This window comes from Oncorhynchus mykiss, chromosome 10 (genome assembly GCF_057628025.1).
Source record: "Oncorhynchus mykiss isolate SJ-2025 chromosome 10, ASM5762802v1, whole genome shotgun sequence".
NCBI lineage: Eukaryota > Metazoa > Chordata > Actinopteri > Salmoniformes > Salmonidae > Oncorhynchus > Oncorhynchus mykiss.
This window is the reverse complement of record NC_143031.1, coordinates 12,124,156-12,268,334: the sequence shown is the minus strand read 5'-3', so window position 1 is coordinate 12,268,334 and position 144,179 is coordinate 12,124,156. Positions and strand designations below refer to the sequence as shown.

Here is a 144,179-nt window from a genome sequence, read left to right as displayed (position 1 = left end):
AATGACAGTGTTTTTATAGGACTGGGTAGATGTTGGATAATGACAGTGTTTTTATAGGACTGGGCAGATGTTAGAAAATGACAGTGTTTTTATAGGAATGGAGAGATGTTGGATAATGACAGTGTTTTTATAGGAATGGGCAGATGTTGGATAATGACAGTGTTTTTATAGGAATGGGCAGATGTTGGATAATGACAGTGTTTTTATAGGAATGGGCAGATGTTGGATAATGACAGTGTTTTATAGGAATGGGCAGATGTTGGATAATGACAGTGTTTTTATAGGAATGGGCAGATGTTGGATAATGACAGTGTTTTATAGGAATGGGCAGATGTTGGATAATGACAGTGTTTTTATAGGACTGGGTAGATGTTGGATAATGACAGTGTTTTTATAGGAATGGGCAGATGTTGGATAATGACAGTGTTTTTATAGGACTGGGCAGATGTTGGATAATGACAGTGTTTTTATAGGAATGGGCAGATGTTGGATAATGACAGTGTTTTTATAGGAATGGGCAGATGTTGGATAATGACAGTGTTTTTTTAGGACTGGGTAGATGTTGGATAATGACAGTGTTTTTATAGGACTGGGCAGATGTTGGATAATGACAGTGTTTTATAGGAATGGGCAGATGTTGGATAATGACAGTGTTTTATAGGAATGGGCAGATGTTGGATAATGACAGTGTTATTATAGGAATGGGCAGATGTTGGATAATGACAGTGTTTTTATAGGAATGGGCAGATGTTGGATAATGACAGTGTTTTATAGGAATGGGCAGATGTTGGATAATGACAGTGTTTTTATAGGACTGGGCAGATGTTGGATAATGACAGTGTTTTTATAGGAATGGGCAGATGTTGGATAATGACAGTGTTTTTATAGGAATGGGCAGATGTTGGATAATGACAGTGTTTTATAGGAATGGGCAGATGTTGGATAATGACAGTGTTTTTATAGGAATGGGCAGATGTTGGATAATGACAGTGTTTTTATAGGAATGGACAGATGTTGGATAATGACAGTGTTTTTATAGGAATGGGCAGATGTTGGATAATGACAGTGTTTTTATAGGACTGGGCAGATGTTGGATAATGACAGTGTTTTTATAGGAATGGGCAGATGTTGGATAATGACAGTGTTTTTATAGGAATGGGCAGATGTTGGATAATGACAGTGTTTTTATAGGACTGGGCAGATGTTGGATAATGACAGTGTTTTTATAGGACTGGGCAGATGTTGGATAATGACAGTGTTTTATAGGAATGGGCAGATGTTGGATAATGACAGTGTTTTTAAACGAATGGGCAGATGTTGGATAATGACAGTGGTTTTATAGGACTGGGCAGATGTTGGATAATGACAGTGTTTTTATAGGAATGGGCAAATGTTAGATATTGACAGTGTTTTTATAGGACTGGGCAGATGTTGGATAATGACAGTGTTTGACCCCAGCTAAAAGAAGAACTTGGTTGGCATGTGCACTATGATGCAGCAGGGTTGTTCCATCGATTTGCTGCCTTTTGAGAAGTGTAACTTGGTAAAAAATGTATAGAAAAATGATTTCACCTAATTTTAACAGTCTGTCATAAAGAGCACATGTTCAACTTCATAAAAATATATAGTACCTGTCTGAGGCCCTGTGCTGTGTTTTATATCATACTGTATAGCAGCTGATGAAACTAACACTGTAAAAGTGAGAGAAAAAAATGTGATCAGTGTTATTTCCTCATAGCTGGTTGAAAATATAGTCTACACAGCATTTTCCGATCAGCAGGTTTGCGTGGGCGGGAGTTTCGGATTTCTATGGTGACATCACCATACGGTAAATTGGTTAATAGACCAATAACGAAGAGAGTACCAAACCTGCCAGTTTTTCCCTCCCCACTCAGACTACTCCCAGACACTAATAGCAAAATTCTTGCTTGAGAAATAGTTTTTTGCTTTAAAACTATTTATGCCCATTTTAATGGAAATCTATTACAGTAAGGTACTTAATTGTTACACAGAAACTCCATGATATTGATATAAAAACTGCTGCATTGGGTCTTTAAAGTAACATGGTTGATGATTTCTTCTTAAAATCACCCATAAATTCCCACGTGACAGGGGGAATGGAAGCTTGTTGTGTGCAACAGGGAGTGGCAATTGAATGCAAACTTCACAACATTTTTTAAATTGTTCAAACATTTTCAAGCCTGCCTGTCTACGGGTAACAGGGTGGACGTGCTACGCTCCACCTGCTCAGTTTTCCACCACAAAACACCTGAAAATGACAAACTCTATGATTTGACTATTAGATGTTTAAAGTTCCACCATATTAAAACAAGAGTTCAGTTCACGTAACAGGGTTGACCTTAAAATGAGGGACAGACGGAAATTAATCACTAGCCACACTAAATAAATAATGATCTTCAGAAATGACTGTCGAAGCAACAAAATGACTAAGGCTGAATTAAGGGGGTTTGTATCTTCCTGGAAGTGACACAGGGTGACGGAGGGCACTTTAACAAGCCTTTATTCATATTCCTAAAACATCTGATTTATTGCATTTTCCATGTGGCCTATATTAAAGGGCGCTTTATTTAATATAACAGCCTTTTAAAATTCAATATTGGTGCACAATTTCTAAAATTCATTTCTTTTATGGAGTTTAGCTGATATCAGTAGTGCAAAACTCCCATTTGCGATTTTACTTTGATTGGGAAGAATGTGTGCCCTCAATATGAATGCCAGCCAACTGGCATTAGTGAGATGTGTCACAATTAATCAATGATTTATACTGCATCCCAAATGGAACCCTATCCTTTTATAGCACACTAGCAGGACACATCTTTAAAGTGTGGCAGGTAGCCTAGCGGTTAAGAGTATTGGGCCAATAACAGAATGGTTGCTGGTTCGAATCCCCGAGCTGACTAGGTGAAAAATTGGGCGATGTACCCTTGAGCAAGGCATTTCACTCTAACTGCTCATGTAAGTCTCTCTAGATAAGAGCGGCTGCTAAAAGACTAAAATGTAAAAGTAAAGTCTCACACATCTTTCCTCGCTCACCCCCACCCTTACCTCACGACCTCCCCAGTGTGGCCAATCACCACCAGCAGAACCTGATGACTGTGGCTAACCTGGGGGTGGTGTTCGGCCCAACTCTGCTGAGGCCCCAGGAAGAGACTGTGGCAGCCATCATGGACATCAAGTTCCAGAACATCGTGGTGGAGATCCTCATCGAGAACCACGAGAGGGTGAGTCAGTCAGTGAGGGGTCTCTGAGAGAGAAGTTCTGTTCAACACCTTATCTTATCTCTCTTACCTGGATGTCAGGGTTCGTCTCCAAGTCCCACATTGGCCCCTGGCGGATAATGGGCACGTTGGAGGGAGAGACCAGAACTGTAATCTGGTTAGCCAGGGTGGAGGAGTATTTATCACTAAGTGTGTCTGTGAAAACTAATGATCCACTTTTACTTGAGCAGCGATTGATTCTGAGATTCATCTGCCCCAGATTTTTGATTTAATTATCTGAATGGAATGAGAGAAATGTTGTCAGAGGAATGGAGAACACAGTGTTGGGAAAATAAGCATCCTTGTCATAATGCTGATAACATTTCTGAATAACTGAAGCATTATGAGAGTGGCATGGTATTAAGTATGTGGACACTCTCTCCGTTACTGAAGAGCTCAGTGACTTTCAACGTGGCACCGTCATACACTACATCCCCAAAAGGATATGGACATCGACCCGTCGAACATATCATTCCAAAATCATGGACTTCCTATGATGGTGCCACGTTGAAAGTCACTGAGCTCTTCAGTAAGGCCATTCTACTGCCAATGTTTGTCTATGGAGACTGACTGTGTGCTCGATTGTATACACCTTTTAGCAACGGGTGTGGCTGAAATAGCCGAATCCACTAATTTGAAGGTGTGTCCACATACTTCTGTATATATAGTGTAGGATGCCACCTTTCCAAGTCAGTTAGTCAAATGTCTGCCCTGCTAGCAGCTTCCCCGGGACCACTGTAAGTGATGTTATTGTGAAGTGAAAACGTATTGGAGCAACAACGGCTCAGACGCGAAGTGGTAGGCCACACAAGCTCACAGAACGGGACCACCGAGTGCTGATGCGCGTTGCGCGCATAAATTGTCTGTCCTCGGATGCAACACTCAATACCGAGTTCCAAACGGCCTCTGGAAGAAACATCAGCACAAGAACTGTTTGCCGGGAGCTTCATGAAATGTGTTTCCATGGCCGAGCAGCTGCACACAAGCCTAAGATCACCATGCACAATGCCAAGCTTCGACTGGAGTGGTGTAAAGCTCGCCGCCATTGGACTCTGGAGCAGTGGAAACACATTCTCTGGAGTGATGAATCACGCTTCACCATCTGGCAGTTTGACGGACGAATCTGGGTTTGGATGAGCCAGGAGAATGGTACCTGCCCGAATGAATAGTGCTAACTGCAAAGTTTTTTGGAGGAGAAGGAGTAATGCTCTGGGGCTGTTTTTCATGGTTCGGGCTAGGCCCCTTACGTCCAGTGAAGGGAAGTCTTAGCACTACGGCATACAATGACATTCTAGATGAATCTGTGCTTCCAATTTTGTGGCAACAGTTTTGGGAAGGCCCTTTCTTGTTTCAGTATGACAATACCCCCTTGCACAAAGTGAGGTCCATACAGAAATTATTTGTTGAGATCGGTGTGAAAGAACTGTTGCGTCTTTGGCTATGCCGGATTAAGTGATATGACATGCTATCCTATAAAATAATTTATCCGTAATTAATATTACCTGATTGAGCTAATCATGTAAATGTAATTAACTAGAGAGTCGGGGCACCACGAAAAAATATTTATAGAGCTGTTATCTTCCGAATAAACTCTTAAAGACCTAGTAATATTTTACATCAATAGCAGTCGATATTAATCTTCACCTTAATTCAGTCTCATCTTTAAGTTGTAAATTCTTGGTTATCTGCATCAACCCTGGCTAACAAGTTGAATCAGCAATACAAAATTGGGTTAATTATTTATTTACTAAATACCTAACTAATCACACAGAATTACACATACACATAATTAATCATAACTTGATTACAGATTACGTCATAAAGGGAAACGTCCCTAGCGGGTGGAACAGATATGACAGCTTGTTACACAAAAGAAAAGGGGCTGGGTTTGAGTGCAAGAGCGGGAAGACTGAGTAACAAAGGAAGAAGCTGTGCTATCGTAAATACAGTATCTTATTCATTCTAAATTACCGCCCATTTAGAAAAGGAAAATGCAATAAATATTTACTCTGAGCTGCGCTTCAGTAGGTTGGTGGTAGATGGAAGGCCGTGTTGCCAAACCGAGTCTTTTGTCCTTTGAAGAATGTCTCTGGTGGTCAATTGGATATGTTGTAGTAATGTTGTTGTGTGATAGACAGGATACTCTGTCTGTTCCTTCCTAACCCTCGTTTGCAGCTGCTGTTGCTAACTCAACGGCTAGGAGGTATCACTTCTGTATTGAATAAGTGTTCAAAGTTCATACCAATCGCAACCAAAGCTCACGCTGATGTTGGCTTCGTTCTGTAGTTATTATCTGAACCATTCTGACATCGGACCGTCGTCCTCACATCCCCGGAACAGGAGGTTACATTTTCGTCAAGGCTTTATATAGTGGAGCGAGAAGGGTGTGTCTGAAAAGTTTTATAGCCCATGTCCCTTCACAGGGGCGGGACACTGATTGAGCAGAACCCTAACCTTATTTAAACCCAATTCTCACATTTTAGAAGCTGAAATCACATTTCATCCAATCACGAATAATTTCATATTCAAACATTTAAATTGAACAACGTCATGACAGAACTTTCCTGGCCTGCACAGAGCCCTGATCTCAACCCCATCGAACACCTTTGGGATGAGTTGGACCGCCGACTGGGAATCAGGCCTAATCACCCAACATCAGTGCCCAACCTCACTAATGCTCTTGTGGCTGAATGGAAGCAAGTCCCCACAGCAATGTTCCAACATCTAGTGGAAAGCCTTCCCAGAAGAGTGGAGGCTGTTACAGCAGCAATGTTCCAACATCTAGTGGAAAGCCTTCCCAGAAGAGTGGAGGCTGTTACAGCAGCAAAGTGGGGACCAACTCCATATAAATGCCCATGAATTTTGAATGAGATGTTCAACGAGCAGGTGTCCATATACTTTAGGCCATGTAGTGAATCTGTAAGTTGTAATACCATTTCCTCTTATCTCACACAGGCCCTACAATTTCATTGTCAAACTAAATGTTTAGTTGTGTGATTAAGTTTATTTAGCCATGGGTGGGTACCTGTAGTCAGTGTACAGTATGGGAAGGTTGATTATTCCAGTGCTGTGTGTGCAGATATTCAATGACATGCCAGTTCCGGGAGGCCCGGCCAACCTACAGCTCAACCTGCAGCCGCGGAGGAGGAGCACGGAGAGCAAGGCCCCGTCCTGCAGCGAGAGACCCCTCACCCTCTTCCACACACCCACACACTCCCAGAAAGGTCATCCCACACACCCTTCCTAATGTTCAGTGTCAGTCAGACATTCAAATTGCCTGAGATTTGTTCATCCTTCTTAATTTAAATGACTTTCTTCTCCTTTTTCAAATGTAAAAAAATGTATATATTGAGAGCATTTGAGTCAGCGGCTGACACATTGATCACCAATATTAAATATCCTCCTCACCAACTCAAGTGGTTAGTGTAACATATACATCTTCTTACTGCTGTTATGTAGTGGAGGAGAGGAACAGTGTGGTAGTGAACTCTACTCCAGAGCTCCAGCAGCCGCAGCCAGCCCAGGCCAAGGCCCCCCACAACAACCCTTCAGCCAACCCCTCCTCCTCCTCAGCAGCGGTCGACCATAACAGCAGTGGCAGCCACGGCCACAGCTGGACCCCACGCAACAGCCTGACCAGCACTGACAGGGACCAGGACAGGGGCCTGAACTTACAGAGCCGCCCAAACTCACTGTGAGTACACATACATATGCAAGCCTGCAAACGCGTTTGCACGCACGCACACTCTCTTTCTTCACCGTACTCTTTGTCTCTTTCTTCACCCTCCTCTCTATCTTCACCCTCCTTTCTGCCTATTTCTTCACCTTCCTCTCGCTTTTTCTTCACCCTCCTAGCTGTCTCTTTCTTCACCCTGCTCTCTATCTTCACCCTCCTTTCTGCCTATTTCTTCACCTTCCTCTCTCTTTTTCTTCACCCTCCTAGATGTCTCTTTCTTCACCCTCCTCTCTGTCTCTTTCTTCACCCTCCTCTCTGTCTCTTTCTTCACCCTCCTATCTCTCTTTCTTCACCCTCCTATCTCTCTTTCTTCACCCTCCTCTCTATTCCTTCACCCTCCTCTCTGTCTCTTTCTTCACCCTCCTCTCTGTCTCTTTCTTCACCCTCCTCTCTGTCTCTTTCTTCACCCTCCTCTCTGTCTCTTTCTTCACCCTCCTCTCTGTCTCTTTCCTCCCCCTCCTCTCTGTCTCTTTCTTCACCCTCCTCTCTGTCTCTTTCCTCCCCCTCCTCTCCGACTCTTTCTCTGCATTGACATAATACTCCCCCGAGTGTTGATAGAAGACATCTCTGATGGAATATGACCTTACCTTGTGAAATCTCTTGAAGGTTGACAAAAGTAATTTAACTCACTGGGAGTAGTGAGATGTCTCTCCAAAACCACAGAAGATTGGCTATACTCAATTATGTCTCTCTCATACTCCTTCTTTCGCGCTTGCTCTCCCACTGATTATGTCTCATCTTCAGAGCTCTGTTCTCATGTATTTTCTTTCCCTTAAGGTCATGTTTGGAGGTGTTGGCACTGAGGAGAATGGGTCCATTTGCAGTGTGATCCTCTCTCTCTCTCCCTCCTTCTCTCTCTTGCTCTTCCTCCCTCTCCTGTTCTCCCTGAACTTCTCTCTCTCTGTCTTTGTCTCTCTCTCTCTCTCCCCCTCTCTCTCTCTCACTTCCTCCCTCTCTTTTTCTCCCTCTCCCCCTCTCTCTCTCTGTCCCTCCCTCCGTCCCTCCCTTGCTCTCTCTCTATCCCTTTCTCTCTCTCTTTCTCCCACTCTCTTTCCCCCCTTAACCCCCCTCTCCCTCTCAGAACAGGAAGTGGACACAGCAGATTGAATAAGAAATTGATTTTGAGCCACAATCTGATGGCCTTTTGGAACACACTTAATTCCCTCCAATATAAAATGTAGGACAAGAGATGGAGAGAGAGACATCGTGTTGTCAGTATGTTTCTCCGCTGAGGCTAGCAGCAATCCTGAACAGAGTTCTGATAATGGGTCATAATGGATCATAGTTTTAACGACAACATGGTGCATTCACAACATGGTGCATTCACAACATGGTGCATTCACAACATGGCACATTCACAACATGGCGCATTCACAACATGGCGCATTCACAACATGGTGCATTCACAACATGGCGCATTCACAACATGGCGCATTCACAACATGGTGCATTCACAACATGGTGCATTCACAACATGGTGCATTCACAACATGGTGCATTCACAACATGGTGCATTCACAACATAGTGCATTCACAACATGGCGCATTCACAACATGGCGCATTCACAAAATAGTGCATCAGAGATATTAGAGAAAGGAGGAGATAGATAATCCCATTGGGCAATGAATGGAGAAACGTACAACACCCCCCCCCCCCCCCCTCACCAAGCAGACTGTTGGCCAATCACATTCACATTCATGCTGTGTCACGCAGTTGCTAAGCTAATCATCACGCAATCCCTTCTCAAAGTCAGGGTATGAGTCGAGAAACATGCCTATTTTCCTCAAGTGTATGTAATGTCACGATTCCAAAGCTATACAATATTACAGAAAACAAGTGAATAATCTCACATCTCAGAAAATATTTGTAATGTTGTACTCCTTGTTCAAGAAATTCATGCTGATGTTGGGTTTTTGAGCTAGCGCACAATTGACTCGCATTCACTCCTTGTCCCAGAATGAACTGTACGGCCCATTGACGACGTATGGGCAATATACACAATGGACGTTAATACAATTCCAATGGAGTTTCCCATCTCCTCAAAACAATCTGTGGGTGCATTCACAAAATGGTTTATTTGAGGATTCCATTGATCATGTGGTGAGTCTGGATCCAAAGTGTCACTTAGTTTTAGTCAATTTAAATGAAGGAAATTACATTGTGAGCAAAATGATTAATTATATCACTTTAGTAAATAATTTTAAAAGGGTTAATGACGTTAGATTTGAGCATCTGTTGCCTCGATTAAAAAAATCCTGCATAACCAAACATTTGTCATTGCTGTTACTACTCCTACTGGTGACATAATGTTATCATAATGGCATATTCATTGATTTAGAATGGGAAAATGGAACCAAATACATTTAAATAAATACAAATCTAGAAAAATAAGTACTCCAAAATGCCCCCGCAAACGGCCCGTTTAGGAGTTTTCTTTTAATCAAACCTTCACAAGCAATTTGATGGTTTGACAACAATCAGTTATTTAGCTTAAAAAAATAGGTTAAAAGCAGGATTTCCTCTCAGAAAGCAAATACAGTGGCTTGGTAAACCAAGAGTTCATCCACTCAGTACTGACATGCAGTGAAAGGCCATGAAACAGCTGACTAAATCATCAATGGGCTTATCAAGGAACAACTATATTAGTTGAAGGTCAGATTTTAACAGTGTTGCGGCTTTTTTACAGCAGAAAACTGACTCATATTACAAGTGTTTCTTTAACTCCCCGTGCTGATTATCTGAAAGGTTTTGTGGAGCGAGGGAGAGCAGAACTCTCAGGGGGAAGCAGGGGAGACCTTCTGGCTCTCACATAACAACTGGAACCTTGTTCAACTGGTTCAATGCTAGCCTGTACAGTGACTTGGTTTCATTCAATAATAGCCTGTACATAGACTTGGTTTCATTCAATGCCTGCCTGTACAGAGACTTGGTTTCATTCAATGCTAGCCTGTATAGAGACTTTGTTTCATTCAATGCTAGCCTGTACAGTGACTTGGTTTCATTCAATGCTAGCCTGTACAGTGACTTGGTTTCATTCAATGCTAGCCTGTATAGAGACTTTGTTTCATTCAATACTAGCCTGTACATAGACTTAGTTTCATTCAATGCTAGCCTGTATAGAGACTTGGTTTCATTCAATGCTAGCCTGTACAGAGACTTGGTTTCATTCAATGCTAGCCTGTACATAGACTTTGTTTCATTCAATACTAGCCTGTACATAGACTTAGTTTCATTCAATGCTAGCCTGTATAGAGACTTGGTTTCATGCAATGCCTGCCTGTACAGTGACTTGGTTTCATTCAATGCTAGCCTGTACAGAGACTTGGTTTCATTCAATGCCTGCCTGTACAGTGACTTGGTTTCATTCAATGCTAGCCTGTATAGAGACTTTGTTTCATTCAATGCTAGCCTGTACAGAGACTTGGTTTCATTCAATACTAGCCTGTACAGAGACTTGGTTTCATTCAATGCTAGCCTGTACAGAGACTTGGTTTCATTCAATACTAGCCTGTACAGAGACTTGGTTTCATTCAATGCTAGCCTGTACATAGACTTGGTTTCATGCAATGCTAGCCTGTACAGAGACTTGGTTTCATTCAAAGCTAGCTTCTACAGTGACTTGGTTTCATTCAATAATAGCCTGTACATAGACTTGGTTTCATTCAATACTAGCCTGTACAGTGACTTGGTTTCAGTCAATGCTAGCCTGTATAGAGACTTGGTTTCATTCAATGCTAGCCTGTACAGAGACTTGGTTGCATTCAATGCTAGCCTGTACAGAGACTTGGTTTCATTCAATACTAGCCTGTACAGTGACTTGGTTTCATTCAATGCCTGCCTGTACAGTGACTTGGTTTCATTCAATGCTAGCCTGTACAGAGACTTGGTTTCATTCAATGCTAGCCTGTACAGTGACTTGGTTTCGTTCAATGCTAGCCTGTACAGAGACTTGGTTTCGTTCAAAGCTAGCCTGTACAAAGACTTGGTTTCATTCAATGCTAGCCTGTACATAGACTTGGTTTCATTCAATGCTAGCCTGTATAGAGACTTGGTTTCATTCAATGCTAGCCTGTACAGAGACTTGGTTTCATTCAATGCCTGCCTGTACAGAGACTTGGTTTCATTCAATGCTAGCCTGTACAGGGACTTGGTTTCATTCAACACTAGCCTGTACAGAGACTTTGTTTCATTCAATGCTAGCCTGTACAGAGACTTGGTTTCATTCAACACTAGCCTGTACAGAGACTTTGTTTCATTCAATGCTAGCCTGTACAGAGACTTGGTTTCATTCAATGCTAGCCTGTACATAGACTTGGTTTCATGCAATGCTAGCCTGTACAGAGACTTGGTTTCATTACATTTTTTTATTAGGCAAGTCAGTTAAGAACATATTCTTATTTACAATGACAGATTTTTAACTTGTCAGCTTGGGGATTTAATCTAGCAACCTTTCAGTTAATGGCCCAACGCTCTAACCACTAGGCTACTTGCCATTCCAATGCTAGCCTACTGGTGCAGAGAGCAGAGGGTTCGGTAAATCGTAATATTCATTCTCCGGCACAAAACAGTCACGCCAAAATACAGGGCGCATAAAACAGACCAGCCCAAACACAGGACCAAACAGTCTGGAGAAAACAAACACGCAAACACATCCACAACCAACAGAGTCACAATCCCCCACAAACCTAGATGGACCTAACAGGCCTAAACAGACATAAATCAATAAACGAAACAGGGAACAGGTGCAACCAATAAGACAAAACGAAAAGGAAAAAGGGATCGGTGTCGGCTAGTAGACCGGCGACGACGACCGCCGATCGCCGCCCGAACAGGCAGGGGAGCCGCCTTCGGCGGGAGTCGTGACACACCTTTACACTGAGTGCACAAAACATTGGGAACACCTGCTCTTTCCATGGGATAGACTGACCAGGTGAATCCAGGTGAAAGCTATGATCCCTTCTTGATGTAATTAGTTAACAAATCCACTTCAATCAGTGTAGATGAAGGGGAGGACAGGTCAAAGAAGGATTATTAAGCCTTGAGACAATTGAGACATTGATTGTGTATGTGTGCCATTCCGAGGGTGAATGGGCAAGACAGGGTATGACTGTCGGTGCTTGGCGCAGCGGTTTGTGACAAGCAACGCTGCTTGGTTTTTCACACAGTTTCCTGTGTGTATCAAGAATAGTCCACCACCCAAAGGACATCCAACCAACTTGACACAACTGTCAGAAGCATTATTGTCAACATGGGCCAGCATCCATGTGGAATGCCTTTGACACCTTGTAGAGTCCATGCCCCAACTAATTGAGTCTGCTCTGAGGGCAAAAGGGGTGGGGTGCAACTCAATATTAGGAAGGTGTTCTTAATGTTTTGTACAATCAGTGTATGTCTGATAAGCTGTTTCACAGCTCATAATAGTAACTCTGGTACCACTTACAAGTTCTAGGAAGACCTTGACCCCTGACCTCAGTGGAAACATCATTAAAGAGACATAATTTCACGCCATCCAAAACCCCCTCTGAGAGTAATACGACTTTTACTAATGCACCACCTCTGGTACAGTTGGAGCTTCACCTGTCGTTGCTTTCAGTCTTGTCTGTCTTTGTAGTTTTATCAGATGGTGAAATTATGATTTAACACAAAACCCTTCAAAGTTCCAGCTGCTGGTTTTGGTTAAGTCGGAACTTACAGGTCCTTTGCTTGGCTTCAGCAATGACCCCATGGCAGGGTCAGTCTTTTCCTCTGGGGATCTCAGCTGTTATTGTTTCTTCCTATTCTGTTTTATTAGAAGGGGCGGTGCAGCACAGGGCTGAATTACAACTGAGAAAAACACACAAGACTAGAATCCCTGGTGACTCAGACCTCAAAAATGTTCTTGAAAACGTGTCATCAAAATATTTCCATTTCTCCTAGCCAGCCAGTTGTACAAAGAGGCATCACTCACCAGGGCCAGTCGAAGCAAGTTCTGCCGCGACTACAGTCTCTCGAGGAGCTAACGCTCTCTCCATCCCTCTCTTTCTCTCTCTCTCTCTGTCTCTCTCTCTCTCTCTCTCTCTCTCTCTCAGTAGAGCTGTCTCTTTCTCTCTCTGTCTCTCTGTCTCTCTGTCTCTCTCTCTCTCTCTCTCTCAGTAGAGCTGTCTTTTTCTCTCTCTCTGTCTCTCTCTCTCTCTCTCAGTAGAGCTGTCTCTCTCTCTCTCAGTAGAGCTGTCTCTCTCTCTCTCTCAGTAGAGCTGTCTCTCTCTCTCTCTCAGTAGAGCTGTCTCTCTCTCTCAGTAGAGCTGTCTCTCTCTCTCTCAGTAGAGCTGTCTCTCTCTCTCAGTAGAGCTATCTCTCTCTCCCCCTCTCTCTCTCAGTAGAGCTGTCTCTCTCTCTCAGTAGAGCTGTCTCTCTCTCTCTCTCTCTCTCTCTCTCAGTAGAGCTGTCTCTCTCTCTTTCTCTCTCTCTCTCTCTCTCTCAGTAGAGCTGTCTCTCTCTCTCTCTCAGTAGAGCTGTCTCTCTCTCTTTCTCTCTCTCTCTCTCTCAGTAGAGCTGTCTCTCTCTCTCTCTCAGTAGAGCTGTCTCTCTCTCTCCCCTCTCTCAGTAGAGCTGTCTCTCTCTCTCTCTCTCTCTCAGTAGAGCTGTCTCTCTCTCTCTCTCAGTAGAGCTGTCTCTCTCTCTCTCTCAGTAGAGCTGTCTCTCTCTCTCTCTCAGTAGAGCTGTCTCTCTCTCTCCTCTCTCTCAGTAGAGCTGTCTCTCTCAAGAATTGTAAATAGAAGAAAGTAGCCTTGGACCGGTTAATCCACGTCTGGGGACTGGCAGAACTGTACAATTTATTGTCTCAGGTCAGGATTCTAGAACCTTGATTAGTGAAGGGAGCAGGTCATAAAAACATGGCACGGACAGCAATATGATAGTTATGGATTAGTGACGGATCTGTAGCCAATTGTTCTAATGAGAGAGGTACTAAATTCAGCTGACCCTTTGCAGACAAGTACACAAACCAGATGGAATTAGAATTCTCAGGCACATTAAGTATTTCCAAAGGTTGAGAAACGCACCAACAATATGCTAAGAGCCATTCAGACATCATAAACAGGCAGATGACATAGTAATACAGTTATTACCGGCTTTGGGAGTACACATATGATTTACTCATAATGCTGTTAAGGTGACTTTCCTTCTTACAAAGTGGAATTCTTGGAGACGTAGTGGAAAACACTACAGATGTAGGATCTTAATTTGATTACGCTGTTGCAGGAGAACTGTGTTGACATTTCACTTGCCCTGCCTGTGTTCTCTCCATTAATGCAACAAGGCCCCCTGCCCTGACCAGTAATATCCTGCGTTACATTTGGCCTACAGGCTGTGTAGTAACCTAGGGGGGTAGCAGACTAGGCGTAATACGGTAATCTTTATTTAGTCTGGCAGTGTTGATACCCCATCTGATAAAGCTCTCTGGGCCTGGCGCACTGTAATTGAATGATGTTGTCAAGATTGATGGACGATGTGAAAAAAACGTGGGATCAGTTTCATTAAGCCAGCTCAGGCGAAGCGTGCAGCTCTGGGAGGAGGAGCAGAGATTTGCTGCTAGGCAGGGGAATGGCAGAGATATATGCCGCGGTGTTGAAAGAACAAGATGCATTTGCTTTGAATTAAAAATGGTAGACAAACAAAGGTAGAGGTGTATCTGATATAGATTATAAGATTGGTTTAAAACCTTAAATAAAGGACCAAATATTTATCTGAACACCTTGGGGTATTTCATGTGTGGCAGATTGGGTCAGTCGGTTTGTGGGAGGTTGTTACAACAGGCAGAGCTAGCTATGTGGAAAGTATTATTCATGGATTGCACTGTTGTCACTAATGGCTGTTTCTAAAAGTAACTGCACATAGCGGCACAGTGACCCTATGCATGATTAAATATACTGTAGGCATCAGCATGCCTCATTAATAACCTCTTCACTACAGTGTAATGTGAAGCAGCATGACTAACTCACTCCTCCATTGTGATTCCAGGCTGAACCCAAAGAGCCGCACCAGTATCCCAACGAGGTATGGACGTGTTCTTCACACCCTTTCGTCACTAACCAATGACACAAATCTATCACAAATAACAAGATAATTCAGTCAAGATGTGTCTGTGCCATCACAATAACAAATCACCTAGCGTTCTTACCAGTTCCAACTCAATACGTACTGAGCTATAATTAAAATGCACCCTGATCTTTGTTCACAATCAGACATATTATATCGCAGATGTCATCAAACTATGACAACTCTAGTCTAATGGGAATTACCATTGTTTAATTGCGTCTGAAACAAAGAACAACCAAGTTCCAGCTGATACTTAGTTCCAGCTGATGCTTAGTTCCAGCTGATGCTTAGTTCCAGCTGATGCTTAGTTCTAGCTGATGCTTAGTTCCAGCCGATGCTTAGTTCCAGCTGATGCTTAGTTCTAGCTGATGCTTAGTTCCAGCTGATACTTAGTTCCAGCTGATGCTTAGTTCCAGCTGATGCTTAGTTTTAGCTGATGCCTGTATGCAGCCTGTACGGGTTGTCTCACTAGATACTGAACATAGTATAGCCACTCCATGTAGTCGCTGACAGTCTAGTCACCATGGATGTTGTGTATGTGTGTCTCTCAGCCCAGCCTCACCCAGCCCCACCTCACCACGTTCCCCCTCCTGGCCGATGTTCTCCGCACCCTCCAGCCCCCAGCCAGCCTCCTCCACCTCCAGTGACTCCTCCCCCATCAGGTCTGTCACCACGTCCTCCCAACATGCAATCTTCGGTTGCACCTTCTACTCACAATGCCAATTCTGGAGCTTTGCTCCGCCTCACTGCTGCACCCCCTCTGCCCCACCCCCACCACCGTGTATGATCACTGACAGATAGTTCCTGATCACCATGAGAGGCTTACCCTTATCACACTATCATGCCAATTTGAATTGCACTATACTAGCTCAGATTAATTTATTCCTTCCCAGAAACAACGGCAGATGTGTAACCAGGCCAGCGCAGTACAGCTCAGCTCAGCTTGGCTCAGTCGTGTGAAAAGTTATAAGTAAGGTGGATCACAGGCTCATCTTTGGTTGATTCAGGATACAGCCAGTCTATCACTCTTCCAAAAATGGTTATGCATGTAGGCAGGTAATTCAGATAAACTCCATAATATAAATATCTTGAGTCAGGTCTAGACAGATATACTCCAGATTATAAATACCTTGAGTCAGGTCTAGACAGATATACTCCAGATTATAAATACCTTGAGTCAGATCTAGACAGATATACTCCAGATTATAAATACCTTGAGTCAGGTCTAGACAGATATACTCCAGATTATAAATACCTTGAGTCAGGTCTAGACAGATATACTCCAGATTATAAATACCTTGAGTCAGGTCTAGACAGATATACTCCAGATTATAAATACCTTGAGTCAGGTCTAGACAGATATACTCCAGATTATAAATACCTTGAGTCAGGTCTAGACAGATATACTCCAGATTATAAATACCTTGAGTCAGATCTAGACAGATATACTCCAGATTATAAATACCTTGAGTCAGGTCTAGACAGATATACTCCAGATTATAAATACCTTGAGTCAGGTCTAGACAGATATACTCCAGATTATAAATACCTTGAGTCAGGTCTAGACAGATATACTCCAGATTATAAATACCTTGAGTCAGGTCTAGACAGATATACTCCAGATTATAAATACCTTGAGTCAGGTCTAGACAGATATACTCCAGATTATAAATACCTTGAGTCAGGTCTAGACAGATATACTCCAGATTATAAATACCTTGAGTCAGGTCTAGACAGATATACTCCAGATTATAAATACCTTGAGTCAGGTCTAGACAGATATACTCCAGATTATAAATACCTTGAGTCAGGTCTAGACAGATATACTCCAGATTATAAATACCTTGAGTCAGGTCTAGACAGATATACTCAAAATTTGAAATATCTTGAGTCAGGTCAAGACAGATATACTCAAAATTGTAAATATCTTGAGTCAGGTTTAGACAGGTTCAGAATAACCATGGGCCTTTTTTGGGGAGCTGTGTAAATATCTGTCGGATGTATAGCATATTCGTTGCTGCTTTTTGCTTTACAAGGACACACTTCTTGTAAAGCAAGAAGGGTGGCAGGTAGCCTAGTGGTTAGAGTGTTGGGCCAGTGACTGAAAGGTTGCTAGATCAAATCCCAGAGCTGACAAGGTAAAAATCTGTTGTTCTGCCCCTGAACAAGGCAGTTAACCCACTGTTCCTAGGCTGTCATTGTAAATAAGAATTTGTTGTTAACTGACTTGCCTAGTTAAATAAAGAATAAAAACTTCCTTGTCAAACTATATAAATGTATTTATACAGTTGATGACTATTAGGGAAAAGTGAATTATAGGCACCCAGAGACTTTCCATTTGGGAGCGACGATGTTATAAGACACTCTGGTACAGTTGGAGCTTCACCTGTCGTTGCTCCCGACAGTTAGGAGTGGTGGGACACTCAAAGTGCCCAATGTGTTATCCGAGTGAGTTGGATTATAACATGTTATTTTCCCTCCCCCTCTGTAGCGTCCCAGGCAGGCAGGCTAGGGCCCTCTACGCCTGCAAAGCCGAGCACCACTCTGAGCTTTCATTCATCGCAGGGACCACCTTTGAAAATGGTGAGTATGGACCACTGTGACTCTTAAATAACCGTGTCCCAATCCCAAATGGACCCCTAAACCCTACGCCCTGTGCATTTGTGAATATCTGAACGGATTTGGTTGGTATAAACAATATGGTGAAACGTCCAGCTAGCCCATCAAAGAGCAAGGTGGAGCTACTACCAGATTGGTTGCACCTGTCAAATCCTCTCAGAGACCGTGCAGAGGGAAAATGTGGGATGGTAGACCTATTATTATTATAAAACAATACAGTACATTCAGAAAGTATTCAGACCTCTTGACATTTTCCACATTTTGTTACGTTACAGCCTTATTCTTAAAATAATTAAATGGTTTTTTCCCCTCATCAATCTACACACAATATCCCATAATGACAAAGCAAAACTGTTTTATTTGTATTTTTTGCTAATTCATTCAAAATAAAACACTGAAATATCACATTTACATACTGTAAGTATTCAGACCCTTTATCAGTACTTTGTTGAAACATATTTGGCAGCGATTACAGCCTTGAGTCTTCTTGGGTATGACACTACAAGCTTGGCACACCTGTATTTGGGAAGTTTCTCCCGTTCTTCTCTGCAGATCCTCTCAAGCTCTGTCAGGTTGAATGGGGAGCGTCGCAGCACAGGTATTCTCAGGTCTTTACAGGGATGTTAGACCGAGTACAAGTCCAGGCTCTGGCCGGACTACTAAAGGACATTCAGAGACTTGTCCCGAAGCCACCCCTACGTTGTCTTGGCTGTGTGCTTAGGGTCGTTGTCCTGTTGGAAGGTGAACCTTCACCCCAGGCTGAGGTCATGAGCGCTCTGGTGCAGGTTTTCATCAAGGATCTCTCTGTACTTTGCTCCTTTCATCTTTCCCTCAATCCTATTTATAGTATTTCTCTTTTACTTTGTCATTATGGGGTATTGTGTGTAGATTGATGAGGAACATTTTTTAATTAATTAATTTTAGAATAAGGCTGTAACGTAAGAAAATGTGGAAAGAGTCAAGGAATCTGAATATTTTCTGAATACATGATATACTGGTCACATGAGAAATGGGGTTTTCTATTACCTCCCTCTCTCCCCTCATCGTCCTCCCTGGTACCAGTGTGTGGTTGAGGAGGAGGAGGAGAGAGCAGAAGGAGCAGGGAGGAGGGCCAGGCTGGGGCTTGTCATTACCTTGCCTCACCTCTTCTCTCCTCCAGGGAGGAACCTGATCCTAGCCAAGCCTCCAGGGGCCAGGACCCTACTGTTACTTTATCTTAATCATCCCGAAACCTCACCACTCTTAATACTAAGGGCTCTATTCAGCGTTACAGATTACGCGATAGAATACAAATGGAAGAGGTCATCTCTGATTGTGCCGATTTATGCAGCGTTTACCGTGAAAGCAGTCTCCGTTAAAGCAAGAAACATCACCTTTAAATTTCAATCACGCTGTTAAGCTGAACTTCCCGCAATGCTGATTGAATAAAGCCCCAAATCCTATCTCTGTTTTAGTTAAAGCCGTTTTTCTCTGTCCTAATGAAAACCACTTTCATATTGTTTGAAATGATAACTAAGGGCTCTATTCAATCCGCATCGAGGAAGTTCAGTTTTACAGTGTGTTTGAAATGTAAAGCCAGTTTTCTACCTTTATCAGAGACTGCATTCACAGTAAACGCTGCATATGTCCGCTCAATCGGAAACTCCCGGAATCTGTAACGCTGTAATGCTTCACGAATCAGGGTGATATTTAATGTAGACAGAGCAGCCATTTGAGCGAGTTGGGTTATAGATTAAAACTCTTATTGAGTTTTTATGAAATACACTGTGAATGTCCAAACCCAGTGTAGCCTGTCTTAGAAGCAGAAGGATTATAGTGCATGTCTGGTTGGGTCAAGGGTCTGATGATCTGGGAAAAGCAGAGATTAGCAGCGTGGGAATCAGCCACACAGCCACCCAGGTTGCTCAGGTACAGGAAGAAAGAAGAACAATTATTGTATGAGGTCCTGGTGAAAAGTAGTGCACTATATAGGGAATAGGGCCCTTGTCAAAAGTAGTGCACTATATAGGGAATAGGGCCCTGGTCAAAATTAGTGAGCTATATAAGGAATAGGGCCCTCGTCAAAAGTAGTGCACTCTGTATGGGATAGGATGTCATTTGAGGAACACCCTAGGGTCCATAGTGCTCTAGGACATGTTTCCCTAAGCTTTCCCAGCTACAGTTCCCAGCTACAGTTCCCAGCTACAGTCCCTAGCTACCAAAACAAGACTAGGAGCTTTATTCAGTCTGGAAAACTGATTGCGTGATAGAAATGTAAAGGTCATTTCCGATTGGACGGACATATGCAGTGTTTACTGTGAAATTTGATTGCCTTAAAATGTCAATTGCGCTGTAACGCAAATTGTCACACTCAATTATGTGCAGAAGTTCTCTTCTCAACTCTCTGAGTAACCTGTCAACTCTCTGAGTAACCTGTCAACTCTCTGAGTAACCTGTCAACTCTCTGAGTAACCTGTCAACTCTCTGAGTAACCTGTCAACACTCTGAGTAACCTGTCAACTCTCTGAGTAACCTGTCAACTCTCTGAGTAACCTGTCAACTCTCTGAGTAACCTGTCAACTCTCTGAATAACCTGTCAACTCTCTGAATAACCTGTCAACTCTTTGAATAACCTGTCAACTCTCTGAGCAACCTGTCAACTCTCTGAATAACCTGTCAACTCTCTGAGTAACCTGTCAACTCTCTGAGTAACCTGTCAACTCTCTGAGCAACCTGTCAACTCTCTGAGTAACCTGTCAACTCTCTGAATAACCTGTCAACTCTCTGAATAACCTGTCAACTCTCTGAATAACCTGTCAACTCTCTGAGCAACCTGTCAACTCTCTGAGCAACCTGTCAACTCGCTGAGCAACCTGTCAACTCTCTGAGCAACCTGTCAACTCTCTGAGCAACCTGTCAACTCTTTGAGTAACCTGTCAACTCTCTGAGCAACCTGTCAACTCTCTGAATAACCTGTCAACTCTCTGAATAACCTGTCAACTCTCTGAGCAACCTGTCAACTCTCTGAGCAACCTGTCAACTCTCTGAATAACCTGTCAACTCTCTGAGTAACCTGTCAACTCTCTGAGTAACCTGTCAACTCTCTGAGCAACCTGTCAACTCTCTGAGTAACCTGTCAACTCTCTGAATAACCTGTCAACTCTCTGAATAACCTGTCAACTCTCTGAATAACCTGTCAACTCTCTGAATAACCTGTCAACTCTCTGAGCAACCTGTCAACTCTCTGAGCAACCTGTCAACTCGCTGAGCAACCTGTCAACTCTCTGAGCAACCTGTCAACTCTCTGAGCAACCTGTCAACTCTTTGAGTAACCTGTCAACTCTCTGAGCAACCTGTCAACTCTCTGAATAACCTGTCAACTCTCTGAATAACCTGTCAACTCTCTGAGCAACCTGTCAACTCTCTGAGCAACCTGTCAACTCTCTGAATAACCTGTCAACTCTCTGAGCAACCTGTCAACTCTCTGAGCAACCTGTCAACTCTCTGAATAACCTGTCAACTCTCTGAGCAACCTGTCATTTCTCAGTGCCTATATTTTGTTTATAGGTTTTTTTTGTTTTAAAAATATAGAAGACACAGACCTATGGACTGATACATTTACAATAATGTATGTAATTGCAATGACCCCTTATGTAAATTGCATCTACAGCCAGCCTGTAATGGCGCTTCATGTTTTCATTGTGGCTTGGGGAATCAATGCTGCTAGGGGTCATCAATGCTGCTAGGGGTCACAGTTGCACACTGGGGTCTTGTTCATCTTATACCGCCTTCTCAAGAAGTATGCAGCGGTGTGTGTCACCCCCCTCTGATTCTTCCCATAACCACCAGAGTGCCACTGTCCCAGCTGTCAGTAGCTACTCACCATATTGGTCTCTGCTTTCAAATGAGGAATATCTAATGTTCTGTTGGATAACATGAGAGGCGGTCAACGGTTGAGAACAGCTCAGCTATGTGCATCTGTCTCTCATCCCTCAGTTCATTCCTCCAGGGAGCCAGGCTGGCTGGAAGGCACCCTGGACGGCAGGACGGGCCTGATACCGGAGAACTATGTGGAGTTTGTGTAGTCCTGGATCAGGACAGAACTGGAGAGACCACGCAGCTGCACTGTTTCCCTGCAGGTTATTGGAAGTCTGGAGCACAGAGTGCTCCCTGCTGTGCATGGTCATGAATCTGGAATTCAGCAGCAACCTCTGTGTGTGTGTGTGTGTGTGTGTGTGTGTGTGTGTGTGTGTGTGTGTGTGTGTGTGTGTGTGTGTGTGTGTGTGTGTGTGTGTGTGTGTGTGTGTGTGTGTGTGTGTGTGTGTGTGTGTGTGTGTGTGTGTGTGTGTGTGTGTGTGTGTGTTGCGTGTGTGTGTGTGTGTTGCATTGTTGCTACAAAAGCTCATTCCCCTGTTCAGACAGTCCTTAGTTCATTGAATTGCACTGCCACTGCTTTTAGTATCTTCTATCATCAGTTGGAACTTTGGAAGATGTTTCCATTTTGGGGCGGGAAAAAAGTAATTCGTCTGAGGTTTGGACTGCTGTCCAACTTCTCTTCCTGTGTACTGCCAGTAGGAACAGGGCAGCTGGTAGCCTAGCGGTTAAGAGCGTTGGCCCAGTAACCCAATGGTCGTTGGTTTAAATCCACAATCTGACTAGATGAAAAGTCTGTTGTGCCCTTGAGCAAGGCACTTAACCCTAATTGCTCTTGTAAATCGCTCTGGAGCGTCTGCTAAAATGTCAAATGTCACAATGAATGGAGTTGATTGTGTGGGGTGCCTTCATCTCTAAATGATAGGGGGGTATTTTTCAGCGAGTATCGCTATAAATGTGAGCGCCTGGCCATGGCAACCCGGTATTCCCCTAGACAAAATAGACCACAGCTGCTGTTGTACCAAACAGTACAGCGGTGGGAGCATATCTTAACTCCCGGTTACACACATTTCATAGCTTTTTTTATTTAAAAAAATGGAACTACTGGGTGAAATGGTCTCAAAAAACCTAGAAAGTTAACTGAACTGTTTTCATTAACTGAATTTAATTTTTTTTAAATATTCTTAACAGGTAGAGTGTAAAAAATGTTTTAATGTGAAACTAGACCACTTGTGTTATTTATATACATTTTCAAAGCTGAGATCTGAACTGTATTATTTTAGAGTGTATTAACATTGTAAATACAATTTGATAAGGTATCATTTTCAAAGTATCACATTTTGTATTGTAGCATATTAACTGATTTGTTCTTTAGCATCTTAGTTGCTACATTTTTTGTGTCATTGATTTCCTGTCCATTGGGAGCCTGAATATTCTTTCTGATCAAATGAATCATGAACAAGGTTGTATAGAAGATAATCTATTAAAGACCAACATTGAACTCGCAGATCTGTCCTAGTTTCTTCATGCGGCATGGTAGCCTAGGTGATTAGAGCGTTGGACTAGTAACTGGAAGGTTGCAAGTTCAAATCCCCGAGCTGACAAGGTACAAATCTGTCGTTCTGCCCCTGAACAGGCAGTTAACCCACTGTTCCTAGGCCGTCATTGAAAATAAGAAATTATTCTTAATGTGACTTGCCTAGTTAAATAAAGGTAAAAATAAATGTCTCAATGCCTTGGATTTTATAGACCTATTCTGAGCACTGGCATGTCGTAATGGATGCCAAGAGAACCCCAAATTTCTTTCCAAGATTATAATTTATCTTTCATCTCTGTTTCATAATTTTCCTTCAGTTTACAAGAGGCTGAATGTATCTCACAGGAGAAAGCATCCAAGCGAGTGAAAAAGCGCCCCTCTGTCTCTCAACGTGTAGGCCATCTATCTGATGCTGTCAGGCCCAAACGAGTATGACATTGTTTCCGCCCATAGCTTTGAGCTAAACTGAACGAGCTCAACTGTGTATGGTCCTGGTGCACCAAAAAAAGTGTCAAGAGAAACTAGCTTTAATTTGGCTTCTATCAAATCCCATCGAGAGCATACGTCAGTGACAGAAAACATTGAATTGTTGCATCTCGTTGAGTTGTCCTTCGATGGACAGCTAGCCAAATTGTCCCTTTCCTAAATTAGCCATGGATGGAAATAGGGATTTAGACTTGTGGTTTTCCTTAATTCTCCGTACTGGCGAATGATTATAACGACTATTCTGATCCAACCATTAATTCATACATTGTGCCTCTGGCCTGAGAGGATGGAAGTTGAATATGTAGCTAGATGTAGAATGCTAATGTTAACGAGCTAACGTCCATGAAAGGAAGTTAGGCAAACAAGAATTTTAGCCAGGTACCCTAGGACAAGAAATTAAAACGTGTACTGTATGACAGAGTGACAGACCGTTTCGTCAACTTGGAAGAGAGGATGGCATTGGCGTTTCTCTACAAGTAGGGTGAGTCAACATGTTTTTCTACTTGCACAAACACAGAGGAATCAGAACCATGGACAGCCACATCATGTTTCGTTTACATTGAACCAAATTGTTTTTGGTATTATTTAGTTCACTATATTAGACTAAGCAAAGGTGATTTAATGACATTGATATTGAAATAGTTTTTTTTATAGTGGAGGCAGCTGCTGTTTTCTTTGCGACTTGTGGTAACTCCATGGTTCTAAATCAATAGTTGTTTAGTGGTCCGAAAATGTCAGAAACATTAACTTGCTTGACCATGCTGTAAGTCATGTAACTGTATGTTACTGGACAGAGGTTGCTCTCCTTTTTTGTGATGAAACAAAGGTGTGGTATATCACATCCGCAGTGATTTTACCCACGCACCGCTACTGGTTCTGAGTAGACAACCCTAATATAACAAAGTATTTTCGATATGAAAAAACGTATTCAAAATAAAGGGAATTCCATCTCATTCCACGGAGGGCCGAGTGTCTGCGTGTTTTTGCTCCCCCTTTGTACTTGATTGATTAAGGCCACTAATTAGTAAGGAACTCCCCATCACCTGGTTGTGTAGGTCTTAATTGAAAGGAAAACCCCACCTTCTGTGGATACATTTGACACCTGTAGTGTAGAGTATTGGAGCCAAGACATACCTGGGTTGTATTTGTTAGGCACTCATTTTTGTTTTCCGTTGCAAAAGTTTTTGATAAATTGTGCCCAAATAATTTTGACCCTGGCCGAGGATTATGATAACTAAGTTGGCTGATATTAAAGTGACAGTTCACCCCAATTAAAAATGTACCTAATCACGGAGGTGGTAGATTCAATCAATAAGGCCCGAGGGGGTGTTGTATAGGGTCAATAATATACCACAGCTAAGGGCTGTTAAGCACAACGCAACTTGGAGTGCCTTCATACACGCCTTAGCTGTGGTACAGTATGTTGGCCATATACTGTACCACAAACCCCTGAGGTGCCTTATTGGTATTAGAAACTGGTTGCCAAGGTAATTAGTAGAACAGTAAACAAAACATTTTGCATCATACTGTGGTATATTGTCTGATTTCACCACTGTTTAGCCAATCAGCATCCAGATCTCAAACAACCCGGTTTATAATCTGTTATCATGCTCCAGATAACTCCTATCCATGACCTCACAGTGACTTCAAACCAGCTATGTTAGCAACGTAAGCCCTTTAGAAGTTGAACACCGAATAGGCTTACGGTCATTTCTCAAATATTTCCTCAGGTGGTGAACAGGTTCCCAGCTCCAGAAAGTTTGATGGAGTCAAAACATTTTATACTACACAGTGATATGGAAATTGTAATTTCCTTTGAAGTTCCTGTTAACTTTTATGTCTGATGTCATCCAACAAACAGAGTTAAGAAAAATGTGTCATTCATCAAGACAAATTTGGAGGCCTAAGAAATGACTTGAGAAATGATTGAGCAACCTTTTATTTTATGAACAGGTTTATCTGGAGAAACATTTGATAATCATCTAGGAGGTCGTGAAGTGAAACTAGAGCAACCAGAAATACAGACATTTTAGTCCAACATTTAATCAAATTGGTGAAAATATTGATATTGACAGCGGTAATACAAACTATTTTGTAAACAAATAGACAATGTATATATTCTTTACATTTGGATTACATGTACAGAACTGAAATACAAACAGAACAGACTTTAATGAAAGCCATATACCAGTGAAATATGATCTGCCCTCAATCTTTAAAGATATTATTTGCATGTATTTTATACAGAAAATACTCTCTCAACCACTATGAGGTTGAGATGAGGTAGTGAATTAACATATATTTATAGATTCTTGTAGGCCGTTTTGTGGTTCGTAGACCAAAACAAATCAATTTGAAATGAGGCAGGTCAATATTTAGTGTTTGCAGTGAAAAACGACAATTTATTTTCTTTCACTGCAAAGACTTGAGTACAGACCTACCTTCTTTCGTATTTATTATGAAACGTGGTAGTGCAAATTCTCTGGTAGATTACTTTCACACAAATACCTTTTTTTAAATCTATTTTTTAAATGACTGGTTAATCCTCACAGCAATATACAAGAGACCAAAGCCTAGACCATTACAAAATATATTTAAAAATGGGTACTATAATTGGATAATAAGTGCTACTGTAAATGTAACTGGCTGCTTGAATACTTCTGATCTCTCTGCTTTGGCAACTCTGTTGCACTATACAAAATATACTCCAGTCCTTCATCCCCTCCCAAAACCCACATTTTCTAAAACAAAGTGGTCTTTCATATAATCTTTCCCATTGATTTATAGAATTTATATTTAGTCAGACAACATATTAACACTTTCTAAGTACATATGCAATACATTTATCTTTGTCAAACACAAACCAACAGAAAAATAAAACAATTACTGTCTTACTCATCAAATGCACAAAAAGACAGTAAAATTATTCATATCAAAGAGGATCAAACTGATATTCAAAATGACTGAAAATAGTTTTAAAAGAAATCCATTTTCAAAAGCATTGACAGTTAAGTTTTCCTGAATTTAAACCCACATTTTTATATGGCTCTCTGTCTCCCTTTCGCAAGGCCTTAAGTGAAACTTGTTTGAAAAAAAAAACACACACATTTGTATAGGAATATACAGGTATTCTGTCAAAAGTTGTCATGAAACATGTATTAATCAAAACTTCAGGGGATGTTACCCTATATGTACGTACATCTACGGCAATACAGTGATCATTAGGATATGATCAAGCTGGTTTGACCAATCGAAGACCAGAACAGAGACAGTCCTCTAACACTACGTGAAAGTAAAGCAAAATATGTCAATCTCCCCCCAAAACACGTGCAGAGAGCAATCACCAGGGGATCCATCTCACGTGGTCATTCCAGCAGTCTGACTGAAAGGATGACTACATGAGGTAGTTAGACCACATGGCTGCCATTGTTGACTATCCTGGCATAATGATTACGAAGAAGGAGCTTAGAAGTTAGAATAAGGCCAAGTAGAAAGCCTTATAGCAATGATTCTGCACTTGCACTCCAAAAGCCATTTTACTTTGGGCTTTTACATGGCATAAGCTGGTGTGTGGCGATTACCTCAAGAGAGAGAGAATGACTTCTAGCAGGGACGGCGAACTTCCTTTTCACGGGGAAATGTGCAGGTCACCATACTTTGATAGCATTACAAAACACCATTGCAAGTTCAAGAGTCTCACGAGTACAAGTATACAAAATGGCTTGAAAACATTTACATGATTTAGTGAACAACAATCAATACTTGTATTCCTCGTTTAGCTGGTGTACTTATTTTTACCCAATAATATTTTTTATAAAATGAGCACCCTGAAGCATAGAATAATAATGCTTGGACAGCAAAACAATGACACAGTTCTGGTTTGGCACTAGTATAATACATACAGGTGGTGGTAAAAGGGGCCAAACTGAAGAGCTTGTGACATTTTACAGAATTTAAAACTCCCAGAGAATAGTGACTGTGCGTATGCTCTCAAACTCAGCTTCACGCATCATAAGAAATAGGGTAGGGTTTGACAACTTTGAAATAAATACATCCGTTTTCATATCATATGAACAACCTTGTTCAGGTCATTACTTTCTGTCCTTTTTGCTCACTCTCTCACTCACAGACAATCATTAGCCACTGCTGCAAACTCCCATCCCATCTCCCTGTAGTAACCAAAAAAAGTGTTACACAAATCAAAATATATTTTATATTTGAGATTCTTCAAAGTAGCCACACTTTGCCTGGATGACAGCTTTGCACATTCTCTCAACCTGATTTTCACTGGTCTATTATTTTTTTTTGTAGAAAATAGTAAAAATAAAGAAAAACCCTGGACTGACTAAGTAGGTCAAAACTTTTGACTGGTACTGTAAAGGTTGAACTGATGTTTCACCTATAACAAATGTGAATCTTTTTTTCCCCACTGTTGAATGATGACATTCTGTATGTGACATAAGCCCAGACATGGGCAGGAACCAAATTCTCCTTATGAATAATTAATACCACAAAGCATTATTGATGCTTTTGAGTATAACAACTACCGAAAGGTTGCGGAGAATGAAACTGGACACAAATGTTGGATTTCATTACCTTACATAAGGAGCTCACTCTCGCTAGTTCACTTCTGGGGATCATTAAGAGGCCCACTTGAGAAAAGAAAACATGGCTGTTAAGAGAACAGAAACTACCATTGTGATTAACAGATAGAAAATACATACAAAAGTGTTTATATTAGATTCCTATGCAAAATACTTGCTTTTGACAGTTTGAGAAGAATAGCTATAGACAGTCTGCAAAGCTAAACCAAAAAAAGGCACGTTTTCCCTTTTCTGATAATCTTGTGTAAAAACAGAAAGAAAAGAGCCGGTGTGTGCATGCATAAAAGCAATTCAAAATATGAATCTCTTTTCGTTGGTAAAATTTGATTCCTCCAATCTCACAATAATTTACTGTTATGAAGTGATTCACGGTCTAAACACGATTCCAGAACAGTTTTTTGTTTTGATTCAGAAGGGTCAGTCTAGTTTGTGACCTGTCGCTCGGGTCACTGTGTCATTCTCCTTTGTAAGTTCTATTTCTCCACCGGAGTCCCCTGGAAACCGATTCAGGAGCATGCTCTCTCTACATTAATCCGTACTGGTGGGGTTCCTGGGCCATCTGCAGGGAAAATAGGCGGGTCTGGCTGGCTGGCGGGCGGGCGAGAGGACGGAAGGCAGGGGACGCTGGGGTTTTAAGGCATTGTGTCATGGTTTAAGGCATGAAACAGAAGTGGCTTGACGCTCCCATCTTTGAATTTCGGTAATTGGTTGCTGATGATCTCAGCCAGCATCTCCGGGAACTCCACGCTAAGGGATTTATTCACAAATGTGTAGAAACAGATCTGCAGGAGGCCTCCCACCATCTGTGGAAACAGGGTATTTTTTAGCGGTCTTTCACTAGGCGCAGATTGGCAACAACAGAGCAACATGCAAGGGTGCTTAGCTACTGTTTGGTACAGTGCACAGTGTCAAGCCATCTTTCACATTGATAGCATAGCTGGAAAAGGAAGCTTGTGACATTATAATGAGCTCCTCTAACTCAAGAGGTTGATGTAATATGTGTGTGTGTGTTGTGGATGGGGATACTCTTTAATTTCATTGTATTTATTTAGGCAGGATAGGCCAAGCAGTAACACTTGCCATTGTTTACCAGGAAGTCCTGGGTTCCATAAGTCCCTGGAAAACAGTGGCATGTGTTGCTGAATGGTGTTCTGTTGCTGTGTGAGCAGGCTGGATTCAGCCTCAGTCTCACCTCTTGCATGGAGTCCAATAGTTTAGTAAGTTGATAGAACCTCTGCCAGTTCTGGCTGGAGTTCTCTTCCCGCTTGACGATGGCCTTCCCCAGCTCCTTGATGTAGGTCATGCGGATCTCATCAAACACAGCCTGGCTCTTCAATCCATCCTTTGGTACTGTAAGCACAAACGAAGGAGGGCGGGAGGGAGGGAGTAAAACATACAAACAATCTTTTACACATCATGCATTTAAGGCAGTGTATGTCATTACAAAAAAGCCATAATGAAAAGCTTGGGATGTAACCTCAATCCGTCTACCAACATTCACGCTAGACAATCTGACCTACAGCTAGGCTCGGTAAGAAAGCTCTCTTTTGACCCAGAGTCTCCTAGTCTGAACACTGCCCATTATCCTGTCACTACGGTCTCATACATACCACCCACCCCTTCCATATCAACCACAATTAGGTCAATGGAAAATATTCAGAACCACAGGTAACGTCAATGAGTTTTATGCTGTCCCATTCTTCCCTGATGAGAGCCAGATGAAGGATCTACCGTGGACTGCAGGCTTCTGGGATCTTGGAATGAGGCCCAGGTAAAACCGCACTCAATGGATATTATGCAAAACAACATAGGTGGGAAATTGTCAAATACTCTCCAATTGTCTTATCAGATGAGAAATACAGTGGGGAGAACAAGTATTTGATAACCTGCAAAATCGGCAGTGTTTCCTACTTACAAGGCATGTTTATTTATCCGTCATTTTACCAGGTAAGTTGACTGAGAACACGTTCTCATTTGCAGCAACGACCTGGGGAATAGTTACAGGGGAGAGGAGGGGGATGAATGAGCCAATTGTAAACTGGGGATTATTAGGTGACCGTGATGGTTTGAGGGCCAGATTGGGAATTTAGCCAGGACACCGGGGTTAACACCCCTACTCTTACGATAAGTGCCATGGGATCTTTAATGACCTCAGAGAGTCAGGACACCCATTTAACGTCCCATCCGAAAGACGGCACCCTACACAGGGCAGTGTCCCCAATCACTGCCCTGGGGCATTGGGATATTGTTATAGACCAGAGGAAAGAGTGCCTCCTACTGGCCCTCCAACACCACTTCCGGCAGCATCTGGTCTCCCATCCAGGAACTGACCAGGACCAACCCAGCTTAGCTTCAGAAGCAAGCCAGCAGTGGTATGCAGGTGGTATGCTGCTGGCATGTAAACGTCTCATTTTTATCATAGGAACACTTCAACTGTGAGAGACGGAATCTAAAACAAAAAAACAGAAAATCACAATTCCGGCTCTCACAGACCTGTTCGATTTTCTTTAAGAAGCTCTCCTGTTCTACACTCATTACCTGTATTAACTGCACCTGTTTGAACTCGTTACCTGTATAAAAGACACATGTCCACACACTCAAACAGACTCCAACCTCTCCACAATGGCCAAGACCAGAGAGCTGTGTAAGGACATCAGGGATAAAATTGTAGACCTGCACAAGGCTGGGATGGGCTACAGGACAATAGGCAAGCAGCTTGGTGAGAAGGCAACAACTGTTGGCGCAATTATTAGAAAATGGAAGAAGTTCAAGATGACGGTCAATCACCCTCGGTCTGGGGCTCCATGCAAGATCTCAACTCGTGGGGCATCAATGATCATGAGGAAGGTGAGGGCTCAGCCCAGAACTACATGGCAGGACCTGGTCAATGACCTGAAGAGAGCTGGGACCACAGTCTCAAAGAAAACCATTAGTAACACACTACGCTGCCATGGATTAAAATCCTGCAGCGCACGCAAGATCCTCCTGCTCAAGCCAGTGCATGTCCAGGCCCATCTGAAGTTTGCCAATGACCATCTGGATGATCCAGAGGAGGAATGGGTGAAGGTAATGTGGTCTGATGAGACAAAAATAGAGCTTTTTGGTTTAAACTCCACTCGCCGTGTTTAGAGGAAGAAGAAGGATGAGTACAACCCCAAGAACACCATCCCAACTGTGAAGCATGGAGGTGGAAACATATTTTTTTGGGGGATGCTTTTCTGCAAAGGGGACAGGACGACTGCACCGTATTGAGGGGAGGATGGATGGGGCCATGTATCACGAGATCTTGGCCAACAACCTCCTTCCCTCAGTAAGAGCATTGAAGATGGGTCGTGGCTGGGTCTTCCAGCATGACAACAACCCGAAACATACAGCCAAGGAAACTAAGAAGCATCTCAAGGTCCTGGAGTGGCCTAGCCAGTCTCCAGACCTGAACCCAATAGAACATCTTTGGAGGGAGCTGAAAGTCCGTATTGTCCAGCGACAGCCCCGAAACCTGAAGGATCTGAAGAAGGTCTGTATGGAGGAGTGGGCCAAAATCCCTGCTGCAGTGTGTGCAAACCTGGTCAAGAACTAAAGGAAACCGATGATCTCTGTAATTCAAACAAAGGTTTCTGTACCAAATGTTAAGTTCTGCTTTTCTGATGTATCAAATACTTACGTCATGCAATCAAATGCAAATTAATGACTTAAAAATCATACAATGTAATTTTCTGGAATTTTGTTTTAGATTCCATCTCTCACAGTTGAAGTGTACCTATGATAAAAATTACAGACCTCTACCTGTTTTGTAAGTAGGAAAACTTGCAAAATCGGCAGTGTATCAAATACTTGTTCTCCCCACTGTACAAATTGGCTTGCCCCTGGTATACTCTTTTTGGTTTGGATATAGCGTGGTTATTTTCCAAACATAGAAGAGAATAATGCCGTAATGACGCCACGTAAAATGTTGCGCTACACGTGCAACACAGCATTCTGCAACACAGCAATGTCTGCTGTGTGGATCAAGCAGTCAACAAGTCGAGCAGTTATTTGAAAGGGTAAGAAAATTTCAGCGAGACAACTCAAAAGGCGAAATCCATTAACGCCAAGATAATGGAATTAATTTTTCTTGACAATCAAGCGTTCTCTCATGGGTGATGTTGGCTTTCGCTGCCTGGTCGAGCACCGGTACACACTACCAAGTGCGCTATTTTTCAGATGTTGCCCTACCGGAGTTACACAGTAATAGCGTCACTGCTATTAGCTTCAAGACATACATACAATGGAACGCTGTTTGGGTCTTTGCGTGTCAAAAAAGATACAGTAGCACTGTCAAAGCATTTAAAAAAGTCTGCAAACAAGCAAACACCGGCCACGAATTATGTGTTTACAATACCGCATTGGTAATAAAGCATAATTTGTTCGACCGCAACTTCTGGGGTAGCTTATTCTTAGCAATGATTTAGGAATCCTTGTGAGTAAGTATTAGCTAGGTTGCTACTTGTTGTTCACCTATTGAAATTGAACTTCAGTTCATGAAAATAAATAGCAAGCCAGATAGCCAAAGCTAACGTTATAAACAGCCAGATAGCTTCATCTGGCTAGTGAGGCTTGACTGGACTTGGTTGTGAAGCTATCCACAATAAGGATTAGGCACAAGAGTGAAATGTACGGTTTGCCTTCAAAATAAAAGTATGTCATTGACAGTGATGCAAATGAATACAAATAGTATAATTATGCCATAGTTTTATTTTGAAGGCTAACCGCAGTCTACTATTGTGGCTAATTCTTATTGTGGCTAGCTTCACATAGATGGGTCATTAATCCACGAGACAACTTTACCAGCATCATAGCATAGGTATCAATGTTTAGATGAAAGTGTTATCAATCTGTAATAACTATCAAAAAAACTTAATGAACGTGTTACATGTGACGTGCAGTCATATTTCAGGTCCTCTTTGGTCAACAAGCTTATTTGACAAGTCAAATAGTGTTATCTACTGGTCATTGTTTTATTTTTGACACGCAAAGACCCAAAAGGCGTTCTATAGAAATCCTGGTTGAGAATGAAAATACTGAACGAACAAACAACGAAACAGCACAGCAAGTAAGTGAAAGAAATAGGTTTTGATTATGTTTACCTGGTAATGGGGACATACGTAAATGCCAACAAAATACATTTTTTGTCAGTGTGGTGTGTGTGTAACCTTTTTAATTGGCAAGTCAGTTAAGAACAAATTCTTATTTACAATGACGGCCTACCCCGGACGACGCTGTGCCAATTGTGCGCTGCCCTATGGGACTCCCAATCACAGCCGGATGTGATGCAGCCTGGATTCGAACTAGGGACTGTAATGGCGCCTCTTGCACTGAGATGCCGTGCCTTAGACCGCTGCATCCATGTGTGTGTGTTAACTATTTAACTGTACTAGAATGCTTAAAAGGCTGCTAAGATGTTTTATTGGTTATCGGTATCGGGTTTTTTGGCAAGGAAAATATTGGATATCGGTATCGGCCAAAAATGTCATCAAATCAAAATAACATTTTATTTGTCACATACACATGGTTAGCAGATGTTAATGCGAGTGTAGTGAAATGCTTGTGCCTCTAGTTCCGACCATGCAGTAATATCTAACAAGTAATCTAACCTAACAATTTCACAAGTGTAAAGGAATGAATACGAATATGTACATACACATATATGAATGAGTGATGGCCGAACAGCATAGGCAAGATGCAGTAGATGGTATAGAGTACAGTGCATACATATGAGATGAGTAATGTAGGGTATGAAAACATTATATAAAGTGGCATTGTTTAAAGTGGCTAGTGATACATTTAATTACATCAAGATGGCAAGATGCAGTAGATGGTATAGCGTACAGTATATACATATGAGATGAGTAAAGTAGGGTATGTAAACATCATATAAACTGGTATTGTTTAAAGTGGCTAGTGATAACTTTATTACAAAAATAATTCCATTATTAAAGTGGCTAGAGTTGAGTCAGTATGTTGGCAGCAGCCACAATGTTAGTGATGGCTGTTTAACAGTCTGATGGCCTTGAGATAGAAGCTGTTTTTCAGTCTCTCGGTCCCCGCTTTGATGCACCTGTACTGACCTCGCCTTCTGGATGATCGCGGGGTGAACAGGCAGTGGCTCGGGTGGTTGTTGTCCTTGATGATCTTTTTGGCCTTCCTGTGACATCGGGTGGTGTAGGTGTCCTGGAGGGCAGGCAGTTTGCCCCCGGTGATGCGTTGTGCAGACCTCACTACCCTCTAGAGAGCCTTACGGTTATGGGCAGAGCAGCTGCCGTACCAGGCGGTGATACAACCCGACAGGATGCTCTCGATTGTGCATCTGTAAAAGTTTGAGAGTGTTTTTGGTGACCTCCTGAGGTTGAAGAGGCGCTGCTGCGCCTTGTTCACCACGCTGTCTGTGTCGGTGGACCATTTCAGATTGTCCGTGATGTGTACACCAAGGAACTTAAAACTTTCCACCCTCTCCACTGTCCCGTCAATGTGGATAGGGGGGTGCTCCCTCTGCTGTTTCCTGAAGTCCACGATCATCTCCTTTGTTTTGTTGACATTGAGTGTGAGGTTATTTTCCTGAAACCATACTCCGAGGGCCCTCACCTCCTCCCTGTAGGCCGTCTCATCGCTGTTGGTAATCAAGCCTACCACTGTAGTGTCGTCTGCAAACTTGATGATTGAGTTGGAGGCGTGCATGGCTACGCAGTCGTGGGTGAACAGGGAGTACAGGAGAGGACTGAGAATGCACCCTTGTGGGGGACCCAGTGTTGAGGATCAGTGGGGTGGAGATGTTGTTACCTACCATCACCACCTGGGGGCGGCCATCAGGAAGTCCAGGACCCAGTTGCACAGGGCGGAGTCGAGACCCAGGGTCTCAAGCTTAATGACGAGTTTGGAGGGTACTATTTATTTATTTTATTTCACCTTTATTTAACCAGGTAGGCTAGTTGAGAACAAGTTCTCATTTACAACTGCGACCTAGCCAAGATAAAGCATAGCAGTGTGAACAGACATCAACACAGAGTTACACATGGAGTAAACAATAAACAAGTCAATAACACAGTAGAAAAAAAGGAAAGAAAATAGTCTATATACATTGTGTGCAAAAGGCATGAGGAGGTAGGCAAATAATTACAATTTAGCAGATTAACACTGGAGTGATAAATGATCAGATGGTAATGTGCATGTAGAGATACAGGTGTGCAAAAGAGCAGAAAAGTAAATAAATAAAAACAGTATGGGGACGAGGTAAGCAAATTGGGTGGGATATTTACCGATGGGCTATGTACAGCTGCAGCGATCAGTTAGCTGCTCAGATAGCAGATGTTTAAAGTTGGTGAGGGAGATAAGTCTCCAACTTCAGCGATTTTTGCAATTCGTTCCAGTCACAGGCAGCAGAGAACTGGAAGGAAAGGCGGCCAAATGAGGTGTTGGCTTTAGGGATGATCAGTGAGATACACCTTCTGGAGCGCGTGCTACGGGTGGATGTTTCCATCGTGACCAGTGAACTGAGATAAGGCGGAGCTTTACCTAGCATGGACTTGTAGATGACCTGGAGCCAGTGGGTCTGGCGACGAATATGTAGCGAGGGCCAGCCGACTAGAGCATACAGGTCGCAGTGGTGGGTGGTATAAGGTGCTTTAGTAACAAAACGGATGGCACAGTGATAAACTGCATCCAGTTTGCTGAGTAGAGTATTGGAAGCTATTTTGTAGATGACATCGCCGAAGTCGAGGATCGGTAGGATAGTCAGTTTTACTGGCGGCGTGAGTGAAGGAGGCTTTGTTGTGAAATAGAAAGCCGACTCTAGATTTGATTTTAGATTGGAGATGTTTGATATGAGTCTGGAAGGAGAGTTTACAGTCTAGCCAGACTCCTAGGTACTTATAGATGTCCACATATTCTAGGTCGGAACCATCCAGGGTGGTGATGCTAGCCGGCCGTGCGGGTGAAGTCAGTGAACGGTTGAAAAGCATGCATTTCTTTTACTAGCGTTTAAGAGCAGTTGGCGGCCACGGAAGGAGTGTTGTACGGCATTGAAGCTCGTTTGGAGGTTAGATAGCACAGTGTCCAAGGAAGGGCCAGAAGTATACAGAATGGTGTTGTCTGTGTAGAGGTGGATCAGGGAATCGCCCGCAGCAAGAGCAACATCATTGATATATACAGAGAAAAGATTTGGCCCGAGAATTGAACCCTGTGGCACCCCCATAGAGACTGCCAGAGGACCAGACAACATGCCCTCTGATTTGACACACTGAACACTGTCTGCAAAGTAGTTGGTGAACCAGGCAAGGCAGTCATTAGAAAAACCGAGGCTACCGAGTCTGCCGATAACAATATGGTGATTGACAGAGTCGAAAGCCTTGGCCAGGTCGATGAAAATGGCTGCACAGTACTGTCTTTTATCGATGGCGGTTATGATATCGTTTAGTACCTTGAGTGTGGCTGAGGTGCACCCGCGACCGGCTCGGAAACCAGATTGCACAGCGGAGAAGGTACGGTGGGATTCGAGATGGTCAGTGATCTGTTTGTTGACTTGGCTTTCGAAGACCTTAGATAGGCAGGGCAGGATGGATATAGGTCTGTAACAGTTTGGGTCCAGGGTGTCTCCCCCTTTGAAGAGGGGGATGACTGCGGCAGCTTTCCTATCCTTGGGGATCTCAGACGATATGAAAGAGAGATTGAACAGGCTGGTAATAGGTGTTGCGACAATGGCGGCGGATAGTTTCAGAAATTGAGGGTCCAGATTGTCAAGCCCAGCTGATTTGTATGGGTCCAGGTTTTGCAACTCTTTCAGAACATCTGCTATCTAGATTTTGGTAAAGGAGAAGCTGGGGAGGCTTGGGCGAGTAGCTGCGGGTGGGGGGCAGACCTGTTTTTCGAGGTTGGAGTAGCCAGGAGGAAGGCATGGCCAGCCGTTGAGAAATGCTTGTTGAAGTTTTCGATTATCATGGATTTATCGGTGGTGACCGTGTTACCTAGCCTCAGTGCAGTGGGCAGCTGGGAGGAGGTGCTCTTGTTCTCCATGGACTTTACAGTGTCCCAGAACTTTTTGGAGTTAGAGCTACAGGATGCAAATTTCTTCTTGAAAAAGCTGGCCTTTACTTTCCTGACTGACTGCGTGTATTCGTTCCTGACTTCCCTGAACAGTTGCATATCGCGGGGACTATTCGATGCTATTGCAGTCCGCCACAGGATGTTTTTGTGCTGGTCGAGGGCAGTCAGGTCTGGAGTGAACCAAGGGCTATATCTGTTCTTAGTTCTGCATTTTTTGAACGGAGCATGCTTATCTAAGATGGTGAGGAAGTTACTTTTAAAGAATGACCAGGCATCCTCAACTGACGGGATGAGGTCAAAATCCTTCCAGGATACCCGGGCCAGGTCGATTAGAAAGGCCTGCTCGCAGAAGTGTTTTAGGGAGCGTTTGACAGTGATGAGGGGTGGTCGTTTGACTGCGGACCCGTAGCGGATACAGGCAATGAGGCAGTGATCGCTGAGATCCTGATTGAAGACAGCGGAGGTGTATTTGGAGGGCCAGTTGGTCAGGATAACGTCTATGAGGGTGCCCTTGTTTACAGATTTATGGTTGTACCTGATGGGTTCCTTGATGATTTGTGTGAGATTGAGGGCATCTAGCTTAGATTGTAGGACTGCCGGGGTGTTAAGCATATCCCAGTTTAGGTCACCTAACAGAACAAACTCTGAAGCTAGATGGGGGCGATCCATTCACAAATGGTGTCCAGGGCACAGCTGGGAGCTGAGGGGGGTCGGTAGCAGGCGGCAACAGTGAGAGACTTATTTCTGGAGAGATTAATTTTTAAAATTAGAAGTTCGAATTGTTTGGGTATGGACCTGGAAAGTATGACATTACTTTGCAGGCTATCTCTGCAGTAGACTGCAACTCCTCCCCCTTTGGCAGTTCTATCTTGACGGAAAATGTTATAGTTGGGTATGGAAATCTCAGAATTTTTGGTGGCCTTCCTAAGCCAGGATTCAGACACGGCAAGGATATCAGGGTTGGCAGAGTGTGCTAATGCAGTGAGAAAAACAAACTTAGGGAGGAGGCTTCTGATGTTGACATGCATGAAACCAAGGCTTTTTCAATCACAGAAGTCAACAAATGAGGGTGCCTGGGGACATGCAGGGCCTGGGTTTACCTCCACATCACCCGCGGAACAGAGGAGGAGTAGGATGAGGGTGCGGCTAAAGGCTATCAAAACTGGTCGCCTAGAGAGTTGGGGACAAAGAATAAAAAGAGCAGATTTCTGGGCGTGGTAGAATATATTCAGGGCATAATGCGCAGACAGGGGTATGGTGGGGTGCGGGTACAGCAGAGGTAAGCCCAGGCACTGGGTGATGATAAGAGAGGTTGTGTCTCTGGACATGCTGGTTGTAATGGGTGAGGTATGTGTGGGAGGTGGGACAAAGGAGGTATCAGAGGTATGAAGAGTGGAACTAGGGGCTCATTGTTTTAGTTTACAATGTTAACTAAACTGAACAACAGTATAGAAGGCATATTGACATTTGAGAGAGACATACAGCGAGGCATAGAGTAATCGCAGGTGTTGATTGGGAGAGCTAGCTAAAACAACAGGTGAGACAACAACAGCTAATCAGTTAACACAACAACAGCAGGTAAAAAGGTGATGACTAGGCAGAGAGGGTCGGATTAACTACACACAGAGCCTGAATTCGCGGCTGGGGCCGACAGATAAAAATAAATAAACAGAATGGAGTACCGTGATTAATGGACAGTCCAGCAAGCATCAGCTATGTAGCCAAGTGATCATAGTGTCCAGGGGGCAGCAGTAGATGGAACAGGGAAGCCGCCACTACGTTAGCACGTGGGCGACACAGCGTTTAAAGTTAGTAGCCCGGGGATAGTAGGAGCGTCTGCTCCGACGGAGGCCGGTTGAAGGCACAGCGGATGGAGTATTCGTCGGCGGGGTGCCGTGTTGACAGAGAATCCAAGCCAGATGGCGAAAGAGGTATTGTAGAATTTAGTTTGCTAGCCGGGAGATGCGCCTGGCTCACGGCTAACACGACTAACTGGTGCTAGCTTCTTGGCAGTGGCATTAGCCACTATAGCCAATCTGTAACAGCGGTGATCCGGTGCCAAGGTCCAGAGTTTACAGCAAGGATCCGGTGGAGTATTGGGCTCTAGCCGTGTATGAGTGGGGTTCAGGGAGAGCTAGCTAGCTGCAAGCTAGCTGTGAAGATCAGAAGTAGTGGTCCAGGGATTACGGCAGGAATCCGGTGTTGTTCTGGAGATACTGGTAGACTAGCGAGTATTATCCAGGCTAAAAACAGGGCTGGTATCTGTGCAGAAGGTAAAAGCCGCTAGCAGTGGCTAACAATGACTAATGACTAGCTTGTAGCTAATTAGCTGGTTAGCTTCTGGAGGTTCTTGAATGTGTTCTAAAATTGAAAATAATAGCGATTCCGTATCACATTGGGTGAGGCAGGTTACCGGAATGTATAATCAAATTAAAAATCAAAAAGAGATTGAAAAAAAAATACAAAAGTACACGAGAGGACAAACAAACACGTCTTCACTGCTACGCCATCTTGGGATCACTATGGTGTTAAATGCTGAGCTGTAATCGATGAACATCATTCTTACATAGGTATTCATCTTGTCCAGATGGGTTAAGGCAGTGTGCAGTGTGATTGCGTCGTATGTGGACCTATTGGGGCGGTAAGCAAATTGGAGTGGGTCTTGGGTGTCAGGTAGGGTGGAGGTGATATGGTCCTTGACTAGTCTCACAAAGCACTTCATGATGACTGAAGTGAGTGCTACAGGGCGGTAGTCATTTAGCTCCGTTACCTTAGCTTTCTTGGGAACAGGAACAATGGTGGCCCTCATATCGGTGAATCACAACTAACAGGAGATACAGTGCCTTGCGAAAGTATTCGGCCCCCTTGAACTTTGCGACCTTTTGCCACATTTCAGGCTTCAAACATAAAGATATAAAACTGTATTTTTTTGTGAAGAATCAACAACAAGTGGGACACAATCATGAAGTGGAACGACATTTATTGGATATTTCAAACTCTTTTAACAAATCAAAAACTGAAAAATTGGGCGTGCAAAATTATTCAGCCCCTTTACTTTCAGTGCAGCAAACTCTCTCCAGAAGTTCAGTGAGGATCTCTGAATGATCCAATGTTGACCTAAATGACTAATGATGATAAATACAATCCACCTGTGTGTAATCAAGTCTCCGTATAAATGCATCTGCACTGTGATAGTCTCAGAAGTCCGTTAAAAGCGCAGAGAGCATCATGAAGAACAAGGAACACACCAGGCAGGTCCGAGATACTGTTGTGAAGAAGTTTAAAGCCGGATTTGGATACAAAAAGATTTCCCAAGCTTTAAACATCCCAAGGAGCACTGTGCAAGCAATAATATTGAAATGGAAGGAGTATCAGACCACTGCAAATCTACCAAGACCTGGCCGTCCCTCTAAACTTTCAGCTCATACAAGGAGAAGACTGATCAGAGATGCAGCCAAGAGGCCCATGATCACTCTGGATGAACTGCAGAGATCTACAGCTGAGGTGGGAGACTATGTCCATAGGACAACAATCAGTCGTTTATTGCACAAATCTGGCATTTATGGAAGAGTGGCAAGAAGAAAGCAATTTCTTAAAGATATCCATAAAAAGTGTTGTTTAAAGTTTGCCACAAGCCACCTGGGAGACACACCAAACATGTGGAAGAAGGTGCTCTGGTCAGATGAAACCAAAATCTAACTTTTTGGCAACAATGCAAAACGTTATGTTTGGCGTAAAAGCAACACAGCTGAACACACCATCCCCACTGTCAAACATGGTGGTGGCAGCATCATGGTTTGGGCCTGCTTTTCTTCAGCAGGGACAGGGAAGATGGTTAAAATTGATGGGAAGATGGATGGAGCCAAATACAGGACCATTCTGGAAGAAAACCTGATGGAGTCTGCAAAAGACCTGAGACTGGGACGGAGATTTGTCTTCCAACAAGACAATGATCCAAAACATAAAGCAAAATCTACAGTGGAATGGTTCAAAAATAAACATATCCAGGTGTTAGAATGGCGAAGTCAAAGTCCAGACCTGAATCCAATCGAGAATCTGTGGAAAGAACTGAAAACTGCTGTTCACTGTATCACAACCGGCCGTGATTGGGAGTCCCATAGGGCGGCGCACAATTGGCCCAACGTCGTCCGGGTTAGGGTTTGGCCGGGGTAGGCCGTCATTGTAAATGAGAATTTGTTCTTAACTGACTTGCCTAGTTAAATAAAGGTTCGCTAGCTCTGGGCATGCCTGGCCCAGCATGCATTTGTGTGCTGCTATAGCCCCCCTTGCTTTAGCTACTGTCATGGAGTAGCTAAATATTTTCATAAAGAAATAGATTAAACATACAGGTGCAAAATCAAGGTGACTTACAAAGATGAGGAGCAAGAGAGAGAGAGTGCAGTGATCTAATGTTCACAACTAAAGAGTCATTGAGGAATCTGAAAAGACACATATTCCGAAAGCACGATGGTGCACTTGTTACATACACATGCTAAAATAAAGGAACGAGTTGGGTAGCTAAGTAAGTGTGTCATTATAGCAAAGTATTTATAAACTAAAAAAACAGACCTCTTAAAAGTTTCCTTAATTTTTGTTCTATAATCTACAGTTGAAGTCGGAAGTTTACATACACTTAGGTTGGAGTCATTCCACAAATTTCTTGTTAACAAACTATAGTTTTGCCAAGTCGGTTAGGACATCTACTTTGTGCATGACACAAGTAATTTTTCCAACAATTGTTTACAGACAGATTATTTCACTTATAATTCACTGCATTACAATTCCAGTGTGTCAGAAGTTTACATACACTTAAGTTGACTGTGCCTTTAAACAGTTTGGAAAATTCCACAAAATTGGCTTTAGAAACTTCTGATGGGCTAATTGACATAATTTGAGTCAATTGGAGGTGTACCTGTGGATGTATTTCAAGGCCTACCTTCAAACTCAGTGCCTCTTTGCTTGACATCATGGGAAAATCAAAAGAAAATTAGCCAAGACCTCAGATAAAAATTGTAGACCTCCACAAGTCTTCCATCCTTGGGAGCAATTTCCAAACATCTGAAAGTACCACGCTCATCTGTACAAACAATAGTACGTAAATATAAACACCATGGGACCACGCAGCGGTCATACCACTCAGGAAGAAGACGCGTTCTGTCTCCTAGAGATGAACATTCTTTGGTGCGAAAAGTGCAAATCAATCCTGGAACAACAGCAAAGGACCTTGTGAAGATGCTGGAGGAAACAGGTACAAAAGTATCTATATCCACAGTAAATGGGGACAAAGATCGTACTTTTTGCAGAATTGTCCTCTGGTCTGATGAAACAAAAATAGAACTGTTTGGCCATCATTATGTTTGCAGGAAAAAGGGGGAGGCTTGCAAACCGAAGAACACCATCCCAACTGTGAAGCACGGGGGTGGCAGTATCATGTTGTGGGGGTGCTTTGCTGCAGGAGGGACTGGTGCACTTCCCAAAATAGATGGCATCATGAGGTAGGAAAATTACGTGGCTATATTGAAGCAGCATCTCAAGACATCAGTCAGGAAGTTAAAGCTTGGTTGCAAATGGGTCTTCCAAATGGACAATGACCCCAAGCATACTTCCAAGACTGAGCCTAATAAGGCATTTTTCGTTTAATTAGCATTTAATTCTAAATTCATTACAACCTATATGAGCAATGTATAGACCACAATGATTTAATACAACAAAATGTTGTTTAAATGTTGAGCGCTTAATGTCCCTAACTCCCTAACCAGCCTAGTGTGTCACACTCACAAATGATTCACAATGCATTTCTTTGTAGGCTATAGTCTTGAAAATAATTTAAATAATATAGCCTAAATATTTAATTGTAGTTCCTTCTTAGGCTCCCTGTCTGGCTCCTGACCTATTTAGTATTTATATGCTGTTTAATATGACATTGTAGCCTATTTCTTACATTCACCTTTTTGTTTAATATAATCGTTTTTAATCAAATCATATGGTTTGGTTTCAATATTTCACAACCAAATGGTAGGTCCAGGTAGTCACAAAAAGGAATGGCTTTTGGTTAAATTGTGATTTTAATGAACGGAACAGCCGTTTTTTTTCCTGTGAGTCAGGAGCGGATTTTAGCGGCGCGGTTGAAAGGGACGTGGAGCGTTGGATCACCACTCCATAAGCGGGATTTCTGACCGCTCAACTCTGCTCACATACTCAGCCTCCAACTGGTAATTACTAGTTAAATCTGCCATGAATCCTTGTTACAGGGGGTATAGAAGCTTGTTGTGTGCAACAGGAAGTGGCAATTTGAATACAAGCTTCACAAAACTGTTTTATTGTTAAAATATTTCTAGCCGGTCTCACTATGGGGTTGAAGTGTTTTTCTCAACCCACTCAGTTTTCCGCACAAAACACCAGACAAAAATGGCCAAAAGGAGTAGAACTAGCTCACCCGCTTTTACAATATGATGTGGCTATTAGATGTTCAATGTTTCTTTAGGTTATTAAAACTTTATTTTTTTTATGACAAGTTTCACCATATTAAAGTTAAGTTCACCTCTCAGGGTTAATTGACCTAAACATTTGGGACAGATAACTAATACAATGACTGTCAAAGCAACAAACTAAGGCTTTACAATAGCTAAGTTTCCATCCAATAGAGTCAGTTAGAGAGAGTCAGTAGCTAGGTTTCCATCCAATAGGGTCAGTTAGAGAGTCAGTAGCTAGGTTTCCATCCAATAGGGTCAGTTAGAGAGTCAGTAGCTAGGTTTCCATCCAATAGGGTCAGTTACAGAGTCAGTAGCTAGGTTTCCATCCAATAGGGTCAGTTAGAGAGTCAGTAGCTAGGTTTCCATCCAATAGGGTCAGTTAGAGAGTCAGTAGCTAGGTTTCCATCCAATAGGGTCAGTTAGAGAGTCAGTAGCTAGGTTTCCATCCAATAGAGTCAGTTAGAGAGAGTCAGTAGCTAGGTTTCCATCCAATAGAGTCAGTTAGAGAGAGTCAGTAGCTAGGTTTCCATCCAATAGAGTCAGTTAGAGAGTCAGTAGCTAGGTTTCCATCCAATAGGGTCAGTTAGAGAGTCAGTAGCTAGGTTTCCATCCAATAGGGTCAGTTAGAGAGTCAGTAGCTAGGTTTCCATCCAATAGGGTCAGTTAGAGAGTCAGTAGCTAGGTTTCCATCCAATAGGGTCAGTTAGAGATTCAGTAGCTAGGTTTCCATCCAATAGGGTCAGTTAGAGAGTCAGTAGCTAGGTTTCCATCCAATAGAGTCAGTTAGAGAGAGTCAGTAGCTAGGTTTCCATCCAATAGAGTCAGTTAGAGAGAGTCAGTAGCTAGGTTTCCATCCAATAGAGTCAGTTAGAGAGTCAGTAGCTAGGTTTCCATCCAATAGGGTCAGTTAGAGAGTCAGTAGCTAGGTTTCCATCCAATAGGGTCAGTTAGAGAGTCAGTAGCTAGGTTTCCATCCAATAGGGTCAGTTAGAGAGTCAGTAGCTAGGTTTCCATCCAATAGAGTCAGTTAGAGAGTCAGTAGCTAGGTTTCCATCCAATAGGGTCAGTTAGAGAGTCAGTAGCTAGGTTTCCATCCAAATGGTGACAGAATTTCATGCAAATATTCTACACTACACAAAAGCGCATTTTCCCGCAACTGACTTGTTGCAGATACAAATCCGTGTGTGATGACGTAGGGCACACAATATTTACTTTTTCACTTAAGTTTTCATGTACCAAATAAAAGTGTAATGTTCAATGTGTTTTCATCACATTTTCAACTCTATCAACAGATGTCACAAAAACTGTTACGTTAAATAGCAAATGGGCCTACTCTGGTCTTGGCACGTGTTCTAGCCAACAGCTCGCAGATACAGTGCGGGTAGTCTAGTCTACATGATGAGATTGCCGTTTTGACAAATAAAAACAATCAAGCATTGAACATCATGTCACCAGAAAAAGACACTCGACACTTATTGTAAAGGAGCATCAAGCACATACATACCATGCACTTTCTTCACCCTGTGAATTTCATCATAATTTGTTTTATCTAAAGGCGTTTCCACAACAATTTCTCGCATAATACATTTTACCGACACAAAAGTTTCCCACCATTTCAAATGAAGAAATGTTCTTAACAGCTGTCATGATAATTTTCTTTTATATATACGATATGACCTTACTTGCATAAAAACTGGATGGAAACGTGGTTACTGATGGTGAAAACTTAGGAAACATTTTGGGGTTAAGTGTGTTAAAATCTTCCTAGAAGACACAAATGGAGCATGGAGGGACATGTCAAAATGCACACTTTTTACATTGATTGTTTTACTCAATATTGGTTCAGAATTTCTATTTAAAATAGCAATAGGACGCAAAAAAGGGACAACATTTTTGTGGAATGGCCCAGGTCTCTAATAGCAGGCAATATGTCTACATCAATCAAAAATGGTCCTCTTGACATTTCCAGATCCAATTATGTGGATATCATTATTGATGAGACAAAAATAAAACGTGAAAATGTCTGTCGGTCCTGTGTGAGAGGAAATCAATGATGATTGCTCACTGGTTTAAAAAAAAAAAAAAAAGCACAGCTCTGTCTGTAAATGTAATTTTAATTTCCCTAAGAAGCAATCAAAAGACAAGTGTGTGCTCCTTTCAACACTACTCACTGAGTAATTTGAAAGCTTTTAAAAGCTTTGTTCCCCAGTCAATAAGCAGTGTCTTCTGCTTAAATATGTTTTGGTAATGGTTTGTCATGCTGGGACTTTTTCATGCTGGGTCTCATTTGTACAAAGCTAATTGAAAAACGGAAGCTTCAGTTGTCTGTCTGGATGAACTCCTCTTCTGTACTTTGAGACGTCCAAACATCTGCTTTTCCCCAGCCTGTTCCTTTCAAATGGTGTTGCTATAATGAATAACTGTTTAAATCTCCAGGGGGGCAGCTCCCGCTCAGCCCAGTCCAGCTCTTCTCTGTCCTGGCACCCCAATGGTGGAACAAGCTTCTCCCTAACGTCAGGACAGCGGAGTCCCTACCCATCTTCTGAAAACGTCTCAAACCCTACCTCTTCAGAGTATCTATCTTAAATCCCACGGCATGTGGTTGTCTCAACTAGCCATTTTAAGATTAATGCATTCATTTTAAGTCGCTCTGGATAAGAGCACCTGCTAAATTACTAAAATTATTCAGGTAATATTTTTATGTTATACTTTTACAAATATGACAATGAAAAACATAGTATACAAATCATACTGTATAACTAAGAATCACTGTAAATGTTGTACTGTACCTGTGCTGAGCAGCAGTAGGACTTTCATACACAGGTACTCGTCATAGGACACCTGCAGCCTCACAAACTCAGTGGAAATCTTCAGCATCTGCTCACACTGGTCGGTCATGTAGGGCAACTTCATCCTCTCACTGACACACACACACACACACAAACACACACACGATAATCAACACCTGTTTCCATCTGCAATCGACATAGTGTAATGAATGTTCCGCCTATGATACAGCTGGAGAAACAGAGCGTTGACACTCTGGGCTGTGAAATCAGCCCTTATTGAATGGACAGTATGTCCTTTCTCTTCACTTTGTCCAGGATATATATACAATACCAGTCAAAGGTTTGGACACACCTACTCATTCAAGGGTTTTTATTTATTTTTTACTATTTTCTACATTGTAGAATAATAGTGAAGACAATAGTGAACTATGAAATAACCCATTTGGAATCATGTAGTAACCAAAAAAACGTATTATTTGTGATTCTTCAAAGAAGCCACCATTTGCCAAAAGTGTGCAATGCTGTCATCAAGGCATTCTTTCAACCAGCTTCACCTGGAATGCTTTAACAGTCTTGAAGAAGTTCCCACATATGCTGAGCACTTGTTGGCTGCTTTCCCTTCACTCTGCGGTCCAATTCATCCCAAACCATCTCATTTGGGTTGTGATTGTAGAGGCCAGGTCATCTGATGCAGCACTCCATCACTCTCCTTATTGGCCAAATAGCCCTTACACAGCCTGGAGGGAGGTGTGTTGGGTCATTGTCCTGTTGAAAAACAAATTATAGTCCCACTAAGCGCAAACCAGATGGGATGGCGTATCGCTGTAGAATTCTGTGGTAGCCATGCTGGTTAAGTTTGGCTTGAATTCTAAATAAATCAGTGACAGTTTCACCAGCAGAGCACCCCCACACCATCACACCTCCTCCATGCTTCACGGAGGGAACCACACATGAGGAAATCATCCGTTCACCTACTCTGCGTCTCACACGGCAATTGGAACCAAGACACAGCAATTGGAACCAAAAATCTCAATTTGGACTCATCAGACAAAAGGACAGATTTCCACTGGTCTAATGTCCATTCCTCTTGTTTCTTGGCCCAAGTAAGTATCTTCTTCTTATTGGTGTCCTTTAGTATAGGTTTCTTTGCAGCAATTCGACAATAAAGGCCTGATTCACACAGTCTCCCCTGAACAGTTGATGTTGAGATGTGTCTGTTACTTGAACCCTGTGAAGCATTTATTTGGGCTGCAGCAGAGGTAACTCTGGGTCTTCCTTTCCTGTGGCGGTCCATTCTTGAAATTTTCCGGATTGACTGACCTTCATGTCTTAAAGTAATGGACTGTCGTTTCTCTTTTCTTATTTGAGCTGTTCTTGCTATAATATTTTTTATTGTATTTTTATTTCACCTTTATTTAACCAGGTAGGCAAGTTGAGAACAAGTTCTCATTTACAACTGCGACCTGGCCAAGATAAAGCAAAGCAGTGTGACACATATAACCACAGAGTTACACATAGAGTAAACAAATATACAGTGAATAAAACAGTAGAAAAATAAGTCTATATACAATGTGAGGAAATGTGGTAAGATAAGGGAGGTAAAGGTAATAAATAGGTCATGGTGCAAAGTAAATAGCAATTAAAACATTGGAATGGTAGATTTGACAGTAGATGAGTGTGCAAAGTAGAAATACTAGGGTGCAAAGGAGCAAAAATAAATAATAAATACAGTAGGGGAAGAGGTAGTTTGGGCTATTTATAGATGGCCTACGTACAGGTGCAGTGATCTGTGAGCTGCTCTGACAGCTGGTGCTTAAAGCTAGTGAGGGAGATAAGTGTTTCCAGTTTCAGAGATTTTTGTAGTTCGTTCCAGTCAATGGCAGCAGAGAACTGGAAGGAGAGGCGGCCAAATGAGGAATTGGCTTTGGGGGTGACCAGTGAGATATACCTGCTGGAACGCGTGCTACGGGTGGGTGCTGCTATGGTGACCAGCGAGCAGAGATAAGGCGGGACTTTACCTAGCAGGGTCTTGTAGATGACCTGGAGCCAGTGGGTTTGGCGAAGAGTATGAAGCGAGGGCCAGCCAACGAGAGTGTACAGGTAGCAGTGGTGGGTAGTATATGGGGCTTTGGTGACAAAAACGGATGGCACTGTAATAGACTGCATCCAATTAGTTGAGTAGGGTGTTGGAGGCTATTTTGTAAATGACATCGCCGAAGTCGAGGATCGGTAAGATGGTCAGTTTTACGAGGGTATGTTTGGCAGCATGGATGACGTATGCTTTGTTGCGAAATAGGAAGCCAAATCTAGATTTAACTTTGGATTGGAGATGTTTTATGTGAGTCTGTAAGGAGAGTTTACAGTCTAACCAGACACCTAGGTATTTGTGTAGTTGTCCACATATTCTAAGTCAGGACCGTCCAAAGTAGTGATGCTGGACGGGCGGGCAGGTGCAGGCAGCGATCGTTTGAAGAGCATGCATTTAGTTTTACTTGTATTTAAGAGCAGTTGGAGGCCACGGAAGGAGAGCTGTATGGCATTGAAACTCGTCTGGAGGGTTGTTAACAGTATCCAAAGAAGGGCCAGAAGTATACAGAATGGTGTCGTCTGCGTAGAGGTGGATCAGAGACTCACCAGCAGCAAGAGCAACATCATTGATGTATACAGAGAAGAGAGTTGGCCCAAGAATTGAATCCTGTGGCACCCCCATAGAGACTGCCAGAGGCCCGGACAACAGGCCCTCAGATTTGACACACTGAAATCTATCAGAGAAGTAGCTGGTGAACCAGGCGAGGCAATCATTTGAGAAACCAAGGCTGTTGAGTCTGCCAATGAGTATGTGGTGATTGACAGAGTCGAAAGCCTTGGCCAGGTCAATGAATAGGGCTGCACAGTATTGGCGGTTAAGATATCGTTTAGGACCTTGAGCGTGGCTGAGGTGCACCCATGACCAGCTCTGAAACCAGATTGCAGAGCGGAGAAGGTACGGTGGGATTCGAAATGGTCGGTGATCTGTTTGTTAACTTGGCTTTTGAAGACCTTAGAAAGGCAGGGTAGGATAGATATAGGTCTGTAGCAGTTTGGGTCAAGAGTGTCCCCGCTTTGAAGAGGGGGATGACCGCAGCTGCTTTCCAATCTTTGGGAATCTCAGACGACATGAAAGAGGTTGAACAGGCTAGTAATAGGGGTTGCAACAATTTCGGCAGATAGTTTTAGAAAGAAAGGGTCCAGATTGTCTAGCCCAGCTGATTTGTAGGGGTCCAGATTTTGCAGCTCTTTCAGAACATCAGCTGACTGGATGCAGTTATAGTAGATTTATCGGTGGTGACAGAGTTTCCTATCCTCAGTGCAGTAGGCAGCTGGGAGGAGGTGCTCTTATTCTCCATGGACTTTACAAGGTCACAGAACTTTTTTGAGTTTGTGTTGCAGGAAGCAAATTTCTGCTTGAAAAAGCTAGCCTTGGCTTTTTCTAATATGAACTTGGTATTTTACCAAATATCCCTATCTTCTGTATACCACCCCCACCTTGTCACAACAGAACTGATTGGCTCAAACGCATAAAAAGGATAGAAATTACACAAACAAGGCACATTTGTTAATTGAAATGCATTCCAGGTGACTACCTCATGAAGCTGATTGAATGTCAAGAGTGTGCAAAGCTGTCATCCAGGCAAAGGGTGGCTACTTTGAAGAATCCCAAATTTAAAATATATATTTTTCCTTGTTTAACACTTTTGGGTTACTACATGATTCCATGTGTGTTATTTCATAGTTTTGATGTCTTCACTATTATTCTACAATGTAGAATATAGTAAAAATAAAGAAAAAAACCTGGAATGAGTAGGTCCAAACTTTTGACTGGTACTGTATGTATACACTGTATATATATGCATCGGTTTCATTCAGGCAATCCATATCATAAAGAGGGTTTAACTAGTGATTCATAGAAACCCACCTACCACCCAGGCTGACCTTTCATCTCCAGAGCCCCTAGTCAGCTACAGCCCTCCTAGGTGTATTCCTGACCCCTCTCCATCTCTGACTCTCTGAACTTACTCATTAATAACCAGGTCAGGGGCGAAGCACAACATCCCCCCGTTACACTGCTGGTAGGAGCGCCAGCCCAAGCCGAACGACATGAGGAACAGCCAGGAGCACTGCAGCAGGGTCATCTGGTCATCCAGATGAAGGTTCCGGAACCCTGTACAAAACAGACAACCCACAGAGCATTAGTCAGGATTGCAGTGTTGTTAGTGCTATTATTTTGAGTGAGCTATAATGCTGATAAAATTATACACTCGGTTTATTAGGTACACCCATGAGGTACCGGATCAAACTGCCTCCAGAACAGCCTGAATTAGTTGGGCATGGAAACGTGGCTCAATTGGTATAAAGGGACCTAACGTATGCCAGGAAAACAGGCAGGATGGGGCCATGGACTTATGCTGCTTACACAAACTCCTGACTGCCAACAGCATGACAACAGGATCCAGGATTCGTCAGACCAGACAGTGTTTTTCTACTCCTCAATTGTCTATTGGAGGTGCTTCTTCTTGTTTGTAGCTGATAGAAATGGAACCCAGGGTGATCGTCTGCTGAAATAGCCCAGCCGTGACAACGACCAACGAGTTATGTGTTCTGAGATGGCGTTCTGCACACCTCAGTTGTACGGAGCCATTATTTGCCTGTTTGTGGACTGCCTGTTAGCTTACACAATTCTTACCATTCTCCTTCGACCTCTCATCAACAAGTTGTTTCCGCCCACAGGTCTTCCGCTAACTGGATGTTTTTTCTTTGTCACATTATTCTTGGTAAAACCATAGACACTAGGCCACCCGGGTGGCGCAGTGGTTAAGGGCGCTGTACTGCAGTGCCAGCTGTGCCATCGGAGTCCCTTGGTTCGCGCCCAGGCTCTGTCGTAACCGGCCGCGACCGGGAGGTCCGTGGCGTAATAGTAAAGACATCAAAACTATGAAATAACACATATGGAATCATGTAGTAACCTAAAAAAGTTAAATATATTTGAGATTCTTCAAAGTAGCCACCTATTGCCTTGAGGACAGCTTTGCATGAGGTAGTCACCTGGAATGCATTTCAATTAACAGGTTAAAAGTTTCCTTCTTAATGCGTTTGAGCCAATCAGTAGTGTTGTGACAAGGTAGGGGTGGTATACAGAAGATAGGGCTATTTGGTAAAAGACCAAGTCCATATTACGGCAAGAATAGCTCAAATAAGCATCATCACTTTAAGACATGAAGGTCAGTCAATACAGAACATTTCAAGAACTAAGTGCAGTCACAAAAAGCAGACACAGACACTGTTCAGAGGAGACTGCGTGAATTAGGCCTTCATGGGACTATCATTTGTTTTTCAACAGGACAATGGCCCAACACACCACCAGGCTGTGTAAGGGCTATCTGACCAATAAGGAGAGTGATGGACTGCTGCATCAGATGACCTGGCCTCCACAATCACCCGACCTCAACCCAATTGAGATGGTTTGGGATGAGTTGGACCGCAGAGTGAAGGAAAAGCAGCCAACAAGTGCTCAGCATATCTGGGAACTCTGTTGGAAAAGCATTCCAGGTGAAGCTGGTTGAGAGAATGCCAAGAGTGTGCAAAGCTGTCAAGGCAAAGGGTGGCTACTTTGAAGAATCTCAAATCTAAAATATATTTAGATTTGTTTAACACTTTTTTTTTGGTTACTACATGATTCCATATGTGTTTTTTCCTAGTATTGATGTCTTCACTATTATTCTACAATGTAGAAAATATCAATAAAAACCCTTGAATGAGTAGGTGTCCAAACTTTTGATGGTACTGTATGTTTTTTGCATTGGGGGAGTCTCAATCCACCAGCATCTGCCGATGTCACAGTGACAGGGCTAGAGCGGTGTTTGTCAGACCATGAGACATCCCAAAAATCTGTACCGTCAGAACGGTTTGGCCCACAAACTATTAAGACCAATCTATGGAAAGATGACTCTCACAAACACGATGGTGTTCTCCGTCTTGGGACTCGTCTGAAGTCGGTACAGCCGATCTGCCAACTTCTGTCTATAACGTCCGAACAGTTTGGTCTACACACTAATCTCTGTGGAAAGGTGAGACCCACGAACACGTACATGTTGGTTGTTTTGCTCAAGGACGCCCACAGGCCTCACAAGACTCGTCTGAAAGTCCCCCGGTACCAGTTTATTTATTTTTTATAGAAGTACTGAACAAAAATAAACACAACATGCAACAATTTCAACGATTGTACTGAGTTACAGTCCATATAAGGAAATCAGATTAGGCCCTAATTTAATGGGGAGCCAAGCCCAGCCAATCAGAATGAGTTGTCACCCACAAAATGTCTTTATTACAGACAGATACTCCTCAGTTTTATCAGCTGTCTGGGTAGCTGATCTCAGAAGGATCGCACAGGTGAAGATCCCACACGTGGAGGTCCTATGCCGGCGTGGTTAGACGTGGTCTGCGTCCGGTTGGACGTTCTGTGAGGCCGGTAGGACATACTGTTAAATTCTTTAAAATGCGTTGGAGGCGGCTAATGGTAGAGAAATGAACATTAAATGATCTGACAACAGCTCTAGTGGACATGCCAATTGCACACTCCCTCAAAACTTGACATCGTTGGCATTGTGTTGTGTGACAAAACTTATTGTCCCCAGCACATTGCAATGATCATGCTGTTTAATCAGCTTCTTGATATGCCACACCTGTTAGGTGGATGGATTATCTTGGCAAAGGAGAAATGCTCACTAACAGGGATGCACAAATGTGTGTACAGAATTTGAGAGAAATAAGCTTTTTGTGTGTATTGAACATTTCTGGGACCTTTTATTGCAGCTAATGAAACATTGGACCAACACTTTACATGTTGCGTTGATATTTTTGTGCAGTACATATTATATATATATATATATGGAGACTGTTTAGTATAAAAAAATAAGGGGTTAAATACATATAAAAAAATAAATAAAATAGTTTCCTGATCTTTCTTATATCTCTCAGATATAGAACAGGCACTTTAGAACGAAGTTCCTTTAGATTGTTTTGGGCACTATCCGTTGTTCCATGTAGTGAATCTGTATTTCAAGTGGTCTTAAAATTAAAAATCAAATTGAAAAATGATCCTTGGTATGACCTTTTTTAAAACAATTCCATATAGCTTAGTAGAACCCCTCCCAGCTTAGTCAGGGCTTAGACTGTTATGGGTTAAGTCAATGTTAAAAGTGACCTTTAATTGCAGTTCAATCATCTCTCATTGTTGAGACTTCAAAAGTGTTGAAGGTCCTTTCAGATCATATTTGATTAACAATGCAGTGGTTATGTAAGATTTCTCCACAAGTTATTTCATTCCAGGCCAGTTGGCCGCTGGAAGAGACCAAGGCACAAAGTAAATATTTGGGGCGATTATCAAACCATGCTCCTTCGTTCTCATGATTAGAGGCTGGGGGTCAACTCAATTCCATTCCACAATCAATAAAATGGAAATTCATGAGATGAATACAAAAATATCCTCATTAATTTGCAAGCCACTGGATTTACATTTAGGCCTAGCTCATTTCCTGAATTAACTCGAGTTGAAATGGAATGGACCAAGCCTAGCCCATAATAACTGCTAGTCATATTTGTGCTAAAATGTCCCCGTGTTAATGGAGGTGTACCGGGTGTTCTCACCTGGTAGGGACTTGGCCCATTTGACGGCTGAGACAACCTGCTGTCCGCCCAGCCTGTTGAGGGTGGTCATGAGGCGGGTGGAGGTGTCGGGAATGGTGCTGTCGTAGCCAGAGTAAATGGCCTCCGGCTCAATGGCTTTGAGCAGGGATAGCATGGTGGGTACCAGCTGGGGCATGGACTTGGGGATCAAGGCGCAGGCCCTCTCGTCAGGTGGGGGAGGGTTCGGCTCCATCGTCGTCTGCTGACCTTTTAATCGGATCAGCTTCTTGTTTTTCCTCGCTGCAAAGAGGGAGACAGAGAATAAAAGAGAGCTGATCAGTAATTCTCCTCCCTGTTAGCTATCGTATCTCACTCAGCCCAGGTGGTGATAGTGCATAGACCACACAGACACCTTGCCTTGTCTTTTCATAACAAAAACATGCAGCCTATAGGATGCCTTATCCGGTTACCTTGGCTACAGTTTACTCCTAACATAAAGGTCGGTCATCCACATTGTGTTACGCCTGAAAAGGTTTTAATAATCGAAAGAGTTAAAAAGAGCAACGTAACACGAGAAAAATACAAAATGTGAAAACCTGTTCTATCAATTTTGTTATAATATGTGGCGCTTGGCAACGGATGAGAGGGTCACCATCAAAAAACCATCTCAGTCTTTTCTATCCTTTTTTTTTTCCCTCCATACACGTTTCTATGGCAACTAAGAGCCGTTCTGGTACAACCCAAGGTTTTGGTTGTCTGCTTATGCACCCGTATCCATCAAGGTTTTTTCCCCCTCTCTGACTCACAAATAAATCAACAATTTAATACCCTGCAGCACTGTGAGAATGAACATGTATATAAATAGCATGAAGTGGATTATCGTCATGTCCATTTCCGCAGAGTGCTGCCTCTTTCTTAATGGCATATTTTCGTTCTCACTCGACCATTTAGGCCATATTTCCCTTAACACAAATGTCCACAATTAAACACAGCTGATGTGAACCTTGTATCCATCTTTCTATGGCTCAGGGACATGGGAACAACTGGCTCTGACTGAATGACTGTTGTTGATCACTGGCTCTGACCCTTGTTAAACACTGGGCCAAGAGAGGAACCACTGGGTTAGCTTATGTCAACAATAACTGCTGGAATTAAGGCCCACTACTGGCTTAAGTGAATCCAAGAGTTAATCCTACTCTTAATCACAATCGCTATAGGGGACAAAAACATAAAGCCCTACCTTTCAGAGACAACATGCTGTCTACCTTTGCCAGATGACTATGTCTGCCAAAAGACTGAAATAGTGTATACTACCAGTCCACTGATATGAGAACAATATGAATTTGTGTTGGTGCCACTCTTACCTTCCAGATTCATCCCTGCTTGGAGACACTTGCGGAAGCGGCACGCCGGGCAGTTCTTCCTGCGGATCTTGTCTATGATGCAGTCGTTCCTCCCAGCACACAGATAGTTGTGTTGTCCTGGGGATGAAGGTACATGGTAATTAAAACGACACATTTCACTGCACCTATCCGGTGTGTGACAATAAAACATTTTTGTTTTTCTCATTTTTACTAGCAAGAGAGTCTAAGCCAAGCACTGCGGGTTGCCGTTCATGACCTAACCTAAAGGTGAATTAAGGTGACAGCTCATTCACTTTTGAGGTTTACACCCCTCCACGGACGGGTAAAATAGTAGCCTAAGCTTTTTAAAAACAGAGATAAAGAGATTGTCCCTATGCTGTGGGTGTAATGCTGTTGATAGTGTGGCCTAGTTTTGAAGATGAGTGGGAAAAAAATATTGTTTGTATGACAGAGCCTGGAGAATGCCAACTGAACAAAAAAATTTCACCCAGATCAACGCATCGTCTATGGTAGACAGAGGCCATGCTCATGACTAACTAGTTTAATATAAGCAACAAGTAGGCCTACCCAACTGTACTCACATCATCGTTCCCATACAAAAACAACATAGTACATCTACAGATAACATGTTTTACACCAACTATAAATAATGAGATCAAATGCCACACTTTCTACTGATGTGATAGCTTTTTTTGTTTGATCTACAGTCAGGGCATTTAAGTACAAGTTAGTTAAATAGGTTAATATATTACTGTTTTACAGTACCACAACAAATGATTAACCACAGAGAAACACAGCCAAAGCACTGCAGAACAATATCCACCTGGAACCTGCATCATCAAATCCCAGCTAACTGTAATGCAGTGGGGTAGTCATGGCAGCAGCAGCTACTGCAAAGAGCAGAGCAAACAACCATCCATAAACTAAACTAAACAGTGCCAGCTGAATCCCCAGAAGCATCTGCTCTCTAATCCCATTGTCATACAGTAGGCTTTTGAGGAGGACTTGGCTGGTGGTAGGTGCTAGGCTAGCCCTGGTTGGCAGGCTTCCTCCAGCCCTGCTGAGAAAACATGGTCAGGCTATAGGGATACAGTGGGAGATGGGAGTGGGGGAAGGGAACGGGGACTCTTTGGTTGGAGGGTGACATCACCAGCCATCCAAACATGACTAGGGTGTCATGTGACATGTTGACAGGTAATGGTGATTTGTGTGTCATAACCGACCGCTGCGCGGCTTGCTCCTCCAGCTCTGCCTCTAACATTCGTCTCAAATAGCACCTTACTGTATAGCACACTATAAAGAGAGGAATAGGTTGCCATTTGAGTCAGACAAAGACACAGTAGGCTAGAAAGGTACACAAGACGCCCTACATCTTACCGCGCGTGGTGGTATCGGCAGATAAGTACACTTCAAACATCTGCTATCTGAGCAGCTAACTGATCGCTGCAGCTGCAGCTGTACATAGTCTATCGGTAAATAGCCCACCCATTTTTACCTACCTCATCCCCATACTGTTTGTATTTATTTACTTTTCTGCTCTTTTGCACACCAATATCTCTACCTGTACATGACCATCTGATCATTTATCACTCCAGTGTTAATCTGCAAAATTGTAATTATTCGCCTACCTCCTCATGCCTTTTGCACACAATGTATATAGACTCTCCTTTTTTTCTACTGTGTTATTGACTTGTTAATTGTTTACTCCATGTGTAACTCTGTGCTGTCTGTTCACACTGCTATGCTTTATCTTGGCCAGGTCGCAGTTGCAAATGAGAACTTGTTCTCAACTAGCCTACCTGGTTAAATAAAGGTGAAATAAAAATAAAATAAAAAACATGCTACTTGTATCATCCCTTCACAGGCCTTTACCTTGAGCCTATTATGCTGCGAATCCCAGTGGCATCTTTATACACAATAACATGCTATGCTGAACCTTTCTTATATTTGTTGGTATGATTGATATACCAACAAACATTGTGTTGTCACAAATATACAAAATGAGTGCATTTCCATTCTAGTGTTCTATCATCACAGGTCAATAAAGAGGTTCACTAGTGTTAATTTAAACTGCACGGTTAGTTATTCTGAAAAATGGGCATCTGTTATAATATTTTGGATTATAACAAGTTAAAAATAACCTAGGGGAAACAAATCATTAGAATCAGTGCTGTTACAGTATGACATTATTGGATTTTGTGCATAAATACATCTCTTAAAGGCCCAATGTAGTCGTTTTTTTTAAAATCTCAAAATCAAATAATTTCTTGGTAACAATTAAGTACCTCAGTATGATTTTTGACCATTTTGATTGAAAACAAAGAAACAAAAATTGCTTCTTAGCAAGAGCAATTTCTCAAGCAAGAATTTAGCTAGGACTGTTTGGGAGTGGTCTGAGCGGGGAAAACTGAAGACGAGTTATTGTCAGAGAGGTTTGGAACTCTTTCTTATTTACCGCCTGGTGATGTCATCAGGCAGGCCAAAACTCCATCCCAACAAAACAGGTTGAAATTTCAGGCAGTCTTTTCAAACAGCTCTTACACTAACAGGACATTATCATTTTCACAACTTCAAAGAATTTATTCCAAAATCACGTTGACTGCTCTGGGCCTTTAACTCTATTAGCGAAGTGATGATAGAGCCACATTCCAAGCAGGAATTAAAAACAGAATTTAAGACCCAAATACATTATGAATCATTAAATCACAAACACATGCATTGAGAAGGGTACACGAGAGACTGTATGGTCAATCTTGCATATCAGGTCAGATTTCCAGTACAGTGATTGAGGGACATGGATAAAGCAGAAGTGTTATTAAAAAGGTGGGTTTATTTACCATCTGTGTTTTGTCGTGCTCTCCATCCTTCACCATAGCGACAACAACCGTAGAATGTAGGAAGAAAGAGCAAAATAACAGATATGACGTCTTCTTGCTGAAAGTACAGCTCAATTCAAGTCTCAAAAAAGTTAAATATTATTTTACTTGGTCATTTACACCAGTAAAGTTGAAATAACATTTACAATATGTAACAATTATCCTTTAAACTGAACTCAAAATATTGTATTTCACTCAGAGTAATATCTGTTATTTTTGTAGTTAAACGCAGGGTTTGAATTTGTCAAACAGATCCAGTAGCTATATCTCCATTCTTTCAATACAAACACTCATGTATGCACTTTCATGAGAACGAAATAGTTGTTACAAACTACGTAAATACACCTCAACATAACGTTCATGGCTGCTCGATTGTATTCATAGGAGTAACAGTAGCATGGCAGCCCACTTGTCAAGCATTCAGAGAAACCAAATGGACTACAAAGGCAGTCCCAGTGAATGGTACATTGACTGTGGTAGTGAGCTTGGAATAAAACAAATCTAGGCTACGTTAAGAGAAAATGGTTCAAATAACAACCCGAAAAAGACTACAAATCCCAAACACACACATACAGTGCATTCGGAAAGTATTCAGACCCCTTTCCTTTTTCCACATTGTTATGTTACAGCCTTATTCTAAAATGGATAAAACATATATTTTTTTCTCATCAATCTACACACAATACACCATAATGACAAAGCGAAAACAGGTTTAGACACTTTTCCACATTTATTAAAACACACTGTCATCAGCAAGCTCTTTGTGCCAGCCTCCACCCTTCACTAATAGCATATCAGCCACCCTTCACTAATAGCCCATCAGCCACCCTTTACTAATAGCATATCAGCCCCCCTTCACTAATAGCATATCAGCCACCCTTCACTAATAGCCCATCAGCCACCCTTCACTAATAGCCCATCAGCCACCCTTCACTAATAGCCCATCAGCCACCCTTCACTAATAGCATATCAGCCACCCTTCACTAATAGCATATCAGCCACCCTTCACTAATAGCATATCAGCCACCCTTCACTAATAGCATATCAGCCACCCTTCACTAATAGCATATCAGCCACCCTTCACTAATAGCATATCAGCCACCCTTCACTAATAGCATATCAGCCACCCTTCACTAATAGCATATCAGCCACCCTTCACTAATAGCATATCAGCCACCCTTCACTAATAGCATATCAGCCACCCTTCACTAATAGCATATCAGCCACCCTTCACTAATAGCATATCAGCCACCCTTCACTAATAGCATATCAGCCACCCTTCACTAATAGCATATCAGCCACCCTTCACTAATAGCATATCAGCCACCCTTCACTAATAGCATATCAGCCACCCTTCACTAATAGCCCTTCGCCTCAAATGAGTAAACGAACGTAATGATTACTATTTTATCTAAAACTAGTTCCAAGATAAGCTCTTTAAAAATACAAATGAACCCTTTGAAGCACAATATAGGCCTACACAATGGAACAGCATCTTTTAGCAGCATCTCTCCCTTATGAAACAGGAGAGGAGAACTCATGTAGTTCTAATGACCAACAGTCGTTTGGACAGGCTGTTCAGAGGTATAGGATGCAAACAATGGTTTGGACATAAAAATAGCAGCACAGCCTGATAGAAAACCATGAGTCACTAGCCTACTCTGGCCTGGGGTAATAGAAGCCTAAAGAAACCTTTTCTGATACTATTTTTGTGAACCTAAAATGTTCCTAATCTTAGCTAGAAATTGTAAGAAAATCAGTTAAATAATATAGTCTGCTCAAATTAAACATTAAAATGAGCCTGCTTTTTAACACAGAGCCAATCGGTACCCTTTTGTTAGAATATCTAGGCTAGCCTATAGGTAAAGACACCACTTAGTGAGTCCACATGTCATGTATGTCCTTTTTGACACAAGTGTACTACTGCAATGTCGATGTACATTTTACCACAAAAGATTGACCGGTACATATGTTCAACTATAGTCTACTACTGAGAGGTAGAACTGGGCATGAATGGAGTTGTGAGTGTGGATGTTTACTCCGTCACCAACCTTCAACGGCCCTCTTGAAGAAGACCTTGCAGCTTCCGCAGGTGAGGACTCCATAGTGGCAACCAGACGCCTCATCTGAACACACCAGGCAGATCTTATGGGTTGGACCGCTGGGCTTGGCAGGGGCTGACGACGCAGAGCCGCTGGCCTCGGGTCTTGCCTTTGGACTGCACAAACAAAACACAAAAGGTTCATATCAGATCCATTCAAATTAAAAGTATTTTTAAAGAATCAGTTGTTTTAGTTTCACACAGGTGAATATCACTCAGATCCAGACAGCTATAGACGGGTGGGTTGTTAAGCAACAAAAAACCGATGCGTGTGCAACTTTGGGAAAAACAGAAGGGGTTGGCTGACATTCAAAGGACTATTGACAACATGTAAAGTTAAATATTTGGTGACAAAACAGTTTATTGAAATCAAATGCATTTGCACAATATGCACCAGTTGTCTCTCAAATACAGTGCCTTCAGAATGTATGCACACACTGACTTTATCCACATTTTATTGTTACAGCCTTCATTTAAAATGGTTTTAAATTACACAATACCCCATTATGTCAAAGTGATATTTTTACAAATCAATAAAAATTCAAAGCTAAAATGTTTTGGGTCAATAAGTATTCAACCCCTATGTTATGGCAAGCCTAAATCAATTCAGGAGTAAGAATCTGTTTAACAAGTCACATAATAAGTTGCATGGACTGAATATAATTCAACTTTGGATGGTGTATCAATACACCCAGTCACCATGAGGCCAATTTAAAACAGTTAAGTGTTTAATGGCTGTGATAGGAGAAAACTGAGAATGGATCAACATTGTAGTTACTCCACAATACTAACATAAATGAGAGAGAAATGGAAGCCTGTACATCATACAAATATTCCAAAACATGCATCCTGTTTGCTATAAGGCACTAAAGTTAAACTACATCAAATGTGTCCAAAAAAATGACTATGTCCTGAATACACTTTTAAGTCCAAACACGTTACGTTTGGGGCAAATCCAACACAACACATCACTGAGTACCAATCTTCATATTTTCAAGCATGGTGGTGGCCGCATCATGTTATGGGTATGCTTGTCATCGGTAAATAGGGATTTTTGGGGCGATAAAAATAAACGGAACAGAGCTAAACACGGGCAAAATCCTACAGTAAAACCTGTTTCAGTCTGCTTTCCAACAGACACTGGGAGACAAATTCACCTTTCAGAAGGACAATAACCTAAAACACAAGGTCAAATACACACTGGAGTTGCTTACCAAGACAACATTGAATGTTCCTGAGTGGCCCAGTTACATTTGACTTAATTGGCTTGAAAATCTATGGCAAGACTTGAAAATGGCTGTCTAGCAATGATTAACAAACTTAACAGAGCTTGAATAATTTTATAAAGGAAAATTTGCAAATATTGTACAATCCAGGTGAACAAAGCTCTTAGAGCCTTACCCAGAAAGATTCACAGCTGTAATCGCTGCCAAAGGTGATTCTACTATGTATTGACTCCGGGTATGGAATACTTATGTTATCAAGAGGTACGCGTTTTATTTTTCATGATTGTTTTTACAAATGTTATAATTTTTCTTCTACTTATACATTTATTTTGTGTAGATCGTTGACCAAAAAATGACAATGAAATCAATTTTAATCCCACTTTGTAACAAAATGTGGAAAAAGTTAAGGTGTGAATAATTTGACTGCACTGTACATAGTTACAGTCGTTGGTTAGCAAGCTAGCTAATTTGAGCTATATTAGCATAGATGTGACATAAGTCAAAACACCTCAAAATAAGACATGGTATAAAGAACAAGAAAGAACAAGCTGAAACTAGCCACCTACGGTTGCCCACATGGCAGCTTCTCGTCACTGTTGCTAGCTATCTGACTGTTCAGAATCATAAAAGACTGCCTTTTATCCCTGACATACACGTGCATCATTTTCATGACGTTGTCAGGCAACCCGATTATTGGTGTTCAGCAAGAACATTTGACAATAGCAATCAAAACAGCTTAATATTTTCTGTGTTTTGTCTGACTTTTGTCCAAAGAGTCATCTGAGTTACTGCAAAGCAAACTATTCTTAATGCAAGGTTGTTAATCATAACACAGGTAGTTTCCTAGAAAATATATGGCATTTATGGTTACGCCAGGAGAGTAACGACTGAGGTTTTAATCTCACACTCAAGCATCAACTGAAGGATACTGTAATATACTGCCATGTCTGAGCAAGGATAGTTACCCGCCTTGGTTGCAATTCCACGATTGTAATTATCTCCGACTCCCTTTCACATTAAATTAACGACGGTATGAAACTGCAGAAACTTAACACTACTTTGTCAAAGCAATGCTGACAGAAGTTCACTAGGAGTAACCTTTTAACGTCTCGTCAGACAAAAAGCATTTACTAATTTCTAATACAATCCATAGGAAGATTTTAACAGCATTAGGTAAAGCTTTCCACCCTAGTTTGCTTTGCCAACACAACTGACAGGGCTTATATTATAGACTACAAAAGGGAAGCACAGCCGCAAGCTGCCCAATGACACAAGCCTATCAGACAAGCTAAATTACTTCTATGCTCGCCATGAGAGCATCAGCTGTTCGGGATGACTGTGTAATCACGCTCTCCGTAACCGATGTGAGTAAGACCTTTAAACAGGTCAACATTCACAAGGCCGCAGGGCCAGACGGACTACCAGGACGTGTACTCCGAGCATGCGCTGACATTTTCAACTGTAATACCAACATGTTTCAAGCAGACCACCATAGTCCCAGAGCCCAAGAACACCAAGGTAACATGCATAAATGACTACCAACAGGTAGCATTTACGTCTGTAGCCATGAAGTGCTTTGAAAGGCTGGTCATGGCTCCCAGAAGCTCTAGATCCACTCCAATTCGTATACCACAACTGCATGGCAGGCCAAGCATGACTCCAACACCATCATTAAGTTTGCTGACGACAACAGTGAGACACTGACAGCGATGAGACAGCGTATAGGGAGGAGGTCAGAGACCAGCACAACATTCTTTCCCTCAATGTGAGCAAGACAAAGGAGCTGATCGTGGACTATAGGAAAAGGAGGGCAGAACAGGCCTCCATTAACATTGACGGGGCTGAAGTGGAGCAGGTCGAGAGTTAAGTTCCTTGGTGTCCACATTACCAACAAACTATCATGGTCCAAACACACCAAGACCGTTGTGAAGAGGGCACGACAACACCTTTGTCCCTCGGGAGACTGAAAAGATTTGGCATGGGTCCCCAGATCCTTAACATTAAACAGCTGCATCCTGACCGGTTGCATCACCGACTGGATTTATATACTAGGCCGTGTCACCCAAGTCATAGACTGTTCTCTCTGCTACCACAAGGCAAGAGGAAAGGGAGCGCCAAGTCTAGGACCAAAATGGTTCTTAATAGCTTCTACCAAAAAGCCTGCAGAACAATTAATCAAATGGCCACCCGGACTATTTACATTGACCACCCTGTTTTTACACTGCTGCTACTTGCTGTTTATTATCTACGCATAATCACATGACAAATTACATCAACTAACCTGTACCCCCCTATTGACTCAATTTACATTATCAAGCATTGTCACCTCACCTCCCCACACAACCCCTGTATATAGCCCCGTTAACGTTTTGTAATTTTCTTGTCACAAAAAAAAAAAAAACGTTTTGTACTTTAGTTTATTTGGTAAATATTTTCTTAACTCTATTTCTTGAACTGCATTGTTGGTTAAGGGCTTGTAAGTAAGCATTTCACGGTAAGGTCTACACCTGCTGTATTCGGTGCATGTGACAAATACATTTGATTATGTAACTTATGTAAGAGATCTTGAGAAGTTGGCCCAACGTCTTTCAAGGTTTATGGATGGTGTTGTATAGACTAGGGCATGGCATTTACATTCAATACAAGTCACGCAGCTGAGGGAGGCCCAAAGAGTATGACCTAAATTCAAAGGCCAGTCTAATGGTCATTGGAAAGACGACACTTGTTTATATAAGTGGTGGTGGTGGTGGGGGAGGGGGGGGGGGACTTTGGCAGGCAGCCAAGCCATTCACTGGATTTAGGCCGACTACAAAGCTGCTTGACAGCTCATTCCATGAAAATATTCCCTGTTTACACTACTATCCCCAGACACCAATTGCCTGCGACTAGCAAACTAATAAATACCTATGGTATAAGTAAACTAAAACTTCAATTAATAGCCCAGGAGCTTATTTGCTTAAATCACTTAAAACATGTGCTTATTAAAGACAGGCTTCTATTTGAGCCAGGTATCTATTTCCTTAATGCACACAGCTTTGCTCATTCGCATAGTAAATTGTTGAATTCCAGCATTAACACATTTCTTAATTTCCTGCACTAATGTGTTATCATATACACATTGTCACATTTTCTGTCTTACTATGCCTCTATATAAAAAAACAAAAATGAATATATAATATATATATTTTCTTTTACAGAATAATTATTCTTCTCTGACTGCATTTGGCAGTTCTTACCTTTGCCACTAGAGTGCGATCTACCGACTGATGGGGGTCTGTGCTCCCGAAGTTGTTGACTGTATTTGTGCTTGCCATTTTAACCAGTAGTTCTCAGCTGTTAGCAACCAATGGCTAGCAGTTTCTTACTGTCGGTAAAAACAGGTTGCCATAATCTTTGAGTCATGACTGAATTCTTTAATGTAATCAGACATTAAACCTCGTAAACTTGCATGTTAACCCCGTAAGCAATTCATCAAGTGGCTATTTGAGACCGTTTAATTGAAGTTTTATAGTATGTGTAAACTAAAAAAAAGCCTAAAGTAGTGTTTTCGGGAAAGAATTCAGACCCTTGACTTTTTCCACAGTTACGTTAAAGCCTTGTTCTAACATTTGTTCTAGCCTTGTTCTAACATTTAAACTTTTCCCTCAATCTACACACAATACCCCATAATGACAAAGCAAAAACTGTTTTTGAGAATTTTGCAAATTCATAAAAATAAACTGAAATATCACATTTACATAAGTATTCAGACCCTTTACTCAGTTATTTGTTGAAGCACATTTGGCAGCGATTACAGCCTCGAGTCTTATGGAAAACTACAAAACTACAGATTCCGCGTGAAGTATTTGAATTTGAAGGGCGCCATAATACTGTATGGGGTTGAATGGCACCCCAAATGTTTTTTTTGCTAAGGATAATGGTGAAAGTGGCCATAACTAGCAAAGGATCATGGTCGATGTAGTCGTTTTCATCCTGCCTGAGCAAGTCAACCTTAATGTCTATCGCATGTGAGCGCAAGCCTCCTCGAAGCCTGCTGGCCAGTGACTGGTTTGTGTCCGCATGTGGTCAACTATAGTAGTATCTCGATTTGTTGCAAATTTTTAAATAATTTACCGTGGGGATCGAACTTGATCATAATAAACACATTTTAGAGCTCAAAACATCTATTTTGTTTGGCAGTTATTGTGATCGCAATTTACATAGGCTTTCTAGGGCAGATCGGGGATTTTGGCACCGCTAGGTTGCTACGCAGTAGCCGACCAGCAGAGCTCGTGACTTCACGCTCCAGACCAGACACTGGGGGCCTGACATTGCCAGCAGTAAGAATTGAGTTTGATTTCCAAAAAGACAAGGACAGTAGCATTCAAATTATGTACCCAAACAACCACAGGGTTGACGATTTCTTCATAAAATCAGCCATAAAACCCCTTGAGACAGGGGGAATGGAAGCTTGTTGTGAGCAACAGAGAGTGGCAATAATGCAAGCTTAAACAAAAATATATATATTCTAGCCTGTCTGTAACAGTGTTATGCTAGACCCTCTATTTTCCACCACAAAACATCAAATGGCCAAAAGGAGTAGAACCAGCTCACCTGCTTTTACACTATGATTTGAATACTGAATGTTGAATGATTATTTGAAGGAAGTTTCCCCATATTTAAAACAAGATTTCAGTTCACGTAACAGGGTTGACCTTAAAATGAGGGACAGACTTAAATTAATCACTAATCACATTAAATAAATTACAATCTTCAGAAAAGACTGTCAAAGTAATAAAATAACTAAGGCTTTACAATTAGGGTGAAGATTTGAATAAAGTGTTGGGTATTGAGTGGGTTAAAATCTTATTAGAAGTCAGAGAGGGTGCACGGAGGGACATGTCAAAATGCAGAATTTTGGCACATTAGCAAGTCTTTTACTCATAATAAAAATATGATTGAATTATCCATGTGGTCTATATTAAAAAGTACACTTCATTTAATATAGCAGGCTTTTAAAATTCTATATTGGTGCACAATTTCTACTTAAAATAACAAATTGATGCAAAAGGCACTCATTTCGTGGAATGACCCTAATACAGCAGCAAAAGATGCTTACACCTTAGCATTTTGAAAGGGGAAAAAAAACATGGACTTTTAAAAGTGACCACTGGGTGGTCTGACAGACTCCCGCCCATTTCATCATCCAGCCCTGGCCCTTCCCCCCGCTACTCCCGGCCTACTCACTCGCTCTACTCCCTCTGCATCAGGGCTTTGTGGCACACAGCCATGCAGTATCAAGCCTCAGTAGGAATGCCCCCACACTGAACCAGAGAGCAATGAACACAAATCCCCTCACACACACAGACACACACACACACACACACACACTTAAAACTGCAATTCTGCTAAATGCATGAACAGCCTAAACCACGATAAGGTGAAAAAAAGCAATGAAGTAGGTTTCAGTTCAATGACCTTGGTTAATCTATTTCCGCCTACACAACTCTCATTCTGTAGGCAGCACAAGAACTGGAGAGAGAGTGATACAGTATCACTCAAATCAAAGAGACAACATGAACAAGACAGACAGTGTGGGATGATGATGTTACAAACCATTCAACCTTATTTAATTGCACAATTTTTATAAACAATGGGGCAAAAAAGTATTTAGTCAGCCACCAATTGTGCAAGTTCTCCCACTTAAAAAGATGAGAGAGGCCTGTAATTTTCATCATAGGTACACTTCAACTATGACAGACAAAATGAGAAAAAAATCCAGAAAATCACATTGTAGAATTTTTTTATGAATTTATTTGCAAATTATTGTGGAAAATAAGTATTTGGTCAATAACAAAAATGTATCTCAATACTTTGTTATATACCCTTTGTTGGCAATGACAGAGGTCAAACGTTTTCTGTAAGTCTTCACAAGGTTTTCACACACTGTTGCTGGTATTTTGGCCCATTCCACCATGCAGATCTCCTCTAGAGCAGTGATGTTTTGGGGCTGTTGCTGGGCAACACGGACTTTCAACTCCCTCCAAAGATTTTCTATGGGGTTGAGATCTGGAGTCTGGCTAGGCCACTCCAGGACCTTGAAATGCTTCTTACGAAGCCACTCCTTCGTTGCCCGGGCGGTGTGTTTGGTATCATTGTCATACTGAAAGACCCAGCCACGTTTCATCTTCAATGCCCTTGCTGATGGAAGGAGGTTTTCACTCAAAATCTCACGAAACATGTCCCCATTCATTCTTTCCTTTATACGGATCAGTCGTCCTTGTCCCTTTGCAGAAAAACAGCCCCAAAGCATGATGTTTCCACCCCCATGCTTCACAGTAGGTATGGTGTTCTTTGGATGCAACTCAGCATTCTTTGTCCTCCAAACACGACGAGTTGAGTTTTTACCAAAAAGTTATATTTTGGTTTCATCTGACCATATGGCATTCTCCCAATCTTCTTCTGGGTCATCCAAATGCTCTCTAGCAAACTTCAGACGGGCCTGGACATGTACTGGCTTAAGCAGGGGGACATGTCTGGCACTGCAGGATTTGAGTCCCTGGCGGCGTAGTGTGTTACTGATGGTAGGCTTTGTTACTTTGGTCCCAGCTCTCTGCAGGTCATTCACTAGGTCCCCCCGTGTGGTTCTGGGATTTTTGCTCACCGTTCTTGTGATCATTTTGACCCCACGGGGTGAGATCTTGAGTGGAGCCCCAGATCGAGGGAGATTATCAGTGGTCTTCTATGTCTTCCATTTCCTAATAATTGCTCCCACAGTTGATTTCTTCAAACCAAGCTGCTTACCTATTGCAGATTCAGTCTTCCCAGCCTGGTGCAGGTCTACAATTTTGTTTCTGGTGTCCTTTGACAGCTCTTTGGTCTTGGCCATAGTGGAGTTTGGAGTGTGTGGAGTGTGACTGTTTGAGGTTGTGGACAGGTGTCTTTTATACTGATAACAAGTTCAAACAGGTGCCATTAATACAGGTAACGAGTGGAGGACAGAGGAGCCTCTTAAAGAAGAAGTTACAGGTCTGTGAGAGACAGAAATCTTGCTTGTTTGTAGGTGACCAAATACTTATTTTCCACCATAATTTGAAAATAAATTCATTAAAAATCCTACAATGTGATTTCTGGATTTTTTTTCTCATTTTGTCTGTCATAGTTGAAGTGTACCTATGATGAAAATTACAGGCCTCTCTCATCTTTTTAAGTGGGAGAACTTGCACAATTGGTGGCTGACTAAATACTTTTTTGCCCCACTGTACATATACACACAGACACACACACACAATTTACAACTAAAACCAGATATAGAAGTATGAAAAGATAATGGACCTATATATTTTTTTTAAATCAACAAAATAAAAGCTGGCCAGTCAGAATCTAAAATTATAAAATTATGCATTCAGGAGTATTTTTGTCATGGCATGTGGTCCCTATTGAAATGTGTACAATTGCAGGAAATTAACGTTTAAGCTGCAAAATGTTATCTCCACCAAATGGCTAAATATGTAGAACTGCAGGAAATCAGCTTTAAAACCGCTCAATTTTGCCACTCAGTGCACATCCCTAATATTGGGTTGCCTTTTATAGCTTGGTGGTATGCAGTAGAGTTTCAGGCTGTTTCCCTCTACCGGACTGAAGACACTGTACAGGCTTCAGCAGGGCTGAGAGGCCTCTCAACAATCGGCTACAGGAGGAAGTCAGGACCCATGGCTCTCCAAAAATGTATAGTTTTCCAGAATCCCAAGCCCTGTAGCAGCAGTGTTACGTCAGGTCAGTGAGGCCATACACAAACAGAGCCACGGAGGGAGGTAGGCTCAGGGTAGATGAAACATAGCTGGGCTACAGCCAGACTTCTCCGGCATCCTCCATTTTCTCACACCTTTTTTATTTGGATACTGCAAGCTGAAGTCATTGTAGCAGAGGCACAATCTTACAGGAAATTGTTTGATATACCCCCCCCCCCCCCCCCAAACTTTTCATTTGGCTTTATATAACAACATTTTGGATTTAAGATCAAATGTCTTACACAACAAAAGGTTTAATATGACTCAACACAATGTCACACTTTATTTGAGGATATTTTCATACATGTCTGTTTTATCGATTTCAGAGACAATCCGGTTGTGTAAACTGGTGAAATGATCACATCAAGGAGCGCTACCTCCAGATGTCAAACAGAATACTTACTTGACAGTTGCCCCATCCAAGCAGGGCAGTGTGAACAGAAATTTCTTGGAGGTAAACACTCATACAGTATACATTCGGAAAGTATTCAGACCACTTCCCTTTATCCAAATTACAGCCTTATTCTAAAATGAATTAAATAAACTACACACAATGACAAAGCGAAAACATGTTTTCAGAAATGTCTGCAAATGTACATGCAGTTGAAGTCGGAAGTTTACATACACTTAGGTTGGAGTCATTAAAACTTGTTCATTTCTTGTTAACAAACTATAGTTTTGGCAAGTCATTTAGGACATTTAGGACAACAAGTAATTGTTAAAACATCAACTGTTTACAGACAGATTATTTCACACATTCACTGTTTCACAATTCCAGTGGGTCAGAAGTTTACTGTCACTTTAAACAGCATGGAAAATTCCAGAAAATGATGTCATGGCTTCAGAAGCTTCTGATAGGCTAATTGACATCATTTGAGTCAATTGGAGGTGTACCTTTAGAAGTATTTCAAGGCCTACCTTCAAACCCAGTGCCTCTTTCCTTGACATCATGGGAAAATCAAAAGAAACCAGCCAAGACCTAAAAAAAAATTGTAGACTTCCACAGGTCTGGTTCATCCTTGGGAGCAATTTCCAAATGCCTGAAGGTACCACAATAATCTGTACAAACAATAGTACAGAAGTATAAACACCATGGGACCACACAGCCGTCATACCGCTCAGGAAGGAGTTCGGTCCCCTAGAGATGAACGTACTTTGCGAAAAGTGCAAATCAATCCCAGAACAACAGCAAAGGACCTTGTGAAGATGCTGAAGGGAACAGGTATAAAGGTATATATACCCACAGTAAAACGAGTCCTATAACAACATAACCTGAAAGGCCGCTTAGGAAGGAAAAAAAACACTGCTCCAAAACCGCCACAAAAAAAGCCAGACTACAGTGTGCAACTGCACATGGGGACAAAGACTCTGGTCTGATAAAACAAAAATATAACTGTTGTTTGGCCATAATGACCATCGTTATGTTTGGAGGAAAAAAGGGGAGGCTTGCAAGCCGAAGAACACCATCTAAACCAGGAAGCACGGGGTGGCAGCATCATGTTGTGGGGGTGCTTTGCTGCAGGAGGGACTGGTGCACTTCACAAAATAGATGGCATCATGGAGGAAAGAAAATGATGTGGATATATTGAAGCAACATCAAGACATCAGTCAGGAAGTTAAAGCTTGGTCGCAAATGGGTCTTCCAAATGGACAATGACCCCAAGCATACTTCCAAAGCTGTGGCAAAATGGCTTAAGGACAACAAAGTCAAGGTATTGGATTGGCCATCACAAAGCCCTGAACTCAATCCCATAGAAAACTTGTGGTCAGAACTGAAAAGGCGTGTGCAAGCAAGGAGACCTACAAACCTGACTCCGTTACACCAGCTCTGTCAGGAGGAATGGGCCAAAATTCACCCAACTTATTGTGGGAAGCTTGTGGAAGGCTACCCGGAACGTTTGACACAAGTTAAACAATGCTACCAAATACTACATGAGTATATAAACTTCTGACCCACTGGGAATGTGATGAAAGAAATAAAAGCTCAAATAAATCACTCTCAACTATTATTCTGACATTTCACATTCTTAAAATAAAGTGGTGATCCTAACTGACCTAAGACAGGGAATTTTTACTAGGATTAAAAGTCAGGAATTGTGAAAAATTAAGTTTAAATGTATTTGGCTAAGGTGTTTGTAAACTTCCGACTTCAATTGTAAGTATTCAGACCCTTCGCTATGAGACTCGAAATTGAGATCAGGTGCATCCTGTTTCCATTGATCCTTGAGATGTTTCTACAACTTGGAGTCCAACGGTGGTACATTCAATTGATTGGACATGATTTGGAAAGGCACACACTGTCTATGTAAGGTCCCACAGTTGACAGTGCATGTCAGAGCAAAAACCAATCCATGAGGTCGAACAAATTGTCCGTAGAGTTCCGAGACAGGATTGTGTCGAGGCACAAATCTGGGGAAGGGTACAGGAACATTTCTGCAGCACTGAAGGTCCAAGAACACAGTGGCCTCCATTCTTAAATGGAAGAAGTTTGGAACTTCAAGACTCTCCCTTGATTTGGCCGGCCGGCCAAACTGAGCAAACGGGGGAGGGGCGCCATGGTCAGGGAGGTGACCAAGAACCCGATGGTCCCTCTGACAGTGCTCTAGAGTTCCTCTGTAGAGATGGGAGAACCTTCCAGAAGAACCATTTTATTTATTTAACTAGGCAAGTCAGTTAAGAACAAATTCTTCTTTACAATGACTATCTACCAACGCCAAATCCAGATGACGCAGGGCCAATTGGGAGTCCCATGGGGCAGCGCACAATCACGGCCGGCTGTGATACAGCCTGGAATCGAACCAGGGTCTGTAGTGACGCCTCAATCACTGAGATGCAGTACCTTAGACCCTGCACCACTCAGGAGCCCAAAACCATCTCTGCAGCACTCCACCAATCAGGCCTTCATAGTAATGTGGCCAGGCGGAAGCCATTCCTCAGTAAAAGCACATGACAGCCCGCTTGGAGTTTGCCAAAAGGCACCTAAAGGACTCGCAGACAATGAGAAACAAGACTCTCTGGTCTGATGAAACCAAGATTGAACTCTTTGACTGAATGCAAAGCGTCATGTCCGGAGGAAACATGGCACCATCCCTACTGTGAAGCATGGTGGTGGTAGCATCATACTGTGGGGATGTTTTTTCAGCAGCAGAGAATGGGAGACTAGTCAGGATCTAGTGAAAGATGAACGGAGCAAAGTACAGAGAGATCCTTGATGAAAACCTGCTCAGGAGCTGACTGGGACCCAGACTGTTTCCTGGAGGTCTAGAGTTTTTCATCAGCTATCTGAGTAGCTAACCGATCGCTGCAGCTGTACATAGTCCATCTGTAAATAGCCCACCCAATCTACCTACCTCATCCCCAATTTGTTTTTAATTTACTTTTCTGCTCTTTTGCACACCAGTATCTCTACTTGCAAATCATCATCTGCTCATTTATTACTCCAGTGTTAATTTGCTAAAATTGGAATTACTTCGCTACTATGGCCTATTTATTGCTCACGCCATTTACTCCTCACGCCATTTGCACACACTGTATATAGACTATTTTTTTATATTGTGTTATTGACTGTACGCTTGTTTATTCCATGTGTAACTGATGGTTGTTTTTGTCGCACTGCTTTGCTTTATCTTGGCCAGGTCGCAGTTGTAAATGACAACTTTTTCTCAACTAGCTTACCTGGTTAAATAAATGTGAAACATTTTTTAAAATATTATTATTATTTATTTATTTAGTTTTTCTTGATCTGGTAGGCTAACTAAGTAAAACTTTGGGTATGACATAATAAAATCAGCTGTAAAAAATAAAATAAAAAAGTTTTATACGGGCTATGATGGGACCAGACTTTCTAATCAGGTAATTTAGTAAAAAATAAAATTAAAGATTAACTCCTGGGGGGAAAAAACTCCTGGGCTCAGATTCACAAAACCTTCTTAAAAGACGAAATGTCTTAACTGCCATTTGCCCTTAAATATAGACTTAAGAAGTTAAGGGAAAAAAGCTGTTCCCTCTTGGGTTGTGCCATGGCGGAGATCTTTGTGGGCAATACTTGGCCTCGTCTCAGGATGGTAAGTTGGTGGTTGAAGATATTCCTCTAGTGGTGTGGGGGCTGTGCTTTGGCAAAGCGGGTGGGGTTATATCCTTCCTGTTTGGCCCTGTCCGGGGGTGTCCTCGGACGGGGCCACAGTGTCTCCTGACCCCTCCTGTCTCAGCCTCCAGTATTTATGCTGCAGTAGTTTATGTGTCGGGGGGCTAGGGTCATTTTGTTATATCTGGAGTACTTCTCCTGTCCTATTCGGTGTCCTGTGTGAATTTAAGTGTGCTCTCTCTAATTCTCTCTCTCTCTTTCTTTCTCTCTCGGAGGACCTGAGCCCTAGGACCATGCCTCAGGACTACCTGACATGATGACTCCTTGCTGTCCTCAGTCCACCTGGCCGTGCTGCTGCTCCAGTTTGAACTGTTCTGCCTGTGATTATTATTAGTTGACCATGCTGGTCATTTATGAACATCTGAACATCTTGGCCATGTTCTGTTATAATCTCCACCCAGCACAGCCAGAAGAGGACTGGCCACCCCACATAGCCTGGTTCCTCTCTAGGTTTCTTCCTAGGTTTTGGCCTTTCTAGGGAGTTTTTCCTAGCCACTGTGCTTCTACACCTGCATTGCTTGCTGTTTGGGGTTTTAGGCTGGGTTTCTGTACAGCACTTTGAGATATCAGCTGATGTACGAAGGGCTATATAAATAAATTTGATTTGATTTTGATTTATTCCTCAAAAAGCTCATGAAAGTAATTGAACATGTTCAATTCACAAACTTCATTTGAAAGTTTACTATTGCTTATTTGAAACCCAAGAATGATTTAAAACAGTAATCTGAGAAACAAATATGCTAACATGATTGCCATTACTAGCTAGATAGCTAAAACGGTTTTCTATCAACAAAGCTATTTGAGAAGTTCGTAAGAAAATCATTCAATCTTTAAAATATTGTTGAAGAATTGCACTTTTGTAAGCTTCTAAAGTTTTTGCGTTAGAAGTGTTGTGAATATGGGCCCTGGTCCTGGGGAGGATAAAAACAAAAATCCTGTCAAACAAATCAAGAGGTGGATCAGGCTAAACAACAGTACTTTGTCCCTCTTTTCAACGTTTGTGTGAATTATTTTATTAAACAAAATCAAAAGTGCTGGGGCAAATGCTGGCTCGCCCACGTTTGCCGGCGGCCTTGCTGTGGCTCATCTCTTCATCAAGGATTGAAGGAAATCGCCACACAATGCTACAAATGAAAAAACAGCCTATAAATGTATGATCTATATGTATTTTATTTTTGCGTGTTGGGAATGGCCAGCTCAACATCTCAATTCTCTGGTGAATTATACCCATGTTTTTAGTCGCAATTTGCTTTTACCACATGTACCCTAATGATTTGCATGACATTGATAAAAATTAAACATGGCTTGTTGTAATGTTGTAAGGTAGGCCTACTGTACTTTTATAATAGTATTAGAGGGATTTTTTAAATTTTATTTATCCATTATTTTACCAGGTAAGTTGACTGAGAACACATTCTCATTTGCAGCAACGACCTGGGGAATAGTTACAGGGGAGAGGAGAGGGAGATTAATGAGCCAATTGTAAACTGGGGATTATTAGGTGACTGTGATGGTTTGAGGGCCAGATTGGGAATTTAGCCAGGACACCGATAGGTGCCATGGGATCTTTAATGACCTCAGAGAGTCAGGACACCCATTTACCGTCCCATCCGAAAGACGGCACCCTACACAGGGCAGTGTCCCCAATCACTGCCCTGGGGCATTGGGACATTTTCTTTAGACCAGAGGAAAGAGTGCCTCCTACTGGCCCTCCAACACCACTTCCAGCAGCATCTGGTCTCCCATCCAGGAACTGACCAGAACCAACCCTGCTTAGCTTCAGAAGCAAGCCAGCAGTGGTATGCAGGGTGGTATGCTGCAGGATAATCATTAATTTCTGATAAATCAAATCCATCTATATTTAGACAGCATATTTCATACATGGAATGAAACAATGTGCCTCACAGGGAAAAAAACAAATCAAAACAAATGAAAATAGAAACAATATTTTATATTTACCACACAACAGAGGATAAAAAACAAAAGAATACAATTGAAACAACAAAAAAGCACCCTGAGGAAAAGCAAAGATAAAAAGATGTTTTAAGATCTCTTTTAAAAATGTCCAGTTTCATCCCCCCTCATATTCTCTGGCAGGCTATTCCAGAGCCTGGAGGCATGGTAACTAAAGGCTGCCTCTCCATGCGTCTTGGTCCTAGGCTTTGGGATAGTTAAAAGGCCAGTGAGAGGACCTGAGGGACCTACTGAGTACATAACTTAAAAGCACATCTGATGTATTGGGGAGCACATGCACAATCGTGGATTGATTTAGAAACCAAAATAAAAACCTTAATTAATTCTAAAACTCACAGGCATCCAGTACAGAGACCTTAAAACTGGTGTAATGTGTGCTCTCCAGCTGGTCTTGGTCAGTACCCGTGCTGCAGCATTCTGTATGTTTTACAGTGCAGAGACCTTAAAACTGGTGTAATGTGTGCTCTCCATCTGGTCTTGGTCAGTACCCGTGCTGCAGCATTCTGTATGTTTTACAGTGCAGAGACCTTAAAACTGGTGTAATGTGTGCTCTCCATCTGGTCTTGGTCAGTACCCGTGCTGCAGCATTCTGTATGTTTTACAGTGCAGAGACCTTAAAACTGGTGTAATGTGTGCTCTCCATCTGGTCTTGGTCAGTACCCGTGCTGCAGCATTCTGTATGTTTTGCAGCTGACCAATGGCTTTCTTGGGTAGAACAGACAGGAGAGCAACACAGTAGTCAAGCCTGCTTGTAATAAAAGCATGGATGAGTCTCCCAGCCTGAGAGAAACAGGCCCACCTTGGCAATGTTCCTCAGTTGTTTTAAGCTATTTTGGTCACATTCCTAATGTGCGATTCTAAATAGAGCTCAGAATATAAAATAACACCTTGATTGTTTACCTGGTGTTTAACTGTGCTTTTGTCTTGAAGATAAAATGTAATGATTTTACACAAAATAAAAAACCTTAAATTGTCTGTAAATTGTTGTGAATTGTTGCGTTATTCAACAGTGTAATATGGTTTTGTTGCAATAATTAAAAGAGTGCAGGTCTAATATAGTCTGCAATGCTTAGACTCCTGGCTAGTGGCTACTGTGACACTTACTGCATTTTTACGCTGCGACGCAGGAACGTCAACCAAACTGTCTCTTGGCTCATGACATTCCCGATGCTAATGTGAAATATAAAGTGTATGTACATATTATGTAAATTGAAACTCTCAGTCAGAACAAGGAATAAATAATACTTATTTCTCAAGAGAGTAGTGTGATAAGAGAAATATACTGCAGTTTAGAAACATTGGCATGTTGTAAAGATCAACCAAACTTAAATCAAATATGCCATCTTATCAAATATTACTGCAGAGAAAATGGCAAAATAAGGCAATGTCCAATTCAACAAACTCAATTATTTTCTGTATTAAAGTAGTCTAAAAGGCTATCCAGAGTATAAGGGAGTACGTATCCAAAAACAATGGAAGGGGGAAGTGGCGTCATATTGTATATGGTTTGAGCATGTCAAATGAGACCGTGCCAGTCCCGATGACGTTGAGCAAGCACTGACGGAGGCCGTCAAAGTGCACCTGGTCGGAACTTTCATCTTTCCCAGTGTTTCCCCCTAGGATGAATATAGGGGAACCGCTGCATCCTCCAATGTCAAATCAATCAACACAAATCACAACTGAGGAGAAAACTCCAAAAGAGCTTCTGTTCTTTCACACCTAGATTGTCTATTTCACTGACCCAGGGGTCTGGAAAAAATATCCTGAAAGGCAAACAAAAAAAGACCAGGAAAAAGAGGAGCAATGTGTGTGTTTATGTATTTTTATTGAACCTTTATTTAACTAGGCAACGTAACAGGGTGAACACAATACGTAACTGACAGCGGAGGCGGCTGTAACTGACAGCGGAGGCGGCTGTAACTGACAGCGGAGGCGGCTGTAACTGACAGCGGAGCCGGCTGTAACTGACAGCGGAGGCGGCTGTAACTGACAGCGGAGGCGGCTGTAACTGACAGCGGAGGCGGCTGTAACTGACAGGTGATAGTGGAGGAGGGTGACTTAAGGGGCTAGTGGAGAAATTTAGCTCAATGCTAATTTGAAATGCCTTCTTAAAAGACATTCTCATTGAGAGTGAGAGCATTAGGTACATAACTCCTTCTAGCTACTCTGCCCATCGCCCATCTTTTTCCTCCCTCTATGGGGCGGTTATATAATATTTTTATTACCGGTTCATCTGGGCTTGCCAACATAGCTCTTCCCAGCCAATTCCATCCCACTACAAGCAGTGAGAGTATAAAGGTAATGCAAATCATGGGATTATCAAATTCATCAACCCAGAGACATCCAGACACACATGGCATCTCTCTGTGTTGCACAGCCCTGTGAATTAGTGTGGGCCTTTGGCCACTGGAGAGGAACCTTATGACCATTATAAAGCATCCCTTGTTTCCTAACTCATGTGGTGCATTCATGAAGCCACGCTGGGCTGAGTGAGTGGGGATTTTGACACATAATACTGATTGCCATTGGATTACTGTTGTAAAGATAGCGACAAAAAAAACTAATCTAGTCTACCGAATCACCACGTCGACCCATTTCACTTTTTTTTTCGGCCAATATGTGGTTGTGGAGTTGGTAAACAACGGTAGTGACACAAGAGGATTGACACCCACCATCTCAGATTGTTCTGGAATTGTTTCTGTAGTTGGATAAGCATTTCTGTAACAATTTGTTGAAATATACTTTGATTTCTGAGAAAATAAAAGTAATTGATTGGGTGCAAACTCTCCATTTCAAATGTATAGGATTCACATAATATTCAATAAATATAGTACCCAACATCCGATTAGCATAAAAACCTCTTCTTAGCAATGATTAAGTGTGAGTAATCCCCCACCAACAGAATCCCCAAACCCAACTCCACCCCAACAAACAGTTCTCTATGTTTGACAAGTTCTATGAAGATGCGGCTTGGCGTAATGTTTATTCATACATTTTAATGTATTTTTAGTGAATTTGGTGATATTTTCCCCCGTTCAGAGAAATTAACCATTGAAGTCACTTGCGTTTTCCCCATAAATTAAGTTGAAACTGATTTGCTTTGATGGAGGACTGGCTTGAATTGTGAGGATGACCAAACCATTTATTTTCATCATGAGCAAAAGCTATTGGTTTTCAACCCAAAGTTGAAAAAAAAAAAAAAATGGTGATACATTTGATAAACACAAGACTAGCAAAATTGATAAGAGGGTAGGTAGTAGCAGGAACAACTACATTGGCTAACTTCTCTTAACAGAGGGGGAAAAAATGTCACCAGACTCACTGAGAATACATTACATCAGGATTGCCTAATTGGCGGCCTGTAGTTTTATTTGGCCTCCCAAGTTATGAGAATTTTGGGGGGGGTATTTAAATTTTTGGGAACTTTCATTTTTGGACATAAGACTAAAAACACCAGGAAATCAGCTCCAAGTGATTTTAGTTTCAGAAATCTGTTACTAAGTATTCCAGAGCATAAGAGAGACATGAATTTATACAAATGTAAGCCAGGTTTGAAATTATGTTTTAGTGTAATATTATTTCTGTTGGGGGCTTCTTGCAGTCAATTTGCAGTCTACAATTATTTTGCAGCCCACTGACCATCTACTCAAGAAAAAAGAATATGCCCGCGCCTGAACCTAGTTGAGGATCCCTGCATTACATAGTATGAATAAACAATACTCCAAGTCGCAGTTTCATACAACTTGTCAAAACAGAGAACTGATAATGTATACTGGGGTGGGCTTGATTTAGGGGGTCTGTGGCTGGCGTTTGACAATTTATTTGGATTCCTCACATCTTAATTAAATCAAATTGTATTTGTCACATGCACCGAATAAGTGTAGACCTTACAGTGAAATGCTTACTTACAAACCCTTAACACTTTTTTTTAACTGCACTGTTGAAAAAAAAACAAGTTAAACAATAGCAAGGCTATTTACAGGGGGTACTGTTACAGAGTCAATGTGCGGGGGCACAGGTTAGTCGAGGTAATATGTACATGTAGGTAGAATTAAAGTGACTATGCATAGTATAGTATAGGTTTTGTCGTGCCCTCTGACGACTGTCTTGGTGTTTGGACCAGTGTTTGTGCAAATCGGATGTTGGGTACTATATTTATTGAATATTGTATGAATCCTATAAATTGAAAATGGCCAATTTGGGTGCAATCAATTCGCTTAAATTTCTCAGAGTTCAAATAGTCTTTCAACAAAATAATGTTGCAGGAATGCTTGTGTGTTTTCTGTTTCTAAGTACAGACACGATTTCAGAACAATCTGAGGGGGTAGGTGTCACGGCCTGCTGAAATTACATGGAACAACCCAACATTCACTGTTGAGAAGCAGAATCAAAACCTGGTAAAGAAGTGACTAACACTGACTAAGACTTAAAATCATCAACTTCTTCCAAGGTTGGATGTTTGTGTGTGTGTAAGACTTTGCTCTTTCTGATTAATAAAAGGGTGAGTATGAAAACATCCATTCCATGTTTCTCATTACTAACAATTTCCATTGAAGCTGCCAATGAAAGACAGCACTTTCATTCAGAAACTAAAATAGCCCCGTTTCAGCTCTATTCTCTTAGAATAATTGGCCTTTTCACAGGGGGGTAAAATGCTGTATTTCAATGTCCTAAAATAGATTTGTACCAGAATGCTAAGCGGGGACTCAATTCTAAAACTGAAGGTCAGTTACACTGATACCAAGCACTACAGTTCATCCCCCAAACTGTTTTACAGTAGTAAAGTGAGGAAGGGCAACGTGCAAGACTAGGACACACACAACCACAGACAGACGGACTGGGGAAACACTAAGACATGAGGGCAGGCCAAGATTCAGAACCAGGAGAATCTGCACTACTTTATCTTAGTCTATGCTGCTCTGACATTGCTCGTCCATATATTTATATATTCTTAATTCTATTCCTGACTTAGATTTGTGTGTATATGTTGTGAAATTGTTAGATATTACTTAGAAAGAAATTGCTGCACTGCCGGAACTAGAAGCATAAGCATTTTGCTACACCCGCAATAACATCTGCTAAACACGCTTATGTGACCAATAAAATTAGATTTGATACAAAATGGCTCCTGCTCCCATTTTGGAGAATCAACATGAGGACAAGTTTCTCCAGGAAGGCATGCAGCCTGTGGAGATATGCCAAAGGGCACTGTCCGAAGCAGACCGGCCCCTGTCACAATCTGTCACTCCTGCCCCCTGCAGTACAGATCAACAGTAGTCTCCTTTTCCAAGCACACTCCCATCCTCTGCAGAACATATTAACGTGAGGGGTGTCTGGGCTTCCTCAGTCAGAGATTGTTAGGTAACCATAGTTCTAGGGTGTATCCCAAAATGGCACCCTATTCCCTTCCCTATGTAGTGCACTACTTTTGACCAGATTCCTATGGGCAATGGTCAAAAGTAGTGCACTACATAGGGAACTGGGTTCCATTTGGGATGCAGCCTAGCCTAGGTGAGGGTATCCTATAATGGAGCCGTTTATTGCCCGGGTCCAGTGATAAAAGATGTCTCATGTCTCCAGTGCTGGGGACCTTGATTTGCACCCCAAGATTCAATTTGCTCCTGACACCTCTTTGGTGCTAAAGCAGATGGATGACACTGCTTCCAGAGCACAAAGCACCATTTCCCTGTTGCCCTTATGAGATTACCTTTCATTTAGCACATTAATGCTTCAACCATGGCCAATGGAAACATCAGCTTTATTGTATGCGACTGGACACAGAAAACACCAGAGGCCAGAATTTGTGCCTATTACTGATTTAAAAACATATAGCAGAGAAGAAAATAGTGCAATGTAAATATTTACATAAAAAGTAAACATACATATCTCATGATATAAACATCCCTCTGTTTAAGACAAAAACAAATTGCATAAGCACAATAGCTTGCAATGCGAAACTTACCCAAAACCAACAATAATACCGCAATACTGTATGACTATATTTTTCCAATAACAAATCAGCTTTGAGAGTGGCCCAAATCTAAAAGCACATGGTTGCAAAACGTGTTTCTTCATGCTCCCAGTGTTTTGCCAAGTACATAGAGTAGCCAGCCAAATAGAAAAAGTAGATGGACAGTCCCCCTGGGTTCAATTTTTTTTTGACGAACTAAAAATGCATGAGATTTCGGTTAGAAGCATCCGATTTTGCAAACGGTCACCTTACCTTGATACTTACAACCTAAATCGATACGGTCAGTGGTTCTTCAATAATTATGCATAATACTTGTTGGATGCGCATTTGGTGTTGAGCTGCTTAATTACATTGTGATATTTTTCACATCATCATCAGATCCAGGAAGGAATTTTCTGAATGACAGTCAAGTGACAACAGCTGTTGTGATAGCACATGCAATTTCACTGGGGAAGAAAAGTGTTCACGAGGAATGTCCAGAATATTTAAGTGTTTCATTCGTTATGCCGGTGAAGACAGTTGTGTCTGGATCCACGTTGGATCTAATATCCCTAGAGAATTTATGTTGATCTGTTGTCTGCTTGATTTACAGCAGGGTCTCGTTAGATTAAACAGAAAGCTCCACAGTAATGGGTTAATGTTTTCAGATTTTTTGTGCCTTGGATTGGACACTTCGTACACTGTGCTCAATTATGTAGGATAACCTATTGCGCAACACCCAGCGCTATTCATATTAAAGGGATACTTTGGGATTTTTATCACCTGCAATTTTAAACAATACAATGGCCTGGAAAGTAGCCTTCTTGAACTTGGAGCTCTGGAAGCACTAAAATAGGCCTACCTTAAATCAGACATTTCCTCAATTTGGTGCTAGGAAAGTGTTTAATTATTGTTGCTAATTTATAAATTATCTTGTTCCCTTATAATTATCCATGATTTCATCTTTGATCCATTTATGTGAGAGTTGTGGCCACTTCCATTTGTTTCCCCTTGCTTCAATTGAAGGGTGTTGCGCTACCATGTTGAGGTAAACAACATGCAGTTATTATGAGGACGACAACATCTAATGCTGGCTTCAACCCGACTTTCCATACAAATCCTTCCATTACAAAAGGAACCTGGATTTTGGTCGCCGACAGAGATAGTTGCCTCGCCTCAGGTCCTTAGAAAACAGTCATTTTTTTATTTTTTATGTATTATTTCTTACATTGTTAGCCCAGAAAATCTTACGTGTTTTACATACATACACCGCTTCCGAGCATATTACTCGCCGATGTCCAATCTCTAGACTACAAGGTGGATGAAATTAGGGCACGAGTTGCCTTCCAGAGAGACATCAGAGAATGTAACATTCAGTGTTTCACGGAAACATGGCTCACTCGGTATATGTTGTCAGAGTCGGTACTGCCACCCGGTTACTTCACGCAAACAGAAACAAACATCTCTCTGGTAAGAAGGAGGGCGGGGGTGTATGCCTTATGATTAACGACTCATGGTGTAATCATAACAAAATACATGAACTCAAGTCCTTTTGTTCACCTGACTTAGAATCCCTTACAATCAAATGCCAACCGCATTATCTACCAAGAGAATTCTCTTCGATTATAGTCACAGCCGTGTATATCCCCCTCCCAAACAGATACCTTGACAGCCCTGAAAGAACTTCACCGGACTCTATGTAAACTGGAAACCATATATCCTAAGGCTGCATTTATTGTAGCCCCGGATTTTAACAAAGCTATCAGCATATCGAATGCGCAACACGAGCAGGTAGCATTCTGGACCATTGCTACTCTAACTTCCGCGATGCATACAAAGCCCTCCCTTTAGCAAATCTGACCATGACAACATTTTGTTTCTCCCATCCTATTAGGCAAAAACTAAAACAGGAAACCCCCATGCTCAGGTCTATCCAACGCTGTTCTGACCAATTAGATTCCACACTTCAAGATTGCTTCGATCCCGTGGACTGGGATGTGTTCCGGGTAGCCTCAGAAAATAACATTGACGTATACGCTGACTCGGTGAGCAAGTTTATTAGCAAGTGCATTGGAGAGGTTGTACCCACTGACCATTAAAACCTTCCCTAACCAGAAACCGTGGATTGATGGCAGCATTCGCGCAAAACTGAAAATGCGAACCACCGCTTTTAATCATGGCAAGGCGACTAGAAACATGACCGAATACAAAGTGTAGTTATTCCCTCAGCAAGGCAATCAAACAAGCAAAGCATCAGTAGAGAGAAAGTAGTCACAATTCAACGGCTCAAACACGAGACTTATGTGGCAGGCGCTACAGCCAATCACAGACTACAAAAATAAAAACCAGCCCGTCGGACATTAACGTCTTGCTCCCAGACAAATTAAACAATTTCTTTGCTCGCTTTGAGGACAATCCAGTGCAACTGACACGGCCCGCTACCAAAGCCTGTGGGCTCTCCTTCTCCGTGGCCAACGTGACTAAAACATTTAAACGTATTAACCCTCGCAAGGCTGCCGTCCCAGACGGCATTCCTAGCCACGTCCTCAGAGCATGCGCAGACCAGCTGGCTGGTGTGTTTACAGACATATTCATTCAATCCCTATCCGAGTTTGCTGTCCCAAAATGCTTCAAGATTGCCAGCATTGTTCTTATACCCAAGAAGGCCAAGGTAACTGAACTAAATGACTATCGCCCCGTTGCACTCACTCCTGTCATCGTGAAGTCCTTTGAGAGACTAGTCAAGGATCATATCACCTCCACCTTACCTGATACCCTAGACCAGGGGTGCACAATTAGAATTCAAAGAGGTCCAGTGACTAATATTTTCTCTCCCCAAAAGCTCCAAACTATTATGATTTGGGGGCATATGTAGTTCATGTATATGTATTAGCTTATACATATACATTTCAATAACATCAACAATATCTATTGCACATTTTCAATGCAGCCACTTTAATCATGAGGTAACATAAATATGCAGCCGAATCACAAATAAAAGTAGGCCTATCACAAATTCCCAGTTCAAGCAAAACAAGACTGCATCTTCACAAAACAACAACAAAAGTGCCTGTTTCTGAAAAAAGTGTTTTGATTTAAAAAATATTTTAAAAGAAACCACAGGTTCAATATTTATCTTTCCTACTCTCTCCCACTTCACTTCTCCATCTCTTCTTTAGTGAGAGAAATGGGCTTTTGCTTGCCCTGCCAGTAATTTGAACCTTGGCTGGAATGGAGTCAGTGCCATTCTCATGCACATATGTAGGCGCTCATTGGTGAGTCTAGAAGAGTACTTATTTTTAATGATGTTCATAGTGGAGATAGAAGACTCGCAACTGTATGAGGAGTCAAACATGGTCAAGGTGTGTATAGAGGTGTGTATACCAGAGAAAACAGTCTCAGACACAGCCTGCAGCCAGAAAGTGTCATGATCAGTTAGTTGAAAGTGCTCTCTTAGTGTAACATTTGCTTGCAGATCAATCCGTTCCATCTGTAGAGACCCAGCATATGCCCAATTAAAGGTCTGTGTCACCTCCTTTGAAATTCCCTGAACTCTGATAAGGAATGGATTCTCAATTAGAAAAATAAGCTGCTGTCCAAGGCTGAAGCTATCAAAGCGATTTCTTAAATTTACAATCTATGAAGTCAACATGAGGAGACATCTCTCTCACCCTGAATCTGTTCCTGCACTTTTGGGAAGTGTGCACAGTCTCCTTGAAGACTTCCAGTTTCCTCTGGAAGGAGCGGAAAGAGCGGAATTGTTCTTGCCCTGTAGTTTCACATTGAGCTCATTAAGGTGTGATGTCCAGGAAAACTTATTTCCACTCGAATGGACCAAAACCGTTCCAACACACTGAGAATTATTTATTTCAGCTTTTATTTATTTCGTCACATTCCCAGTGAGTCAGAAGTTTACACTCAATTAGTATTTGGTAGCATTGCCTTTAAATTGTTGAACTTGGATCAAACATTTCAGGTAGCCTTCCACAAGCTTCCCACAATAAATTCCTCCTGACAGAGCTGGTGTAACTGAGTCAGGTTTGTAGGCCTCCTTGCTTGCACACGCTTTTCCGTTCTGCCCAAAACATTTCTATGGGATTGAGGTCAGGGCTTTGTGATGGCCACTCCAATACGTTGACTTTGTCGTCCTTAAGCCATTTTGCCACAACTTTGGAAGTATGCTTGGGGTCATTGTCCATTTGGAAGACCCATTTGCGACCAAGCTTTAACTTCCTGACTGATGTATTGAGATGTTGCTTCAATATATCCACATAATTTTCCTGCCTCATGATGCCATCTATTTTGTGAAGTGCACCAGTCCCTGCAGCAAAGCACCCCCACAACATGATGCTGCCACCCCGTGCTTCACGGTTGGGATGGTGTTTTTTGGCTTGCAAGCCTCCCTCTTTTTCATTCAAACATAACGATGGTAATTATGGCCAAACAGTTATATTTTTGTTTCATCAGACCTGAGGACATTTCTCCAAAAAGTACGATCTTTGTCCCCATGTGCAGTTGCAAACCGTAGTCTGGCTTTTTTTATGGCGGTTTTGGAGCAGTGGTTTTTCCTTGCTGAGCGGCCATTCAGGTTATGTCGATATAGGACTTGTTTTACTGTGAATATAGATACTTTTGTACCTGTTTCCTCCAGCATCTTCACAAGGTCCTTTGCTGTTGTTCTGGGATTGATTTGCACTTTTCGCAACAACGTACGTTCTCTAGGAGACAGAACGCATCTCCTTCCTGAGCGGTATGAAGGCTGTGTGGTCCCATGGGGTTTAAACTTGCGTACTATTGTTTGTACAGGTGAACGTGGTACCTTCAGGCGTTTGGAAATTGCTCCCAAGGATGAACCAGACCTGCGGAGGTCTATCATTACTTTTCCTGAGGTCTTGGCTGATTTCTTTTGATTTTCCCATGATGTCAAGCAAAGAGGCACTGAGTTTGAAGGTAGGCCTTGAAATACATCCACAGGTACACCTCCAATTGACTCAAAGTATGTCAATTAGCCTATCAGAAGCTTCTAAAGCCATGACATCATTCCCACTGGAATTGTGATAGATTATTTCACTTATTGTAAACAGTTGTTGGAAAAATGACTTGTGTCATGCACAAAGTAGATGTCCTAATCGACATACCAAAACTATAGTTTCTTAGCAAGAAATTTGTGGAGTGGTTGAAAAACGACAACCTAAGTGTATGTAAACTTCTGACTTCAACTGTATGTCCTTTCCTCTTGTATGTGTCTCAAGTGGTGTTACATCTAACAGGTCTTCACATAATTCCTTCTTCTCTGTGTGGTAAAATATAACATAAACCAGAAGCTGGGCATTATTACTCACATCAGTAGATTCATCAACAGCTAATGCTCCGATTAGATTCATCAACAGCTTATGCTCCGATTAGATTCATCAACAGCTAAAGCTCCGATTAGATTCATCAATAGCTAATGTTCCGATTAGATTCATCAACAGCTAATGTTCCGATTAGATTCATCAAGCTGTTTTAATACATCCTGTTAGTATTTCAACCTTTCTTGCCGTTGTTGTACGTGACATTGGGATTTACTTGATCCTTTCACACAGCTCGTCTTTTTGTTTACAGTCAAGTAAAGTTTGCGCAACAGTATTCACTCACTCCATCACCAACCCCCCGTCAGTAAATGGCGTTTGGTGTTGATCCAAAATCCAAGCTATTGTTAGTGAACATTCATTTGCACGTTGTTGGGCAGTGAATGCAAGGGAAAGGACTCTGGACCGATCATACTGGACTTTGAGTTCATTTATTTGGTGTGCCCTCATCGCAGACTGCTGTGGATATGTTTGCTCAAAAGATCTGTGCTTTGTCTCGTAGTGGTGCTTCACGTTGGCACTTTTTATTAGAGCCACGGTCTTTGAACATATCAGGCAGAGTGGTTTGACACTCACTGTGGAAGAATAAAGTCATATTTCTCTGTCCACACCTCTTTGAAAGCTTGATTTTCTGTATTGACTTACCTGACTTTTGAGCACGCCATTCTACAATTTCTCCTCTGGCTTACGCTTCTCTCACTGTCTCTCAATCTGACATCAGTCTCCTAAAATGCATTGTAAACATTCCCTTTGATTGACAGTTTCATGACGTGATTTAAATAACGCACGTGATTTGACAACACACAGCAGCACGGGGTGCTGTCTGGGACCGTCCCAGCTGCTCTGAGCCAGCGCTGTATGTGTACATTGAAAAAAGTGTTGCTTCATCAGTATTTAATTTAATAATTATTGATGAGAAATGTAATGAGGTCCAGATCGGACCAATTGAAGGTTCTGACCGAGGTCCACCAATTGTGCACCTCTGCCCTAGACCCACTCCAATTTGTATACCACCCGATTAGGTCCACAGATGATGCAATTGCCATCACACTGCCCTATCCCATCTGGACAAGAGGAATACCTACGTAAGAATGCTGTTCATTGACTACAGCTCACCATCCATCACCATAGAACGCTCCAAACCCGTCATTAAGCTCGAGACCCTGGGTCTCGACCCCGCCCTGTGCCACTGGGTCCTGGACTCTGATGTTCCGCCCCCAGTTGGGGAAGGTAGGAAACATCGCCACCCCCCTCATCACTGGGGCCCCACAAGAGTGCGTTCTCAGCCCTCTCCTGTACTCCCTGTTCACCCATGAATGCGTGGCCATGCACACCTCCAACTCAATCAACAAGTTTGCAGACGACACTACAGTGGTTGGCTTGATTACCAACAACGATGAGATGGTCTACAGGTAGGAAGTGAGGGACCTCCAAGTGTGGTGTCAGGAAAATAACCTCTCATTCGATGTCAACAAAACAAGATGATAGTGGACTTCAGGAAACAGCAGAGTTTTAAGTTAAGTTCCTCAGCGTACACATCACAGACAAACTGAAATGGTCCACCAACACAGGCAGAGTGGTGAAGAAATTTGGCTTGTCACCAAAAACACAAACCTTCACAGATGCACAATCGAGAGCATCCTGTAGGGCTGCATCACCGCCTGGTACGGCAACTGCACCGCCCTCAATTGCAAGGCCCTCCAGAGGGTGGTGCGATCTGCACAACGCATCACCAGGGGCAAACAACCTGCACTCCAGGACACCTACAGCACCTGATGTCACAGGAAGGCCAAAAAGATCATCAAGGACAACAACCACCCGAGCCACTGCCTCTTCACCCCGCTATCATCCAGAAGGCGAGGTCAGTACAGGTGCACCAAAGCAGGGACCGAGAGACTGAAAAACAGCTTTTATCTCAAGGCCATCAGACTATTAAGGCTGCTGCCAACATACAGACTCAAATCTCTGGCCACTCTAATAAATGGAATTAATAAAAGGTATATCTAGTCACTTTAAACACCACTTTAATCATGTTTACATATCCTACATTACTCATCTTATATGTATATACTGTGTTCTATACCATCTACTGCATCTTGCCTACGCCGCACGGCCATCGCTCATCCATATATTTATATGTACATATTCTTATTCCCTTTATCCCTTTACATTTTTGTGTATAAGGCACTCGTTTTGAATTTGTTAGATCACTTGTTAGATATTACTGCTTCGGAACTAGAAGCACAAGCATTGACATCTGCATGTGACCAATACAATTTGATATGATTTGATTCTAAAAACAGCGATGAGATTAATGCTACCGCTATTCATGGTTTTATTGTGTGCTTGCATCGGCCACAGAAAAATTGCCATGCAGGCATGTCATTTATTTAGTCAAGCAAGTCCACTTTATCACATATTTCAGAATGTAATCATATTTTGAATATCAATGCATCGGCAAGGCCTAAAAAATGCATTATTCTTAAAGTGATAGTGGGCCCCCCCAAAAAATGTATGCTTTTTTTGGTGGGGGTGCGGTGGGGTTTTATTTTAGGCTCTATATGTACAATTATATAAATTATGCAATTGTGTAACATTGGCAACCTTGAAAATTACATTTAAGTGCTTGATAAAATCTCTGAAAGTCCTTGAATGACTTGCCAATGCATGTATGAGCCCTGCTTAAAGGATGTATAGTCCTAGACCTATGTTGGTGTATAGGTGGAGTTATGGGCCAATTTGCATATATTCCTCCAAGTACACATGTGGAACTGCACACATTTTTATTTTTATTTCAAACCATTTTGAAATGTTGATCCCAATGTCACACATTGACCCCATTATTTATAGAAAAACCATACGTACTTGTAGAGTCAGTGAGCAGGTAAAACATTTCTGCAGCTTTTCTGGGAAACCACCAAAAGCATGGGTTCCCCAGCAACAATTGCATGCTGAACGGAAAAGGGCTGCAATTGACAAATTCTTGGATTTCCGCCATTGTTAAATAAAGTACAGCATGGTTTTCCCAAAATCCCGGTTAGAGGATTCCCAGAATCAATAGGGAATAAGTAGGAAATCCTCCAACCAGGACATTGACAGTTCCCAAAATGTTGTCACCCTACTTGTGTTACAGGGTCTGCTACTTAGTATATGAGGTTCATATAAGGAGCACAGCTACGTAATAGTGTTGACACCATGATGTTACCTCACCCACCTTTTCAAAGAGTCCAATCATAGAGCACTAGCACGAGGTAAGTAAACGGCAAAATGTGATAGTCAAAGGTTGGGCTACTTATCATGGTGTTGAGGTTAGGTCAATATGACATTTGAGTCTGACAAACAAATGCTCAATCTGGTCTTCGTCAAATGTGTGGTGAAACAAAACAGTCTCAGGACATACCAAGTTGATTTACTGTTTAACCAGGCTCCTCCCCTTCATCTACCCTGATTGAAATGGATTTAACCAATGACATCAATAAGGGATCATAGCTTTCACCTGGATTAACCTGATCAGTCTGTCATGGAAATATCAGGTGTTCCTAATGTTTTATACACTCAGTGTATTTTAAAGTTTACTTATGTAAATCAGACCTATTTTTTCTTAATATAACAAACTGCTTCAGCTTATATTCAGCTTGAATTCTACATAAAATATTTGTATATTAGTGGGAGATGTTAAGGCAGCTGAAGCAAGAAAATATTTTTTCAGGTAATGTACCTTTTTTCTAGTTTAGTCATATTTATCTTACCCTTAGTCAGGGTAGTCTAGTGGTTAGAGCGTTGGACTAGTAACCGGAAGGTTGCAAGTTCAAACCCCCGAGCTAAAAAGGTACAAATCTGTCGTTCTGCCCCTGAACAGGCAGTTAAACCCACCATCATTGAAAATAAGAATTTGTTATTAACTGACTTGCCTAGTTAAATAAAGGTAAAATAATTTTTTTTTGACGTGCTTACTTCGCAGTCTGACTAGCATCTATAGAGTTGCAGTGTCCCATAAATTGAATGCCCAAATTAACTTGAAGAATCTACAAAACAAGTTTAGCAACCACATAATCCAAAAGGCAGGCTACTGCTAATCTTTTTCCTACAACTATTGTTCATGATTCAGAAATTATTATTTGGATTTAGATGATTCGATTCACAACGATAGAGCCAAATCTCAAATACCACAAAGAAAAAGGGAATCCTTTTATGTAATCATGTTTTAATGTGAAGCAGGGAATCCGTTAAAAGTAAATAAACTTTGTTAGGCTTCACCTATACTTGCATTACGCTGGTTTCAAAAATACCCAGCTTTGTGGAGTATAAATAATCCCATGTACCAAAGCATATGGAAACATTGCTTCCACAGAATAACACACACATGCCTAGCTCATTAGTGTGTTAACATAAATTCTCTTCCCCAATTGCCATTACTGATAACATTAGCGAAACACAAGTGGTGCCACCTGGCAGACTGCTAAGGAAGAGAGTGGTAGCATGAATGGGAGGAAATCCATGTCCTCAGATGACTCACATTTGAAAGCCCAAAGGCATGGACGTAGTCACACACCTGTCATGAACAGGCATGTCTTTGTAAGTGTAATTCAGATCGGATTCTCAGAGCTTTCTAAAAGTATTGTAAACCACACAGATAGCTGGATCCAAAAAAAAGTCCCCATAAGAAATAACTGATAAAAAGATGAACGCAATCAAGTATAAGGGTACATCTTGAAACCACCCTGAATGGCACTCCACTCAACTTTGCCTTGCTGACACTGTCAAAGGCAGAATGGAAACTAGTGAAAAACAGGTCACGCTGCAGATGATGCAGCTAGCCAGGCAGAGTGGGCGAAACAGTTAAAAAGTCGAATGCACTACACAGCAGCAATGCTTTTTACAAAAATGGCCAACAACGGGCTCAATTTACAATGAAAAAAATATATCAACGCAACATGTAAAGTGTTGGTCCCATGTTTCATTCGCTGAAATAAAAGATCCCATAAATGTTCCATATGCACAAAAAGCTTATTTCTTTCAAATGTTCTGCACAAATGTGTTTATATCGGTGTTAGTGAGCATTTCTCCTTTGTTAAGATAATCCATCCACCTGACAAATGTGGCTGGTTTAACAGAAGCTGATTAAACACCATGATCATTACACAGGTGCACCTTGTGCTGGAAAATAAATAAATAAAAGGCCACTAAAAAGTGCAGTTTTGCCCCATAACACAATGCAACAGATGTCTCAAGTTGAGGGAGCGTGTAAATGGCATGCTGACTGCAGGAATGTCCACCAGAGCAGTTGCCAGAGAATTAAAATGTTATTTCTCTACCAACGTCGTTTTAGAGAATTTGCCAGTATGTCCAGCCAGCATAACTGGTTCTGATTCACACCCTTACCTTTTTTTTTAAGGCATCTGTGACCAACCGATGTATATCAGTACACCCAGTCATGTGAAATCCATAGATTAGGGTCTAATGAATATATTTAAATTGACGGATTTCCTTATATGAACTGTAACTCCAAAAAGGTATTTGAAATTGTTGCATGTTGCCTTTACATTTTTGTTCAGTATAATAATTAAATACAATTATTTTCTTTTTAATTGCTCTTGGGGGGCCAAATAAATAAAATCACTTGTGCTGTGACTTGTTGATTCAACTGCCATTAAAAAATGTATACAACGGGTGGGTCTAATCCAGATTGGTTAAAACCGCATTCCAACTGGTGTCTATTCCACAAATGACTACCGTATCTGATGTTACAATGCCTATTTACCCTGTTCCATCTGACTGCGCAATCCACTGTCATCAGCCCAGCCAGGCAATATAAAACTTGATCTCCACTTTAAAAAGCATCTAGACATTCTCACATCTCTTTTAGACTAACATTTAGTTTTCAACAAAGGAGATTTATATAAACCCTGCTGTCTGTCTCTCTGACATTTGCTTCAATTGTTTCAATATTCAAATTCTATCTACAGCTGTCCCATAGTACCGTAATGAACGTGTCAGGATGAGACAAGCAGGCAGGCAGCTTTCTCAACCAGTTGAAATCATGAATCAGCTGGCATATTTTTTATGGATATATACTAAGAACGTATAAAAAAAAAGAAATTAAAACATTTCTAAAAACCTGTTCTCTGTCATTATTGGGGTAGCCATTGTGAGTGTACCCATAAGAGTTTAACAGCCAAATTACCAGGGTTAGAGGTTCCAAGCCCGTTCTATTCATTCTATTTCTGTATGCTGCATTATGGGAGGAGTTTCCTAGGCAAGCGAAGACTGGTTTGCTTGTTCCAGCAAGGAGCAACAAAGTTTCATCATGTTGTTGAGTCCATGTCGCGGCCGCAATGGACTCAACCGCACAAATGCCTGGCCGTCACATCTTCAGTGAGCTGTTCGTTTCACACACAAAAATAAGGTTATGACGGTTATTTTATTTTCATGACGGTCTCCAACCATAACCGTCGGTTACAAGGTAATTGTGCCAGCCCTATTTGACACATAGGCCTACTGTATGTGAAGCACAGTTAAACTTCTACAACCATCTGAATGAAGCCTAAAAATACCCATCTGTTTTCTGTCAGTTACATAATGCAGGGAATCTTGTTATGGCCAGGGACGGCTTTTGTGATAGCAAATTCATCAGGTACCACCGCATAATCAGAACACAACTCGAGTGAGAGAAAAATACAAAATAAAAAAAATAGCATAGAAAAAGTAATACTAGGACTTTGGCAGTGCACGGCCGGACGAACCTAGTCTCAGGTCCTGGGAAGGAACATTTTAAAGGCATCGGAGAGAACATTTAACAGTTTAAGCCCATTTCCTTTAGTACTGCACATTTTGTCATGTGTCAGAGAGAAAGCTTTGCAGTTTTAACGCTTACATTTCAGAGCATTTATGAATACAAAAAATAAAAAGGGTAATACAATAAGCATTGAGTTGAAACATTTATAATTGGTTACTGTGGATACCAATATCCCTGTGAGCCTCCCAGACCCATATTGCCCAGAGTTAAGAACATAAATCGTAAATAACATTAAATTTTATGGTTTTACACACTAAACTTATTCCACGGATCCCTTGGCCAAAATGTGTTTAACCTGTTAGTAATATTCATTACCCATGGGTCTGCGGAGAACCCCCTGACATAATGACAGCACAGGGCAAGTCAATAAAAACTTTACAAAATGGTTGATTTTAGCTTTGTTGAGCGGGCAGCCAACTTTAGCCCATAAGGACAGCGACCAGCCAGGCAATTTAATCTGCGTCCTGATTTCAGTGTACAGTAACAGGCCCTTGTGAGGTCTACTTTCGTTCGTCACTGCCAATCATTAACCCAGACAAAACATAAAATGCTCCCACCTCTCACTTAACCATCCACACATACACTTCACTGTGATTGTGTTGCCAGGGCATTTCCACCATTACTACTGAAAAAAAAGGACAGTGGAGAAAGGGATGTTGCATGCATTTCCACTGAGATTTCACAACAGAGAGAAAGGTCTGGAGTGCAAAAAGAGGACGAGAGCGATAAATGGCTCTTGAGAGCTAAATATTGAGAGGGGGGCAAGAGCAAGAAGGGGAGAGAGCGAGGGAAGGGGGGACCAACATAACAGTCAGTACAGCAGGCCAGAAAGAAATGGAGATACCGAGGTTGCAATCTATAATTTAAATTTCCTTTGAGGAAGGCAATGGAGCATGAACTTGAGCAACGATCTTTGGCCCTGCCCAAGGGAAGAGGAGCATCTCACGGATGTTAGCTTTCACTCAGGTGAACTCAGTGACTTCAATATAAAACCGTACAATGCAGACAGGGCCAAAGATCTTGATAAGAAGGTTACCAACAGTGATTAACTGCAAACAGCTGTGCCAGTCTCTGGGAGTGTGTCCTAAATGATGTTGCTTAAATTGGAACTGACAGAGTTTTAGCAACATGAAATAATATTCAAATCTGGAAGAATTACTTCTATTTTTAAAACTTTTGTTGGCAAGTGGGCACAGAGATATGGTAATTTTCAAATTTGTATAAATTCATAGAATGTTTGGGAATGCAATGTAGTGTGCGAAAACAGCTGTGCCTTCGGACAATTAAATCGACACTGCAGTAAATAAAACCTAATAAAAACATCTGTCTCGTCCAGAACCAGTGTCTACGCAGAACGGTGTGCCATAGCTGGGGTTGCAAAGGGTCGGAAACTTTTCTGGGAAATTTTCCATGGGAAGTTAAGCCCGGGAATATTGCTTAAATTCATTTTTTTAAAGTTAGCTTATGGACTACATGCTTTCTGGTAAGTTTTGATTACAATACTGGGTGTGGTGCATGATTTTTTGTTAACTAGTAAATAGTAGCCTACAGCAAAGTGTGCTTAAATCTTTTATAACTTGTTAATTTCTGCTAGTTAGTTTTTGCTACCATGCGGGTTTTAGCTTGCTTGAGCCTGCTAACTGAGGAATGTTAATTCACCTGTTTCCATACATGTTTAGTTTAAAGACATTTCTTTTACAAAAGGAGTTGTTTAATCTAACTGCTTAACTATTTATCTGTACATGGAATTGTGTTTTTTTTTTTCTAATCTTTAATCTGCAGCTAATGTAGAAGGAAAAGCTGTGTACATTTGCAAATACTGTGCCAAATCATATGTGAAGAATGCAACAAAGATGCAGAATCATCTGACCAAGAGCATGCAACCTCAAGCAACCTCTGACAAACAAGCAATCTCTGACAAAAGTCCCTCTACTTCTATTCGAGGTGAAAATGATGAATCAGACACCTTATCGATACCAACAGCTCATGGCCCTCCTGGAATCAGAAGTTTTTTTTTAACTCAATGGAGGAACGTAGTCAGAAACGCTGATGAATTTCTTGCTTGAGCTGTGCATGCAACTGCTTCACCTCTGATGCTCACAGGCAATGTGTATTGGAAGAGTTTTCTGAATGTTCTGTGCCCAGCATACACCCCTCCAACCAGACATGCTTTCACTACTAATTTGCTGGATGCAGAGTTCAACAGAGCTCAAGTGAAGGTCAAGCAAATCATAGAGGAAGGAGACTATTGCAATCATCTCTGATGGGTGGTTGAATGTTCGTGGGAAAGGAATAATTAACTATATCATCTCCTCAACCAGTATTCTACAAGAGCCCACATTGGAGATGAGCTGAAGGCAGTCAATGACCTTGGACCACAGAAGGTATTTACACTGGTGACAGACAATGCTGCGAACATGAAGGCTGCTTGGTCTAAAGTGGAGGAGTACTACCCTCACATCACACCCATTGGGTGTGCTGCTCATGTATTGAATCTGTTCCTCAAGGACATCATGGCACTGAAAACAATGGGATACCCTCTACAAGAGAGCCAAGGAAATGGTTAGGTATGTGAAGGGTCATCAAGTTAGAGCAGCAATCTACCTCCCCAAGCAAAGTGAGAAGAATAAGACCACCACATTGAAGCTACCCAGCAGCACACTTTGTGGTGGTGTTATCATCATGTCTCCTGGAGGGGAAGGAGTTGCTCCAAGAAATTACTATATCACAGTCTGCCGATATGGACAGCCCCATCAAGAGGATCCTCCTGGATGATGTATTTTGGGGGAGAGTGGTAAGCAGCCTGAAACCTATAGCAGAGGTCATTGCAGAGATTGAGGGAGACAATGCCATCCGGTCTGATGTTCAGAGCCCAATTCACTGTAGCTCCAAGCAGAGGAAACTGCAGTTCTGAAAAGCATCAAAAAGCGTGAAGACTTCTGCCTGAAGCCCATACACGCCTCAGTGTACATGTTGGACCCCAAGTATGCTTGCAAGAGCATCCTGTCTGGTGCAGAATCAACAGGGCCTATGGTGCCATCACTACTGAGTCTCGCCACCTCGGCCTGGATGAGGGCAAGGTTATTGGCAGTCTTGTGAAGTACACTTCCAAGCAAGGACTTTGGGACGGAGATGCAACATGGCAGTCATGCTAACATCTCATCAGCCACCAGGTGGACGGGATTTGTAGTTCTGAGGCTCTCTTTCCCCTGTTGCCTCCATCATCCTCCAAATCCAACCAACATCAGCCGCCTGGTCCTTGTTTGGGAACACACACCAAAGCACGCAACAGGCTGACCAATACAAGGGTTGAAAAATTGGTGGCCATCCGGGCAAATCTGAGTCTTTTTGAGCCTGACAACAAGCCACCCTCAATCAGGTTGGAAAGTGACAGTGAAGGTGATTTTTTATTTCTCTATTTGGTTAGGTCGGGGTGTGATTTGGGTGGGCTTTCTAGTTTTTGTATTTCCTTGTTGGCCGGGTATGGTCCCAATCAGAGGCAGCTGTCTATCGTTGTCTCTGATTGGGGATCATACTTAGGCAGCCCTTTTTCCCACCTTAGATTGTGGGATCTTGTTTTTGTGTCGTGCCTGTGAGCACTCCCATCGTCATGTTTCGTTTGCTGTTTATTGTTTTGTTGGTGAGTTTCGATTAATTAAAATATGTGGAACTCTACGCACGCGGCGCCTTGGTCCAATCATATCAACAAACTTGACACCATGTGAAGAGTCAACTCATTTCATTAAAGTTCAATTCGTAACTAAATAGTTTTGTTTTCCTCTATTGGAAGGATTTAATAATTTGCAATTATGTCTACTTATGACAAGGTAAAAGGTTTATGTTTGTCTCCAATATGATAAATATATATGGTAAAAGGAAATTACCAATAGAACTGTCTGTACAAGGTGACCAAGGCTAAACGATGCATAGTCACATGTACAAATTACCTCAACTAACCTGTACCCCCACACACTGACTCAGTACCGGTACTCCTTGTATATAGCCTCGTTATTGTCATTATATTGTGTTACTTTTAATTTTTTACTTTAGTTTATTCGGTAAACATTTTCTTAACTCTCCTTGAACTGCACTGTTGGTTAACAAAAGCAGCGCAATTGAAGTTGAATTCACCGACGCAAGCGAATCAGGCTGTAATTTCATAAAGTAGATCACACAACTATTGACTCGCTTGTGTGTCTTATTTCGGCCCGCGGGCCGTGGTTTGACCATGTACAAAACGAATTAGCCACGTTATGACTTACTTGTGCTCATTGCCCTTGCTAGTTTGATTGTATCGACATTCCCAGCCTTAGTTACAGTCGTCTGTTATTGTTCAAAATAGTGAGTAATTGAAACTGAAACGGTGCAAACCGAATGGGTGGAGGCGGCAAACAATGCACCATGCCAGCTGTGACGGGAATATTTTTTGGGGACAATCAAGAAATGTATCAGCGAATTATATTAATCGTGCATTGAACTGCATCCCTCTATCTGCCAATGATGCATGGCATTTTGAGTAAAACATCTTATAAAGATGGTTTTGTAACTAACTATGAATTTGATATTTGACTGATATGATGATTGTCTGTTTCAAATCTGCAAAGTACTTAAAACGCTGTCAGTACCACTTTACACCTCTATAGGAAATTACCAATAGAACTGTCTGTACAAGGTGACCAAGGCTAAACGGTTGTGACCGATATATCACTAGCTTAAATATAACGATTTTTATGGGGACCACCTCATAACTGAATCAGATTTGAATCAAAGTGTCCTCCGGATCTGATTATTTGCTCACTGTCCTCCCAATCTCTGTACAGCGCATCAAAGTACAATTATTGTAGGCCTGCATTGACAGGCAAGAGCGGTCTTTCAATCATGCAGTCGCAAGCTGCGTTTGAGATCAAAACGAGCATTGGCACATTTGTTTATAATGATTGCTAGGGAGTTATTTGCCCAGTTATAGTACATTTTTGGTGAGCAATGCAAATCCTGGAAAAAAAAACATGGTGTGTGCATTACCTGCGCGTGCAAGTGAGCCGTTGCCAGAGGAGAGAGAGACATTTGCGCAGCAGGTAAAATGATGCACAACAGACTAACTACACTGAACGAAAATAAATGCAAAAATGTAAACAAATTTACAGTTCATAAGGAAATCAGTCAATATAAATAAATTAGGCCCTAATCTATGGATTTCACATGACTGGGAATATAGATCTGTTGGACACCGATACCTTAAAAACGTAGGGACGTGGTTAAGAAAACCAGTCAGTATCTGGAGTGACCACCATTTGCCTCGTGCAGCACGACATCTCTTTCACAGAGTTGATCAGGCTGTTGATTGTGTCATGTGGAATGTTGTTCCACGCCTCTTCAAATGGCTGTGCGAAGTTAGTGTATGTTGGTGGGAACTGGAACACGCTGCCGTACACGTAAATCCAGAGCATCCAAAATATACTTTATGGTTGACATGTCTGGTGAGTACGCAGGCAATGGAATAACTGCTACAATTTTCAGCTTCCAGGAATTGTGTACAAATCCTCTCGACATGGAACTGTGCATTATCATGCTGAAACATGATGATGGCAGCGGATGAATGGCACAACAATGGGGCTCAGGATCTCAACAGTATCTTTGTGCATTTAAATTGCTATCAATAAAATGCAATTTTGTCAGTTGTCCATAGCTTATTCTTGCCCATACCATAACCCCCCACTGCCACCATGGGGCACTCTGTTCACAATGTTGGCATCAGCAAACAGCTCGCCCACACCACGCCATACACGTGGTCTACGGTTGTGAAGCCGGTTGGACGTACTGCCAAATTCTCTAAAATGACGGAGGTGGCTTATGGTAGAGAAATTAACATTAACTTCTCTGGCAACAGCTACATTCCTGCAGTCAGCATGCCAACTGCCCTCAAAACTTGAGACTAGAGGTCGACCGATGTAAAAGGCATGGCCGATTAATTATGGCCAATTTCAAGTTCATAACAATCGGTAATCTGCATTTTTGGACGCCGAATATGGCCAATTACATTGCATTCCACGAGGAAACTGCGTGGCAGGCTGACCAGCTGTTACGCGAGTGCAGCAAGGAGCCAAGGTAAGTTACTAGCTAGCATTAAACGTATCTCATAAAAACAATCAATCACATTATTACTAGTTGGTTGGTTGATGATATTACGAGGTTAACTAGCTTGTCCTGCACTGCATTGTTTATTTATCAAGGAATCACAGCCTACTTCGCCAAACGGGTGATGATTTAGCAAAAGCAGAATCGTTGCATGAATGTACCTAACCATAAACATCAATGCCTTTCTTAAAATCAATACACAGAAGTATATATTTTTAAACCTGCATATATAGTTAAAAGAAATCCATGTTAGGAGGCAATATTAACTAGGGAAATTGTGCCACTTCTCTTGCGTTCATTGCACGCAGAGTCAGGGTATATGCAACAGTTTGGGCCGCCTGGCTCGTTGCGAACCAATTTGCCAGAATTTTACATATTATGACATAACATTGAAGGTTGTGCAATGTAACAAGAATATTTAGACTTATGGATGCCACCCGTTAGACAAAATACTGAACGGTTCCGTATTTCACTGAATTAATAAACGGTTTGTTTTCGAAACGATAGTTTCCAGATTTTACCATATTAATGACCTACGGCTCATATTTCTGTGTGTTTTACATTAAAGTCTATGATTTGATATTTGATAGAGCAGTCTGACTGAGCGGTGGTAGGCAGCAGCAGGCTCGTAATAGTCAAAGGTATATGGTTTAGAGAGAAACAGTCGACACGTCATAATTCCTATAGTAACTTGCGGCTGAACTTGAAAGGGGTTCCTTCGTTAATTTACCGTTCATGTCTTCCATAGAGAATGTCTTGATCTACTTCAAATAAGGTCTGTGTTTCGTGCAGGTTAGGGTGCAGGTTAGGGTGCAGGTTAGGGTGCAGCTTAGGGTGCAGGCTTAAACCGCCTCGGCCTTTTGATACCCGTGTAAATCTCACTAGGAAAAGGTTTGTCAACATATTTTCATAAATCCACTCTACAAAAAAATTTATCTTCGCTTATATTTAGCCAATATTGATCAGAGTAACCTTGTCCTATGGATATCTACACAGTTATAAAATTTGCAAGGTGGTGTAAGCCTACACTCAACACAGACCTTATTTGAAATGAATCTAAAAATATCCTATGGAATAAATGAATGAAGGAACCGCTTTTCAGATTTTGCTGGAAGGTGTCACGGGAATTATGACTCACACTTTGGCAGTCAATTCTTACCTTGCCCATTATTAAAATAGGATTCCCTGCATATAGAAATTACAGTGTTTGTTTTCAACATTCATCACAGGTAACTTAAAACTAGAGGTCGACCGATTAATCGGAATGGCCGATTAATTAGGACCGATTTCAAGTTTTCATAACAATCGGAAATCGGTATTTTTGTGCGCCGATTTTTTTAATATAATTTTTATATTATACCTAACTAGGCAAGTCAGTTAAGAACACATTCTTAATTTCAATGACGGCCTAGGAACGATGTGTTAACTGCCTTGTTCAGGGGCAGAACGACAGATTTTCACCTTTTCTGGTGTAACCGAAGTGAAATGGCTAGCGCGCGCTATTAGCGTTTCAAACGTCACTCGCTCTGAGCCTTCTAGTAGTTGTTCCCCTTGCTCTGCATGGGCAACGCGGCTTCGATGGTAGCTGTTGTCGTTGTGTTGCTGGTTCGAGCCCAGGTAGGAGCCAGGAGAGGGACGGAAGCTATACTGTTACACTTGCAATACTAAAGTGCCTATAACAACATCCAACAGTCAAAGGTTAATGAAATACAAATGGTATAGAGGGAAATAGTCCTATAATTCCTATAATAATTACAACCTAAAACTTCTTACCTGGGAATATTGAAGGCTCATGTTAAAAGGAACCACCAGCTTTCATATGTTCTCATGTTCTGAGCGAGGAACTGAAACGTTAGCTTTCTTACATTGCACTTTTACTTTCTTCTCCAACACTTTTTATTGATGATTTATATTAAGTTAAAATAAGTGTTCATTCAGTATTGTCGTAATTGTCATTATTACAAATAAATAAAAATCGGCCGATTAATTGGTATCGGCTTTTTTGGTCCTCCAATAATCGGTGTTGAAAAATCATAATCGGTCGACCTCTACTTAAAACACTAATTTTATTATTCAAACAGTTGAAAGTATTTTTCTCCTAAGCAGACTCTTCAGTATCCTTGTCACTTCAGCGCTGTGTGTGTGTGTGTGTGTTTTACAGATGGCAGAGCAGAGCACCAGTGTGGGACTATTACATTGAATTGGCACCAGAGAAAGCAAGGTGTCTTATTTGTGATAAAGATGTAAGCATGGGGTCAGCAACAGCTAATTCAAAACATACCACTAACCTGTGGAATCACCTTAAGAACACCTGTCCAAAAGCCCATAAGGTAGCAATGATGAAGAAAGCAAAAGCAAATTCTTCACAAGGAAAAAGTGATAGACACGTCACAGACATCGCAGGCTACAATCTTACAACTTTTTAATAAACAAGCAAAATGGCAGGACAAAGACCCAAGGGACAAGAAGATGGATGAAGCAATTATTGAGACGATTGCCACTGACAACCAGCCATTCACAGTGGTGTCTGACGTTGGTTTTCAGCGGCTGATTACTCTTGCTGAACCCCAGTACAGGATCAAAAATGAAAAATAATTTTGCACCGAAATGCTAGATAAAACACATGAAAGAGTTGTGATGAAAGTGAAGAATCTGGTGGCACCAGGGTGCGCTCCACACATGGCATTCACAACTGACTGCTGGTCAGGCACAACAGAGTCCCTGATGAACCTTACTGGACATCTCTTTGACAATGTTTGGACAAGAAAACAGGTTGTGCTGAATGTCAAGACTATGACTGGATCACACACAGGAAACAACATCAGAGATGTTTTTGACCATGTTGTAATACTGGGAAATCCACACAGAACGTGTAGTGCTGGTCCTCAGGGACAGTGGGGCAAACATGGTGAGGTATGAGACTGGCAGAGCTTCCAGACTTCAGCTGCAGTGCACACACCCTACAGCTTGTAATCAATGATGGCCTATCCAGCCAGTGAGCTGTCCTAGACATTAGTCATGTTGAAGAGCTGCGCAACTCACTTTGACCACTCTGTACTGGCCAAACAGAGGCTGAGGGCCATTCAGGAAGAGCTTGGCCTTCCCAAACACAGCATCATCCAAGAAGTTCAAACTCGCTGGAACTCAACACTACACATGTTGCAGAGGATGTCTGAACAGAGGTGTGCACTGAATGTGTATGCAGAGGAATACGGACACAACAGCAGTTTGTCAGCTGCACAGTGGGACATCTCTAACCTAATTGAGACTCTGGCACCTATGGAGGAGGTGACAGTGGAGATGAGCCACTCCAACTCGACAGCAGCATGCATCATCCCCATTGTGTCGGTGCTGAAGCTGATGCTACAGCAGGAGGGTTCTTCTATGCAAGGCATCAAAACTTTACGGAAGACCATGTTGGACAGTTTGACAAGGCGGTTCTCCAAGGCCGAAGAGACAAAGTGCCTGGTGCTGGCAACTGTCCTGGATCCACGTTACAAGAGCTATGCCTTCACTTCAGGGACAGCACTAGAGAAAGCAAAAGAGTGGCTGAAGGAGGAGTCTGAGCTACTAAGGAAACCAAATCCCAGAGCCACAGCAGAAGGGACGAGTGAAGAGGAGGACCCAGATCCAGGTGCAAAAAGGCGAAGAGACCAGGTAGATCAGCCACCCAGTCTGGTGGACAGCCTCTACACTAGAATCCTTGGTAGCCAAGAGGGCAGGGCTGAAGACCAGGTAGATCAGCCATCCAGTCTGGTGGACAGCCTCTACGCTAGAATCCTTGGTAGCCAAGAGGGCAGGGCTGAAGACCAGGTAGATCAGCCACCCAGTCTGGTGGACAGCCTCTACGCTAGAATCCTTGGTAGCCAAGAGGGCAGGGCTGAAGACCAGGTAGATCAGCCACCCAGTCTGGTGGACAGCGTCTACGCTAGAATCCTTGGTAGCCAAGAGGGCAGGGCTGAAGACCAGGTAGATCAGCCACCCAGTCTGGTGGACAGCCTCTTCGCTAGAATCCTTGGAAGCCAACAGGGCAGGGCTGAAGACCAGGTAGATCAGCCACCCAGTCTGGTGGACAGCCTCTATACTAGAATCCTTGGTAGCCAAGAGGGCAGGGCTGAAGACCAGGTAGATCAGCCACCCAGTCTGGTGGACAGCCTCTACACTAGAATCCTTGGAAGCCAAGAGGGCAGGGCTGAAGTCCAGTGCAGTTTTGACATTGAGTTGGAGCGTTACCTCACAGAGCCTGTCATTGACAGAAAGAGCGGCTTGCCTATGGAGTGGTGGAAGCAGAATGAGGACAGACTTCAATCACTCGCTTCACGAGGCAAAGAAGTTTCTCTGTCCCCCACCTTCTTTGGTCCCAAGCGAGAGTGTTCAGTGAGGTGGGAATCATTTATGATAAGAGGAGGAGCCGACTGACAGGGGACCATGCAGACAAGCTCTGCTTTCTGCACTACAACATAAAACTTCTTAACTGGGAATATTTAACACCCATGAAAGCTGTTTTTTTAACATATGTTCTCCTGTTATTTGACACTAAATTGATTTTAATTATGTATTATTAAGTTAATGACAATACTGAATGAACACTTATTTTATTACAAATATATATACACACACACCTCTACTTGAAACATCTGTGGCATTGTGTTGTAACAAAACTGCACATTTTAGAGTGGCCTTTTATTGTCCCCAGCACAAGGTGCACCTGTGTAATGATTATGCTGTTTAAATCAACTTATTGATATGCCACATCTGTCAGGTGGATGGAATATCTTGGCAAAGGAGAAATGCTCACTAACAGTTGTGTAAACAAATTAGTGCACAAAATTTGAGATTAGGTTTTTGTGGGTATGGAACATTTTCCGGGATATTTTATTTCAGCTCATGAAACTTTACATTTCTATATTTTTGTTCATGTTGCATACAACTTTTCAACAGTTTCACATAGCGTGACCTGTTTTTCACTAGTTTCCATTCTGCCTTTTGACAGTCTGAGCAGAGCTACAGTAAGTTAAGCATGCCATTCAGGGTGGTTTTAAGATGTAGCCTTATACTTGATTGCGCTCATCCTTTTGTCAGTCATTTCTCACTAATGGGGATATAAAACATATTTCAGAAAAATACACTCTGTGCATATTTCACATTTCTGGAATCTTTTATTTCAGCTCATGAAACATGGGATCGACAAATCAAATGTATTTATAAAGCCCTTCTTACATCAGCTGATATCTCAAAGTGCTGTACAGAAACCCAGCCTAAAACCCCACACTTCACATGTTGCTTTTATATTTTTGTTCAGCGTAGATAGACAATTCAAAACAGTGTAGTTTGGCTGGTTCTCTCGCTAGTAAACTATTTAGTATGCATTAATGTCATTGTCATGTCCTAAAATAACTTTCCAATGGCACTCGTATATAAACGCAAATGGCATGCAGTGGATACAGGTGTGCGGTTGATGTTAAATAAAGGTAAAAAAAATAAAAAATAAAATAAAAAAAACTCCTACACTGTAGAGATGTCCCCTGAACACTGAATTATTTAACCATACAAAATAATAAACACCTGAGCTACGTTGCCCACCTTAGCTATTTGATGCCTTGTTCATTGAATGAGGGAATCATTTTGTAATATAGAAAGGATTTGGTTGTAATTGTAATGCTGCAGGCCAACCCTCCTCCCAGAGAGCTACTGGGTGTGCAGGCTTTTGCTCCTGCACAGCTCGAACACACCACATTAAAAAAATTACAAATATTTGTACAATCAGCTGCTGAACAGGAACTTGATAAGCTGACTGGTGTGTTTGAGCAGAGTTGGATAAAAAGTGATACACACCTAGTATCTCCCCAGATGGAGGGTTGAGGAACCACATGTTTTATTCAGCAGTCTTCCACTGCAATACCAGTGGTAATAATGAATGTTATCTTGCATCATCCAAATTTCAATTACTTAAAAACCTCAAACTAACTAAACATTTTAGAAATTCAGATAAACATTAAAAGCATTTAATGAGACAACTTAAAGATGTGCAACATGAGAATGTTGTCCCATTAACATTGTGTAATTTATTGACGGTCCCTAACTAAACCCCAGAGATGGGCTATTCAATGTCAAACCAACTTTGCCACTATCGCACACCAGCCGGCTGAAGCTAATTGGCGAAAGAAGTTGGCTAGTACTAGCTAGCCTAGGTGACTTCAAGATAAAACCTGGTTAGGTTATTTCAAGTGAGTGACCAACTGTGTACTGTTATCGCCGAGTGAATGTAGAAAACGTTTCCACGTGCGTACACACATTAAACCACCCTCCCCAAAGACAACTCGTTTGGCTTCGGTCATTTGTTTGGCTTCGGTCATTTCTAATGAGCAATATGGATGTGATGCCAGTAGCGCAAAGCAGACCAAACTCTTTGGTCCTTTAAAAAAACCTGCTGTATGTCAAATATTATAGCTACAGCTTGAAAAATAAATGTGACTGGACGACAACATTGATGTTTGTTTAAAACATTAGGGCTGTTTTAAATGCGCTTTGTGTTTTGTTTCCTTGTCATGATACTCTAACCCTATTACAGGGGCTGAGTCACTGGCTTACTGGGGCTCTTTCATACCGTCCCTAGGAGGGGTGCGTCACTTGAGTGGGTTGAGTCACTGATGTGATCTTCCTGTCTGGGTTGGCGCCCCCCTTGGGTTGTACCGTGGCAGAGATCTTTGTGGGCTATGCTCTGCCTTGTCTCAGGATGGTAACTTGGTGGTTGAAGATATCCCTCTAATGGTGTGGGGGCTGTGCTTTGGCAAAGTGGGTGGGGTTATATCCTTCCTGCTTGGCCCTGTCCGGGGGTCCTCGGATGGGGCCACAGTGTCTCCTGACCCCTCCTGTCTCAGCCTCCAGTATTTATGCTGCAGAAGTTTGTGTGTCGGGGGGCTAGGGTCAGTTTGTTATATCTGGAGTACTTCTCCTGTCCTATTCGGTGTCCTGTGTGAATTTAAGTGCTCTCTCTCTAATTCTCTCTTTCTCTCTCGGAGGAGGACTAGAGCCCTAGGACCATGCCTCAGGACTACCTGACATGATGACTCCTTGCTGTCCCCAGTCCACCTGACCGTGCTGCTGCTCCAGTTTCAACTGTTCTGCCTTATTTTTACTGGACCATGCTGGTCATTTATGAACATTTGAACATCTTGGCCATTTCTGTTATAATCTCCACCCGGCACAGCCAGAAGAGGACTGGCCACCCCACATAGCCTTCCTCTCTAGGTTTCTTCCTAGGTTTTGGCCTTTCTAGAGAGTTCAGCCCCCCCCCCGTAAGTGAATTTCCATGGCAACCAACAAAGCAGTACACGTGCATTAGTGGTGAGGTGGGGCGTTCGATGCTGCTGCCTTCAAACTGCAGAGATGGCGCGTTGCTTGGTGGGGTTCCAAGCGAGACCTGTTGCAAATCAGCCTGCACTACTGATCATCACTCATTTTATTCATCACTGGAATCCACAGGCCAGCAAGAGGAATCAATAAGAACACTTACTCCCCTATTGACACAACCCTATCCAAGGCCCGAATAACACCCATTCCATGTATCACTGTGACAGACATCACAGCTTCATTCACTACAGCAAAGCAGTGGAGCCACTTGCGTTATTTAGATGTAAATTGTGCAGTCTCTGTTTTGAGAAAAAAATATGGTTTATTTCTACAACATCCATTGAGCAATGTATACGCATTTCCTTAGAATAGAGCAGCGGAGAGCCTACTGGGTACTCAACAACATCAGCCATTTCAGCGCAAGGAAAACATAAGAGAGTGGAATGTAATTAGTGGATTAAAAAGCCAATCCACCAGCCGGAGAAATGTGGAGAAGAGAAAATGGTAGACATTAGTGAAAGGACTCCAACCGGGCATCTCAGCAAGAGTTACATTCTTTTAATCTGCAGAACAAGGAGAGAAAAAAAGAAGGAAAAAAATAACAGGCCAGAGTCTTGACATTAGTCATGTTTGAAAGAGGCCCAGCAAAGGGCAGAACAGATTATCTCTACATGTAGTAGAGGGGCTGACTGTGTGCAAGGCGAGAGGGACAAAAATCTGTGAACATGTAATGCATGGCCTGCAGTTAGTACAATCATTGCCTTTGAATGGGGCATTTAGCAGACCATACGCTACTGTGTTGATTTGCCCATGCTTTTCACCATATCGTACCTGCACCAGTCACAAAGGAACAAGAGAGGTGCTTCAGCCAAGAGGGGGGTGATATTCTTCGTATGTTCATTTCCCATTTATTTCCCACCCAATGCTTTTTTCTGAAAACAAAAACTGAATCTAAGTTAACGCAGTAAATAAGTTAAAGAATGTGTCTGATAAATATGTACCAGAGTCAAACCATAATATACCCCAAACATACGGTGTTGTTTTTTAGCACTTTGTATCATCTGGTATTCTGTTTGATTCGGTATTCTCTGTCTCTGTACAAAGCTGTGTGGATGAACCAGTGAGAACTGGTCAAATTTTTTGCCATTCTCAGTGCAGGGGGTACGTAAAGCCCTGAAATCCTTAGATCAGAGAAAGCCTGCAGGTCCTGATCATCTTGATCCCTGCTTTTTAAAACTGGCAGCTGATTTCATAGCTAATCCACTTACATCTGTTTAATTTAACCCTGGAATGTACTGAAATGCCAAAGATCTGGAACATTTGTCCTACCACTTTTAAAAAGGGGGTGATCCAACTCTTAAAATAATTATAGGCCAATCTCAAAGCTGTCACTCCAGGCAAAAATACTTGAAACCCTTGTTAGTGAACAGCTAAAATAGTTATATACTAACTCTATTTTAACAATGTACCAATCGGGCTTCAGGAAGAAGCATAGCACAATTTCCACAGCCATGAAGCTCTTGACAAAAACACTTCTCACTTTTTATTGACCTCTAAGACTTGATACAGTTGATAATGCTATACTGGAGGCAGAGATTGTCGAGCGTAGCTTTTTAGGAGCATGCAGTTGCATGGTTTGCTAACTGTCTGTCTGATAGAACTCAGTGCACTTAATTTGATGGGCTCATTCACTATTTACATAAATCATTTAGACAAAAATGTGCAAAATGCACAACTTCACTTATGCTGATGATACTGTTATTTATTGTTGTGCCTCATCTCTCACAAAAGCTTTCCAGAACTTGCAAACTGCTTTTTATACTCTTAAACATACCTTGTCTCAATTGAAGCTTATCAATACTGACAAAACTAAAAACTAATGGGGTTTTCTAAAGCAAGAAATAGACCTCTGTTCCTTTCACCTATTACTACCTGTCAGGGCAAGATTAGTCTCAAACTCATAAATATCTTGGAATTTTAATTGATGACTGCCTCCCTTTATAATTGCATAATCAAAAAAATAACTGAAGCTGAAGTTGGGATTTTATTTTAGGAATAAAGGCCTGTTTTTCTTTTGAAGCCAGGAAGCTAGTATCATCTACATGTATGCCTATATTAGACTATAGGGATATTTTATATATGTATGCTTCCGTTCAATGTTTGAGATCAATTGACACCCTTTACCATGGAGCATTGAGATTTATTTTAAACAGCAAAACGCTTACGCACCACTGCACTTTATTTACCAGGATTGGCTGGCCTTCCCTAAATAATCATAGGCTCAGTCACTGGTATACTTTTATTTACAAAGCCATTTCATTCTGCCAACTGTTCCAAATGAATTTGGTAAAAGGGCTGTTATGTACTCTGCGCCATCAGCTTGGAACATCTTACAAAATACTTTAAAAATAACTTGTCAAGGCATTTCTGCATTTTTGATTAAAAAATATGATTTTATTATAAATATTTCTACATTCAAACAGCTCTAATGTGAAGTCATGACTTGCGACATATGCCTAGTTTCCTGAATCGGGTCACATATAGCCAAGACATTGTTACTCTTTGTGTATCTATTATCACTTTTATTATTACGCGTTTTACTTTGCTATTATTTCTCTCAGTATTTTTGGGAAGGGCCCGTAAGTAAACATTTTACTGTTAGTCTACGAAGCACGTAACAAGGAAGTTTTGATTTGAGAGTTCGTCCCCATGAATCAACAACAGAGATGCGAGAAAAGGCTGTTAAATGCTTACACAAAAACAGATTAGTCCTCAGCTGCATTTTAACCTCCATTACTAAAGGCCAACTAAACAATTAGTCTGAAAAATGTAGGGAACATTTCAGCACACGTTACACCTACGGTGAACCTTTAAACCAAATTGGATATGAAACATTGGTTACTGAAATGGCTGGTATCTAAAAAATGTAGCTCAGGTTGGTAGAGCTATGGTTGCAAAAGGAGGGTATATCATTGGAAACTTGCGGAGATGCAACAATTTTAAACATTATACCGAGTTACAGTTCATAAGGAAATCCGTCAATTGAAATAAATAAAATGAGGCCCTAATCTATGGACTTCACACGACTGGGAATACAGATATGCATCTGTTGGTCACAGATACAGTTGAAGTCGGAAGTTTACATACACCTTAGCCAAGTACATTTAAACACCGTTTTTTCACAATTCCTGACATTTAATCCTAGTAAAAATTCCCTGTCTTAGGTCAGTTAAGATCACCACTTTATTTTAAGAATGTGAAATGTCAGAATAATAGTTGAGAGAATGATTTATTTCAGCTTTTATTTCTTTCACATTCCCAGTGGGTCAGAAGTTACACTCAATTAGTATATGGTAGCATTGCCTTTAAATTGGTTAATTTGGGTCAAACATTTCAGGTAGATTTCCTCAAGCCTCCCACAATAAGTTGGGTGAATTTTGGCCCATTCCTCCTGACAGACCTGGTGTAACGGAGTCAGGTTTGTAGGCCTCCTTGCTTGCACACGCTTTTTCAGTTCTGCCACATATTTTCTATAGGATTGAGGTCAGGGCTTTGTGATGGCCACTCCAATACCTTGACTTTGTCGTCCTTAAGCCATTTTGCCACAACTTTGGAAGTATGCTTGGGGTCATTGTCCATTTCGAAGACCCTTTTGCAACCAAGCTTTAACTTCCTGACTGATGTCTTGAGATGTTGCTTCAATATATCCACAATTTTCTTTCCTCATGATGCCATCTATTTTGTGAAGTGCACCAGTCCCTCCTGCAGCAAAGCACCCCCACAACATGATGCTGCCACCACCGTGCTTCACGGTTGGGATGGTGTTCTTCAGCTTGCAAGCCTCCCCCTTTCTCATCCAAACATAATGATGGTCATTATGGCCAAACCGTTCTATTTTTGTTTCATCAGACCAGAGGACATTTCTCCAAAAAGTACGATCTTTGTCCCCATGTGCAGTTGCAAACCGTAGTCTGGCTTTTTTTAATGGCGGTTTTGGAGCAGTGGCTTCGTCCTTGCTGAGCGGCCTTTCAGGTTGTCGATATAGGACTGTGGATATAGGTACTTTTGTACCTATTTCCTCCAGCATCTTCACAAGGTCCTTTGCTGTTGTTCTGATACTGATTTGCACTTTTCACAACAAAGTACGTTAATCTCTAGGAGACAGAACGCATCTCCTTCCTGAGCGGTATAACGGCTGCATGGTCCCATGGGGTTTAAACTTGCGTACTATTGTTTGAACAAATGAACGTGGTACCTTCAGGCATTTGGAAATTGCTTCCAAGGATGAACCAGACCTGTGGAGGTCTACAATTATTTTGTGAGGTCCAGGCTGATTTATTTTGATTTTCCCATGATGTCAAGCAAAGAGGCACTGAGTTTGAAGGTAAGTCTTGAAATACATCCACAGGAACACCTCCAATTGACTCAAATTATGTCAATTAGCCTATCAGAAGTTTTTAAAGCTATTGACATCATTTTGTGGAATTTTCCAAGCTGTTTAAAGGCACAGTCAACTTAGTGTATGTAAACTTCTGACCCACTGGAATTGTGATACAGTGAATGATAAGTGAAATAATCTGCCTGTAAACAATTGTTGTAAGAATTACTTGTGTCATGCAAAGTAGATGTCCTAACAGACTTGCCAAAACTATAGTTTGTTAACAAGACATTTGTGGAGTGGTTGAAAAATTAGTTAGTGACTCCAACCTGAGTGTCCGTAAACCTTCGACTTCAACAGTAGCTTAAAAAAAAAATGTAGGGGCGTGGATCAGAAAACCAGTCTATCTGATGTGACCACTCATACCATACCGCCACCATGGGACATGCTGTTCACAACACTGACATCAGCAAACCACTCGTACACACAATGTCATAACATGCGTCTTCCCGCTACTGTAGAAACCAGGATTAATCCATGAATCAAATCAAATTTTATTTGTCACATGCGCCAAATACAACAGTTGTAGACCTTACAGTGGAATGCTGACTTACAAGCCCTTAACCAACAAGGCAGTTAACACATTTGACTGCAGCTCGCCGTTGTAACCGACAATGCTCACCTTCGATGGCTACTGACACACTGGAGAAGTGTAACCTGCCTAAATGACTACCGACCTGTAGCACTCACATCTGTAGCAATGAAGTGCTTTGAAAGGCTGGTCATGGCTCACATCAACACCATTATCTCAGAAACCCTAGACCCACTCCAATTTGCATACCGCCCCAACAGATCAACAGATGATGCAATCTCTATTGCACTCCACACTGCCCTTTCCCACCTGGACAAACGGAACACTTGTGAGAATGCTATCCACTGACTGTGGGCCTAATCGCCTAACATCAGTGCCCGACCTCACTAATGCGCCAAACATTTTTTTTAATCATATTGTCTATCCACTAGAAACTCTCAAACAATATGGACGCAGATATAAAAAGTGCAGAAGTGAGTAAAAATCATCTGTTGCAACAATCAATAGAGTTCCAAACTGCCTCCGGAAGCAACATCAGCACAAGAACTGTTTGTCGGGAGCTTCATGAAATGGGTTTCATGGCCAAGCAGCTGCACACAAGCAAGCCGAAGATCACCACACGCAATGCCAAGCATTGGCTGGAGTGGTGTAAAGCTCACTGCCATTGGACTCCGGAGCAGTGGACACTCGTTCTCTGGAGTGATGAATCACGCTTCACCACTTGGCAGTCCGACAGACGAATCTGGGTTTGGTGGATGCCAGGAGAATGCTACCTGTCCGAATGCATAGTGCCAACTGTAAAGTTTGGTGGAAGAGGAATAATGGTCTGGGGCTGTTTTTCAAGGTTCAGAGTCTGTGCTTCCAACTTTGTGGCAACAGTTTGGGTTCCTGTTTCAGCATGACAATGCATCCACGCACAAAGCAATGTCCATACAGAAATGGTTTGTCGAGATCAGTGTGGAAGAACTAGACTGGCCTGCACAGAGCAGTGACCTCAACCCCATCGGACACCTTTGGGATGAATTGAACCACTGACTGCGGGCCTAATCGCCTAACATCAGTGCCCGACCTCACTAATACTCCACAAACATTTTTTTTGTTTTACTATCTGTGGTCTAGAGCCTGTCACAAATTCACACTTCTTCACAATGCAATACAATACTTTGAATTTAACGTCACACTGTTCAGTGTTTAATAGAATACTGCATAGAAGGCCTACCTGTGATTTGGCTGGAGGAATGGGATGCTATTCATTCCTCCCATTCCTCCAACCAAATTACAAGTAGGTCTTCTATGCAGTATTATATTAAAACACTGAACAGTGTGACGTTAAATTCAAAGTGTTGTATTGAGTAGAAGTGCATTCGGAAAGTATTCAGACACCTTTACTTTTTCCACATTGTTACAGCCATATTCTTACAAATGTTATCCCTCAATCAACACTAAATACCCCATAATGACAAAGCAAAACCAGGTTGAGAATTTTTTGCAAATGTATTAAAAATAAAAAGCTGAAATACAGTTACATAAGTATTCAGACCCTTTACTCAATACTTTGTTGAAGCCCTTTGGCAGCGATTACAGCCTTGAGTCTTCTTGGGTATGATGCTACAAGCTTGGCATACCTGTATTTAGGGAGTTTCTACCATTCTTCTCTGCAGATCCTCTCAAGCTCTGTCAGGTTGGAAGGGGAGTGTCGCAGCACAGCTATTTTCAGGTCTCTCCAGAGATGTTCAATCATATTCTAGTCCGGGCTCTGGCTGGGCCACTCAAGGACATTCAAACACTTGTCCCCAAGCCACTCCTGCGTTGTCTTGGCTGTGTGCTTAGGGTCGTTGTCCTGTTGGAAGGTGAACCTTCGCCCCAGTCAGAGATCCTGAGCACTCTAGAGCAGGTTTTCATCAAGGATCAAGTATTTTGTTTTGTTCATCTTTTCCCTCGATCCTGACTAGTCTCCCAGTCCCTTCAGCTGAAAGACATCCCCACAGCATGATGGTGCCACCACCATGCTTTACCGTAGGGATGGTGCCAGGTTTCCTCTGGAGGAAACGCTTGGTAATTCAGGCCAAAGAGTTTAATCTTGGTTTCATCAGACCAGAGAATCTTGTCTCTCATGGTCAGAGTCTTTAGGTGCCTTTTTCCAAGCGGGCTGTCATGTGGCTTTTACTGAGGAGTGGCTTCCGTCCGGCCACTACCATAAAGGCCTGACTGGTGGAGTGTTGCAGAGATGGTTGTCCTTCTGGAAGGTTCTTCCATCTCCACAGAGGAACTATGGAGCTGTCAGTGTGACCATCGGGTTCTTGGTCACCTCCCTGACGAAGACCCTTCTCCCCCAATTGCTCAGTTTGGCCGGGTGGCCAGCTCTAGGAAGAGTCTTGGTGGTTCAAAATGCTGCCTAAATGTTTTTGTACCCTTCCCCAGATCTGTGCCTCAACACCATCCTGTCTCGATGCTCTACGGACAATTACGTTCATTCGACCTCTATGCTTGGTTTTGCTCTGAAATGCACTGTCAACTGTGGGACCTCATATAGACAGTGTGTGCCTTTCCAAATCATATCCAACCAATTGAATTTACCACAGGTGGACTCCAACCAAGTTGTAGAAACATCAAGGATGATCAATGGAAACAGGATGCACCTGAGCTTAATTTCAAGTTTCATAGCAAAGGGTCTGAATACTTATGTAAATAATGTATTATATATTTTTATTAATACATTTGCAAAAATGTAAATAAATAAAAAACTTCTCTTTGTCATTTTGCGGTGTTGTGTGTAGATTGATGAGGACATTATTTAATAAATTTTTGAATAAGGCTGTTAAGTAACAAAATGTGGAAAAAGGGAAGGAGTCCGAATACACTATTTCCAGACATAGTAGCCACAAAAGACTCAGGAAGTCTATTGATGATTGACAAAGACATTAAATAATAGTTTATTCAAGATAATTAATAAACCAGTTTATCCTGAAACTTAAGGATCACCACCCTAGATTCATCCCAAAAGTATGCTTAATCATGATTTTGTATGGTACAGTGTAAGCACCAGGGCGATTACAAGAGAAACAAATATTATCCAGCTGTGTATAAAACAAACCAGTCGTTACATAAGCTGACTATCAAGGCTCAACTAAAAAAAGGACATGAAACTGAAACACAGCAAACTGTGCATAACTAAATTTCAGCAAACAGTTCCACCAAAGAGCAAATAAGCCTGAATGGCATTCTGTTGATAAAAAAAGGGTAACAAAGTATAAATGAGATGGAATTGGTAGTTGTACAAACAGACCTTTATAGTCTTAGTTTGTGTGTTTCTCTTTCCAGTTTGATTAACTAAAATAAAACCTTTCCCTGTGAGCCAAGCCCAGCACTATGTGAATCCCAGAGTGAAACCTGGGAGAAGCCAGAGGGCTAAGTCTCCACCAAGTTAAAGAAAGTGTTGAACCGAATCAATCTATTTGAATGCCAGGAGGTGAGAATGGTGAGAGGTTCCCTGTGGATGACCAGTTGAGTGGATCAAAGTACACAGTCTGACTGGGCGTAGAGGCCTGTTAAGAGTTTCGCCACAAAGGTGATTTAGAAGGGCACTGGGCACAACTCCAAAACAGATTACAAACCACGAGTAGGCCGACTGCTGATGAGAAGTCTCAGACTACTGTTCATGTATTGCTTCCTGCATCAATGTGCTTGGGGGGGGGGGGGGGGGTCAAAGAAATCAAGACGAAAAATTGGTTGGAGACAAAGTGAGATGACTTTCAGCATCGCACTTTTGGCTCTTAATGTGTTAGGGAGTGCAAAGCATTGGCTTAAAAGCTAAGCCTAATTTGCGAACCAATTGAAAACCGATTGTAAACATAATCACAGGGAAATGTCAGCAGTCCACCAGTAGGTGGATCCTAAAACACAGCGCGCCAAACCAACAGCAGATGAACAGTCGGCATGAACTTGACACAGGTGACTTTTAGAACTTGTTTGTCAGTGTAGCTTGACACAAATCTCTGAGCTTTTGGCTGTCCACCAGAAGAAGAAAAAAAACAAACCCTGAACGAGCTACATATCCAGTACAGGCCTAAAAATCAGGAAACCAAGGATGTGTTTGTCCTTAGGGTAAAACTATCTCAAGTGACAGATTTACTACCTGAAACCACAGAATCTGCGAAGCATATTTTTGAGATGCGCAACCGTTAATAAATTACTTGCTCCTATTGTCTCAGTCTAGCAAACAGTAGTGAAACATTTGTGCAAAAACGTAATTTTAGTAGCTTGTATTACTAGCTACTGTGTCTACCCAAAATAGATTTTATGTAGGGGTAACTCCATAATCCATGACTGAAAATGTACATTTAGGCGTTGGTACTACTGATTGAGAATTATGGTTCTGGCAGCCTATCTATGCAACTGGGAGATACTGTGGTTCAGACCTGGGACTCGGCCATACATGAACCTTCAAGTGGTCAGAGGAATAAAAATAAATAAAACAATTAACAGCCGAATACCTGATTGATGCCAATTTAATATTTCATCTGTTCATGCTGTTCATTTCAATTATGATCAGGCAGCAACTTATTTATCGTCAACAGACGGTCATTTGAGTCAACCAACAGAAAACATTTAGGGAGTCCAATAGCTTGGTATTGAGGGGGTGGTTAACATTTCCAATAATATGCATTTCCCTAAAACCTGGTACAAACCAGTCCGTTTGCAGCTGCTCACAGGCAAGTGCAAAATTCATCATCTCCCAAAAAAAGGAAAGCTCACCTTCTTACAAACCCCTTAAAATGAGTCACTCACAGCAGAATGGAAGAATCCCTTTGTTACATTCATATTGCCCAACTACATGTCTCCATCTGTCATTGTGTTTATGTAGTTATGCATGCAGTCTCCATGGCCTCTATGGATAATGATGGAACTACCAAGTATCCATAAGAGAGTCAGGTGAAAACACTGACCATTTTCAAAGCATCTGTGGTAAGGGAAGAAAAATAATGGATATCATGGATATCGTTAACCAACAGATTGCCTTCCTTTTTGAAGCTTTGACATTAAAAGTTTAATGCCATCCATCATTTTGACTGACAAATATTCACACACAAGCATTAAAAAGGATAAGCTAATGATTTTCCAATTCATGCAAACCTCTCTAGCCTGCTGCACATTGGGGTGCTGCAGCCAAAGTAAAGTTGTGTGTTTATTGACCATCACATTCACCCAAATGAAGTCGCTCTCAACGGACTCAAATCTATGCTGGCCGAACGTCTGATGGACATGACATAGTATGTAACATTTATGGTGGGACATTTTTATTTTTTTCAAATAGGCCTATTACATTGAAATCAACCTCGTTCGGTTGTAAGGAATGAGGGAAGGACTCACAGCTCATGGCATTGACTCTTTTCCTAAGGAGAGTGTGAGGTGTGTCTCGGTTTAGAGCTCTGTGCTCTGTTAATCAGTGTCAGACGGGTTCAGTAACAGATGATAAAAATACATTGCAGAGGGGCGTGACAACAAATCATGCCTGCCAATCATTAGTGAACCGAAACCTTGCTGAAACATAGCAGTAGTGTTTGAGCCAAGAATTATTAAAAATAGAGATCAATAGGGATTAAAAATCAAAATCATAGTTGACCATTCTGGATGGAGGATGACCATTAATGATTACAAGAGCGACATACAGTAGGAGCCCTTGAGAGAGGCACAAAGGGGCCAGTCAGCCATCCAAAGCCTTGTGATTCAGCCCTGTAGCGTGAGAATGGAAAACTTTGCATGAGGAACTGCTGCCTTGATGCCATGCCCAGCAGCAAGAGAGCAAGTCTCAAAACAAATGTAGGAGGCACAAACCGACAAACACACACCACAACTCAACCCTCATGCCTCTAGTCAACCAGTTGACAGGCCATTATAGTATGACACATTTAGCCATTTCAGATACAGTTAGTGACACGTCATGCTATAGGCCTAACAGTTACATTCCTTGTCGTAATGTAAATGAAATGGTTACTACCTATCAGTAATTATGAACTGGCTGGTTCGAGCCCTGAATGCTGATTGGCTGACAGCCATAGTATATCATACCGTATACCACGGGTATGACAAAAAATTTAGTTTTACTGTTCTAATTACATTGGTAACCAGTTTATAACAGCAAAAAGGCACTTCTGCGATTTGTGATACATGGCCAATATACAGTGCCTTGCGAAAGTATTCGGCCCCCTTGAACTTTGCGACCTTTTGCCACATTTCAGGCTTCAAACATAAAGATATAAAACTGTATTTTTTTGTGAAGAATCAACAACAAGTGGGACACAATCATGAAGTGGAACAACATTTATTGGATATTTCAAACTTTTTTAACTAATCAAAAACTGAAAAATTGGGGGTGCAAAATTATTCAGCCCCTTTACTTTTAGTGCAGCAAACTCGCTCCAGAAGTTCAGTGAGGATCTCTGAATGATCCAATGTTGACCTAAATGACTAATAATGATAAATACAATCCACCTGTGTGTAATCAAGTCTCCGTATAAATGCACCTGCACTGTGATAGTCTCAGAGGTCCGTTAAAAGCGCAGAGAGCATCATGAAGAACAAGGAACACACCAGGCAGGTCCGAGATACTGTTGTGAAGAAGTTTAAAGCCGGATTTGGATACAAAAAGATTTCCCAAGCTTTAAACATCCCAAGGAGCACTGTGCAAGCGATAATATTGAAATGGAAGGAGTATCAGACCACTGCAAATCTACCAAGACCTGGCCGTCCCTCTAAACTTTCACACTCATACAAGGAGAAGACTGATCAGAGATGCAGCCAAGAGGCCCATGATCACTCTGGATGAACTGCAGAGATCTACAGCTGAGGTGGGAGACTCTGTCCATAGGACAACAATCAGCCGTATATTTCACAAATCTGGCCTTTATGGAAGAGTGGCAAGAAGAAAGCCATTTCTTAAAGATATCCATAAAAAGTGTCGTTTAAAATTTGCCACAAGCCACCTGGGAGACACACCAAACATGTGGAAGAAGGTGCTCTGGTCAGATGAAACCAAAATGGAACTTTTTGGCAACAATGCAAAACGTTATGTTTGGCGTAAAAGCAACACAGCTGAACACACCATCCCCACTGTCAAACATGGTGGTGGCAGCATCATGGTTTGGGCCTGCTTTTCTTCAGCAGGGACAGGGAAGATGGTTAAACTTGATGGGAAGATGGATGGAGCCAAATACAGGACCATTCTGGAAGAAAACCTGATGGAGTCTGCAAAAGACCTGAGACTGGGACAGAGATTTGTCTTCCAACAAGACAATGATCCAAAACATAAAGCAAAATCTACAATGGAATGGTTCAAAAATAAACATATCCAGGTGTTAGAATGGCCAAGTCAAAGTCCAGACCTGAATCCAATCGAGAATCTGTGGAAAGAACTGAAAACTGCTGTTCACAAATGCTCTCCATCCAACCTCACTGACCTCGAGCTGTTTTGCAAGGAGGAATGGGAAAAAATGTCAGTCTCTCGATGTGCAAAACTGATAGAGACATACCCCAAGCGACTTACAGCTGTAATCGTAGCAAAAGGTGGCGCTACAAAGTATTAACTTAAGGGGGCTGAATAATTTTGCACGCCCAATTTTTCAGTTTTTGATTTGTTAAAAAAGTTCATGATTGTGTCCCACTTGTTGTTGATTCTTCACAAAAAAATACAGTTTTATATCTTTATGTTTGAAGCCTGAAATGTGGCAAAAGGTCGCAAAGTTCAAGGGGGCCGAATACTTTCGCAAGGCACTGTACCACTAGTAGGGCTGTGTCCAGGCACTCTGCAATGTTTCGTGCATAAGAACAGCCCTTAGCCATGGTATATTGGCCATATACCAGACCCCTTCGGGTCTTATTGCTTAAATATAGATCTAAGTTATTGTATCCAAGTATAGATAAAGAAATTACTGGATGTCAACAAATCCGCAAACTTCAGACAGTAAAAATATATAAGTTAGGCTTGCTCTTAAGAGCATTACATTAAAATCACATGGGTCTAACTGCCTCCCTGTTCGCTACATACTTCAGTTTGAGACGGCCACCGTTGCAGTCGTTTGAGGTGACGTCAAAACAATTGGTGTTGTACAAAAAGTCATCAGCGATTGGATCATCTCTAACCAAATCAGAGTATCAAAGCCAATGACAATTTTTTTTTTAAATGCTGCTTTACCCACATTTGTTCTGGCTATGACCCAACCCATCGGTTTTTGGGACCAATCAGAACGGTTAGAATGTGTTTGCGTTCACGAAAAGCGTCAGGGAGGTACTCAGAGGCAGACTCATTGCATAGAATAAACTAAGCGACCATGGGAGTGGTGTAGTGTCTGGCTGGTGTAAGGAGTTTGGGTAGCCAGGAAAGTTCACTTCGCCTGCTTTAGAATCAGTTATGGTCATTGACTATCACACTTAGACCGCCTAAACCACAATGACATACAGTAAGATATGAACAACAATTCATATAACCTTGACGAAGTAAATCATTTACGACAGCAACAGGTACAGTAATCATGTGACCGCGTCTGAGGTAAAGGAATGACACACACCCAAGGTATCGATAACGTCTTCACATGCACCTGGAGACTACCAGGAGAAGACGTTCTCCAGAGACGGGCAAGTTTGATAACCACAGTGGCAGGGCAATGCATTCCACACAAACATTTCAAGTGAGGAAATTCCAACCTGCGATCTGATGCCAAGTGCCCTGGTATGCTCCAAATCCAGTAGCCTGTGTGCGCCAGTTGGATTTGTTACAGTGCCCTTCCCTGCAGCAGACATGGATATCCGTCCAAATGAAGGGCCTTTCCTTACAAGCCTGCTAGTCTTAAGGGCTACAGGGGGGGTCAGTTATGAACATAGAAATAACCTTTTTCCCCTTCCGTTCAAAGTTGAGAGCAACGGTAATTTGTTTTATGAGTACTTCCATTGCATATGAATATTATACTTTACAGTCAGTGCCTCAGTCACAGGGTCAACTTTTTAAGAGCACAAATCCTGCTCGAAAAACACTTGACATCGCCGAAAGAGGAACCAGTGGAACTGAAGGCACTGCAAATGGAAAGGTACATCAAATCAGTTAACTGTAATTATCCTTTTAAGTGAATTTTGGAATATTCTCATCTGTGGAATGGATTCCGAAAAGGAGGCAGCTGGTGGATGCTGATGCTACTCCAGTGCAGCGTGAGGAATGAGTTCTCAGCCTATTGAAAACTGACATACCAACCCAATACATTTTCACACAACTGAATTTCTAATAATCTGTACCGCTGCCCTAATTCACAGCAGAAAAACAAACGAGAACAAAATTCAAAATCACTGCCTTGTGATCATGTGTTTATTAGGATTTTTCAACAGATCTCTGCATCTCACAAAATAAAAACTTAAGCTAGAAGAAGTAGGCCATGAGGGTAAGTATAATTCCCTCCAGCAGCTGCTAATGTTGGTCGTAATTCTGCCAGAACGATAAAGGAAAACGATCCCTGGCAGTTTGACCCTTCCTCACCCGGGACTAGCAGACTAGAAACCACCCAATCAAATGGAGCCAAGAAGTTGATCAGAACATTCCTTCTAGGGCCCCCCAAAAAATAACAAATTATTTGGAACTCATGAGGGGCCGCAGTCACTCACAGGTCTGCATATCCACACATGCCATCAGTCAGCCCTAGCGTTGAGGGCACTAAGCAAAATTGTCACCTTCCGAGCAAAACATTATCTACCACTTGTTTTTAGTTGTACAATTCTACACATTTTGCCAAAGGGTAGAGATCAATAGGGGCCCATCAGTCGGTAATTTGTTCATGACTACTACAAGTTTAGATTGGTAAGTTAGCTGGCCACTAAACCATAAAGATTTTGTAAATAAACTGCTGACATGGGTTAATTGAGTGGCTGTCAGACTGACAAAATAAAAAAAATGCTGAAGCACAACCAAATTTCGAAAATTGCAACTTATCTATTCTACTATTCTAACTCTCAACAGTAAGTTGAGACAGACTGAATCCCCCTCAAAAAAAAGAAGAAATAAATAAAGGAAATTGATCCGGCTGCCAGTTGCCCATCCCTGTTCTAGATCAACAGAATCTTAACAGAGACTTCAAAAACAACATATGGTGGCATCTGTGTAAAGGGAAGAACAGCCAGGAAGACAGACACACACTAATCCTCCAACTCCTCTCACTTCAGTTCCGAGACCAGTATCGGAGCACTACTACTGGAATTCAGGGCAGGAAATTCCATTACCTCGATACTCTGATTGGAAAACAAGTTTAAACAAAACTCAGAATTCACTGTTGGGGATGTAGAAGAAAGACAAAGTTATTTATAGCGGACCAGTCGTGGAATTGTCCAAAGACACCTAAATTCATAAGCTACTGAGCTGGCCACTGAGGATCCGTTAAAGAAAGTTAGCTTGATATCTCCATGCAGGAACTGTAAAGTGCCATGGAAATAAACAGCAGAAAAATCAATACTGGTAAATTGAGCAGTTCACACCAAGATGTAATTATTTTCCCCAACATGTTCAACACCCACTTGAGTCTAACAATGACTTTTAGTTGCATGCTGGTTCCAAAAAAGACAAACTATGGGCAGCTGGCAAAGCCAGAGCTTGATGCCATAACAAAATAGCAGAAAACAGGGCCAAAAAAGACAAACTATGGGCAGCTGGCAAAGCCAGAGCTTGATGCCATAACAAAATAGCAGAAAACAGGGCCAACGTAGCCTGATTTACAGAACACTAAGTATGCAGATAATTAACCAATAATTAAAACTCTCCTGACCATGCAAGTAGGCTGCTGGCTACACCAGTTTACATCAGCTGTAATGTGGCCTGCAGTAGAACCACTAAGATTCTGGGTCCACATTTGGCTGACTCTATTTTCAAAAATGCCAGTTTTTGGTTTCCTTTGCTGTATCGAAAGTTGCAACATCTTTCCACATGTATGGATCCCTTTCAAGATATTTTCATGTGAGGTTATGATTAATAATGATGAACCTAATGAACCGGTTGGTCAGGAACATTTGCCAGTTCAGGCCAAACAAAGCAGTCTATTTGTATTCCAAAAACCATTTCTTAAGGCTTGTGTGACCACAGTCATCATGAGTGCAAACCAGATTTTATTGGTCACATACACATATTTAGCAGATATTATTGCGGGTGTAGCGAAATGCTTGTGTTCCTAGCTCCAACAGTGCAGTAATATCTAACAATTCACAAAAATCTAAAAGTAATTATATATATATATATATATATATATGTATAAAATATTAGGACGAGCAATGTCAGAGTGGCAATGTCCAAAACAGTAGAATATAATACAGTATATACACACAAATAAGTGACCATTAATAAGTGACCAGTGTTCCATTGTTAAAAGTGACCATTATTAACCTCTCTAGGGTGTGGGACACCTTACAATTATTTGATAACATAGCCCAGCAGACAAATCATTACAAACAGTAACCAGCCAAGTAGAAGAGTTACACAATTCAGAAATAGAGATAAAATTAATCACTTACCTTTGATGATCTTCATATTGTTGCCCTCAGAAGACATTCATTTATTCAATAAATGTTCCTTTTGTTTGATAAAGTCTCTTTATATCCGAAAACCTCAGTTTTGTTCTCGCGTTTTCAGTAATCCACGGGCTCAAACGCAGTCACAACAGGCAGACAAAAAATCCAAATTGTATCCGTAAAGTTCAAAGAAACATGTCAAACGATGTTTATATTCAATCCTCAGGTTGTTTTTAGCCTAAACAATTGATAATATTTCAACCGGGACAACAACGTCATCAATATAAACGGTAAACAAGAAAGGCACTCTCTCGGTCGTGCGCATGAAAAAGCTCTGTGACACAGCAGGGTCCACTCATTCAGACTGCTCTTACTCCCTCATTTTTCAGAATACAAGCCTGAAACAATTTCTAAAGACTGTGGACATCTAGTGGAAGGCACAGGAACTGCAATTTGAGTCCAAAGTCAATGGATACGGTTTGAATAGAAAACTACAAACTACCTACTTCCTGAATGGATTTCTCTCAGGTTTTCGCCTGCCAAATCAGTTCTGTAATACAGACACTATTTTAACAGTTTTGGAAACTTTAGTGTTTTCATTCCAAATCTACCAATTATAGGATATGCATATCTTCTGGGCCTGAGTAGAAGGCAGTTTAATTTGGGCACGCTTTTCATCCAAAATTCCAAATGCTGCCCCCTACCCTAGAGAAGTTAAAAGTGACCAGTGTTCCATGTACACAACCGGTCAAAATGTGGCCCTTGGGTGATTTTATTTGTTGGTTAAGCCACGGAAAGACAGGAACCTTCCCGTTAGTCATGATTGGCTGAGATAATGATGTGCTGGACATTCCAAGAGATGTTCAGATTGGTCTGCCATGTAGCATGCTTCTGTCCATAGCATGAGCTGCTCAGTATGTGTAGGTAATCCTTTCTGACGCAGCTATTTTTTAAAGATATCATGAAAAACTGCAAAAAAAAAAGCATTGCTAAGGCTCTCCACCTTCTGGAGTACCGAGTTTTGAAATCATTGGAATGCCCTGTGAAAGCAGAGTGTGATCGCTAAGGAGATGGCAAAAATTCAGATGTTTGATTGCAAATGCGGAGGGAGTCAAAAAAGAACACAGAAAGCTGGTGTATAAAACACCTCTCTACAGATTTCATCTTCAAACTAAGGGCAACCATGGCATTTGTGACAGAGGAGAAACATTCATCCATGTATACGGGTAAGAGTCTAGCTCGCTACATTTTTCAGATACGTTTCTAATTTGGTCAGAAAGTAATTATTGCAAATTAAAGCATACTGTTAGCTATGCTAGCTAACGTTAGCTGGCTGGCGCGCTAACGTTACATGTATGATCTGTGTAGTAATATTATTTGTATCTCAGAGCCATTGCATGGCTAGTTATAGCCTAATGTTGGCTAGCTAACATTGAACCTAATTGGTGGTTAGCATTAGCTACCTGTAGATTCATACAGGGTAGTTCGTTATGAGCTGGGATTATGGTTCATTGTTTAGCAAGCTAGGTATGCAAGTAACCCTTTCACTGTACTGTTTACACCTTCTGTATCATGCGCATGGAATCAAAGATTATGTCACATTTGATGTAGTGTGTGTTTACGAAACGGTAATGTGAACAACATGACCTGCACCAAAGTCAAATTAGGATATAATGCTTGGCCAACGACAGTGCCCATGTTCTAAAATTATCTGGTAGAACACCCTGCTTTTATTTCATCACACTCACAACCGAAAGCTATTTTCTGTAATTAGCTAGCCATTAACGTGTAAATAATGACCTTGTTTTCAGTTTATTTTCCTGTAATAATGAATACAAATCCACTAAAAAGTTAAGACGTTGTCAGCTATAGGACATGGACATTATGTGAACTGGCTGGCCAGCTAACTTCATGTTAGCTAGCTAACTAGCTAGAAACAAACCAAAATATTGTTCAGAAAGTTGCTTTAAGTTGCCTGGTTTGCTAGATTAGTGTATGTCAATCTGTTTTAAAAAATGTAGTATATTTTAAACGCCAATAAACCCGTTATACTATCTTGGACCACCAGACTGCTGATGTCATCCAGCCTGTCGTTTTTGTGTTTAATACTTTTTCATAACGACAAATTTGATGTTGGACGACAATAAAATGTTAACTGTCTTTATAAATAATCCATATCTGCAGAAAGAAGAAAGATCTTACTTCTGTTGCCTGTTTAAATGTGTTTAATAGCCTGCTGATTCCGTGAGCACCAAACCAAGGCTGCAATTGTTTTTTGTTTTTTAAGTGTTTTTTAAGTGTTAGAACAGACTGGTGTTACTTATAATTTATTAAGCAATGTTTACACTACTCCAAACAAGCGGAAAAATAAATATAATCTAACAGCACCGGTTTGTCACATTGGTACGCAGCTCTCGCTCCCATAACCTCTTTTCTTAATCTCCTTCGTATTGTTACAATCATAATAAATTAATTTTGTCATTAGTAAGCTTTGTATAGTATCCTTGTATAACCACCACCACCAGCTGTAGGCCTAAGACCACGTCCTGTTTATTTTTAATACTATAACTTAGGCCTATATTTCAATATACTGTATCAATGATTAATTTGTTCATGCCATCTCACAGCATAGGAGACATTCCTGCTTTGAAATGCAATCAATCATTTTAGTTTAACAAAAGGGAGCTTTGAATAATTAGCCTAAACAATACATATAACACAATTCACAAATGCATGCAACTGCTCAGTCTGCTGTAATAAAGGTGTTATATACCTTGTTTTTCTCATTAGACCAGACTCTCCGGTGCACTTATTTAGTGCTGTTTACACTGTTCCAAATAGTCATACATACATGTATACACAGGTTACTATATACACTGCTCAAAAAAAATAAAAGGGAACACTAAAATAACACATCCTAGATCTGAATGAATGAAATATTCTTATTAAATACTTTTTTCTTTACAACAAAATCACACAAAAATTATCAATGGAAATCAAATTTATCATCCCATGGAGGTCTGGATTTGGAGTCACACTCAAAATTTAAGTGGAAAACTACACTACAGGCTGATCCAACGTTGATGTAATGTCCTTAAAACAAGTCAAAATGAGGCTCAGTAGTGTGTGTGGCCTCCACGTGCCTGTATGACCTCCCTACAACGCCTGGGCATGCTCCTGATGAGGTGGCGGATGGTCTCCTGAGGGAGATGTGCTCAATTGGATTCAGGTCTGGGGAACGGGCGGGCCAGTCCATAGCATCAATGCCTTCCTCTTGCAGGAACTGCTGACACATTCCAGCCACATGAGGTCTAGCATTGTCTTGCATTAGGAGAACCCAGGAGGAACCCAGGGCCAACCACACCAGCATATGGTCTCACAAGGGGTCTGAGGATCTCATCTCGGTACCTAATGGCAGTCAGGCTACCTCTGGCGAGCACATAGAGGGCTGTGCGGCCCCCCAAAGAAATGCCACCCCACACCATGACTAACCCACCGCCAAACCGGTCATGCCGGAGGATGTTGCAGGCAGCAGAACATTCTCCACGGCGTCTCCAGACTCTGTCACGTGCTCAGTGTGAACCTGCTTTCATCTGTGAAGAGCACAGTGCGCCAGTGACGAATTTGCCAATCTTGGTGTTCTCTGGCAAATGCCAAACGTCCTGCACGGTGTTGGGCTGTAAAGCACAACCCCCACCTGTGGACGTCGGGCCCTCATACCATCCTCATGGAGTTTCTGACCGTTTGAGCAGACACATGCACATTTGTGGCCTGCTGGAGGTCATTTTGCAGGGCTCTGGCAGTGCGCCTCCTGCTCCTCCTTGCACAAAGGCGGAGGTAGCGGTCCTGCTGCTGGGTTGTTGCCCTCCTACGGCCTCCTCCACGTCTCCTGGTAGGGCCTCCATGCTCTGGACACTACGCTGACAGACACAGCAAACCTTCTTGCCACAGCTCGCATTGATGTTCCATCCTGGATGAGCTTCACTACCTGAGCCACTTGCGTGGGTTGTAGACTCCGTCTCATGCTACCACTAGAGTGAAAGCACCGCCAGCATTCAAAAGTGACCAAACCATCAGCCAGGAAGCATAGGAACAGAGAAGTGATCTGTGGTCCCCACCTGCAGAACCACTCCTTTATTGGGGGTGTCTTGCTAATTGCCTATAATTTCCACCTGTTGTCTATTCCATTTGCACAACAGCATGTGAAATTTATTGTCAATCAGTGTTGCTTCCTAAGTGGACAGTTTGATTTCACAGAAGTGTGATTGAGTTGAAGTTACATTGTGTTGTTAAAGTGTTCCCTTTAGTGTATACCCTCATTTTTCTTGATCTCCCGTAGTTTCCATAACTAAGTCAAATGTCTTCCACAGATCTGACTTCCCCTTCCCCGAGCAACTAGTAAACATTCACCCGTTTCCAGTTTCTTTCTCACATTACTGTGTTGAGTTTGGTATAACCAATTTCTTGATGTGATTAAGATAGGCTGTGTCAGGCCCTATTGGTCACATGCATGTGATGCTTACATGTTTCACGTAAAGACAGCAAGAGTTGAGGGAATAAGGAACGTTATTCATTAACAAATTATGGATTTCGGTAAAGGAAATTAAGCCAGAAACAAGAAACTAAATGGCTGAAATTGTCACAAGCTTCAGCACGGGCAGCGCAATAAAAACTTGCTGTGCTGCCTTTTCGCTGCAGTGAGGAGGAAAGCAAGACAACGTGCAATAGTCAAACAGGCACTCAGTCATTTTTATTAACAGTGTGACCATTTGACTTTTTCCTTGATCCATGTGTGTCTTAATTATTTAATCAGAACAGTGTGCTTAAAGCATCAGACAAGCTCAGTGCATTTGGAAAGTACTCAGATTCCTTGACTTTTTCCACATTTTGTTATGTTACAGCCTTATTCTATGAGGATATGAAAATCTGGACACCGTCCAACCACAATTGCTGTGTGTATTTTTGTTAGTCATCAAGCATTTCTATTTATCCAACACAACTATCATACTTGTATCAATTGTAAATGCAAATCACGTTAAAAACAGTTGATGTCCACAATTAAAAAGAGCTACTATTTTTATTTTTCAACTGGTAATTGAAGCGCACCTCCCCGTTGACAGTCAAGTGCAGGCAACGTTAGGCAGGCTATCAGCACTTCACAATGCGTGCTGAAGGCAGTATGCATTTTGAGAAAAAAAAAATCAAATTCTTTGAAACCTGAATCTTTTACTTCATATTGAGGCATATCTTACCCTGCTTCAAAGTAGCCTTGGCAAAATCCAACCATAGAAATGGAGGCAATTATTTTATAAAATACTTCCTGGTACGCCATTTCTCTCCTGTTCTATTGGTTTTCATATCAACTTTATTTTGATGTCCATAAGCTAAAAGGCACAATAGTTGCATCTTCAGATTCACCCTCTTTCTAACAGATGTTCATCTCTGTTACATTTGGAACCGCTCACATCAGGTGCACTGTTCAAGAATGGTGTTTTCCCTCAAACTGCATTTTGGAAAATGTTAGAAAATTACATTTTATTGGCTGCTTCATTACAGGAGTTGCATGGTTTGACTCAAAATTGTGATTTGTCATTCTGAGCACTGTGGGTGGACGCACTAAACGGGCTAAGCACGCAACACATGGGTCCGGTAAATTTGTCCTCAAAAGGACAGTAAATTTAAATCTGGTCACGTTGTCCGGCATCACGGAAAGAAACCCTCCTTCTTGTATTTTCATTACAAGAATCTATATTTGACTACTGAAAGTCTACAGACCTATGTTGTTTTGTTAATGCCACTGTGAATAGATGGTATTGAAAATGTCATCGAAAGTTAATGGAGAAAATGAAAATTTAATTTTATTTATCACATGCACCGAATACAACAGGTACCTTACAGTGAAATGCTTACTTGCAAGCTCTTAACCAACAATGCAATTAAAAATAAGTGTTAGGTAATAAATAAAACACATTTCAAGAGCACCAGTAAAATAACAGTAGAAAGGAAAGCAGACATAAAATTGTCAATCCATCTTTCATACTTGCTCAAACTGTTTAAAAAAAATAAAAACAAAAATGTTTTTTTAAATAAAAGTAATATTAAACACACCCACTCAGAAACATTTCATCTGGAAGAATGCAATATTATACCTAAACATTCATTTCAGTCCAAAAAAAGGATGCACTAATCCCCACATTTTTCCTTTAAAATCCAATTATAGGCCATTTCGAAAATCACATTGGAGATATGTCAAATGTCTGAGGCAATAGGAAAAATTAGTCAACTGTGTCTTGCTTATTAACAAACTGTTGATAATTTCGCAATATATGTAGAAATTCCTTTCGATGGGAAAGCCTGTTGCAGCACTGTACTCCCTATGAACTCAGAGAACATGCCCATCTCCAAACATTTCACTGAGAACCAAATACTCTGTTAGCTTAGGACAAAACCCAATATTTAAAAAATATATAAAAAGTGGTTTAAATCTTAGAGCAGGGGGTTCTTAAACTTTTTCAGCCTGGGACTCAAATGACAAATTCTGTGTGTTCCTGGGATACATGCTTAGTTAAACATGCAACCATACGATCGGTACATTTCAATGCCCAAATGCCTAAAACAAATACAAAATGAAATATTCATATAAAGAGAGGTTTTTTTTTTTTAAATGGGGGAAAAAAAACACTTAAATATCTGTCTAGGTTGAAACTGTTGCTGTTAAAATAGAATAAATTATTTTCACTCTGAAGTAGAACAAACTGATTGATCACATCACAGATGTAGACCAGAAAACACACAGCCCTATTGAGAGGTGTGTGGCTGGTTGAAGTTTTCAACAAGCATGTCTATTCTGGGCTCAGTATGACAGTGCAACACTGAGGTCATGCTCAGCATTGAGATGGTTTCTGTACTTGTTTTTTTTAAGTACGCCAGTTGAGAACACTGACTCACAGGTATGTGGTGCCAAACTGGATTAGAACAGTCAGTCAGGCAGACCGCTTCCTGCTGTAGAAAAGACACCTAGAACTGTGTAAGTGTGTATGCCTCAAAAAGCATCTTGCTTCAAACAGTTATTCCAGTTTAGAATAAAAAGTATTACTTGTATTTTACCAGCAACAAACTTGTTTTCAACAATTATTTCTACAGTAAGATGTACAAGAGGCCGGATCATTTTTAATCTTCAAAAGTACTGTTACTTCATATGTACTGTTATCAGTAGCTAGCAAGCTTGCTTTGGCTAGCATTACTAGCTAGCTATTAGCTGTGTACAAGGGGATTGTTTGAAAGAGAAACACACAGCTACTACTATGAGAGATCGTACTCCCTTACTTCTGCTTATCACCCATTATAAAATGACAGCAATGCCTTGCTAGAGCGCTGGGCCAGTAACCGAAATGTTGCTGGATCGAATCCCTGAGCTACCCACTGTTCCCCGGTAGGCAGTCATTGTAAATAAGAGCTTGTTCTTAACAGACTTGCCTAGTTAAATAAAAGGTTTCATTTAAATAAAACATTTCAAAATGAAAATTAAATTATGCCCTGTTCTGAAATAACTCCCTGGGTTTACTGCCCTGCTGTGGATATTTGGTAAGGACATGTCATTTTAATTTGTTTGTTTTGAGCACTTCCCCCACACCAAACACATTGTGGGCACTCCTCATTATTTCTCAAAAGTTTGTATGAAACCAAGAGAGAAACTCATCGCTGTATTTGCATTTCATGAAGATTTGTGCGTATTAAGAGCTTGTGGATAGTAGTAATGAATTAAATATTCATACATTTATGCTGACATCACGACCCACCATTAATGGCCGCAGACCCATATTTTAAGAAAAGCTGTTTTAAAGATATTCTGACAAAAGTACCATGAGCCCTCACATTGTGACATATGATGAGAGCGCGATACATGGGGGAAAAAAACAGCAAGTCAAAACTAATTGTGTCCATTTTAAATCTCTGAAAGAGCAGCAGCTTGAGCAAACACAGCACAGAAGCAAAATATACTTGTTTGCTCAAGTGCTTAATGACCAATGACATATTACCCTTTAAATTCTAGCCTCTGCTGTTGTACATACAGTCAATAAATGTGCAGTTATGTACTGTCGCATCCGTCCTCCCCCAGTATCAATGCTCCTGATACACAGTGAAAGACAATTTATGCTTGATCCGTTAAATGTGGCCGGAGGCTTCGTATGGAGGGTGTGACGCAATTGCGTAGCCTCCAGAGGCATGCAGAAGCCAAATCAAGCTGTCAACATGCACCTCTCAGATTTTATAACAAATGCGGAGGGCTCCATATAGCTCCGCATTGACATGGTTGGTCGATGGTAGGTGGGGGAATAAACACAAACTCAATTCCTTGACAACAGCTTTGCGCAACAGCTTTATGCGCGACTTCTGTAGAGGACGTATCACCGTAAATGCTGTAGGGCCACTGCAGTGGACGGATTGACCATGCAGAGCCTTTAAGAGTAGCAAAGACCAAGGACTCAAATTCTGGGTGGAGCAAGGAGAACTCGGAGGGGCTGATGTGTTTGTGCTGAAAAAAAGGTCTGAGACAGCAAAGCAACAGAGCAAAACAGTTCTGTACATGTGGCCTCCCAACTGACAACGCACCCTGCCTACTCGATTCATTAATAAATGAGTGCATTTGCAAGAAAGCAACGGCATGCAACAAGTTCAGAGCTTGATGTGTGCCAGATCAATTCAGATTGAGAAAAAAAAAAAAGTAGCACGTCTCCTTCAGAGGCATTCAGTGCTTTCCTTTTTATAATAGACTAAGCAACAAAGCTTGGAATTGTGTGAAACTGAACCGAAAAAAAATCTGTATAAAACTAACACGTGATTAATGTAATGCACCAAACAGGTTAAGACAATTATCATGGCTTACAAAGGCATCTATAAAAGAACATTTCAGATTCAGGGATGTCGAATGTTGAAATAAAAATCTATTTATATTCTTAAAATCCATACTTATTCATAAATCATGAACCATTCAAAAGTGCACAATCGCCTAGATTAAATCCATGGGTCATGAGTAACCTACCTGCTGAAGCCGACAGGAAAAGATGAGCTCGACATCCCTGATCCAGTCGCGTATCCGTTGCCTCTGTTCCAGCTGTCACTGACCGAGGGCAGTGGGGGATACAGGCCAAAAACAGGCTTCTGATCCTGCTGAAGACTCACTGCCGTCGAGGTGTTTGCTCCATAGGGGTAACTCGGCCCGCTGATGGAGCCCGCCGAGTTGTGGGTACTAGGCAAGTCCAGGCTGGATATCTGACAATAGCTCCGACGATCATTCTCTTGCTTGATGACCCCTGGGGTGCAAAGTTGGATGAAGGAGGTGTCAGCATCCTCCTCCGTCTTGATGACAGGCATGGAGACACCTGGCTCCAGAAGCTGCTTCTGCTGGTCCGCGCTGTCCACATTTGTACAGTTTCCCCCATTGCTACAGTCTATGGGCTTGGTTTCCATGTTGCCGTCCTCGAGCAGGACATCCTCCACTGACAGGGAGGAAAGGAAAGCAGCCTCGTCAGACACATAAAACTCATTCAGGTCAGACAGAGAGCCAGGCAAGTCCAAATCCTGCAGAATGTCCATTGTATTGTCGCCAAGGAGCCTCTCGTTGACATCCAAGTCCTTCTGTGACTGTCCAAAGCTGACTGACCCCATGTCAAGCCTGTCTTTATCCATGGGTGAGAAGTTCTCCGTTTTCAGAGAGAAAAGGTCATGAGGGCGTCCAAGTACAGAGCTCCCTGGGGTGTTGGATCGATTCAAATCTGCAATACTCGCCTCCAACAGAGCAAAGTTCTCAAACAACTGTTGGTTCTGCTGCGGTTTCTGTGGCTGCTGCATTCTAAGGGCCTTCTCCATTACCTTCACTTCAGCCTCCTCTATAGTGAGTCCCCCTGTGGAGAGCTCCATCTGAGTCGTAGTGACATTCAGTCCGTTGGCGGAGTCTCTGGCTGGTGGCTGGGGTCTGGAGCCTGGCAGATGCATCAGGGAGGTTGATGTGGTGGACTTGGAACCACCTGTGTCACCCGAGAAGCTTCCTTCTACACTGCTCTCTGAGAGTTTACCGAAAGCCAAGCCCTTGTCCTTGCTGTGTTTCAGTCCACCTGGATCCATATCTTGATCCTGTTTGACACACAGAGGAATGCAAGCACTGGTTTAGAAAATGCTTGTAATTAAATTCATAAAACCAACAGAATTATAATTCAAATGCACACCAACGTTATAGGTAAAAAAAATATTTAAAAAAACATGTCTGAATAGAAATGGGTACGGTGTTATTTACAAATGTTCCTATACAATGCAATAATTTCAATCTCTAAACCACAATATGATCACACCTCTCTTGGCTTCGTGACTGACTTAATACGACAGCAACAGTAAACATGTCATCCCGCACGAATGATGCAGTTTCTACCTTTGTGCCAATTGAGATATCACATGACTAACAAATTTCAGTTATTGTGTGTGACCAAGATTATCCATTATCTTGACAAGATACTCAAGTGGCAGCTCTAACAATAACAAGAAATGTCTTCAAAGATGGAAGGTAGGAGGCAAGATCAGGTGTAACTATTCTATCCAATGAGAGGGCAGATAAGCATGTGAACAACAGGCACAACTCAAAAATAAAGTACACAACTCAGATTTTAAGTGATATAAACACCTCCTGCAGGAGAAGACAGATTTGGGCCCAGTTACCCCTCTCGCTTTGCCTCTTCCTCTCTGGTGTGACTCACAAATTTCAGTTAATTACTGGAGCCCCACAGGGGTGCGTGCTCAGTCCCCTCCAGTTCTCCCTGTTCCCCAACGACTGCATGGCCAGGCACAGCTCCAACCCAATCATTCAATTTGCAGACGACAACAGTGGTAGGCCTGAACACCAACAATGACGAGACAGCCTATAGGGAGGTGGTCAGAGACCTGGACGGGTGGTGCCAGAATAACAACCTATCCCTCAACATAATCAAGACAAAGGAGATGATTGTGGACTACAGGAAAAGGAGGACTGAGCATGCCCCCATTCTCATCAACGGGGCTGTAATGGTGCAGGTTGGGAGCTTCAGGTTCCTTGGTGTCCACATTACCAACAAACTAGAATGGTCCAAACACACCAAGACAGTTTGTGAAGAGGGCATGACAAAGCCTATTCTCCCTCAGGAAACTTCAAAGATTTGGCAAAGGTCCTCAGATCCTCAAAAGGTTCTACAGCTGTAACATCAAGAGCATCCTGGCTGGTTGCATCACTGCCTGGTACGGCACCTGCTCGGCCTCTGTCCGCAAGGCACTACAGAGGGTAGTGCGTACGGCCCAGTACATCACTGGGGCAAAGCTGAATGCCATCCAGGACCTCTACACCAGGCAGTGTCAGAGGAAGACCCTAAAAAGTGTCAAAGACCCCAGCCACCCTAGTTATAGACTGTTCTCTCTACTACCGCATGGCAAGCGGTACTGGAGCACCATGTCTAGGACCAAAAGGCTTCTCAACAGCTTTTACCCCCAAGCTATAAGACTCCTGAACAAGTAAACAAATGGCTACACAGACTATTTGCATTGTCCGCCACCCCACCTTTACGCTATTGCTACTCTCTGTTAATCATATATGTATAGTCACTTTAACCATACCTACATGTACATACTACCTCAATTAGGCTGACTTACCGGTGCCTGTTTATAGCCTCGCTTCTGTTATTTTTCACTGTTGTTTTTATTTCTTTACTCATCCATTGTTCACCTAATACCTATTTTTTTTTACTTAAAAATCACACTGTTGGTTAGGGCCTGTATGTAAGCATTTCACAGTAAGGTGAAATACCTGTTATATTCTACACATGTTACAAATAAACTTTGATTTGATTGAATTACTAAAGCTCCCGCCTTGGGCCAATCAGAGTATTTTTTTTTTAAATCCCAGATCTATGGCAAAGTTTCCTCAAAATCAGGCAAGTGCTGTCAGATATCGCGTCTGACTAATGAACGGACAGACAGACCGATCCACAGTCCCCTCCCCGATTTAATAGTTGGGGACAATACTGCAATGTTGTAGCTACATGGGTTTTTACTGTCAAGATGGCTACCAATAAACTAGTAAAAAGACCTCGAATCCTGAAAACAGAGGTGTAGGCTATAATGTAGAACTTTGAAAGAGTGTTAACCTTAATACGGTATCACAACCGGCCATAACTGGGAGTCCCATAGAGCGGCACACAGTTGGCCCAGCATTGTCCGGGTTTGGCCGTCATTGTAAATAAGAATTTGTTCTTAACTGACTTGCCTAGTTAAATAAAGGTTCAATTTTTTTTAAATCTAATATCAAAAACGGTGATAAACAGAAAGTCACCCTGAGGGATTCTCAACTGTACAGATTGAAGACTTGCACTTGGCATGCTTCCAGACTGGCATTCCCAGGCTTTGCCTGTATTTTAAAGAAGGACGCCTTTACTAGAATACATAACTTAGCATGACCTTCAACTAGCTTAAATTCAAACATTGCTAAATGCTTTTCCCCATAACCATTGAAAATATATCAGACATATCATACTTAATGCTATTTCTTCAATAATGTTTGCTGTGACTGTAACAAGCTAACTGATATATTATGCCTATTCACTGTGGTCATTAAAGAATGGCTATTTTTCTTAAGCAGGTCACTCTGAACACTCAATAGTTTGTGTCGGGGGGCTAGGGTCAGTTTGTTATATCTGGAGTACTTCTCCTGTCCTATTCGAATCTAAGTGTGCGTTCTCTAATTCTCTCCTTCTCTCGTTCTCTCTCTCGGAGGACCTGAGCCCTAGGACCATGCCCCAGGACTACCTGACATGATGACTCCTTGCTGTCCCCAGTCCACCTGGCTGTGCTGCTGCTCCAGTTTCAACTGTTCTGCCTTATTATTATTCGACCATGCTGATCATTTATGAACATTTGAACATCTTGGCCATGTTCTGTTATAATCTCCACCCGGCACAGCCAGAAGAGGACTGGCCATCCCACATATGCTCTCTCTAATTCTCTCTTTCTTTCTCTCTCTCGGAGGACCTGAGCCCTAGGACCATGCCCCAGGAATACCTGACATGATGACTCCTTGCTGTCCCCAGTCCACCTGACTGTGCTGCTGCTCCAGTTTCAACTGTTCTGCCTTATTATTATTCGACCATGCTGATCATTTATGAACATTTGAACATCTTGGCCATGTTCTGTTATAATCTCCACCCGGCACAGCCAGAAGAGGACTGGCCATCCCACATATGCTCTCTCTAATTCTCTCTTTCTTTCTCTCTCTCGGAGGACCTGAGCCCTAGGACCATGCCCCAGGAATACCTGACATGATGACTCCTTGCTGTCCCCAGTCCACCTGACTGTGCTGCTGCTCCAGTTTCAACTATTCTGCCTTATTATTATTCGACCATGCTGGTCATTTATGAACATTTGAACATCTTGACCATGTTTTGTTATAATCTCCACCCGGCACAGCCAGAAGAGGACTGGCCACCCCACATAGCCTGGTTCCTCTCTAGGTTTCTTCCTAGGTTTTGGCCTTTCTAGGGAGTTTTTCCTAGCCACCGTGCTTCTTCACCTGCATTGCTTGGTGTTTGGGGTTTTAGGCTGGGTTTCTGTACAGCACTTTGAGATATCAGCTGATGTACGAAGGGCTATATAAAATAAATTTGATTGATTGAATCTTGAGCCCTTGAGCAAGGCAGTTATCCCGCAGTTATCCCTCAACAACAACTGCTCCCCGGGCGCCGATGACATGGATGTCGATTAAGGCAGCCCACGCACATCTCTGATTCGGAGAGGTTGTGTTAAATGCGTAAGACATTTTGGTTGAATGAATGCATTCAGTTGTGCAAATGACTAGGTATCCCCTATCATTTTCTTGTAGGTTGGATAGCTGACTTAGAATATGTTGTTGTTGCCTTGTGAAGCATTCTAAATGAATGTAGAGCCTATCGAACTCTTCCTATGGCTCTATACTCCAAAAATGTTGATTTGAAATCAAACCATGACTGAGGTTAAAGTGCACACTGTTAGCTTTAATTTGAGGGTATTTTCATCCATATTGAGTGAACCGTTTTTGAACATCGGCTCCCCATTTTAGGTGACCAAGATTAATTGGGACAAATTCACATATATGTATTGAATTAGTCAAAAGTGTTTGGTCCCACATTCATAGCATGCAATGACTACATTGAGCTTACCACATCTTTATTTTGGTTGTGTTTCAGATTATTTTGTGCCTAATAAAAATGAATGGAAAACAATGTACTGTCATTTTTATTGTAAATAAGAATATGTTCCTAACCATTTCTACATTAGTGTAGGATGCTACCATGATTATGGAAAATCCTGAATGAATGATGAATAATGATGAGTGAGAAAGTTAGACGCACAAATATCATACCCCCAAGACATGCTAACCTCTCACCATTACAATAGAGGTTTGCATTTTTCTCAGGTATGATATTTTTGTTTCTCACTCAATTATTCATGATTCATTCAGTAGCATCTTTGATCATGGTAGCATCCACATTAATATAGAAGTGTTTAGAAACATTTATTCTTATGTACAATAAAAGTGACTCCAAAAAGACAATACATTATTTACCATTCATTTCTAATTGGGCACAAAATTATCTGAAACAACCAAAACAAACAGCAAATTCATCCAACAAATGTGTTGTCACAAGCTTGATGTAGTTATAGTGAGCTAGGAATATGGCACCAAATATTTAACTTATTACTTTAATAAACATTTAAGTGAATGTGTCACAATACTTTTTTGTCCCCTAAAATGGACTATGTACAAAAAGTACTGTAATTTCTAAACGGTTCACACGATATGGATGAGTCTGCACTTTAACCTCATAGTCGTTGTTTGATTTCAACTCCAAACCTTAAGTATATTGAGCCAAATAAAGATTTTTTTAAATGCTTCGCTGTATCTGTAATAATTACGGAGGGCACTGTATCTATACATAATAGCAAGTATGTTGTTCTCGGATTTGATGTTCGCTCATTTATTGTTTATATTTCATCTGAAAACGTTACCTTTAGTTAAACATCCTCGTTCAGTTCAATCACTATTTTTATACCAGCGGCACATCATATCTTATGTCCATAGCCGTTATTATTGATTGATCTTAGAATCTCACATTCTACATAAAACAAAACAAAAATCAGAATACAAGTGTAATTTAGCTACAAATAAAATGGAGCGCTCTAGCTTTAACAGTTATCTGGCCGTCTGTGATTGGGCGCAAAAACGGTTTAGTGTATCACAGTAATGTCCAGTTGTACTAGCTAAACGAAGCGCCGCAGTGGTGCAACCTGTTGGCTGCGACCGGCAATTGCATCAAGTCAAACAGGAGAAAGTGATTATCAGACCTTAATTAAAAACAAAAGTACGTCTATTAAGCTTAGCTAGTATGGCTAATGAAATCATCAATGGGCTCAGGGGTCGACAGTGATATAATGCTCTAACAGCACTGAGTCGCCTCATTTTACACTGATATGGTGGGCGTCGAACTACAGAAGCAATAGCACAGGGATCACACTACCTTATAACTAAATCATTCCACAATAAAATACATGCTAAACTTATGCTGTAACGTTATATACAGGATGCATGGCAGGCAGATATAACTAGTTTAATAATTTAAGATCACTTTTTTATTTATTTTTTAAATACAACAAATAAGATGCAATCAAAATACACATTTGATTACATGACTAGCTAACGTTACCTGTATCAAAACTTGGGAGTTTTCCAAGCTAGTTCATCTCCAGTTCGAGTTTGCTGGAATTATGAGATCTATGGTTTCCGAACAGTCTTCAAAGCCAATATTTATCGTGCAACGTTAGCTGAATGGCTTTCTACTTTCCAAGCGAGACGGAAATATAGCAAACGTTAGCTAGTTAAAAACCCTTGACATAGCCATTTCGTGCGCTGTTATTCCCCTGATCACTTAATCTAACAAATCTGGGGGTGTCAAACATTAAAAGAAAGTAGCTGCCGTCAAAATTAGCCATGTACGTTTGCTAGCAATGCACCGAATTCAGCTTGCTAGCTAGATGTAAATCAGACATTAAGCACAAGAAAACATGAATTCGCTATAAAAATTCAAGGAGAATATAAGCATTGACATTACCAAAAGCTTGCTATGATGCAGTACAATAACGTTAGAACAATCATTGACCGTTAAATAATATCATAGCTAGCTACAGATTAGCTTGTGCACATACATGTAGCAAACTGAGTCCGGGCAGCTAGTTTGACACTTCAGGGTAAACGCCCCTCTAAAGACAAACAGGACTGAACTCGAAAAATCTGTCAAAAACACACGTCCACTTGACTATCGAATCAATTTAGAGATACTAAACTTATCAAGTAAACAAGCAAACTTGAAAATAAAATATATATATTTTTTAAACACACGTTTTTAAAGTTTGTTCGATTCCTTGCAACGTTACCTCGCTTTCACAAGTTTCGCCAAACTCGCCCACACAATGGCAGCTAGCTAACGTTACGTAACTACCTTTCAAAACGCTAACTTTTTTTATTAACGTTTGTCAATAATTGCTAGTTATAACACACGACTGAGTGAGTAAAAAAACAAACAAAGTTGAGCCCACAAAGTATAAAATGTAATTTACGAATGACAACCCATTGCGAAGACCGTGCCTAACCAACAAGTACGAGAAAAAAATAAAAGTACAAACGAAGCGCGTCCCACTGAATTAAAATACAAGGAAACTTTCTAGACTACGTCCTCGACGCGCGTTCCACGCGACACTGCAGAATGTGAAGGCAGCTATCTAAATTACAAACTAAAAACGCGGACAAAATTCGTCACAATTTTGCGAACTTCAAGCCAAAGCACGGCAAATTGTGCCTGACGTGCAGAATTTCAATGGCGCAGCACAGTCCGTAGATAGACGGAAGAAAGGCACGTTGACAGCCACCGACCTCTCTGGAAATAAACACATATGACAGCTGGCTCTGGAACGCCGTTTCCCTTCGCTCTGCTCAGAAAGAGTATCTACATATCTGGAAAAAAAATTATCCGATTCGGTGAAATACAATATTCGATAAACGCGATGTCTTCATTAAAACATAATATAATTGCGAGACTTTGAACCGCCCGTAAAAAAAAAAAACTGACTAATTTACTAAGAACAAACATGCGCAGAGAGAGGCTCTCATGTATGCCAATGATTCATAACACTGAAGTGAAAAGAAGGCATCTTCGCGTCTATAAAGTAACAATAATCCAATTATTATAATTAGCATGTAGGTTGATGAATGCAATGACTGTCTTCCATTAATATTTCAACTTTGAGGAACTTGTCTAGATTAGCCTAATTATATAAAATAACAGTACATTTAACTATACATGTACAGTAACATCCTTGATAGGCAAAGGTTTGTATGGCTGTGTTTAGACAGGGAGCCCAATTCTTACATTATTTTTACTAATTGGTCTTTTGACCAATCAGATCAGCTCTGAAAAAGATGCAATGTAAAAATATCTGATGTGATTGTTCAAAAGACCAATTCATGGAAAAAAATATCAGAATTGGACTGCCTGTCTAAACGTAATCAGCGTGTCACAGCCCAATTCTGATCTTTTGTCCCTAATTGGTGTCTTGACTAATCAAAACAGATATTTTCCCAATAATTGGGCAAAGATCAGAATTGTACTGCCTACACCCTACTAAAAGGCCTTCATTTTAATGACAATAGTAACGATGGTTACTTCATTTATAAAGTGCTCATACATGGTAGGCTACTCTGTTCGTGCATGGAAACTCACATTAACCATTTGTAATATTGAAAGCTTGTGGATTATGCATCTTGGCAATTAATTGACTAATCTAGTCTGAGGAAGTTTTTACTTAATTAGTAAATCGACACACCACAGTCATTTAGGGACACTGTAGGTGGAACTGTATCACCATAAAGATCTGTGGTGAACAGTACTGGAAATGTTGGCAGCTGTGCTGTGACCTCTCAACAACTTGAAATTAGTCATACTAAAATGTGTTTATCAAAATAAACTACTCATAATTTCCCACAACACGTACATTAAAAAGGCTGAATGAGGTCCCAAAGGGCTAAAGATGAACTGCATCATTCAGGATGCATACACCAAGTGTACAAAACATTAGGAACACCTGCTCTTCCCAGGACATCAGTTGAAGCAAGGTGAAAGCTCTTATTGATGTCACTTGTTATGTCCACTTCAATTATTGAAGATGAAGGGGAGGAGACAGGTTAAAGAAGGCTTTTTAAACTTTGAGAAAACTAAGACATGGATTGGATCTAATCTTGGTAAAGAAAAAGGAAAGATTGGTCAGAAGTCAGTGATATAAGGAAACTGGTTGACAATTCATTTGGTTGAAGTTTTTATGCTTTTTTACCACTTTTTCCAGGTGGATCCACGGACCCAGATAGTGGAGCACAGGAGCAGACGTTTACCTTCCTGGATTTGATCTGCAGATATGTAGAAGACTAACAGATGAACTGTCAGTATACTCAGTTGAACTGTTGCCGATAATAGTTGCCCTCCAGTGGGTGGAGGACATACAACCTGTTAGAATTAGAACCTGTTAGAATTATTCTTTGTCTGTATTGAATAGTTTATCATCTGGTAAATCTAATAGGAGTGATCTACTATTGGAGATATTAATGTTATTATGGAGAATTGAGAGAATGTGTGTAGTAGTGAGATTCTGCTGGGTCCCAGCACATTCGGGTGTGGGAGGGAATGACATTGTAGACCAGTTAGATAAAAGCGCTTTGAAACGAGAGAATTGATATTAATGTTCCACTGGGTAGAGGTGAAGACAAATATAAGATCGGAGCCAATTTGATCATGTGTAGCAGAAGCGATGGGACTCTGAGCACAAAGGCTGGCATTTTATATGCCCTCCAAAGAAAGGTTGGTGGACCAAGATTCAAGTGTCAGATTAGGAAGGAAGAGGTGGTGTTTGCTCGATTGCACTTAGGACATTGTACATTGAACTCGTTGGCCAACCTCTGGTTGGCAAGCATGTGAGTGGTTTGTGTCTGGAGTGTATGTTTGATGAAACGGTGGAGCATGTGTTATTATATTGTTGTGAGTATGTTAAAGAGAGGGAAAGATTGAAGTGTAGGGTTATTGAGGTTGGATGGGGTTTGGGGGTTTGGAAGGGATTTTGGGGAAGGGGAAGGATCTATTAGAAGTTATTAGGGCTCTTTTTTATTTTCTCAGAAGTACTGAGTTAGGATCTCGAAATGTGGTAAACTGTGATTGACAACACACTCCAGCACAGTAGGTGGCGGCATGCACCTTTAACGTTAGATTGCAGGCCGCCATTATATCATAAAAGAAGACGAAGCCATGGATTGTGTATGTGTGACATTCTGGAGGTGAATGGCCAAAACAAAAGATTTAAGTGCCTTTGAACGGGGAATGGTAGTAGGTGCCAGGCGCACTGGTTTGAGTGTATCAAGAACTGCAACGCTGCTGGGTTTTTCAAGCTCAACAGTTGCCCGTGTGTATCAAGAATAGTCTACCACCATAAGGACATCCAGCCAACTTGACACAACTGTGCCTTGGAGTCAACATCAGCCAGCATCCCTGTGGAACACTTTCGACACCCTTGTAGAGTCCATGCCTCGACGAGTCTAGGCTGTTCTGAATGAAAAAGGGGGCGCAGCTCAATATTAGGAAGGCATTCCTAATGTTTTGTACACATGGCAAGGCTATATTTTTGGCTGTGTTTAGACAGGTAGTCCAATTGTGATCTTTTTCACAAATTGGTATTTTGACCAATCAGAACCGCTCTGAAAAAGATCTGATGTGAACGATCAATAGAAACAAAGGATCGGGTTCTACAGCTGTTGTTTGAGAGAAGTAAGCGGGGTGGTGCGCCAGGGAGGTGGGTTCAGGGTGTAGGAAAGAGATGAGGCAGACGCGGGGCTCCATGCAAACAATTTGATTAAGGTTGACGGGTGTGTCATGGGCATGTGGATGGCTCATTAAGATGGAGTAATGGCTTGGGAGAGGCAGGAGCATGCGCACACCCACAGGGGGGTCACACTGTTCTAAAGCAGACAGGAAACACTCTGCTTTTGAAGTGGAACTGACAGCGTTTAAACTACTTGGCAGCTATTTATTTAATATTTTATTTAACCTTTATTTTACTAGGCAAGTCAGCTAAGAACTAATTCTTATTTACAATGACGGCCTACCAAAAGACATCCTGCAGGGACGAGGGCTAGGATAAAAAAAATATAGGACCAAACACACATCACGACAAGAGAGATTTAAGACACCAACATAGCATGGTAGCAACACGACAACAACATGGTAGCTATGAATCAAACACAATCCTAGTCAGTCACACCAAATTCCCAGAATATTCTACAAAACCAACTTCATACAAGGTTTTAAAAATAG

General features: G+C 41.7%; 2 protein-coding genes across 11 annotated transcripts in view; one reads left to right on the top strand and one right to left on the bottom strand.

Annotated features, from left to right (window-relative positions):
- The window catches only part of LOC110534849 (rho GTPase-activating protein 26), a 134,194-nt gene extending 111,125 nt beyond the window's left edge, over positions 1-23,069 (top strand). The window contains exons 18-24 of one of the 2 annotated variants that reach the window (XM_036989703.2): positions 3,083-3,242; positions 6,358-6,502; positions 6,738-6,972; positions 15,014-15,049; positions 15,643-15,753; positions 17,583-17,674; positions 21,686-23,069. In XM_036989703.2, coding sequence (XP_036845598.1) covers positions 3,083-3,242; positions 6,358-6,502; positions 6,738-6,972; positions 15,014-15,049; positions 15,643-15,753; positions 17,583-17,674; positions 21,686-21,774 — 868 coding nt within the window. In that variant the 3' untranslated portion in view covers positions 21,775-23,069. The remainder of the gene's footprint in view (positions 1-3,082; positions 3,243-6,357; positions 6,503-6,737; positions 6,973-15,013; positions 15,050-15,642; positions 15,754-17,582; positions 17,675-21,685) is intronic. The other variant, XM_036989705.2, reaches the window with a different exon arrangement.
- Positions 23,070-25,508: 2,439 nt separating this feature from the next.
- Positions 25,509-140,989, bottom strand: LOC100136786 (nuclear receptor subfamily 3, group C, member 1 (glucocorticoid receptor)). 9 transcript variants are annotated; one of them, XM_021617180.3, is made up of 10 exons: positions 140,702-140,945; positions 132,770-133,860; positions 60,477-60,643; positions 58,387-58,413; positions 55,550-55,666; positions 54,207-54,485; positions 50,580-50,724; positions 46,524-46,654; positions 29,382-29,539; positions 25,509-28,992 (listed from the first exon to the last, which is right to left on the bottom strand). In XM_021617180.3, exons 2-10 carry the CDS (start codon positions 133,849-133,851, stop codon positions 28,822-28,824), a joined length of 2,277 nt encoding a protein of 758 aa, XP_021472855.2. In that variant the 5' UTR covers positions 133,852-133,860; positions 140,702-140,945; the 3' UTR covers positions 25,509-28,821.
- Positions 140,990-144,179: the final 3,190 nt, after the last annotated feature.

Excerpts from the sequence above, each read along its gene's own strand:
- LOC100136786 (XM_021617180.3), bottom strand. The coding sequence starts at position 133,851 with ATGGATCCAGGTGGACTGAAACACAGCAAGGACAAGGGCTTGGCTTTC. Across the intron at positions 29,540-46,523 it reads CCTACTGCTGCTCAGCACAG|TACCAAAGGATGGATTGAAG; the intron begins GTACAGTACAAC and ends TTGTGCTTACAG. Across the intron at positions 28,993-29,381 it reads TATTGGACTCCATGCAAGAG|ATGGTGGGAGGCCTCCTGCA; the intron begins GTGAGACTGAGG and ends CTGTTTCCACAG.